This window comes from Melanerpes formicivorus, unplaced genomic scaffold (genome assembly GCF_026170545.1).
Source record: "Melanerpes formicivorus ecotype bairdi unplaced genomic scaffold, bMelFor1.0.p_v2 SCAF_15, whole genome shotgun sequence".
In the NCBI taxonomy this organism is placed as follows: Eukaryota; Metazoa; Chordata; class Aves; order Piciformes; family Picidae; genus Melanerpes; species Melanerpes formicivorus.
The window spans coordinates 13,914,632-14,058,810 of record NW_027142367.1 but is presented as its reverse complement, the minus strand read 5'-3'; the positions used below and the strand labels follow the sequence as shown (position 1 = coordinate 14,058,810).

Genomic DNA, 144,179 nt, shown 5'->3' with positions numbered 1-144,179 from the left:
TTCATTTTGTATTCTAGTTATCAGCTTCCAAATCTGAGGCCTTGAGGAAGAGCTTGCAAATTTTTTTTATTTCTAACAATGTTCTGACAAATGTTACAGTCATTTTTCTTTTTTCTCCATTTTCCCTCTTGATTCTTTTTACAATAAATATTTTAGTGATACAGAATTAAATAATTTTTGAGAATCTCTCAGTAAACTGCCAAGAATTTATGTTGAGTTTTAATTTCCATTTGTTTTCTGTTTCATTCAATAATTCCAGTTCTTTTTTTGTTTGTTTGTTTGTTTCTTTGGTTTGGTTCTGCCTTCAGAGATCATAAACTCTTGACCTATACTGTTTATACACTTCATAGTCTTGTTGCTGGGTTTTAAAAACCTAGTTAATCAAAGGGACCTGTAGACATAATTGAGAACAATCTCAGTTTTTACATGGATATAACTTATTATTTAATATGAATGAGCAGATCTAGTAGAACTAGGAAGAGAATATCTGCTGGAGCTGTGTGTGGTGATTAAAAGAGAAATGACTAGGAGACCCATTTGGAAGCAGAATGAAGTGATCAGAGACTAAGGTCTCCTCTTATCTGTGATTCCTTTTTTAATAGTTATAGATCCTATTGTGCACCTGGAGATAAGAAGTTGCCTTTTTCTCTGTTAGTATATGTATGGATTATTTTAAAATACCTATATAAAGTCAGTTAAATATTTAACAATGAAAGGCCTTTGATTGATTTTTTTTTTCCTTTCTCTTTGTAGGAACACTGAAACAGAGAATTTGCCATTTCTGATCAGAAATAGGTACAAGTGATAGAGAAGGGGAAGATACTAAATGAGGTTATGAGTCCAGAGGTTGAATAGAGGAGGGATCTAATCACAAATATGGGTTTCTCTTGGCTTATAATTATTACCCACTCTGTTCAAAATATCTCTTGAAAATTATTTTGAAAAGTTAATCTGAACAGTTGCTAAGTAGGGGAGATTTGACAGAAAATCTGTAAAATTCTCTGCTCCAAATCTACCACTCTTAGTACTTCCTGTAGCTGTTTTTAATCAATAGACACATAAATATCCCTTGCTGGGATTTACTACAACACCCAGACCCAGGAAATTTTATTACTGTATTAAAAGCTGATGCTTCCTAATCAGAACATTTATCTACCTCACATCACTTTTACAAGAAATCAGTATTTAACTATTTGCATAGCACTCATTTCATTGCATACTCATATGAGCCTTTGTGGTGGGTTAACACCTTTTTCTGAAAACAAAAGAAGAAAGCAGGGTGGAGGGCTTGCAGGTACTTTACACTCCCTGAAGGGCGTCTCCCCCCTGGGAAAGCTGAGTCTGTTCCACTCCCCCCTCCCCGCCCAGCAAGGGTATAAAAAGCAGGACCTCATAGCTGTTGGATCTCCGTTTTGGCTCCTGCCTCTGCTGGATGAGAGCTACTGCAGCTGCTCTCCTGATCCTCAGCCACGTGGCCGGACCTGATCCTTCTCCCTGCTGCCTCTGCACCTCCTCAGGGAAAGACTGGTTTTGTATTATTCTTTTTCTATCCCCCTCCCATCCATTCTTGTTCCTTGCCCTTGTGAACCTTTTTCCCTGTTATTGCTATATATATATATATATATATATATATATAGAAGAAAAAAATTATTTGCCGCTCTACTTCCAAGCTGACTCCAGATTGTTGCTTAGTGGATTTGCTCCTTACCTTTTTTTTTTCCCTCCTCTCCCTGTTTGGAGGGAGGAGGTGGGGGGGGAAGTGGGGAAGAGATTCTCAGCCTTTTCCCCATTTGAGCTTTTAACTCTCAGTTAAGGCTCAAACCACTACAGCCTTATCCAGAAACCCTTCAGTTCTGCTTCAGTGACTGTGAGCATGAATACTGTGAGGTGCTGCTAAGCAAATACATATCATTGGCAGCTTCTGCTCCTTTGGAAAGAAAGTGTTTTGTAATACTAGTAACCTAAGAAAATACAACAGGTCTGTAGTCAAATACAAACACTTAAATTTAATTAACAAGAATGTAGCGCATTGTAGATATATTGAATGAATACTAATTTTCTAATGGTGCGGCCTATCCAGAGGACAGAAGTAACAGTAAATTAGGTGGAATTCCAGTTAAAAAAATCATCTTGGATGGCTAAATATCTTTATTTTCTCCTAATCTAATTCTGCAGCAAATTTTCTTTAATTTTAAAAAGGTTTAGATAGTAATTCTAAACTGTGATTTGTTGGTGTGCGCCAAAGGGAAAGGTCAGTAATGTTCTTTCAGGATCTCCAGGGGTTTTAAAGGTTTATGCATTCAAGGGAGAATTGATTTCTTGGGAAAGATAGTGTTAAAAAGTAGCTGGAAAGCTCACAGAAACATAAAAATGAAGGGATGAAAGGGGAAACATGGTTAAAAAAAAGTACCTGCTGCATCGCCTTCCTAGTTACAGTACCTTCAAAAGTATGAAGCTTCTCTGTCTGATGTGGACAGAAAAGCACAAGCAAATCAATAGCTTGTTAAGGAAATCGTTGGGATGTCAGTTTGTTTCCCAAAGGATAATTCTTTATGAAAGATTTTGTGAATGACAGATGTTCCTGCCAGCTGTAACTGCTGAAATAAAGGCAACTGCTCACAGGAAAGCTACGGCAGTGTTAGGGTCAATGGAAGAAATATGGCAAAATGCATAAGTAATAAAATTATGGGAAAGTGCAGTTAAATTTCAAGGAGCAATTTAAAACTTGAGATAAAAATAAATTAAAAATAACAAAGGTCACAAGATTTTGAGAATGAGCATTAAATTCAGTACCGAACAGAGGCCTGTCCTTATCAAATTATAATTCACAGAAGCATAGATAACTTCAGGTTCAAAGGAAACTCTGAAGCACAGCTAGCCCTGCCTTCTGCTGAATCACAGAATCACAGAATGGTACAGAAGGGTTGAATGGACCTCTAGAGATCATGTACTCCACAATTCTGTGCAGATGTAGCTCTCCTTGATGATAACAGCAGCACCATTCAGCACAGACTAGAGTGCTGCGCCCTACTGGGAACCGAGTCTCAGATCTGGCATGACCAAGGATGCACTGTCCCTCTAGAGAGAGACAAAAATGCCCTATGGGAACACCTTGGACTGGCCCCCACAGCCCTGCCTTGGGCTCCACATTGACAGATTCATTCATGGGCCCATGTCCCAGCTCAGCCCAGGGCTGGGGCTGCCTTTCTGTCTGCCCTGCTCATGGCTGGGGTGGTGGGATGGATCTTGGCTGCCAGGTCCTGCCACAAAAAAGGCCTCTGGCCCCCACAGAGTTCCTGCAGAGTCAGGAATGAAACTGCAGATCACTTCCAGCTTATTTTCAGTCTGTGCATGAATTTACTATAGTAGTGATATCAAAATTAAATAAACACTGAAGAGGAACAAGAAGATGAGAGTTACTTAATTATTTTCAATTAATTTTAATTGCTGACATTTCGAGCAGCAATTTAGTTTCCTGAGCTCTCCCCTTCCCCCTCTCTGGATGTCACTGGGACTTTGGCTAGGTTTTTATTGCTCTGGATTCCCCTCCGTGCTGTTTGGAGAAAAAAAAATATTAAAAAATAAGAGCTTTAACAGGAGAAAAGTTTAGAATCTGTTTTAGTCAAGTGACTACATGGAGGCAGGAGAGCATTTGAAAGCTTAGCAGTTTATTTCAGGGAGGGAAGAGGGATAAAAGGAGCCAGCTCATCAGCAGTAGACTGAAATCCACCTTGCCAGTTTTGTGTGCTTATGTTATATATAGTTGCTGCAGCCACACATCATGCACTACACAAAAATAGCCTTTGGAGCCATTCAGACTGGTAAAAAGAAAGAATTTTGCCTGGTATAAAAAGGGGATTGGTTGTTTTTCTTCTCCTTGGTTGCAGCTGCTGTTATTAAAACAGCACAAATATTTTTTTTTAAGTAAATCTTATTAGACAAGATGGAAGACGACCAGCAGCCAGAAGTGACAATAAAAGGCGTGTGGAGTTTTAGATACCGTAATCCATTTACAGGTATAGTCATTTTCAGATGAATGTTTCTTAAGAAGCCACTTGCAAACATTTGCAAAACTCCCTGCAGTTGTCTGTGAGATTAGTCCCACGTACTCTCCTACCCTTCGCTGTGTAGATGCTGACATCCTGCTTTTTCCTTGTATCCACAAGCTGTTAATTACTGACAACTTGCCTTCTGCTTCTGAGGTACCTTGGTGACTATAAGATCTATTCCACCTTCAAAGTTAACCATCTTATGTCATGTCAGGGTTTTGCTACTGCTGTGGTTGTTTGCAGATAAATAATTGAAATGTTCCACCTATCTCATCTGAATCAATGTGTCTGTTTTATTCTACCTGTATAGCTCCACACTCCTAATAGATTTCTTGGTGCCAGTGTTTCCAGCATTAGAGCCAGCACAGTTGTTGACTATGCACATCAGCCACCATGATCAAAAACTTTGTTAACCTGCTTGTTTCCTGCCAAGATGTACTGCTTAAATCTCCATGCCCACGCCTCCCTCCCCAAATTATCCCCCAACCTCGTATAGCCCTCATGGTCAAAAATTGCTAACTTACCAGTGCTGGGTTCACTGAAAATGACAGCGAGTCCTATTGATTTTCCCAAAAGGCAGTGATTTTCTGTATTTTAAGTATGTCACACAGAATCTCGGAATCACAGAATGTTAGGGGTTAGAAGAAACTTCCAGATATCATTTAGTCCAACCCCTCACTGCCAAAGCAGGAACCTAGGGTAGGCTGCACATGAGTGCATCCAGGTGAGTTTTGAAATTCTCCAGAGAAGGACACTCCATGGCCTCTCTGTTCCAGTGCTCCAACACCACCACCATAAAGAAGTTTCACCTCCTGTTGAAGTGGAACCTCCTGTGTTCTAGCTTGTACCCACTGTTCCTTGTCCTGTCCCTGGGCACCCACCAAAAAGAGATTGGCACCATCATTTTGACACCCACCCCTCAGATATTTATAGACATAAGATCCTCTTTCTTGTCAAGATATACAGCCTCAGTTCTCTATCTTTCTTCATAGGAGAGATGTTGCAGTCCCTTCACCATGCTTGTATTTCTCCTTTAAACTCTCTCCAGTAGATGCTTGTCTCTCTTGAATTGGGTAGCCGCAAACTGGACACAGTATTTCAGGTGTGGTCTCAGTAAGGCAGAGTAGAGAGGGAGGAGAACCTCCTGGACATATTTGTCTTGATGCACCCTAGGATGTCATTGGCCCTCCTGCCCACATGGGCACATTGCTGTCCTATGGATAATTTCCCGTCCAATAAATGAGTAAATAAATAAGTAGATAGATAGATTACTCAGCATTCCTGTAACTTTATCCTGCATTCTAACAGTTACGAAGTGCTCCTACCGAATGTCCATATTTATAGAAAACAGTCACATACTGTCCTTTGATAAAAGCACAGCTGGATATTTATGAGGTGCCAGTTTTCTATAAATATAGAAATTTGGTAATTATCACTGTTGTGCAGCAGTAATAAGCACAGCTGCTCTTCTTTCATTGGCTACAAAGCTATATTTCAGACTTGTAGGTCTTCTTTTGTTCATCTGCTTTTTTTATTCTACATGAAGGAAAAAAACTCTTCAGGACACAGTATTTAAATCTGTGCCTGGTGCATAGAGTTGGTTGTCAGTGGCATGTTCCAAGGCAACTGGAGTCATTGTGACTTCTTCTGTACCTTTGGATCAAACCATTCTTCAGAACATGATCACTGAAATGTCTGAGCATAAAGCTGAAACTGAAAGCAAAAGTGTTTCCTCCACCAGGATGGAAGTTTCCTAACAGTTGTAAGTTGTGTGCTTGTTTCCAACCCTTCTGTCTCCCTATTTTTTTCCTTTCCTTCTTCACTCTTTTTAATTGAACAATAAAATACCAGTGGGCAGTGAGCAATCAAATGAATGGACAGGATAGTACAGAAGAACTCTAACTATACAGTGACAAATAGCTAAACTAAACTAACATTCAGAAGACCCTAATTACTTTGAAATTATCTGGACACATAGGCAGCTGGTGGCTGACATTCAAAATTGTCACCTACTAATTAAATGTAAGACATTAATGACCACATTTCATTTGTAGCTGGTAGAGCTTGGAACTACCTGACCTGATCAAAATTGCAGTAGAGTTTATAAAAGAAAAAGAAAAAAAAAAAAAAAAAGTGTTTAATTGAGTTATTTCTTTTTATTTCCTCCCGCTTTGGACTTCCAGCACTAACACAGGGCTGATGCCTTTTTTTTCTGCTCTCTACAGCATGCTGTGACACTTAACGAGGTCAGCTATCACTTTGTTGGAGAATGTCCTTCATGATCTGATACAATTATTCTTAATATCAGAATTTGCTTCTTTTCCATGCACTTCCCTTTAGAAACACATCCCCAAAAGCTTGTTGGAAGAATAGCTTTTGTTGTCCACTTCAGACTGTGAAAACCGTTGCAGTTGTATTTAATTCTGCTTCCTTTTCTGCTTTTATTACCAAGAAATATGTTTTCCTTTTCTAGTCTGTGTCCTTGGTATATCTCTAATTATTTGTGAACTGCATAGATGGAGAAGTCAGGTAACCACTGAGTCAGATGAGCCACTGAACCTCTACTGGATTCCACAGAATGGTTTTCAAAACAGTCCTACAAGATCTATGAAGTACCAAAAGCCAGAGTGGAGTGGATCCTTTTGACAGACAGTGTCTTATTTAATGGCTGTTAAGGGAGACTTTTTCTGATCTTGTTCTGATACTACTTCAGTTTTTGTTGTTCTTTCTTCTAAACCACCATGGCTGGAAATTGTCATCTGAGACAAATGTTTGAGAACTGCATCTTCATTGGTTATTTTCTGTGTTTGTGGGTTTTTGTTTGCTTTGTTTTGGTCTTAGCTCAAACAGAAGTAAGTAGCATGCAAAATAGAAAGTTAGAAGAATAAAGGACAGATAGAAAAGGTAATAAATAATGTCATAATAGTAGCAAAAATGTAACATAACTTAGAGCAGGAAAAGATTATTTTAGTAAAAAAACCCCAAACAATATTAAACAAATACAACTAATTTAACTGGTTAACACTTATGCTCATACTCACAGTCTTGCATACACCAAAACTTTTGTGTCTTAGCAGCCTCTCCAACATGCAGTGACCAAGCTTTATGTACAATAGCAATTGGTCCCAGGCTGATACCTATTCCAAGAAACATCAGGTACTCATCATCTCCTCATTTTTTATTAGATTGGTAATTATGTGTTCATTTTGCATGTGACTGTTGGACTTTTTAGAGATCAATATCTCCATCCTGTCCAACTTCTCAGTCTTCAGAATTTATTCTATTACTTGTCTACTGATATGGATGTTCTGAGAATCATCATGTAGATGCAGGTGGGTCTTGATCACCACCTGATAATCTACATGCTGTCATCACAAGCTATTCTTACAGACCTGCTTTCTTCTGCTTTTCTTTTCATTGTTCCTATAGCCTAAAACCCCTGTTCATTCTCCTTTCACACCAATCTAAACTGTTTTACTGCAGTTCCTTAAAAATGAAAGTTGCAGAACCAATTTCCTTTGTTTCTGTTTGCTTCACTCATGTCAACTAACAGATTAAAGTCATTCCTCAAAATGCAACGGCGTGTTTTTTACATAGTCCATAAGCAAACCATGCAAATCAGAAACCATTACAGTCTGGTTAGATGTGACAGCTGAGCAATATGAGTGAACTCATAATGGTCCATGGTTCCCTGACTAGTAAAACTGATCATTATCCAAAGAGTATGAAATCTTTGAAGTGTAGTATCTTTGTACAACGACAGACAGATTGTTTTGAGGGGAAAAAAAGTCTGACTGGGATAAAAGTCAAGAAGAACATATCTGCCTAGAGATGTGAAAGCACTTTTCATTTCCAACTTTTATCTGAGTAGTACAGACAAGGACATACCAACTGCCTTGAATTTTGGAAGTGCAATACCCATGTCAAGGTTGGGAAAGTCTTTTGGAAACATTTCAGCACATCCTCTCCTTGATAGGTGCATTTGATATTAACTTTTCACTTTTGATTCCCAGGCCTTCAGTATTAACCTCAGCCATTCTTATAGTATTAGAGATATTAACTTATTCATCTCATCTGTCTTGCCATACTTCTTCCAAATTTTCAAGGCTTCTTTGAATGGCATCATCTTGTTCTTACCTAAAATGCTGATGTAATAGTAAAAAAAAATCACATAAATATATTGCCATTTCTGGAAAAAAAACAACAAAACAAAACAACAGCAGACTCTGTAACTCTGCAGTTCCATCCAGACTGCAGTTACTGCTACATATGAACAAGAGTGTGTGTGTGAGGGGGAATAAGAGCAGGAATGACAGACAATTATGCTCCATTATAGTGCTGAAAGGAAGCCAGTGACATCTCTCTTGACTGTAGACTTATGCTTTCAATCTGTGAATGAAAAATGTAATTATAAATGTGAAATAAAATGGTTAATCACATCTTGTAAAACCTTTTGTGGGATCTCATGTAATACCAAGCCCTCAAAAGCTTTTGAAATAGCAAATCTGCAGCCCTTTGCTGTAAGCCACCCTTAGAGCACATGACAAATTGACTAAGATGCATCAAGATACACTGATAGGCTATAAAGGATTAACAGGTAGATATTTCATATTCATTTTGTGCATTGTTAGACACTTTAGTCCACTCTGAGCAAAGTACATTATAGCACCCAAAAGCAGCGTAACAGGAATCTAGCTTTCAAAAGTCTGTGCATAGATTTAAATAGATCTTCTGCAGAGATGATTAAATAACTGTTTTTTCAGGTGTGCAGGAAAAAAAAAGTAAGTAATTTTAAGTGGATTTGTATGCATTGGTAATCTATTGGAAAATGTTACACAGTTTGAATATTTTAACATCTGCCTGAATTCATAATTAAACATTGATTAATGCTATTGCAAACACTGGGGAAAAATAAGGTGAAAGCTCATGAAAATGCATGTATTCAATATTATTCTATATTTTCTTGCTTAAATATCGATCATAAGGAAAGAATCCTCTTCCCTGGCTTTCTTGGTCTGATTCCAGCCTGCCTAAGGTAATCACTGTCTTGTGGTGAAAAGAGTTATAAGTATAATCAGAATAGCATTATTTTACATGCACTCTGAAAAGCTGTAAGAAATTACCCAGGCTTCATGCCAGAGAGAGTTTCATTCCCTGCCTATGTAGCATCATACACTGGCTAGTGCCCAGTTTCACAAAGGTAAAAGGTGCACAAAAGATTCATAGACAGCTGTTCTTCCAGGCAGTGAAACCTTAATCAAATACTCTTTCTTTCCCCTCATGACTTTCTTATCAAATTATTTTTGTTCTTGTTTTTACTGACATACAGAAACAGAGATCTCTACAAGAGGCAGAGATAGAGATTGCCAGAAGACTGGCACTTACTTTCCTGGCCAACTTTTGCTAGCGATTATATAAAAGCCTGTGACAAGGAAAGAAAAAAAAGATCACCTAAAATAACTAACTGCTGGTGTTGGAAACGTTATGGGTCTGAATGCCTTTCTGCACTGACTCATCCCTTGAAAGTTACACCTGCTTTTGGGAATTACTGTTCAGAAAAGCACATTGTGTTACCTCGGAAACAGCTGTGACTGCACATGTATATTTAGATAGAAGGTGTTTCGCTTCCTTCACATTTCTCTCTGATATGCCATTTACTTTTCATTTAAGCTGTCAGTCCTTTGCTACCACGTCTGCCTTTTCACACTTAAGTCCACCCAGCTGCAAAAAGACGGAGGTGCAGGGATGCACCTCTGGTGACACTGCCACATTTCTGTTACGGACAGAATTTCTGCAAGATAAACAGAAGGGAAAAAAATTATTAACATATTTAGAACTAGGAAGATAAATTCTGTGAGCCATCTTTAGATTATTTCATCAAGACAGGACAGCTAATAAAATCACACAAGGTGACTTCATTTCCTCTCATTTCAATTCACCATGGAGAGCAAGGGTATTTGTCTAGAAGACAGGTGCTTGGCAGGAATGAGGTCTAGCTAGAAAAAGAGTCTGCTTAAATTATGGAACCATATTTTTATTACTGGAATTGAATTTTTTTGTGGCCTTGGGTAAGTCACTTAAATTGTCTATGCCCTGATTCTTAGCTGCTTCTGTGTAAACAGACCTGTAACACTTGGATAAATCACAGTATCACAGTATATTAGAAGTTGAAAGGGACTTCAAGAGATCATCCAGCCCAACCCCCGCTGCCAAAGTAGGATCACTTAGGGTAGGCTGCACAGGAATGCATCCAGGTGGGTTTTGAAAGTCTCCAGAGAAGAAGACTCCATAACCATGCTGTGCAGCCTGTTGCAGTGCTCTGTCACACTGTAAAGTTTCTCCTCACATTGAGGTGAAATCTGTGTTCAAGTTTGAACCTGTTTTTCTTTGTCTTATTACTGTGCACCACCAAAAAGAACTTGGCCCCATCCACTTGACACCCACCCCTCAGATATTTATACTAATTGATGAGATCCCCTCTCAGTCTTCTCAAGACTAAATAGCCCCAGGGATCTCAGCCTCTCTTCACAGGGGAGATTCTCAAGTCCCCTAATCATCCTCGTGGTTCTCCACTGGATTATCTCGAACAGTTCTCTGTCTTGAACTGGGAAGCCCAAAACTGGACACAGTATTCCAGGCATGGTCTCTCCAGGGCAGAGTAGAGAGGTAGAAGAACTTCCCTAGACCTGCTGGACATACCCTTCTTGATACACCACAGGATACCATTGACTCTCTTGGCCACAAGGGCACATTATTATTCCATGGAAAACTTGCTGTTCACCAGCACTCCAAGGTCTTTCTCCATGGAGCTGTTTTCCAGTAAGGCAATCCTTAACCTGTACTAGTGCCTGTTGTTATTCCTCACCAGATGTAGGATCCTGCACTTGTCCTCATTAAATTTCATGAGGCTTGCCTGCACCCAGCTCTCCAGGCTGTCCAGGTCACATTGGATGTCTCACAGCCTGAAGAAGTGTCAACCAATCCCTCAGTTTTGTATCATTAGCAAACTTGCTGAGTGTACTCTCAATCCCCTCATCCAGGTTGTTGATAAAGACATTGAACGAAACTGGAACCAATACCAATCACTGGGGAACACCACTGGCCATAGGCCTCTGAGTTAGCTCTGTGCCACTGATGACAACCCTCTGAACACTGTTGTGGAGCCAGTTTGCAATCCTCCTCATGGACCAGCCATCTATACCACATTTCTTGAGCTTTGATACAAGGATGTTACAGAAGACAGTATCAAAAACTTTACTGAAGTCAAGGTATATGACATCCACTGCTCTTCCCTCATCTACCCATTTGGTCATAATTTCACAGAAGGCTATCAGATTAGTCAGGCAGGATCTCCCCTTGATAAATCCATGTTGGCTACTCGTGATAACCTTCTTGTCTACCATGTGGTTAGAGATGACCTCCAGGATGAGCTGCTCCATCATCTTTCCAGGGATGGAGGTGAGGCTGACTGGTCTGTAGTTGCCTGGGTATGATACTAAGCTTAAAAAACTCTGTGAATTCTTCACACACAACATAAAATATAAACGTAAAGTTTTATCACTGGTTATTATTCTCATTCCTCACTGACCTTTCCCTAATTAGTGGACATGATTGTGTTGCCCATTTAAAGGTAGCATGATTCAGATGTCACTGGATCTAGTACTAAAAGGCTTTCTGCTTTCCATACATGGATTAGATTTATTCCTAAAATATGTACTTTGTGGAGCTATTATGTACAAATTATTAAGCACTGTTTTAAAACAGACAACAAAAGAATTGAGAAAATATAACCCACAATTTTCTGCTACTTTCTTGTCAAGATAGAGCAAGCAAAGCAGTAAAAAAGACAAAGATTATGAAGCAAAAATATAAGCCTGTTTACATACTGATCTGCATTTTGTTTTGTTGTTCATTTAAAAACAATAAAAATGAAATTATGAAAAACTTATATTTCTTTCTCAGTATTAAAAATATTATTTCCCTTTTCCTTAACCTGAATCAATCAATGTATAGTTGTTTGGGTTTTTTTCACTCTCTCTAAAAAAAAATCTCTTTACTTTTTCCTCTACTTCTCTTCTGGAACATTGCACAGAAAAATACTGGAGATGTGTTTTGAATTTCTTGCTATTTTTTTCTATACAATGATACATAGAGCAGCATCCATCACGATAACTCAGTGATAAAGACTCCTCTGTGCAAATATCATGAGGCTAGAGCCTGTCAGGGTGAGCTGTCTTTTCCCAATTAACTACTGGGAAAGTGGTCTTGAGTGACATCTAGTAGGGGAATGATAACAGGTCTTTTCAGAGATTCAGCCAGAAATGACAGAAACTGGGAAAGGTGAGGTAAGCATAAGCAAAGAAGAAAAAAAAATGAGTCAAAGTTGATTAACTTAAACCAGTGATTTTGTAGGTATATACTCATGTGGTGCTTAGCACACTCAAACAGCTACAATTTTATTTGCAATATCAATCCTAAACTTTAAAATATTACCTGACTTTCATCACCTCTCAAATCAGATTTATATGAACTCAGTGGCACAGACACAGAAGGCTGCTTTAAAGCCCCAAGGAACAAGAATTGCAACAAATGTAGCATTACTTCTGTTATCAGGTTGGAAATATGGCCAATAATACAGCTTAAACTCATAAATAAATACCAATAAATAAGGAAATAGAGCTTGCTTAAGCTCATAAATAAATACAAGTAAATAAGGAAATAGAGTTTGCTTAAACTTGTAAATAAAAACAAACAAGCAAAAAAAAATAGAGTTTGCAGCAAAACAGACAGATAGATAGATAAATAAATAAATAACTATAGGAATAGAGCCCAATGCTCATCATTTACAGGTTAAAGAACATCTACATGGATAAGCACAAAAAAACTTTATCTGAATGTCTCACAAGTCACAACACTCTTTTCTTTCAACAAATCGAAGACTCCAGTATTTCAACGTCAGATCGAAAGCTAGAAAAATATACAGAAATATGTCTGAGAACATCAAGGGCATTGACCCTGTCCTCGATTCCTGGAAGAATGTCAGGATTTTTTTACATGAAACCATCTTGGGAAGGATATTGAATAGCAAACTAAATCAACTTTCCAGTCTTTTCTGCCACTCCGTCTGCAATGTTCTCTTTCCTACTGGCTTGATAGATGGTGATCACTTGAGTATCTAGGCAAGAAATACTTTGTAAGCACTTGAAAAAAATTCACAATTCCTAGAGCCACTTGTGAACATGTACAGTAGGCCATGATTGGTCTCCAAGTGGTTTTGGGAATGGAGAATAAAAAACAACAACAAAAAAAAGCTGGTTTATTAATCTACAAATCGATCTGAGTGACACATAACTTCTCTGTAGAACCAAATAAATAGGGCCAATGAGCAAGGAAACATTTATTTCAACAGCCTTTGAAAGTTTAAATTAGTTGAATACACACAGTCTTCCATCGTGAGAATTAGGATTGATAGCTTTTTTGGTTTATGTCATCCTTTCTTCTAGAATCCCTTTAACTTTTTTGGTTGAAGTTCTTAAAATTTTTTATTTATCTTTTCTACTTTATAGTAAACAATATCAGAAGCAAAAATATTCTTTTAGCAACTGGCGTAGATTAATGTTGAAGTTTACTCCCTCCTGAGTGCATATTATTATTAATTTTCTTCTTTTTCCCATACCTGGTGACCCTTTTCTATCTTTGTCTTTGTCACTGACAATTGTAATTTTCTTTGAACAGATCAGCATAACTGTATTTTGACTATTTTCACTTTGCTTCTGTACTTTCTTACAATGGTATTATAGGCATCCTTCTTGAAGATTCTTTTTGCACACTTTATATTTGCGTTCTTAATATTATTTGAAAATGTTTGAGGTTGTTTCAGGCTTTTCTGTTTTGTTTTGTTTTAATTTTATCCCAATTTTGTTCATATTTTCCCCTTTTATAGAAAACAACTCTTTGCCTGTTCCACATTCAGATCTTTGTGCTCTTCATTCAAGCCAATGAACATCACCAACTAGAATTAAGAAGCTGAAAAATCAGAGCCTTATTTTTGTCTTGCAGACACTGGCTAATTCTCTTATCTTTTCTGGTCTAAAAGAATTTACTTCACTGCTTCCTTTCTCTCCTTGATAAAGACATCTGCCGGTTCCATTTACAAAAATATCTTGTCCTGACAGTTATTAAGTAACTATATTTCACCATATATTTGCCTAGAAAATTTTAGTGTTGTCAAATTATGTTACTTACATACTTCCAGAATGTTACTGAGATTATTACACAGTGAACATCTGCAATTTCATATAAGCTAAAGATACTTTGTCAAAAAAAAAATATATAAATTCTATCTAAACATATATCTGGTTTAATCACAGGATCACCAAGATTGGAAGAGACCACAAAGATCATCAAGTCCAACCTGTCAATAGAAGAATAGAATAGAATAGAATAGGCCAGACCAGGTTGGAAGAGACCTTCAAGATCATCACATCCAACACCACCTAATCAACTAAACCATGCAACCAAGCACCCTATCAAGTCTCCTCTTAAACACCTCCAATGATGGTGACTCCACCATGTCCCTGGGCAGCACATTCCAATGGCCAATCTCTCTTGCTGGGAAGATCTTCTTCCTCACCTCCAGCCTAAACCTCCCCTGGTGCAGCTTGAGACTGTGTCTTCTTGTTCTGGTGCTGGCTGCCTGGGAGAAGAGACCAGGCCCCGCCTGTCTACAACCTCCCTTCAGGTAGTTGTAGAGAGCAATAAGGTCTCCCCTGAGCCTCCTCTTCTCCAGGATAATCAACCCCAGCTTCCTCAGCCTCTCTTCATAGGGTTTATGATTGCTTTTGGCTTGTTTTTAACATAACTGCTAGGAGTTTTGTAAGTTGAGCATGGCAGTGGATTAAATATCAGAAAGGTTTTATGACTGACCTTAACTTGAATTATCTTTGCTTAGTCAACTGTTTTCTTTTGTTTCTAATGTCATAAAGTGCTTATTCTAAGGCTCATTAAAATGCTGACTCAACAGTCCATTAACATCTGAAGCTTTCTTGATCTTGCTCTGTGATGGCTAGTACAAGTGTTCTTCATCAGTGTAACTAAAAAAAATAACCAGAAGGGAACATTCTGAAATCAGATGGAGAGAGGGTATTTTATTGTGTTAATTCAGTACTTTCTTTGTCTTTACTGCTAACACAGATGTTGAATTAATGGTCAGCAGTTATGTGAAGACTTGTTCTCTATGACCTAGTTTCAAAACACAATTTATTTGACACAGGGACCCCAATAAACAGCAGAGAGGGAAGTAACACTGTTCAAATGTTATTGAATAGTATCTCATTCCCACTCACAACTCATGTAAGTAAAGATTCTTTCTAATTCATATTAACTCCTTGAGACATGAAGTCTTTTCTTACTCTTACGCAGTAGCATAGTTTCTTGATTTTGTCCCCTGTTTTTTCTTTTATAATTCATAGGATGAAAAAGTAGGAGAAGACATCAGGCAGTTTATTAGTTTCATGTCTTTTGCATGCCTTTCATAGGAAATCAGTAAAATCCCAACCACATTTAAACACTGGTAGAGAATGTTGTCCTAGGTGGATCTAGAAAACAGTACTAGCAGGATCACTGGTTATAAAATCTATTGTTGCAACCTAATTTTGCAACCCAAATAGAGAGAGTAACTGGTACATCCTAACCTTTTATAGACTGAGAGATTTTATAATGGAACAGATTATGAAAGGAAGAAAGAAGTGAATGGGAATGAGGAGAAAATAAATACAAAGAATGAAGGAGTAAGTAGTCTGTAAATGTGACCATTTGAGGCTACGCCTTTAAGAAAGGGACACTGTGACTGAATGTTTTATAACAAAGGACAGGTCTAAACTAATTTCATTGGTGGATTGGTAGAGTACTGCCCAAAGTTTTGATTCCCGCAGAGACTTTTCACAGTCTTGCACTTTTCCCTCCTTCTTTCGCAGCTTGCCAGGCTTTCTGCCAGACTGACCTTGGACTGATAAGCGTGAGGCCTGCAAAGACTTACTAACATTTTGCTCTAATTATAACTGCTTTCAATTAACAGCTGCTCCTTTTCTCTCTTTCTAACCCTCTCTGGGGAAAAAGGGGAGAGAAGGGGGTACGGGGGGGGGGGGGAGCCTTCCTCCTGATGGGGGAGGGGAATCTCATTCCTGTGTTACTTTGCTGTATATTTCTGTGTATATATTGTAAATACTGTAAATTCCGTATATATATATATATGTATATGTATATATATATATCCTGCTGCCCCTAAAAACCGCTTGTAAATATAGCACATTCCTTTGCTCATCCAGCTGTGATTAGCTGGTTTTTTTTTTTCCCTTCACTTACAGGGGGGAGAAGGCTGGGACCTTCCCCTCAACCCTCGACAGTAAATTATGTGACTAATAATTTCTTTTCCAAGCTGCCAACATGGCTAATCTACGTAATACTGATGGGCTACCACTAGTAGTTTGCCTTCAAATTGTCTGCTAATATCTATATTAGTTCTAGGAGGAGGTTACACTTACTTGCTTAAGTCTGCAATTTACCTTTTTAGTCTCCTTTGTTCAATAACAAGAAAAAAAAACCAAAAAAAAAAGCACACAACCGTAACAAGAGAAGCTTTATTATTGACCTACTCCATGGTTCTTCTTGCAGTAGGTGGAGAAGGAAGGCGCAGTGACTGAAAAGTAATTTGAAACAGTAAAAGAATTCATTGTGAATTATCCAAGATTCCTACTTAAAATCAAGAAGTCTTTCTAAAGAATTTAGTTTCTGTAGTTTTAGTGTGAACTATATGGATAAAAACTCATTCAATGCTTTGATCATTAATAGATCCCAAAATCAGAGAGTCACAGAATTCCAGGACCCCAAGGATCCTCTATTCCAACCTTTCCAGGTTAATTGTTAAACGAGATAGCCCAGCACCCTCTCAAGCTGAGTATTAAAACTGTCAAATGTAGTGGGGATCCAATATTTCCCTTGGGACATTATTCCAATGTCTAACTGTTCTCATGGTGAAAAATTTTCTTCCATAGTCTAATCAGCAGTAATTCATACCCATTGCCCCTTGCCTTTTCCACGTGACTACTCATAAAAAGGGAGTCTCTCTTCTCCTTGTAGCCAACCTTTATGCACTGGTACAGCCTGGGATCCAACAGCATTGGTAAAGACAGGTGAAAAAGGTAATGAGGACCTCTGTCTTTTCAGAGCTGTTGCAGACTAATTCACTTCTCCTGTTTAATCATGGGCCTATAGTCCCTTTCTGTTCCTGCTTGTTGTTAATGTATCTCAAGAAGATAAAAGACTGGTATGATCTTTTTCACTATAAGAACAAAGCATAAAAAGGAGAAAGTTTTACATTACCTTTACCTTTAACTAATTTTCCTAAGGTAAATAGTCCTGTCACAGTTTCACTGTCTAAAAGGTGTTGTGTCCAGATGTCTAATCTCCAGGGAATTTAGAAAATGAGGGAATTGTTCTGATCCTGCCTTTTAGAGATGTTTAGCTGTCATTGATCATGTGCCTAAGTACCTTTGAAGATGTGAATCTGGACTCATTTACTGGAAGACATAGTTCTCTGGGCTAATTCATTGCTGCTCTAGTACAAAATTATAGTTAATATATCACACAAATTCTGAGCTGCTGTAGATACAAAAAATCCTCTTTTAGGTTTTGGAGCTCTTATAGCTTCTGTTTCCTTGACTTTTCCTCATTTAAACATGTTGAGAGCAAATGGTGGAACAGGTGTCCTGCGAGATCCCATTTACTTTAGAAAATAATTTTAGTATCAGTACTGGCATTCTTTTTAATTCTTCATTGAGCAGCCCAACTTTATTGGCCTGAATCTTGATAAACTGTTTCATACAGAATATTTCTAGACATTATAATCACCTTTTAAATGAATTATGTATTTTTTTTTTCTGTATAAGTGGGTTTATATTGTTTCCATTCACTATCAAATTGAAGAGGTAAAGTGATGAAGCAAAATGTGTTTTGTTACTAAAGCTGATGATAACTTACCTGAGCTTTGTCCGCTTTTGTTTTCTAACAGAGCAGAGATTCCTAATTCACAGTGCAGGTAAACTTAAGAGATATTATTCAATAAGGTAGTCTGTTCAGGACCATTAGCTTTTCCCATACATTGCTTTTCCAATACAATTTACTGGTGAGGGAGTCTTTAATTTCTCATTTCCAAAGGCAGGACAGATGTTTTAATTTATAAAAATACTGGGGCCTTTTATGATTAAATGGCAAGAAGGGATGAATGAATGAATTTACCCTACTCAGATACAGCTTCCAGGTCAATTAAATTTATGTTTATTAATCTCATATTAGTTAAATTATATGTTTGCAAAGATACATGTCTTGCTTTAGGAATCACAGGATCACAGAACAACAGGATGTTAGGGGTTGACAGGGACCTCTGGAGATCAAGTCCAATCCCCCTGCCAGAGCAGGACCATAGAATGTAGTGCAGGTTGCACAGGAATGCATCCAGATGGGTCTTGAAAGTCTCCAGAGAAGATGACTCCACAAGCACTCTGGGGAGCATGTTCCAGTGTTCCATGACCCTAACCGTAAAGAAGTTCCCCCTTATGTCGAGGTGGAACCTCCTGTGCTGTAGTTTATATCCATTGGAATGGATTTTAACAAGCTTCAGTTGCTGAAGTAAATTAACTGCGGAGAATGTACATTCCCTAAACCTTTCCTCATTACTTGCATATATGGCTGCTTATATATTACACCATCAATTAAGAGTTTGTCTTTATGTACTTGTAAAAGGATCTGAAGCTATTTTTTTACCTCATAACAAAGTATACTGGCCCTCTAATATATTTATATGCCACTGTTTTATTATGGATTTGAAAGAACAATTACTTCAAAGACAGAATGAATAAGAAAATTAATTCTCTCTGAAAGTTTGTGGAATGCAAGATGTATGAAAGTAAAGTATTGGCACTCTTTATCTGTACATTTTTCTGCAGTGTTCCAATCCACTGGTATAGCCAACACATTGTATCTGTATAGCTTTCTTCAAGCCAAAGGAATGCTCACTGTCATTTGATGCTCCCCTGCCATCCTGTATACAACACTAAAATCACATTGTTGCTGACATTGGCTCAGGCATGATTTACTCCAGACTTATGCCAAGACTGAATTCTATTGACAAGGATACTTCATATTTTCAATTTCACAGAGATAACAAACAAGCAAACTCTAATTATGTGTGTGTCACCATACTATTTTAATTCTCTAAACTAATGAAAACACTGTGTTCCTCTTCAGGCCTTTATATCAATGGATGACGAAGATGAATCAATAAGTACAACAAAGCACAGCAGTGACAAATCTGGGCAGATAACTTGATATTCTGATTCAGAGACAAATGATATCTTATCTTGGCAGCATCATTATTATTAATAGCAAGAGGAACAGTGTATAACTGTTCTGGTTATATTTATTTTTAAAAAACCAACAAACAAACCAGCAAAAAACAACAGAACAAAACAAAACCTAACGTGTTCCTCTAGGAAAAGAAACAAGTAGAGAAAGAGATGAGCAGGAGAGGTATACAGGAAAGAATGAAGAATGTAATAGCAAGACACTGCCATTCAGAATGGTTTCTTCATACAACCAACCTTAAAAATATTGTAGTTGACAACAGACTGCCAGTTAGGCACAGCTCTGGTACGTATTTGATTTACCTCTTGAAGAATGCACATTCACCAGTAGACAGCAGAAATCTTTTCAATTTCTAAACTTGAGGCTTTTGCAGCACACAAAAAACACAACAAAAGTTACTCAAACTTGATGCAGATGGCAATAACTAGAAAAGTGGGACTGATCAGAATGCATACTGTTGCAGCCTCTGCTTATGTCTTACTTTCAGTTAGTCAGTTGGGTTTATATATATATTCACTACAGGTGTTAACTTTTAAAAGCTTCTTCCTATCTTTGTATATAACTACCTGTTCCCAGAAGGACCAGAAGCCTGGATCATTAGTTAGTTACCAAGAAACTGTGGCTTTTGAATGCTGAAATAACCTCATATTTCGCAATGGCTATTTGAGTAAAAAAACCTTCATCAAAGTGCCTTGTGTACGAGCCAAGATGGTCTACATTAATCTTGGAGCTCCCACAAACTATATTGACCTATGAAAAACCACAGTAAAAAAATATGTCACACATAATATGTCTGTCTATAACTTGTGATCAGCTCCAAGCATCAGTTTTCCACATTATTTTGTTTTGTTGTCATACAATAATTTGCAAGGTAAATCTTAGTTTGACCTCAAAGCTAGTTTGTCAAGGACATGTAGAGTAGGAAATTATTAAATCTTTTTACTACTTCCCAAGCTTTGACTCTGACTTTCAATTTCTAGATGTGAGTAGTAGAAAAGATCACAGTATCACAGTATCACAGTATCACAGTATAACTAAGGTTGGAAAGGACCTCGAGGATCATCGAGTCCAACCTATCAACACAGACCCCATGACTAGACCATGGCACCAAGTGCCACAACCAATCTCCTCTTGAATGCCTCCAGGGTCAATGACTCAACCACCTCCCTGGGCAACCCGTTCCAATGACGAATGACTCACTCAGTGAAGAACTTCCTCCTCACCTCGAGTCTAAATCTCCCCTGGGGCAGCTTGAGACTGTGTCCTCTTGTTCTGGTGCTGGTTGCCTGGGAGAAGAGGCCAACCCTTTCCTGGCTACAACCACCTTTCAGGTAGTTGTAGAGGGCAATGAGGTCACCCCTGAGCCTCCTCTTCTCCATTTTTCAGTACCCAGTTTGGGTACTGAATGTGTACCCAAACCAGCAGAATGTTAGCAAAAGCTTTAGTGTCACACATTATCATTGTGACAGCTGAGGATAGAAAGTGGGGGGGAGCACAAAATGGTCATTGTTTCACTAATCTATTTTAAAGAAACAATAACTGTATCAACAGGTTGCATGTCCTATGAGAGCTCCATTCAGGTGGTTGTCACACATAAACTAGGAAAACTTACTATTTTGAGGAATAGCAAACTCCTCATTAAGCTTATCACATAGATGTTTAATCTCTCTCCTTAATAGTTGTTTGGGTTTGTTTTTCCATATTTGATGATGAGACCAGGTTAAGTGTTACAGTCTGCTGGAAGATGTTGTTCTTCAGGATGGAAACATTACTAGCTTAGAGGAAATTATATTGTTGTAACACCTGGTAAAATGCTATTTTTTCACATCATTAGGTCATGTATGAAACAATGAAAATACCAGGAAAATCTTGGTACTCTTAATCTATCCATTATTTTGTTGCTCCAGCCCCTATCTATGTTGTTAAAATCTCAAACAGTATGAAAAGAGATCCCAAAACAGGGAGATTATGACTCATTTGGATTGTATCTACAATCACGGAATTCAATAAACCTACAGGAAGTCACATAGTCTGAGGAAAGGTATAATAAATTGATTTTCACAGCCTGGAAATTCTATGTGGGTTTAATTTTAGGCAGAAAGAGTTTTGTTTTGTTTTGGTTTTCAGTCAGGAATCTCAAACTGGTACTTTATTAAGTGTAAACCTTTTGCAACTTGTCTGTCTTTAGCATGTGCGCACAAATAATCCTAGGGAGCAAAGGTACTCTCTGTTACAGCAAGGATCAGCATGTAGTTTATGCCTCTAAAAACATCCTGTTAAACTACTTGCATTGCTATTAAGGGATGTAGATTACAGCTTCCAGAAAGGGAAAGCCAGAAAAGATTGTAATGTAAAGATGTTCAGCCTGATGTAACAGTGTCTCACTGTACGTGGTCATTTATCAGTCTTCCCTAACTAGGTGTAAATCTTAACACCTCTTGAAAGCCATAGGGAGATATGCCAAGTGCTTCAATATGATCAGGATTTCCTCTAGCATATTTTAGGTGCATCAGCAAACACTTCCTTCTACACAAAATTTCAACAGTGTGATAATAATGAAGGATGCTTTAACCACTAAGGAAATATGAGCACATTGAAATTCAGACTGACCATTCCTGTCAGACTTGAATGGTCCAATGTAGCTTTTATGTCTAGCTGGATATCACACTAATTGATGAGCAGTTAGTCTCAATGAGAGGAAAAACTATCAATGTATTAGGGAGAACTAAGGCAGAGCAGTAATTAAAACACTGCATTAAAGTGCATGCGAGAGGAATCTGGTACCCGTGATGTTTAACTTCTGTAACTTTTCCCTCTTCTTTTTTGTGCAATAAAACCATGATACGTGCTACATAATAATGATGAAATTTAGTTAAGCTTTGATGATTCTGGAAGCTGATTTTGCTAAACATGTAAAAGTTACTGCTGGTAGGGCCAGGATATGACTGTATATTTTAAAATCATCACAATTTGAATGGTGTTAATGGCAGCTTAACTGTAGTGCTTGTGAGCTGGTGTTTAGATGAAGTGACAGATTTGTTTCACTGCAGCCTGTTGATGCTATATTTAGCTTTTCCTCTGTAGTTTCTTGACATCAAAGACAAAGAATATCTCAGGATATCCTTTTGTGGCATTAACAGAAGATAAAAAGGTCAGTTTGAAGTGAAGAGTAAAGAAACGTCAGGATATACATGGCTGGTATGGTTTTGACCCCCTAACCAAATGAACACACAAAACAAACTAACCCAACAAAATAAGAAAAACCACACAGTCCAATGAAAAATTCAATTCACCCAAATGTAAGCTTTTCAGCTTAAAACAATTCTAACAGCTTTTGAACAGTTTTGGGTCAAAGTATGAAGGAAATTGTTCATTTGCTGTTATTTTGCTGAAGTCTAAATTACATTGTTCTACATCCAACATTAATACAGATAGACAAAGTTTTTGAGAGTAGGGTTGGCTTTTCTTTGTTTTTTTTTCTTTTCAGATACTCTGTGGTTAAATCAAATATTTTAAAATCAATAGTGTGTGTGTGAGTGTAATGTTTTAACACACATAATTTTAGGAAGCATATATTCACATATAAAAAAAGAAAGATGTGCATGATACAGTATCACACAGTAGTATCACAGTATAACTTAGGTTGGAAAGGACCTCAAGGATCATCGAGTCCAACCTATCAACACAGACCCCATGACTAGACCATGGCACCAAGTGCCACGTCCAATCTCCTCTTGAACGCCTCCAGGGACGATGACTCAACCACCTCCCTGGGCAACCTATTCCAATGACAAACGACTCGCTAGGTGAAGAATTTCCTCCTCACCTTGAGTCTAAACCTCCCCTGGCGCAGCTTGAGACTGTCCCCCCTACACTACATACACTACTGCAGCTTCAAATCAGATTTTTCTTCTGGTTTACAAGACATTCTTATGTTATTTTCTGCTTTCATTGTGTTTGATTAGATACAATAAAGATTCCATTACAAACTTGTGTCATTATATAATGCTTATTTAAATCAAGATTTAATTGTTTTTTCCAACCAATATATTTCATTCTGCAATTGTGTGGTCAAAGTTTTTACAGATTTTGTGTACCACACTGCAAGATCTTTTTGTTTTTCCTGTCTCTTTTATGAAAAATGATAATCTATAGTCAGAAAACAAAGTATGGCATTCCTCTGTGGAAATTTTTGTCATTCCATTCATCTAGGAAATAGATCATTCCTCCCCTGTGCTCTGATTCTCCAAGTTCAAAGAACAAAACTCAAAGAAGACAACCATAAATAACTTTTCAGTATACAATTCAATATGTTTTTAACTGAACTGAAGTTGAGTACAGGAAGGATTATTGGTGTGTAAGAAATGGTCCTGGGTTGTAAATATGTCAGGAAATATCTGGGAAATGTAGGATATATGTCCGGGAAAGTTGACGATGTCACAGTTATGACTGTAGGCTGCAGACCCCTGGTTGTATTGTAGACTTTCCCGATTGTGTCAATCTTCCAATTTCCTTTTGCAGTTCCAGGCCCCGTGCTTGACCCCATCTAACTATCACTAATGAGGTGACTATCTGAAACCAGTATTACCCTACTTACATTCTAATGTAGAGAAAAAAAATCTACATATAGAAAAATAAATTCAGCTACACTACAGGCTGCAACCGAGAATTCAGTACTAGATTTCATATAAGTAATTTTGTTTGCCTCTCAAGTTTTTCATGACCTCAAAACTCAGTGTAATTGTACATTTTATAGTATACTTGTTTCTTTTTCAGAATGACAAATTGCTACTTTTCTTTAAACCATATAAGAGTATTTATCCAGAAAAAATATGTTGCCATTTTGCATTGCATAATATTCTTTCATCCATAATCTCTAAAAATCAAAATGGATGGGAAACACCTTGGTATTGATGCATGCCACCACCTGGCCAGTAAATAGGATAAATTAAATGAGGAAAGATCTTAACATTAAATGAAGATTCCTATAAAGCCCCCCCTCCTTCAAGACAACAACAAACAAAACAAGTAAAAGTGAAGTTTTTGGTTGTTGTTTGGTTGGGTTTTATTGTTATTATTGTTGTTGGTTAATTCTTAGGGAGAACAAGAGGTTTCAGCTGTCATCAAGTTCCATGAATTCTGCAATGATTGTATTAACCCAGACACCACAATTAGTTGTCTTAGAAAAGCCTGTGATATTCATAGATTCACAGAATGGCTCGAGTTGGAAGGAACCCTGAGGATCATCTAGTTACAGCCCCCTAACACTGGCAGGCACACCCTCCAGGGACACCCTTCACTAGCCCAGGTTGCCCAAGCCCTCATCTAACCTGGCCTTGAACACCTCCAGGGAGGGAGGAATCCATGACCTCCCTGGGCAACCTGCTCCAGTGTCGCACGACCCTTACTATAAAAATTTTGTTTCTAGTATCTGGTCTACGCCTGCCCTCCTCAAGTTTCAATCTATTCCCTCTTATCCTATCACTACAAGTCCTTGTAAGAAGTCCTTTCCCAGCTTTCTTGCAGGCCCCTTTCAGGTACTGGAAGGGTTCTATAAGGTCTTTCCAGAGCCGCCTTTTCTTAAGGCTGAACAGTCCCCGCATTCTCAGCCTGTATACCCATAGGGGAAGGGCTCCAGCCCTCTGATCATCTCTGTGGCCCTCCTCTGGACCCACCCTAGCACTTCGATGCCCTTCTTAGATGGGGAGCACCAAAAGAGGATCCCACTGAGTCTCAGTAGGGATATAACACAGTAAGTACATTGTTTTTTCTTTTGAATGGAATTTTTGAGTGAGAAAAATATTCATCAGTTTAACTCTGTAGAATTCAGTAGATTTACACACTGGACTTGCCTTAAGCCTCTTCAAATGGGAAATCTTGTTATAAGCCTTCTTCAAATAGGTTAACTTTACAAGGATATTTTTAATAGTAAAGCCCATATGATTTTCAAGGCACTTGGAAATCCCAATTTAACATGATGTTTGTAATATTGTGGAAAGAAAGAGGTTGGACTAGATGATCTTTCAAGGTGCCTTCCAACCCCTAGCACTCTGTGATTCTGTGATTTCACCATAAGATGGGAGTGGTTTCAATGTTTGACACACATTTTAAGGAAGGATTGTGTCCTCTTGTTAGATGCTGGTGCTCTTCAGAAAGTGAAATAAATAAACTAAATGGGAAGCTTTTTTAAAAGGCCTTTCTAATTAGACTGCTTAAGTAATTTCATAACCTTTCCAGGACAGAGGAAACATTTCTTACATTTTACAGTATTTGATCAGTAGAATATACTTTATGATATTGGCTAAGCAAAGTAAATAACACTCAAAGAAAGAATTTTAATCAGATTCAAAGCTGTGAAAACCTATAATTATGGTATCTTATGGAGACAATTACTTAGTGTGTGTATTATGCTTAACGTGTGTACAGAGCAGTAACATCTTTCATCAAAAATAAGGGATTTCCACCTTTCTCCTTACTGCAACAATATAATCAGTAGGCAGACATAAAGAATATAACAACAAATGTACTTGATGATTTTAGAACTGTGCCACAGGCAGCATATCATAGAATAATTTGGGTTGAAAAAGACCTTAAAGATCAATTAGTTTCAACCACTCTATTACACGAGCAAAGACACCTTCTACTAGACCAGGCTGCTCAAAGCCCCATCCAGCCTGGTCATGTAACACTTCCAGGAAGGGGACATCCAAAACATCTCTTCCAGTGCCTCATCACTCACACACTACATCCTTCCTTACATCAAATATAAATATACTATCTTTCAGTTGTAAAAAGTCCTTCTTCAGTGTTTAAGTACTGAAAGGCTGCTATAATGTCTCCCTGAAGCTTTTTCTTCTCCAGGTTGAACCTGATTGTTTTGATGCAGATCATGATACAGTTCACAGAATTCCACCTCTTTAGCCTGTCATGTTCCCTCTGGATGATATCCCTTCCTTCCAGAGTGTTGACTGCACCACACAGCTTGGTATTGCCAAACTTGTTGAGGGTGTGCTCGATCCCATTGTCCACATCAATGAAGGTTTTAAACAGTACTGGTCTCAATAGTGACCCCTGAGGAACACTATTCATTTCTGTTCTCCACTTGGACATCAAGCTGTTGACCTCAACTCTTTCAGTGAGACTGTCCATCCATTTCCTTCCTTACTACCAAACAAGTGTTCTATCCATCAAACCCACGTCTCTCCAGTTTAGAGACAAGGATGTCACACAAGAGTGTCAAATGCTTTCTACAAGTCCAGGTAGATGACATCATTTCTTTTTCCCTTATCCATTAGTGCTGGAATTCCATTGTAGGAGGCCACCAAATTTGTCAGGCACAATTTGACTACCACCAATTTGACTGCAGGCATGCATTGGCTGTCACCAATTACCTTCTTATTTACCATGTGCCTTAGCATAATTTCATAGAGGATCTGTTCCATGATCTTATGAGGTACAGAGGTGAGAACGATGGACCTGTAGTCCCCCAGGTCTTCCTATTTCCCTTTTAAAAAATGCAGGTTATACTTCCTCTTTTCCCATCAGTAAGAACTTCACTGGATTGCTACAACTTCTTAAATACCATGGATGGTAATTCCCTTGCAAGCTGTGGATGTGTCTCATCAGGTGCCATGGACTTGAGTACTTTCAGGTTTCTTAGACTGCCCTGAACTTGATCCTTTCCTACTGTGTGTGGCCTGTAGCAGACCCTTGCTGTAATGTCACCTCTCCCCCCACCTTCCTTTCATCCTGATCCAATCAGCTCCATGTCCATACACAGGCAGCGCTCTATGCACTCCACCTGGTCATTGAGATAGGGGCTGACACCCACTCCTTGTCTCCCGTGTGTCCTTTCTAAAACATTTGTTCCGTTCCAACCCACCACTTATAGAAGCCATCCCACCCTGTCTCTGTGATGCCAAATAAATCAGAGCCCTAGAGGTATGCATATGTCTAACTTCTCTTGCTTATTGTCCATGCTATGTGTGTTTGCACAGAGAAACTTCAGCTGGGCCATTGATGAAAGTGATGTAAAGTATGCAAGAGTACTCATGGCAGTGAAGCATGTTTCTTTCCATAGAAAACACACCGAAAAAACTCAACCCTAACATAGTTTCATAGCAAGGGAGACTTTTTTTTTCCCCTTACAGATATAGAAGGTGGAAAAGCAAGGGAATTGTGCTGTTTACTCTGAACCACATTTAAATGTTCTTTGAGTGTTATGTGCTAAAATCAGCATTTTTGGCATCTTAATCCAGAGGCATGAATCATCTTCCCGCAAACAACAAGGAGATTAATAAAATACCGGTGTCTCAGCACCTAGCTGATTTAACACCTGCTTAACTCCTGCAGCATATCTCACTCTCATTAAACTACATAGACATCGTTAATTTTCTGTTTTCTTTTTTTTCATTTTTTAAAATTTTATTGAAAATCTTACATGTATGACTAAAAGTCATGGGAGATATCTTTCAGTTCCATTACAAAATCTGTCATATATATATATACCTATATATATATATTTAATACAGCTAGAAGCAAATCTACTGAATTATGAAACAATGATTGTCTACCAAAATGTAACTCAAATTCAATTTGTTGCAGATGACTAAAATTAGTTTGTTATCTCTGATGGAGCTGAAGGCCACTTTCACATAGTTAATCTATAGTACTGGGCTGCAAAAATTACAAAGCCTTAATGATAATTTCCCGTCTCCCCACCTGGCATCACCCATGCTTTAGGATTTTGGTACATGGATCCTTCTTCCCAAAAGAATGGTTTTTAGAGTGAGCATCATCCTCTGTGGAGTACCTTCTGTTCACACAGTCCTGCAAACAATTCTGTGTGCCTCGGTAACTGCAGGCATGTCAAATCATTTCAAGATAGGTACAAGCAAAGAAGTTTTGCAGGAGCATAGTCTAACCCAGAACTCATCTACAGCTTATCTAAAACAAAACAATCTGAAATAATACTTTAAAACACTATTTTACTTGAATATATGCCTTATTATCTAGTAATAAACCATGACAGATGAAGTATAAATATTGTCAGAATCATTAAAAAATTGTCATTCTAAGAAATCCTACTTCAAAATCATACAGTATTTCAACTAACAGCAGTTGTCATTCTGTTTTGGCACTCCTGAACCAACGTAGAAATGATGTGTAGTGAGTTAACACCTTTGTGGTAAGGAAAAAAAAATGATTTATGTGCAGCAGGACCTAAAGATGATTTCTGGAGTTAACAGCATTACGTTGCTTAAGGTAAGAAAGACATTGAAAAGAGTCTTTTACTGGGACTGATCAGCAGCGAAAGAGAAGGGCAAGGAGGAAAGGAAGGTGTTTACAGTCTTTGAAGCATATAGCATGTTTAACATTTAAAATGAAATCTTGCATTAAAGACACTCTCAGTTACCTCTGTATAGTCTTCTTCCAAAAAAATTCAGTGTACAAACCTTTTATTTCAATGTCTCAGACTTCGTAATGGTTCAGAAGAACAACTGCATGATCTTGGAGCTGCTCTCCTTTCTAATGATGAGTGGTGGGTGAGATTTCTTTACTGTAATTTCTCCATATCCATGCTTCATTTCCTACATTTATCTGAGACTGGAGAAAAATCAGCATGTTCTGACAAGTCTAATACCGCAAGGCAGTAAAATGGACCTGAATTCAATGGAGATTGGAGCTCCAAAATAAATATAACACTTTATGTCAAATAATAATAAAAAAGGATAAATTCTCCTGTACAAATCAGAAGAGATAATAAAAAATAGCAAATAGATAGCAACATCTTTTCTATACCTACACAGGCATCACAAAACTTTCCAACCATAGGAATACCCCTCCATATTTCTCATTTTATGTGGTTTGTAAACTACTTCAGTTTACAAACTGACAGCTGACAAACATTGTGGAATTTCTAAATACAAGCAGTAATATTTCATAAAAGTACCCAGGGTTTCTAGTTAAAAAGCTCTGAGAACAGACAGGGAGAAGCAAACAAAATGATCTCCCAGGCTTTTGTTTGTTTTTATGTCTGTCCTTTCTCTCTTGGCCTAGCAAGTTGCATGCATCATTGTAAAGAAAATCTGTTAAAATAAAACAACCACCTTTCATCTCTAAATACTCTATATTCTAATGTTGTATTGGATGATACATTTGTGAATTTGTTTCTTCTTTCACTTTTCTGATACCAGAGACTCTGTGTTCTAGATATAGCAATACTGTGAAGGCATCCACAGAGTGTCATTGGCTCATTGAGGTCACAGTGCTTAACCTACTCTTTGAGTTGCCACTGCAGGTATCTGAGAGTTGCTATCTATTTGAACGTGGCTGAGCATTTTATTTTATCAAAAAATGCCACCAAATGCTCATATTCTGTGTGGTCAGTGCAGTCCTTAGGACAAGTCTAATGAAGATATGTTCCACCAAGGCAAAAAAAAGAAACCTGCAAGGTTAAAAATGGAGAAATATTTACAACTTCCTTCAGTTTGTAAGGTTGAGTTTTCTATTTCAGTATTCTTCAGTGCATTGTCAGAGAAAGGTTCCAAGGCTATGAGTATAAGCAGTCTGGTCCAGTCCCATACATATCTGCAAGCCTTTTGAAGCGAGGGCCCCAGTCACTGAGGTAATCATAGTTCTGGTCAGAGTTTGAGCTGATGGAATCTAAGGAGCTGAGTGACTCTGCCACCGAGCCGTTCCCCTCGAACGCGTACGTCTGCAGGGAGTCATAGGGTGGTGCACAGGGGTCCACATCAGCTTCTTTTAGTCTTTCCCAGATAAATTCCCTAAAAATGACATTATCCGGGATGCTTTTAAAGGTTGGTCTGCTCAAGAACTGAATCTCAGGCGTCACATCCCTTCTGGTCTTGGTATCTCGGATGATGTTGAGGTTTCTCAAGGCAGCCATGTCAAAAGCCTCAGTGTCTTCTTCTCCGCCACCCTCATCATCATACCTGACAATGTTCTCTCTGATGTCTCGCTCTTCATCAAAAATCAGGGGCTCTTTTTTCCGTCGCCTCATGGTGACAATCAGCAAGACAAGAACTGGAACATAGAAAGACGGCAGTTTTAACAATGCTAAAGTTTCTTCATCTTTTTCCTAGTGGTGGAAGTACTCATTAATTTTCATGGCAAAGATCCAAGGAAATAGCAGGCAATTTGTACAGTTAGATTTAAAACCTAGAAGGGTTCTAAAACAGCTTTTAAACCATAAGCTTTTAGATGTTAAAGAACCTATTTCCAAACCCATTCTAGATTACCATTTTCATCTCTAATTTTATATCCTATGCTGTCCACTAAACATAAATTTTAGGACTGGTTCAGTTTGACTATTACAATCTCTCTCAGCCATGAAATAAAATTGTCATAAAAAAGAGGAGCTTTTCCTGAACTCTTAATTGCCCAAGTGATAAAAGCACATTTATAAAACAAAATAGAATTTAACAATCATGGTTTGGGAAGTGATCAAATTAAATTATGGTCAATCCCTCCTGAAAATAAAATACGTAAATGAATAAATAAACCATAGGTTGAAGGACTCTGAATTGTTAAGCAATGTGTAAAATAAACATTAGTCCATGGATAAAAAGGATCTCTATATGAGACCTCACTTTCTATAAACTGTAAAGTACTGTACTTGAGATTTATGGATCACTTCTAACAGGAACTGCTAGGGCTGGCGTTTATTGGATCAATCACTGCTAGAAATGTGATCATTTTAAAAGTTTTAATCTTTAAGTTTCTTTCAGCTTGAAAGCTAATTCTAAACTGCAATGCAAGCCAAAATAACTGGGAGAAACTAACTTAAGGCTCCTCTTGTTCAAATACTGTTTTGGTAGAGACACATCATTGCTGACACACAAAATACGGAAGCAGTAATACGAACACTGCACACATCTGTGGAACATGATGGAGCATGATTCATCCTCTTAGAAAAATCATTAATACTGTATTGTAGCATCTGGATAACATTTGCTGAGTTAATGATACTCCTAGGAAATAACAGGCATCTCTATGACTGTAAAAATAACAGTACATTGAAAAGTGTCATCCCACATTCAATTAATCTCTTCTGATTTTGTGTTTATTTTTAATCTTAAGAATATGTGATTCCATGCATTCGTGTGTCTAAGATTTACAAGCTTCTCTTACAATACTTTGATATGGATACCAAATACTTTAGAAACGTGGAAAAGTAAAAGCTGGTATAGATAAAATGAACCGTGAGCTTCTCTGGGTAATCTAAAAAGTGGCCTCCATAAATTGTATGAGGTAGGACTGCCATTCTTGAAAGCCTTTCTCTTCATGGAGGAGTTTTAAAAATCAATATCAATCCAGTCATTGTGAGGCATGATTTAATATCCTGATCACTTGGTTAGAACAAACCAGTCATTCAGAGACTGTACATGCAGAAAACTTGTATCATATGTCTACAGTTGGTTATGGTACTAATCAGAATTAGGTAAGGCATAAGATGATTCTAAAGGTGAACTCTGCAAATCTTTTTATTTTGCTTTGGAGCCATGAATGTCTGAAGATAAATCTGGAAAGGGGCCAATATTTTTTTCTGAAGTTTTTGACAAATACATTAGGCAATAGTTTTTCCCCTTTTTTTCAGTAGCTACCGGGCACACATCTAATGATCCATCTGCTAACAGATGCCTTGTGACACTCTATTACTGCAGCGTCAGCACCATTTTCTCACTTTTTTGCCCCTGGCATCTGCCTGATTCATGCTTTAGGTATAGACTTCAGAAGCCACTAGTTTGGGGCATTTTGCTGTTAACAATATTTACATAAGTGGCTTGACAATATAAGATTCTGACCTTTAAAGTGGCTCTCGTGAAACTTCAAAACATTTTGATATTTGTGTAATACAAATTGAGCTGTAAATTATACAGAGGAGAACACAAAATTGTCATCATAGAGGCAACAGTTGCACTCAACTCTTAATGTTTGGCCTCAATATAAATGATATTTTAAAATGGAAGACAAATTAGCTTGCTAACAATATAAACACACATTTAAGCCAAGGTCGCTATTGACAGAACTTTTTAATTATGTTTTTTAACATGTATTGCCACAATCTTTATTACCATATAAGTAAACAGCTAATCATTTCCTTCACTCAAGTGTAAGTGCATTTTCACACCACTCTGCTTCTTAACATACTTACTGTTGGAAGTTATATACCTGCCAATAAGTGAAAAAATATGGAACTTAGCTGGCAGCTCTACCTAAAGGTGCAATCAAAATGCAGATATAACAAATGTTTTAAACAGTATTGCTTGTACACTTAGTTGGTTAGGTGGTGTTGGATGATAGGTTGGACACGATGATCTTGAAGGTCTCTTCCAACCTGGTCTGGTCTGGTCTATTCTATTCTATTCTATTCTATTCTATTCTATTCTATTCTATTCTATTCTATTCTATTCTATTCTATTCTATTCTATTCTATTCTTCTATTCTATTCTATTCTATTCTATTCTCACACCTACTTGAAGCCACAAAAAATATTGAGTCTTTAAAATTTAAATATTGAAGCATTTAGATGACTTTGTTGGAGAACTAATTTCTATCCATTTGAACAGCTAAGAAAAACAAAGTTTAATCTCTAAGAGAACAAAGCTTTAGCTGCGTTGCATGTACTACAAAGACAATGTATTTTTAATCTGTATGTCATAGAAACAAAGAATTATAGAATGGTCAGGGTTGGAAGGTAACTCAAAAGGTCATTTAGTCCAACACCCCCTGCAGTCAGCAAGGGCATCCTCAACTAGATCAAATTGCCCAGAGCCCTGTCAAACCTCACCTTGAACATCTCCAGGGATGGGACCCCAACCACCTCCACCAACTACGTGTTCCAGTGTGTCCAATTACCCTCATAGTACAGAACTTATTCCTAACACCAAATCTAATCCTACTCTTCTCTAGTTTGGAGCCACTGTCCCTTGTCCTATCTGCAGGCCTTTTTAAACAGTCCCTCTCCATCCCTCTTGTAGGCCCCCTTCAGGTACTCCAAGGTCCCTATTAGGTCTTTCCAGAGCCTTCTCTTCTCCAGGCTGAGCAAACCCATCTCCTTCAACCTGTCCTCGTAGCAGAGGTGCTCCAACACCCTGATCATTTTCCTGGCCCCCCTCTGGACCTGCTCCATCCGGTTAACATTAATACAAGGCTTTCTTTAGTGTTTCTATGAAAATAGAAGTTACTAATAGGTTATACTCTGAAGTATGGAAGAAGACAGTGATGAAAAGATGTTATGTCAATGTAACATTCCATTGTTTTAATACAAAGAAAACCTTTAACCTCTCAAACATGACTGGATTATTTACAGGTGAATATTATTTCTTCTACATTGTTATGTATACATTTTATACTTAACACTTCTTACAGAAGCAATTATTGTGCCTGAAAAAAAACCAACAACCTTGAATTAAATTACCACATGATTTTCAGAAGAGTTAAAAAATTTGTACTTACTTCTCTAAAAATTATTATACACTCTAAAATAAATACAAACTGGCTTTTGAAATGTTCTTTTATTAAATAAACTGCAAGCACTTTTCAAAATGTTTGTGGTTTTGTTGTTTTTTACTTTTTATTTAAAGCTTAGCTTCAGTGAAGAGTGAATAATTATGCAGCTGTTTTGAGTAGTTAACAGCACTGGAAACTTCTCGTGGAATAAAATGTAGAATTTACTCACCAGCAGTCCATACGAGGAGGAAAAAATATTTTGGCAAAATATTTTTGACTTATAAAATACATTTTAGTTTGGAAAAAATAGTTTGCATTATGTTATAGGCAATTAGAATGAATTAGTATGATTTAGTAACATTCTTCTTGGTGAGTATATTGTTCCTATCTAAAACGGATTGCGTTCCCAAGTACAAATAACAGCGTGGAGAAATCCCGCTGAGACAACCTCAGTCAAGACAAATGGTTATTTATTAGTGAAAGGGATATCTGGGAAAAGAACAAATATCAAAGTACATCAAACTAACTTTAAGAGATAATAGCTTATTTGGAATTCAAGATTGTAGTGCCAGAATGCCTGTATCCCTGACATTTATTCAACTCCTATGCCTCCTCTGCTTTACAACTGGCATTCACATTGAGGTGACATTAATGAATCTGACTGGATTTGAAGTGCCCTTTAATCTTGGGTCAGGAAAAAATTTTGATCCTGTAACCTGTCTCCTCTTTTCACTGCTAAACTCTTAGACAAAAAGGGGCATCCCTTGTTTCCAGACCTGGAAGCACTTGCCAGCAGTTAGGTCTGTTTTTAATGTTGTGATAGTGGATCTTTAGGAATTTTTCTCAGAAGAAGAAAAATAAAGAGAAAGAAAAAAGTAAATTTCTAGTAGTAATCCTTTCAGCTGCTCCCAGAAAAATATCTTCCAGGAAAAAAATGATAGAAGAAAAGTTCAGGAACCAGACAATCAACACTACTAGATTGGGGTTTCACTGAGGAACAGGAATGTTTATACAACTCTTCCTTGTGCAGACTGGCACCTGGCTTGAAACAAAATGGCGTAAGGATACAGTACAAAAATAGAGGCCTCAAATCTAGGGCTAGCATAGAAACAGTCTAAAATGTGCTTGCAGATCTGAATTGCACCCAAAAGAAGCAATTTAGATTGGAAGTGATGAGAGCATCTACAAGTGTCTATTTGGATAAACACTGGTGAGGCATTCAGACAGCTAAGTTTGGAAATCCAATTCTCAGAGAAGTAAAAGTATTGGTTATAGGCAAGATTCCTCTTCAGTACCCAGCCCATTATTCAAACACTGTACCCATAGAACTTATCCTCAGTTCTTTACAAAATGCTTGTTTGGCACAGTCTAAAGAAGACTAAAATGAAATATCAGGTTCCTTGATTCACTGCTTCTATTTGAACTCTGGTGCACTTGAATAGAATAAACAAGTTATTGCCTGGTGCCTGGTATCATGCTGTGTCTCCATTCAGTTCTCTTCTCTAAGACATATGGCTCCTATTTAAGAGAGGCTTATGCCTAGGTCAGATTGGATTATAGTTTACAGCAGTTTCTTATGCCATCTTCAGAAACTTCCATTTTATATATAACAGAAATAATGAGATTTCCATTTGGGATGAAGTCTATTATTATTATTACAGAACATTTCTTCTTAAGTACGTTGGACAAAAGTTTGAAATGTGTTTGGTTTGTTTTGGGTTTTTTTCCTTCCCACTGATGCCAATACCAGTTGGTATGAGAGAGTTTTTGTTTGTATTTTTAAACTTTATCATTTAGCTTCATGCCCCAATAAAGTTCAATCAGGGTTTACAAATGACCTAGAAATGTTATTAGGCAAAACCAAAAAGTTTGAGAAATATTCATTAACACTTTTGACAATCTCTTCTATTTCTCCTTAAATCCTAAAGGCCTAATCACATGCTGAGTGAGTTTTTAAAAATCTGATATTGGTACAAATATGGAATATTCTGGAAATGCCACCTCCTGTACATAGCTAACAAGTAAGTTGGTTGGGTTCATTGAGGAGGTAGTGATTTTTCTTATTCTGTAAGAGGATCTCTTTTTTTGAGCACTTTAGAAATGTTGTAGGGGAAGGGACAGTTCCTTCTAATTGTTTACAGTCAGGTGATTCAAAGCCAATAAAAAGAAAAATCCAGTTGTTGAAATACTGCCATGAATGGAAGTTTGGACAAATTTCTTGATTTATCCAAATCACTTGGGAAACAGTGACAGGTAAATCACCACTGGGATTATACCAGCCTGAGAAGACTGTAGTTTTCTCTTTTCCCTGAGGCTGATATGGATAGCCAGAGAACAAAAAAAAATCTCATTCTGCCCCTGTACACTGCACTGGTTAGGCCACACCTCGAGTCCTGTGTCCAGTTCTGGGCCCCTCAGTTTAGGAAGGAGGTTGACTTGCTGGAATGAGTCCAGAGAAGGGCAACGAAGTTAGTGAGGGGCTTGGAACACAAGCCCTATGAGGAGAGACTGAGGGAGCTGGGGCTGCTTAGCCTGGAGAGGAGGAGACTCAGGGGTGACCTTATTGCTCTCTACAACTACCTGAAGGGGGGTTGTAAACAGGCAGAGGTTGGTCTCTTCTCCCAGGCAACCAGCACCAGAACAAGAGGACACAGTCTCAGGCTGCACCAGGGGAAGTTCAGGCTGGAGGTCAGGAGGAAGTTTTACACAGAGAGAGTGATTGCCCATTGGAATGGACTGCCCGGGGAGGTGGTGGAGTCGCCATCACTGGAGGTGTTCAGGAGGAGACTTGACAGGGTGCTTGGTTAAATGGGTTAGTTGATTAGGTGGTGTTGGATGATAGGTTGGACGCGATGATCTTGAAGGTCTCTTCCAACCTGGTTTATTCTATTCTATTCTATTCTAAAATCATTGTTTCATGGGTTGGTACCCTTGCTAACATGTGAACCTTCTGACGATCAGGAAGACTGCATTGGCTCTCCTGCAGATGCAGGATGATTGTTCATCCTTATTTCTCTATTTGTGCCTTTAATAATACCGTGTAGACATTATGTTTAAGGACTGGGCATGAAATGAGAAATGCTACTCTAACGAGGGTGTTCACACAGTTCCACTGTCTTCCACTATCTTTTATCTACTTGCAGATTCACTGCACAACATAAAATCCAACTGTGCAACCACTTGCAGAGGTAACAAAAGGTCGTTCCGTAGAGGATGTTCAATTAAATATAATTCCCATCAGTATATTACACCTCTTGTGTTTTCTGAATGTCTTTTGTTCTGGACAATTCAGTAAATGTTTAAAAATAATTATATCTCTGGAAGGGGGACACACATTGATAGTGGTTGTACGGCGAGTATGCTAAACCAAATACTTTAATAAACGGAAAGGAGAAGGTTGCCTATCTCTTAACTGTTACCTATGATGCAATGATCTTTGGTTTATTTTACTATTATTTCATATATATGTCTGGAGGCAGCTTAACATAGAAACAAAGTATCAGAATTTGAAAATCTCTACCTAAAGGTTTTGTGTGTCTCATGATAAAAAGTGCTATTAGTGTTCCTGTTTACAGAAATCGGGGTGAAGTGGTGTTGAAGATTATATGACAGAATTACAGAATGGTAGGGATTGGAAGGGACCTCTGTTGATCATTGAGTCCAATCCCCCTGCCAAGTCAGGGTCATCTAGAGAAGGTCATGTAGGAACACATCCAGGTGAGTTTGGAATCTCTCCAGAGATGGAGACTCCACCTCCTCTCTGGGCAGCCTGCTCCAGGGCTCCAGCACCCTTAAATTGAAAAAGTTCCTCCTCGTGTTGGAACTTCTCTTGTTCCAATTTGTGCCCATTGTCCCTCGTCCTGTCACTGGGTACCACTGAAAAATTCATGGCCCCATCCTTGAAGTACTGATTAGCATTGAAGAGATTCCCAGTCAGTCTTCTCTTCTCCAGACTAAAAGCCCCCAGTTCTCTCAGTGAGATATTCTGGTCATCTTATCATCTTTGTAGCCCTTTGCTGTACCCTCTCCAGCAAGTCATAGAATGACAGAACCATAGAACCATATATATTGCTATGTGAGGGTAACAGGAAGAAGACTTACCTAGCAGTGTCAGGACACAAGCCAATATTGCTATCAGAGCTCCAGTACTAAGTCCTGCAGGCAAGATATATGCTTCCGCATTGCATGTCTGAGCAATACCATCTGCATCACAATCACAGACTCTGATGGTGAGGGTATTAGTGCTACTAAGTGAAGGTGATCCACTGTCCACAATGAATATTGGCAAGTAGAAAACCGATTGTTCCTGTCTTCGGAACCCATTTCTTCTGGTTAATACTGTTGCAGTGTTGTCTAGATAAAGGGATAGAAAAGAATAAATACATAACATGTGATCTGTCTATATTACAAGCCTATACAATCTCCCACTTAAATAATTTATAAGCACATTTGCATTATTTCAATGATTTTATCTTTGCTGGATGTATATTTTTGAAGCAACATAGGCAACATCAGATAAGAATTGATAGCAAATTGAATAAGTGGATTTCTGTTTTCTACAAAAGACTGTCTCAAAATTCCAGAAGCATCTTTGGTTTTAGTTAAGCCCACAGTTCCACACTCTTGATGCATACTTGAAGTTGAGATTCTTTTGAAAAAGAAAAAAGAAAATTACTCCTCAGCGATCAGATTATTTCTATACCTGCTTCAGGTCTAATTTCCAAGGATTCATTTCAATTATATACAAATATAGATGCCATATTGGTGGAAGAAATAAGCATGTCAATAGAAGAATAATTTCTGAAGACCAACCAAATAGTTCTTGAGTGAAAAATAAAACAAACAAACAAGAAGTCGGTGCCCAAACACAAATAATTGTACATGTGAAAAAAACAAGTGCTTTTTTACCAGTCTCATGTGAGAGTCAAGATGACTAATATAACATCTAAAATATGTGATTTTATGTTGCCCTGAGCTGGGTGATTAAAAAGTCCATGTGTTCTACAATATATGTGCAAAACTCACTGTGTTCAATACAGGTTGACAGCTCCTGAGAGGTAGGGAATTACATCCCTTAGAATGTATAGAAAAGGCTGATCAATTGGTTTGTAATCTACCTATTTATCTGTCTGTTTTTTAGAGACAGACATATCAATTGTCCTGTGAAATTATCCTATTGTGTCATATATTACAACCTATCTGGCAGAACATGCAAGCACTTCTCCTTAGGAGGAGAGACTGAGGGAGCTGGGTCTCTATAGCTTGGAGAAGAGACTAAGGGGTGACCTCATTAATGTTTATAAATATGTAAAGAGTGAGTGCCAAGAGGATGGAGTCAGGCTCTTCTCAGTGATGCCCAGTGACAGGACAAGGGGCAATGGGTGGACGTTAGGGCATAGGAAGTTCTATGTAAACATGAGGAAAAATACACCGTGAGGGTGACATAACACTGGAACAGGCTGCCCAGGGGGATTGTAGAGTCTCCCTCTCTGGGAGGATGTGTTCCTGTGTGATCTGGTATAGATGATCCTGCTCTGGCAAGGGGGTTAGACTGGATGACCTTTCAAGGTCCCTTCCAGCCCCTAACATTCTGTGATTCTGTGATTCACCATAGAGCACCATATGGGGTATGCATACAATTTATTAATATCAAAGAGGCAGTTGCTGCTGTGTCTTGTAACTTCATTGGTTCTACCAGCATTGCAAAAAATCTATTATTATTCTTTACAGTGAAGGTGGTGAGACATTGAAACAGGTTGCCCAAGGGAGATCATTGATGTCTCCTCCCTGGAGGTGTTTAAGGACAGTTTGGATGAGGCCTTGAGCAATCTGGCCTATTGGAGGGTGTCCCTGGCAATGACAACGAGGTTGAAAGTAGATGATTTTCTGTGTTTCTAACCCAAATCATTCTGTGAATCTATGAATTATTTCTTTCAAATGATAAGCTCTCTGCAAGAGGGCCTGTCTTTTCATTAAATATTTTACAGTGCTTGCAACCAAGTTCACATTTCTGAACAGAGTCTTTTTCTACTGCATTTTTATTAGTTTGATCATTATTACTATTACTGCCTTCAGTTTCAAATTGCAAGCTGCTCCTGTGAAGAAAACTATGTCAGTAACTAGATGCAGGGTAAGGCAATAAATAGCTATGTGAGAGAACTTTATTATGTCACGTTATACTTAGTGAATGTTGTTCAAAGTCTGTCTGATACTGTTGAGCAGTATCCATTAGCCCACCATATGTCTGTTTTACTTATTTTATTAATAAGGATGGCTTTGTAACTCTGGTTTGGTACTGATGCATAAAAGAGCAATGCAAGTGTACCATGGTGCCTGTTTAGATCTGTTTGCTTCACCTAATAGCTAAACTGACTGATATATGCCCAGCTGCTGTACTATGCAGTGCAACTAACAAGAGCGTTAATTAGAAGTGTGTTACTCAGATACTTGCACTAATCAAAACGTGATGCCAGTTGGGAGTCTCTGTATCAGTCTTTGGGGAAATAATCATAAGAAGTCTGTCAAGATTGTAGACAGATTGTTGAAGAGTCCTACTTTTGAGCCACGAGCTGCCTGGGGCAAAAGGACAGAAAAGATATTTTACCCCTTCTCAAGGAGTACAGAAAAAATAAAAATGCTCCACACTGCATTGGAAGTTTAATTGGAAATTCTATTTACAAAAAGGCTTTCAGGTAAAAGGAACACATTCACAAATTAGGCTCAGTTCTTCACCTGAGCCTATGAGGCCAAAACCTTCCAGAGCATCAACCTTACTCATCCTCAGCCCCGAGAGCAGCCAAACTGCGCTCCCCTCGCCCCCTGCCACTCTGGGCCACACTAGACTCAGGCCAGATGCAGGCTTCAACAGGCCCAGTGGCATAGCTGCCTGCAAAGGTCAGGAAAAAACTTCTCCCCCACAAACCATAAAGGTAAGGCATGCATACATCCCAAGATGGAGAGAACAGAGAGCGCCTTGGCTGTACACTCCCTTAAATAGAGAAATACAGGCAAATGGAATAGAATAACAGATGACAATATCCTGGGATGAACTGCTTGTCTCCCTGGGACTCTCTGACATTTGGAGGACTATTCTTTTTGGTTATATCAATTAACTCTTGATTTTCCTGAGCCTACAACATGAAGGCATTCTTCAATAGATGGTGTACTTACTGAAAAGAGATGGTTTTCTAAATAAATAAGCAAAAACTACCAACCAACCAAACAAAACAAGAACCAAACAAACAAAAAACCAAACCCAAAACCTCTAGGTTTACCATGCACTCATTTTTTATACCCTGAGTTATGTTAATAAAACATGAATTCCTGGGCAGTTTTCAGTCACTGCCCCAAGGTAACATCTCATTTAGATAACAACCTATAAATACAAGGGAAAAATATAAGAAGAAAGACTTCTGGAGGGGAAAAAAAATAAAGGAGGAAAAAAATATTTAAAGCTGCTGTTTGGCTCAAGGCTTTTAATGATTCAAACAGCTTAATTCCCTTGACAAATAATCTACAGATAAAATTATTTGCTAGGCTGATTCCAGTTTAATTTATGACCGTACCAGAACAGAATTTTATGCAGGTCAGCAAAATATATTCAAAATGAAAGGTGTTAGTGGTGAATATTTACCTAAACAGAATATCCTTACCTTTGTTGTCCTGCAGTGTAAAATTGTGGTTATTTGCTGCCTCTGCTGTTAAACTGAAGTAGAACTGGTGGCCATTTGGTGGGTCATCTTTATCAACTGCACTGATTTTCTGGATAACCTGTTTTGATATATTTGGGCTTTATTAATTGGAATGGTAAGAAGCACAAATGCATGCACATTATACAACCTCTCTATTTTTCTGATCTCCTAAGCCTGTACAGACACTATGAGAACTAAAACATGACTCAACTCTTTATTTCCCTATACCAGCTGTATTGGCCTCTGAGAAAGCTATGTCCTGTCATTCACCAGAGGTGGAGTATAAACTGCATAGCAGTGGAAGAAGTTTATCTTCTGGACATACATTACCAGGGGCTGCAAAGTTTTAAACCTTCTCAAGGAGATGATTATGCTCTTGTACACTTTAACTCAGGTATCCATTTCTGATATAATGAAGAAAACCAAACACACAAGTACATAATTATTTTCTATGATTTCTTTTTTATTGTTATCATTATTTTCTCAAGTTTTCTAAGATTATGTGAATCCCTCTAAAGAAAGGGTCACCATTTTGTAAAATCCATAAAGAACGACTAATCAGAGCTAACAATTCTGATGAGATCACAGGGAAAACACACATACATACAGGGAAAACACACACACATAGCCTGCATGTTCTGTGTTTCTCATGAACACAAACTAAGAATCACAGTGTTTTCTGTTAAGGATTTAAATTATGCTGTGATTTTGACATTTGCTATAAACAACATCTGTCACAGGAAGGACAATATTCTGGGAGAAGGCACAAAAGTGCACAGTCTTCCAGGGAATACATAGGATCTATGTGGGTGAAGCACATGCTAGAATTCTGGGACAGAGCAGATACAAGGAGCAAAAAATAAATATATATATAATTTTTGAAGCTTGACAAAGTAAAGAGGTAAAGTGCAAAAGAGAGACAATAAGGATAAACAATTCCACAGGCTTTTAGTTGAACCTAGGAATAACTGCAAGACATCCGGGGAGTTACAAACTCTGGGGAATATGGTAGGGATACTTCTCCCTTGTGAAACTGTAGCCATTCAGCCTATCCTTCCTAAGTGAAATAGAAGTGTGTACTCATTTTAGGAATGATAATCCTTTAGTTTCAGAATAACCACTGTGATATAATTTCCCAAATCCCTGTAAAATTTGGAAGAAGTATCCATTCTTAATAGTATTCAAAATTAGATGAGTTTAGCAAAATATGTCAGTTTGTGGTTGTTCATCCTGCAGAAGAGATGCTTCAATATTCACAGGGGGGGGCTATAAAAAAAAAAGATGAAGAGCAACTTTATAGTAGGGTGTGTTGTGATAGAATGAGGATAATGGCTTTAAACTAAAAGAGGGGAGATTTAGACTAAATAGAAGGAAAACATTTTTTACACTGAGGGTAGTGAAACCCTGGCCCATATTTGCCCAGAGATGTGGTAGATGCCCCATCCCAAGAAAGAATAGAATAGAATAGAGTAGAATAGAGTAGAATAGAATAGAATAGAATAGAATAGAATAGAATAGAATAGACCAGACCAGGTTGGAAGAGACCTTCAAGATCATCGTGTCCAACCCACCAACCAATCCAACCCACCTAAAACAGCTAAACCATGGCACCAAGCACCCCATCAAGTCTCCTCCTGAACACCAATCCAACCCACCTAAACCAGCTAAACCATGGCACCAAGCACCCCATCAAGTCTCCTCCTGAACACCTCCAATGATGGTGACTCCACCACCTCCCTGGGCAGCCCATTCCAATTGGCAATCACTCTCTCTGTATAGAACTTCTTCCAGGTCAGGTTGGACAGGGCTCTGAACAATATCTGGTTGAAGATGTCCCTGCTCCCTGAAGTAGGGTTAGACTAGATGACCTTTAAATGTCCCTTCCAACCAAAAACATTCTGTGGTTCTATGATTCTATGAATAAGAAAGAGATTTTAACAGTATCTTCACAGGTAAGTTTTACACCCAAGTTGTTCTCTTCAAAGGTATGGTGAAGATGTGGTTTAATATTTGCTCATGTTCATCAAAGCATCAGTTTTACTACTGTAAAATGATTATATTTTACCTTAAAGCTGATAGGCTTTCATAAGGAGTGAATGCCTATCTGATAAAGGCAAACATTTAACAATCTTTCAAGCCATACCTGACCAGCTTGAGCATTTTCACAGACAGTTGTCTCATACTCCATGGCAAACTCAGGGGCATTGTCATTGATGTCAAGGATGGTAATGGCTACATAGCCTCTCCCAACCTGTGCTGGATTCTCTGTACAAAAAGAAGCCAACACAACAATCAAGAAGAGCTCCTTTCTTTGGGTCAGTGCATTTTTCATTTGCGTTCTTCTTTTGCATACATGTGTCAAATCAATTGCAGTGCCCTCCTAGAAAGGCAAGGAAAGTCCTTGGCTTGATCTACTGGACCTAGTAGAAACAATGTTTATATGTTTCAGCCACTTCAACTACACTAAGATTTTACTCGCAGGGATAACCTGAAAATCTAACTCACTAATCACAGCACTGCATCACATTGTATGGAAGGATAAGAGCAAGCAGATGTAAATCCATCTCCAGGGGGTACAGCTGACAACAATATTCATATTGAGAACAATATGGGTATTGTAAGTCCAATTTTTTGTTATTTTTTTTTTAATTCAAGTTGGTCAGGTCACAAAGAAGTTAAAAAAAATAATTCCATCAGCTATGTATAGCAGGAAAAAAAAAAATAATGAGGAAGCTCTCTGCCCAGACAAATCCCAAAGCTTTTAAAGTGCACACACAAGTATTGCAACCCTCTCATTACATGTGGAACACCTTAATATTGATTCATATGCTTAAACTGATGCACATCTCTAGCTAAAAATTGAATCTATTCAGGGTTCAATGTCATCAATTCATCTCAAGGAGTAGATATCTTTGTAGTCAGCACATCAGTGTGTGCAAAACTTGCTTTGCTAGTAACAGTTCTGTTTTGGACCACGGGAAAGAGGGATTGTATTTGTGGCTTTCGTTTTTTTTACCGCGAGAGGTGATATTAGTGAAAGAGCAAGGCAGAATGACAAACCTTCAAATGTGTTTCTTTTTATAGGATATTGCAACCATATTTTAGTAAATCTTACAACTAGCTAATGTATCCACATGTAAATGACAAAAAAAATGTGGGGTTTTGTTGTTTTTTATTAATCTGCATCTGAAATGCCAGAGGAATAACAAATCTTGACACCAACTTTTTCATCTACTGGCCTAAGATTATTGAAAACCAGGGAGACTATGAACATAAATTAAAGTATTGTGAAGTACTACTTGTGTGCCTAGACTCTCACTTGTGTCAGCTACATCCCTTGGCTATCTTGTCAGATTTGTTACAACCCAGGAAATATTTTGGTTTCCATGCTGGCCTCCTAGGTTGAAACTCCACTCCTGAGAATATGAGATAAATTCATTCAGACATTAAATGATGAATGCGAGCTTTCAGGTTAAGCATTAAATTAACCTCACTGAAAGTGAGAAGTAAGGATTTTTAAAATAGCAAGCCAGAGAACAGATAACTCTTATTATCACATCCCAACAGAGTAATAGTAAGGATGGAGTTAGATGAAATAAATTCTTCAAATATAAAGGCAAAAGTATCTATTTTTGTCCACAGAGTAGATTCAAAGCTGAACAAGTTTAGGTTTAAACTTGCATTAACACAATTCTTTTTGTATGTGCTTAATGGGTTCAATTCAGCAACACTTTCCATCTTACACCAGAAAAGATAACAAGTACAAAATATCCTCTACAGTCAGGAAACTGAAACCACACAAGCATTCTCATCCCCTTTCCTTCATACCTTTTAAGATTTGTGTGGCTGACCAACAGCAATCAGCTCTAAGTGAGTGCCATCAGCCTAACTGCTTTCCTCTATACTCCATATCAGTTTTCCCCTAATGATACTTGGTCGGAGACTGCTGACTTAACATATTTCATCTTCCTTTGTGTTTGTTTTTCAGAAGTCAAAAGACTGCATAAAGTATGAGGCAAAGGAAAGGACAAATATCTAATCTGTAGTATATCTTTATTTTTTATCACACAGGTAAGAAGTTATTTTTATCTGCCATGATTTGAAATTGTCATTGTTTCTTCTAACACAGATGATCACAACCATGCCTGAAGTTTTACACGTAGACAGACAATAAGATCTTTAAATTATTACTTACGACTCTCCATAGCCAAAACTGTGATGTTATGAACGGCATTAGTTTCCCTGTCCAAAGATTTGGCAGTTGTAATGACTCCACTGTTGGCATCAATATTGAAATACCTCTCCAAGTCTGTGTTTCGATCTATTGAGTACCTACGTGAAGGATGGAAGAAAACTTTTGATTTATGTTTAATTAGAGCTTGCAAAAATACTCCATTGATTTCTTATTAAAATCCTAGAATAGCTTAGGTTGGAAGGGACCTTAGAGATCATCTACTCCAACCTCCCCACCATGGGCAGGAACACTTCTCAAATAGATTCAGCTGTTCAAGGCCTCATCCAATCTCGCATTGAACACCCCTGGGGAGAAGTCATCTGCAACCTCCTTGGGTAGCCTAGTCCACAATCTCAACAGTCTAAACCTACTCAGCTTAAAAACATTCCTCCTTGTCCTACTGCGGGACACCTTTATGAAAACTCCCTCTTCAGCCTTCCTGTAGGATCCCTTCAGGTACTGGAAGGCAGCTATAAGGTCCTCTGGAGTGTTTCCACTGTTTCCCCATTTTGAGCTTTGTTTTATCCTGTTTCTCTGGGGTGTTTATTGAAGCAAAGCCATATGCAAAGGTGAAAGAGTTACAGAGCAACAGGTGCTGATGGATGGGCTCCATTCTCTCAGTATCCTCTTAAGTGAGTTCATCCTCTCTCTTTTCTTTCTTCCTCTAGTGTGAGGGGATTTTCATGTATTCATGGAATAGCAACACAGGGTGGAAGTTCACTCCATGGCTGCACCAGTCAGATGATGCTCCCATGGGGACTGGCAGTCAAAGCACAGAGCTTTCTATCAGGGGCAGAAGAGCCCCTGACTCATCCAGGGCTGCAGGGGCAGGGAAAAAAAAGAAGTATGATGCAGAGTAGGTCAAGAGATTGCATGTCATCACTGTCAGCTCCTGATGTTTTACTGTCATTACACAAACACAGATTCATGCCCTTGACTCTTTGGCTTAATGTATACTTTATCTCTAAATTGTTTCAGGAAGAGGAAATAAGCTCTTAACCAAACAGAAAATAGCATAAGGGAAAAGGTCAGAATGCCTGCGGGTGTTTTGCTTGCAACCCTTTTAGGAGAAGGGGACAGTTGATTAGGCAGATTTGGATTTACAACTGGAAATTTCTTGACATTTGATCTAATATTGGGCCATATTCTTGCGCTCTCCTTTAGATCAAATATATGTACTCCACAGTACTTCTCACGATGAATTAAAATGTCCAAATAATACCAAATGTAATCACTGAGATTACTATCACTCCGATAATTTATTAGATTGTAGATATAGCAGTAAATAAATCCTTTTGGACAACATGGAAAGGAAGAACTATGGAAGAGAGTTAAAAAATGGAAATCCTAGATACAATGATCTTCTGGCCCTATTTGTTCTGTGCTGTAATATATCAGCTTCTACTTTGTTATACCGCAGTATTTTGATCTATTCCTCTTGGCTGCAAAATCTTAGAGCAGATTCTTGTTACATAATTAGTTTTGGCTGTTGGTTTGTTTTTGTTGTTTTTTTTTTTTTTTACTGTATTATGTCACAGTGAGAGAAGGAAAAGGGTTGTAACAACAACAGTAACAGCAGTTTTCATGGATTAAGGTTTTCTCTTCCCTCTTACCCCACCCTCACCCCAGCCCCCTCCCCCATTATATGTTGACTGTAATTAATTTCTTACTTTATTTGATACCAACATATATTTGGTCAGCAGTGCTCCTCAGCTGTTCTATGGCTGACAAGTCCCCCCATGAGACAATGACTGTCACCTCTGTTAGCTAGTCAGCCTTGGCAGGCCCTGTAGCTAGGATTCAACCTCCTGCTAGCACATATACTTCCCAATTATTAACACCATCACTATACAATTTGAAGAGCCAGAGACCTTTCTTTAAAGAAAAATATAAGAAAGGAAAAAAGAGAAGGAAGACAAAGGGAGAGGTCTGAAAGACAGAAAAAGAGTAAATAAATTCAAGAAAGAAAGAGGGAAAGAAAGATGGAGGGAGGCAAGCAGGAAGACAGGAAGGAAGGAATTATGAAGGAAGGAATAGGAAGGAAGGAATTTGAAAGGAAGGGAGGAAGGGGAGAGGTAAAGCGAACAAGTTACATAAATTGGACAACAGACTCTTATGAAACAAGAATAAAAATCATATTTATGAGTAGGAAACGAGGACTTTCTCTTAACTTCTTTGCAAATGTTACATCCATATTCAAATTCTAAAAAAAAAATAATAATATTATTTTAAATACTTTAAATCCTTTAATTCCTTGCAGTCTTTAATACTAGAAAATCTTTGAGCTGCAGGAGTTTTAAATCCTCGATTTAAGCTACTTCAAACATCAATAGTTCTCTGGTCCATAAAAGATAACCTCTTATTTTTAAAATATTTATTACTTCTTCCCTTCCCCACCAAGCATTGTCAAGGTTTTAATTATGTCTGGACTTGTAATTTCAACATCTTACTAATTGTAACAAAACTAATTTTTAATCAATATCACTGTAGTCTAATGTTTGGAATTTGGAATGCTTATGTATAGGTTAATAATTTAAACTTCTTAAATAGATCATGAAAAGTATTATACATTAATCCTCCTTAACACATTCCAATTTTAGGTGAATCAGGCTCTGATGTCTATCATAGCAGATGCAGGACAGCTTTAAATTATATGATGTGTCAGTCCCACCAACAATGTATATAGCAGGCTCACAAGCATTCAGCTAAACTCTCACTATTTTTCTTTTTCCTCTCTCCATTCCCAGGCTTTGAAAAAGAAGAAATCTCTAAGATGTTAGTTCAGCAGGTGATAAAACTATTTTTCATGTTGGAATTGTAAAACTTAAACAGATCGAGGCAAATAAACTCATCCTTATGTTTATACAAGAGTCAAAAGCATTCTGAGCATAAACTGCATTTATGGAACTGGATTTATTTCTACTTTACATGATTCTGCTAAACCAGATACCATACACCAGATGCTAACAGCAGTGCCAGAAACACTGCTACAGCAAAGAAAGAGCTCAGCAATGATAAATTTCACAAGTAAATCCGTGCCAACTATCCATCCAGGACTTGATTATACCTGATACGAATCAGGTATATTTTAAATAAGTTGCAAATGTAAAAAGAAAGAAAGAGAGAGAACATTTATGTCACCTCTAGGAGTGAAGCATATGTTTTATTTCTACATCTTAAGATTGCTGCTTTAGAAATGGCAGCGCTAGATTAGATTAGATTGTGCAAATCTCAGGCAGTGGATGTCTGCAGGCGTCACATGCCAGCCACAGGGCTCACCATAAAAGTGAATGTTTTCAGCAAATTTTATTCAATTCTTTGTTACAATAATTTCATAAAATAAAGTTTTTTTCAGCCTTGAGAAGGCTTAGAGGAGACCCTATTAGCATGGACCAGTACATATAGGGTGGCTACCAGGATGATGGAGACCTCCTTTTTAGGAGGAGTCACACAGAAAAGACAAGGGGTGATGGGGACAAGTTATTGCTGGGGATATATTCCCATTGGAATCTAAAAGAAGATTTTTCTCCATGAGAAGTATTGGACATTGAAATGATCTCCCAAGGGAAGCAGTGGATTTGCCTATATTGGTAAGCCTCAGCTTGAAAGGGTGCTGGGCCATCTCATTTCAACCACACTATCACCAAGACAGGTTGCATCAGATGACTGTTGGGGTCCCTTCCAATGTGACAGTCTATGATAATGAAAATTCATTCTCATAGCATGAAAGTAAAAATAGAGCATCACCACAAAAGTTGACATTGAAACAGGTTCTGTGAAGTTCTTTTCTACATATGCCCTAAATGAACAATCATAACAAATGAAACTTAGTAATAATTTTTAACTGTGTGTGTTACTCCTCCTGCAGATGTTTAAGTTCACAAAACTCCTGAGTCATAAATACTACCCTCTAGATGCTTTCCTGTTCCTTTGACAATCAATATTACTATGCTGCAATAGACAAGTAACATCTCATTACTGTTTTAACTTCGGTGGTGTTTGTCCTTGAGCTTTGACCTTAGGTACAAGCAAAGGTAAAATAGATTCTTGATGAGTTTTTATGGTTTCTTTATGATCCTAGATATCAGATTGTGAAAGACTTGCCATTTCATCACACATGGAAAACAAAGAAAGAGGGCTTTCACAGTTTTCACATTTCTAGCATTCATCTCTCTTCATATCTGAATGGAAGATATTTAGTTTCAGCAGAAATTACAAAAGCCAGAAAATTATTGCCTTTAACCATAATGTCTAGGACAGGACCTGCCTTATCCTATCCATTTCTCTCACATAAAGGATTTTTTCAAATATTTTTTGTATATTGAGACCTCTGGTCTGGTTTATCATGCAAGAGTCTATGTGCTATTACATCTCTGTAGATAGTGAACAAAGATTATGCATACAGACACTTTATATACATATATTTGTTCTTTGGTCCTGATTGGTTTAAGAGACCATAATTTATTATAGATGATAGTAGAGTCTTCCTAAACTCAGGGATAAATAAATACATATAATATATTGAAGATTATTTTTACTTATGGAATCCTGATCTTGTATCTTCTCTTATTTGTTTTACTGATTTTTATTTATTAATGTATTTATTTTCTAAAGGTTCTGTAGTTCAGGAATATTAAATCTGAGTCTCCCTCTACAAGGGAAAAAAAAAGGCAAACTAAATCTTTTCCCAAGGAACTAGTGATAGAAGAAGAAGGAATTGCCTCAGGCTGCACCAAGCAGAGGATTAGGCCTGAAAGTGTTGTCTGGCATTGGAACAAGCTGCTGAGGGAGGTGGTTGAGTCACCATCCCTGCATGTGTTTAAAAGCCATGTACATGTGGTGCTTGAAGACATGGCTTAGTGGTGGATTTGGTAGAGTAGAGTTAATAGTTGGACTTGATGATCTTTTCCAACTATGATTCTATGATTCTAATTCCATCCAGTGTAACCAAAGACCCTCCCACAATAAAATAAACAACTTCAATATGGAAGTTAAATAAACAAACAACTAAGACACAATTACCTAACAGGACTATTTGAGGCATCTGGATCATGGGCTGCTACAGTTCCAATGATTGTGCCAACCTTTGCTGCTTCAGACACCACCATGGAGTACAATCGTGAAGTAAACACAGGTGGTTCATCAACATCTTCTACAATTATCTTCACTGTTGTCATATCACTGAAGGGCCCCAGGCTCAGGAAGCGAGGGTCAACGTGCATGTTAGCTGCTTCTATCCTCAGGGTATAGCTTGTCTTAGCTTCAAAATCCAGCTCCTATGGAGGTAATGTTATTTAGACATTTTATTATGCAGTAATGCTGCGGTAAAAATGTTTCACTTGCAACTGTCAGTAAGTACAAAATAAACTTTGCCATTTGTATCCAACTAACACTTTTGATTGGCAGAACAGAGTTGATGGGTCCTTTTCTTTTTTTAGCTTAAAACACTGTTTGCAGTCTCTCATTAGTGAATATTCCCCAATGAATCTCAGAGTGAAAACAGTTGTACCCTCTCAATGGAACAAGAACACTTTGAATTAATAGCAAAACTTTCTCTAAATTCTGTGAGGACCAAATTGTCTCTTTTTAGTTCATCATTGTGAACAAATATGTTTTTCTGCTTTATTCATATTTTATCTGAGGTAATGTCAGATACAATATGCCAGACTACCCAGATACAAGAGCTTGATATAATATTGGTTATTGAATATATCTCATTCAGAAAACTGTGAGAAGTTTTATGTTTGGCTTTTTTCATATAATTGAGATTGACAATTCAATTATTACTCCAAGTTTCTGTAGATAATGTGGCAGTTTAAATACATTGCTTGTATGGAAATATTTCATATTGAAGTGCAGTGTGGAGATTGCTCTAATTCATTTCACTTATTAAACAAAATGCACATTATTGTTTTTCACTTTCATTTTTTCTCTCTAATTTTCTTTGACAGAAGTGCAGCTTCCTTTCAATTAGCATTGAAAGCTACCCCACACAAATAATAAGTCTTCAGTGATCTGGAGGACTGTCTACTAAAGAAAAATATTTTGGATACAAAAAGAAAAATGTGATCTCACAGGCAATTATTGAATGAAAACACCATGCTCATGTTAGCAACATTTGCCTTCTATCCGCAGTCTTTCAGCTCACACCAAATGCCCAGCAATTCCAAGGTTAAGCATTAAGAACACCATTAAGATCCAAATATTTCTGATACTGCATTCTGATTACTCAACTACTTTTGCAAACTATAATTCCAAGTGTATAAAACAGATTTAAAAAGGTTTTCCATAGTTCTGAGTACATCATAGAGATGTGAGACGTGCTTGCAAAATAATCTGACAGCATCTGAAAAACATTCCTGTACTGGCTCAGAGGAGCAAGAGAGGTGAAACACACATCTGTTGACCTACAAATGCAAGGGTCTAAGTTCTCCATCTAGTTACAGTAGGATAAGTCCCAAATGAGCATCTTAAAGTCAGTGATTATGCTGACATTACAATACAGCTGTAAACACTCTACATATAAAAATGAAAAATGAATTGCAACACATCATGCTCAGAAAGGCACTGAACTTCTATAAACTCTATGTGGCAGCACAAGACTTCTCCAGATAGGAAGATGTGATCCTTATGCTATGCAGGGGCTTACTTCTTGCACTGAAGCACAGTATCACAGTATCACAGTATAACTTAGGTTGGAAAGGACCTCGAGGATCATCGAGTCCAACCTATCAACACAGACCCCATGACTAGACCATCAGAGCTGTCCTGTCCATAGCTCTCCCAAAACAGTCCATAAAAGAAACACAGTCTTGATACTGATTATTATACTGCATACAGTTTGTCAGTATTTGTACTAATGAATCTTTAATAATTTTTAATTTTCTTTTTGGTTTTGTATTTAAAGTACAATATGTGTGCTATGAAACAAATGCAGTGTTAGGATGATGAAAAATGTCTCAGAAATGATATTGTATGCTGATAACAGTTAAGCAATAAATGTGACTTAGATGAGCAGCAAGGTAAGGAGGCAAGCACACACATTAAATATCTTAATACTTTCCATTTCCCTGCAGAAGCATCATATTAATTATGGAAATGGTAACCTCAATATTGTCAAAGAAAAAAGACTGAGATTTGTTAAACTAAAAAGACAAAATCAAACAACAAAAAACCAAGCCACAGCAAACAAACAAAACCCAGTCCAAAACAAGACATTAGCAAATAGAGTATTTTCAGTCACAATATACAAAAATAAGTAGCAGCAAAAGGAAGCCTAATTCGGTCAGAATAATTAGTGATATCTGTTGAAACTGGACTATTTGAGATTATAGCAGTACTTAGTCAAACACATGGAAATATACTGCGAGACTGTAGACAAAACAGCTTCTTATGACGTACTAATATGAACACCACAGTCATCCTAAGAAAACAAGTTATGGAAACTTGGATTTAAGAAGGTGCACAACATATGTGGGCACATTATATCCATTTTAATTTGAATAGATTAAGCACAATAATTAAAAAGTCTTGCTTAATATGTTTTTAAGGTATCCCCACATTTCTGTACTGCCTAAAGAAGGCTAAATTAGAACTTTAATAAATGAAACTATATTTTCCATGTGAATGTTTGTGACAAAGGCTGGCACATGCTTTGAAATCATCATATTTCATCCTTGTAATATAGAAAGAGATTGTTCTTTATTTGACTGGATTACAGGAGTGTTAGACTAGTAGGGAATACACAAACCCCACTTTCATTAGAAAGACATTTCCTCACAGAGAAGGATTGTAGAGCTAACGATGATGTAGATGTACATTCTGAACAGTTCTCATTACTAAGAATGGGTTTCGCCTCCTGTAACAGCCATGAACATCTGAGAAAACCACCATATGGTGCTTGCTGTGAGTGTAACAAAATTCTTCTAGGGAAGAAATCAGCTGGTCTTCTTGTGAATGCCTGATTTTCATGAGTCAATACTAAGGGATTCTCAATAACATTTGCTTTCAGAAAGAAGAATCCTGCCCTAGACTTCTCTCAGGTATTTTCTGGTACCCAATGCTGCTTATAGTTTACTGAAGCTATAAAGGTCATTGGAAATTAAATTAATAGAAATCTAATGTATTTACACATACTGTGGGGAGCAGTTAGTGTTTAGAAGATGGTAGGTATGGATTAGCAAAGAAATTTGAGAACATTAAGTGGTATTGGGTTATTTGTAGCAGAGTCTGTATCCTGTGGCGTGTTACAATGTCTACAAATGGTTCAGTCATCATCCTCGGCCCGTTCTTATGAGCTAAACATCCTCAGACCCTATGGTGAATGCACAAGTACCAGGTTTTGAGTGAAAATATAATCTGAGAAAATTAACTAATTCTTTAAAATATGATTAGTATGCAAGATTTCTTGACCTGGTGGAAATGTTTCAACAATTTGTAGGTAATATAATGACGACATTACATACTACGGAAGCTAATGAAAGGCTGAAAATAAGATTTCCATTATTTGTTTCTTCTCATCTAATTATCACTGATGTCTTTTATACAGAGAACATCATTCACCAGGCCTTCAGATCATACCTTCATTATTTCCTGCTATAGCAAATGTACTTGATTCCAATAATGGGATACCAAGACAACAGACTACAAATCACTACAGGTTAAATGGACAATGTCCAGTCAATATCAAACCTTCAGTACAGTGAATCGAGCTTGACAGCTCCATTAATATCTGTGCATTAGTATTATCTGATTAGATCCTGTGCAGGATTCATTCATCTTTCTCTCATCTGGCAGTTTGTGGGTGTCTTTCTTCTTTTTTCTTTCTATTTTTTTCTTTTTTCTTTTAAGGGGTAAGAATTTTAACCTGTCTGAAGGAAATTACAGAACAAGCCATCTATATTACAGAGGGTTGATATGTAATTATCCTTCACAGGTAGACCATTTTTGCAATGTTCATTTTTTATTGTATGGTAACTTAGTAATAATGTACTTTTCACAGGTGAAGATCTCATTTTTTTTTTAAGCCCAGTTGAGACTTTATATTGAAAACTGCAGTACATCAAACAAATGCACATTATCTCTCAAAGGAACCGTGGAAGTCTCAAGCCTTACATTGCAAACTCCAGTATAGAATTGAAAGAAAATTTTCTATGTGAAAAAAAAATTAACAGCAGAAAATGTTAACAGTAGTAGAAAGATAGCTTTTCACTCAAAAGCTTATGCATAACCCTCTCCCCCCTCCCCCCCCCCCACCCCATTTTTATAATTGCCAGTACTACTCTTAGAACGAACTCAGGGCTCAGAATAATCTCTTAGCAGTTAAGTTCTCTGAGAAAGTACTTTGCAGCACTATTTTCACAGTCTTCCCATCTAATATTCACATTAGTTGGTGATATTTGTGATAGAGCTGTGTATTGGAGGGGTAAAAAGTAGGTAAAATTATGAAGAACTCCACCATGGGAAATCTTAATACTTGTCACTTGCTACTGTAAGACACAACAGCCGACTCTCTGTAGAGCCTTTGGGCTTTATTTTTACACTTAGATCCACTGAAATCCTTTCAATCAGCTTGAATCAGATCTTATAACCTACCAAAAAGTCACATATTTATGCATATCATAAAATTATACCTTACAGCCCTTTTTATTACTAAATTACCATCACTACGTGAAGCATCAAATATTTGACAAAGGTGTAGGTGGATACAGATCATTTATCAGGTTTTTATCTTAAGATGTTTTACTACTAAGCCATTATTATCACTGAAGTCTAGCTATAGCCTGGAACTTTGTGAATAATGTGAAATCTGTACTTCTGGAATGCCTTTTTCAGTATACAGTTTTTAGCCATGAACAGTGTGGTCTTGTGTAGGTATTTGCATAGAAAATGAAGCCAAGTTTCCATTCATGTATTCTGTGCAGAGTTGACATGAATTCAGTTTGAAGTTCTATACATGCAGGTTTGCATGGACCCTTCAGAATTTGTTGTATTAAATAATTGAGTCATAATTCACTTCCATAAACATTTCTTCAATTCTAAGGTTGCCACTGCAGAGATAAGCCCAACACAGCTTTGAAAACTTCAATCTATTCACTAAAATTACACTTTTCTTCCAACCACCCTCAGCACTGTGAAATGTAGCTATGCAAATGATGTAAGTCCTTACTAGCAGAGCATTGATAGCAGAATGTAAATTACAAATGACACCACAGAAAGGAATTGATCTTACTTGGCAGAGGGAGAACTGAGTCACAGAGTGAACCAGGATAAACTTGTCAAGTACTTGTAAGAAATATAAATAAGAAAAAGGAGATCATGGTCCTAGTCACTGGGCTGGCCAAGCATGAGGGGCTAGTGGCTGGACCCAAGGGATGGTATGCTGGGTGTTAGTCTCTTTTCCCAAGTTATGTGATAGGACAAGAGGCAACAGCCTCATAAGCAGGTGCTTATGGACATGGTTTAGTTGTGGACTTGCAGTGTCAGGTTAATATTTGGACTTGAAGATCTTAAGGGACTTTTCCAACCTAAATAATTCTCTGTGTCTAAAATATCACAAGTATGTGAAAAACCTTATAGCAACAAACACTTTACAGTGGTAGAGCATGCATGCTTCTTAGCTGTGGCACATGAGGTAGTACAATCCCAGCCCTTACTCTTTCAAAGGATAAAGGTCATGTGGATGGTAGCACAGAGAAAGAGTTCCTTCCTACTCTGATTCTATATGGTCAAAGGAGTTACTATAAGAATAACAGGCTATCGCAGAATCTTACCTTAAACTGAGGTTTGGTTTACTAGCTGCTATATACTGACATTAGGCACTAGACAACAACAGCATGAGCACCTTCAGGATCTTGCAATCCCCAGTCCTGTCATAGCTATAAAAACTATGAGCAGAACTACCGTTACTCTTTGAAAAATAGAATTGTTCTTAAACTGTTTAGAGCAAATACATCCTGAATAAACCATGCAAGCCAAAGAGACATCAGGGTTTAGCAATGCAGAAGACATCTAAATAAGGGAAGAATACACTGTGTATTTCGATGAATACCACTGAGTAAAATTATGTGGGACTTTATCTGCTGACTTTTGATGTTTTGAAGTTTGGGGTCATAGGGTGCAATGAAGAAACATGTTCATTTGTGCAGAGAAATACCCCAAAAGAAATTAAAAATTCAACACAGCAAATCCCATTCACCAATTTTGCCAGCTCTCAAATCAATCTATGCATCAGTCAAGCCCATTATACACAGGTAATCTTAAAAAAAAAACAGAGGCATGCAACACTTTTCACTTTCTAATATGGTTCTTAGAATCTTCTTAAAAAGTAAATTATTTATTTACCCTTTTATTTTTTTTAATCATCCTCAGGCATCTTTCATATTCCATCCACTTGGAGCATACAAAAAAAATCTTGCTTTACTCACTGAATTCTTAAACCTCTCTTCTCTCATTTTCTTTTTTTTTTCCTCCACTTGATGCTCTTTGCATGTTACCAATAATGCCTTGGGTCTTAGCGAGGAAATCAATTTATCAAATGGTCTCAAAACAGAATGTAAAATTCTCAGTCTGTGTGTGGAGCACAAATAATCAGGTTGCAAACCTTCTGTATTAACACCCAGCACAGGAATGAATGGAGCAGTGCTCTCAGCTGCTCAGAGATCCTGGTGTTGATTTTCATGCCTAGCCTGCTGATTTGTATGTATGATTGCAGCTGAAGTATGCAAAGCTAAAGCATGCATTTGCATTTAGAACCAAAGCATGCCTTTTCAAAAGTCTTTGCCTTGGCATTTTACTGTTTGATGTGTATACAGACATGTCATCTGAGCATATAAATACAAATGAGTTTAAAAAGATGGGCATGCATTTGAAGGCTGAACCGTTTCTCAGTGCCTCTGATGATTTCAGGGGCTTGAAAACAAGAAAGCTAATTGCACTCAGAGGTGTACAGAAGGTCATGTGAACAGATAGTAAAATATTTAGGCAGAAGGGTCATTAAGAATTGGAACAGGCTTAGAGAAGTGGTGGACTCATTGTCCCTGGAGGTATGTAAAAGATGTGTACACATGGTGATGAGGGACATGGTTTAGTGATGGATTTGGCACTGCTGTGTTAACAGGTGGACTCAATGATCTTAAAGATCTTTTCCAACATAAAATATTCTATGATTACGGGCTACAGACTCAATTTCTTCTCTTATTCCTCACTAACAAGCACATATGCAGGTACAACCTCTGCCCAGCTCCACATTGATCTGGCAGGTAAGATTCAGTGGTTGAAACATTTAACCTGCATACACAGGTCATTGATAGTCTTCTATACACTTTTTCTCTACAGAACCACAAGGTGTACATTCCTGTTAGCCACTGTACTTGAGCTCTTTGCTTACTTTCTTCCCTCCTAGACAAAGTTCTCTGCAGATTGGTAAGGAGGGTCTCTCAGCTCTGGGCAAGTCATCAAGTTCCCTGGAGTCTGAATGGAGAGCTAAGGGCACCCAGAGGGTATTTCCACTGATGAAACTTGTACCACTCCTCTGGACAACCTGTGCCAATGTTTTACCACTGTCACTGAAAAGAATTTCTTCCTTATATCTAGTCTGAGATCAGTACAACTCCCTAGCTAAAGTGATTACAGAAATAGTAAATAAAAATTATGTGGTCTACTGTACAACACTGGAGTCAGGATATCCCAATAACAAACACAATGACTACAAGAGCATATTAAAAATTAAAATTAACTGATCATTCCTCAAATTAGATCACTGAAGCTCCCAACTGATCCATTGTTGCTCACTGTGACACTGATAAATGCTCACCCTCCAGGACAGGCATATTTCCACCAGATCTTTGCACAGAAAACTTAATGAGCCACATTGAATTTGGCTGCTGAATAAAGAGACAACTCACTTTTCATTGCTTGTGTTTCAAACCTGCTAAGCAGGAATTAGTACAGTTTTCAAGAAGCCATAGAGGGATGTTTCTTGCCTTGAAAAAAAGATGATTCACATTACACATATTAAAGCCTTATCTTTCAAGGGAGCTGAACGTCCTCTATTTGTTGTAACATCTATGTATGCTTACCAGCTCTCAGCAGGTGTTCAAGGCATCACAGAATTAGCTTTGCAAAATCACACAACATTAAATTCTTTCAAAGGAGAAATGTTACTGAAGTTTTATGTTGCTTTAGAAAGGAATTGATGCATCAGAAAAGGGAGGAAAAAAAACCCAAACCAAAACAAACAAAAAACCCCAAACAAAGAAAACTCCAGACAAAAAAGAGAAACAAACCAAACTCCAGCCCCAAAACTTCACAACTGGTAGGTAAAGTTCACAGAGATTAAAGAATGCTTGGGGGTGGTGGGGGGTGGAAATATTCTAGGGAATCATATTAACCCCAAACACAGCATTTTGTTTGGGGACATGCTTACGCATAATCTAAAATGCTAAATTGGTATATGGAAGTGCTTAGCAAAGTTAGGGCCTTAGATCCAGTATTGTCATTGCCAAGCATTCACACATTAAGAGTGCGAATTTTTATGAGATACTTCTGTCTAAGGTGTTAGAGGGTTTTTTTTTTTCTTGTCCTCAAAATGTAAATTTTCTTGCAAAATATTTCAGAACACTTTCAGTTTGTAAAAGAATACTCTTCGAAATGTGTTGCAGCAAGGAAAGAAAGCTCACTTTTAATATTTTTCTATCAACATGATTTTTGTCAATTGTAATAGATCAATTTTCTAAGTGTATTTATTTAAAACCAAGAAGAAAACAAGTCTTTAAATATGTTCTTTTTTTTTTTTCAAATACTATTTTTTTTATAATATACTAGATTATAAAGCAAATATTCTCACTCATCCATAATTTTAACATCAACCAAAGACAATTAGATTTTGTATGCCAGGTTTACATTTTTACAGTAAGGTATATTTTCATATTTTAAGGGCAGATGAGTCTAAATTTTGTCTTTCTGTCCAAACATCTGAAATGCAGGAGCTTTAAAAAGACCCTCATCAAAATATTACAGCTATTACCATAAAAACACATACCATCAGAAATTTCAGTCTCAGTCACTTAAAAGCTGGGAATCACACAACCACATACTGAAGTCAAGATGAAATACACCAGTGGGCACTTTTGCAGCTGATAAGGCTCTTGGAAACAGAAGCTTTTACTCTCATTATCTGTCCTTATCTTGCACAGATCCAAACTGAATTAGTGAGAAAAATCAGTCTTACCTTCTGAATTGTTATGATTCCCTCCTGTGTGTCTTTGTCAACAGAAATTTTGAATACTCCCAGACCATCACCGTCCACAATCTTATATTCCATTTCGGCGTTAGGCCCCGTATCTGCATCTGCAGCTTTTATTCTGGCCACCACAGAAGCCACGGGCAAAGACTCTGGGACATTGTACTGATATGACCCTGGGAAATTTAAAAATCTGATGAATTAAACCTTCTGGGACTGAAGGTCTTCCTAAAATACACCTTTAAATAATGCCCTTGACTCTTTACTAAGATTACTAGAATATAATCAATTTAAAGTGCAATAGACCTTTATTTCCTATATTTTCTATGTGATGGACTCTTCTTTAAATATTGTGGGCATAATTTCTTCCTAGGATAAGAGAAATACAAGGCAAAAATTTAAATCCAATTCAAAACATAAGTGCAAATCATGAGGTGGATGTGATGAACTATTCTTTAAGTACTATGGGCATAATGTCTTCCTGGGATAAGAGAAATACAAGGCAATGATGCAAAAGCAATTAAAAATATAAGTACAAATCATGAGGTGGATGCAAGCTACAGAGTTCCAATGCAGAAAATACTTCACTTTGTTTTCCACAAAAGATGAAAAAAACAATAAGCAAGTGAAATATGGTGCATATAATTTCTAATTCTTTTATAGCTGTGTCCCTTGATTAGGCAGCTTTCAATTTGACTGTGACTAGAAACTGATATATATATATTTACTCATTTCTTTAACAGTAAGTGCACCATCTGCATTCTTGAAAATTCCAGCTTATTCATTCAAGTAGAGAATGATATATCTGCTGTCAAAAGGGTATCTGAGTGCAGTCTGCAGCCAATAACACCCTCACCTTCAAAAATAACTTCAGTTAATCTATTATTACTGCAAGCAGTTGGTGGCTTGAAATAACAGGAAATCTGTTATGTACAAATGTATTTTTTATGTTATTGGAGGTGAGGCTGGAGTGGATGTGACTATTTCTTCATATTATTCTTATTCTACTTCAAAAAGATTATTTTTATTTTTTTAAGAAAAAAACAACCAACCAACCAACCACAAACCACACCCCAGACAGAATGCTATTAAACTGAGCTCTTCAGGTTTGAGCATACAGCTGTGTACTCCTTTCCTCACTTAAGGTGAGAACCACCTTGGCTGAAGAAGATAAATAGAGGTAAGATGACTTTCAAGCTCTTCTACTCTTCTAAGATTAACTCTTTAGGAAACTGTATGCACAAGAGAAATCCTGCCAATGTCAAAGGAATATAAAGGATTAAGAGTGGAGTTAAAGAAATTAAGTTCAGTTGGTAAATTAGACATCTATTAAGGTATATCTCTTTTATTTTGGTTGGTTGGTTTTTTTTCATTCATTGAAAGGAAGTAAAATACATTACAAGTACACCTGCTGTACTTAATATCATTTGAGCTGGTTTGAAAGACATTACATAAAGAAAAAAAGATGCTTCCAATGTACTACTACTGCTATGAATCATAGAATGGTCTGATTTGGAAGGAACCTCTGAAGGTCATCCAGTGCAACCCTCTCAGCAGTCAGCAGGAGCATCCTCAAGTCGATTGGGTTGCCCAGACCCCTGTCAAACCTCACTTTAAATATCTCCAATGATGAGACCCCAATCACCTCCCTGAGCAACCCGTTCCAGGGTCTCACTCCCCTCATAGTAAAGAATCTGTTCCTAACATCCAAAGAACCTATTCCTAAAATCCAAGAACCTGTTGCTAGCATCCATGATGATGATATATCTTTCTGTCAATGATTCTCAAAGTACTTAACTTTGAAGCTGAGCAGTTTGACTCCTTGTTTATCAATTACATGACTTGCAAATAAAATGTTTAGAAATAATACTGCAATCCATATTTTTACAGAAGAACTTACTCCGAGGAAAGCGGGGTGGGTTGTCATTAACATCTGTCAGCGTGACAGTTACAGATGTAGTCCCTGATAATCCACCATTCTGCCCAACCATGTCCTTTGCTTGAATAACCAGTAGGTATTGGTCCTTGGCTTCTCTATCCATATTTGGAAGAGCAGTCTTAATAACACCTGCAATAACATGAGATATGTCAGAGGCTGCACAAGCAAATACATTATCATGAGAGCTGAACTCGCCTTTCAAAGGTAGCAGCAGATCAATGATTGCCACAACAAAGAATTAATGTCAACACTAATGTGACTGGGTTTGATTTGGAACTGAGCTGACATTCTAGTTCAGTGCCTAGCAAAGGCCTAGTTTAGGGTCTGACCGGGAGTCTAGGTCAGGACCAATTCTGATTACCTTGGTGCATTTTGTACTCGATTTACTTTTAAAAATATTATTTCTATTAAACTTCCTGTTCTGTGTGGTTTTATTTACTTCTTTGGGGTAAAATAAATTCTGTCCTCCAATCAGAGCTGTTCCAGATCAAAACCAGTACACAGACAGTCATAGAATCATAGAATTGTTAGGGTTGGAAGGGCCTTAAAGGATCATCTAGTTCCAACACCCTGGCATGGGCAGGGACACCTCACACTAGATCAAGTTGCTCAGAGCCATATCCAGCCTGGCCTCAAAAGCCTCCAGGGGTGAGGCTCCTACCACCTCCCTAGGCAACCTGTCCAAGTGTCTCACCAAAACCCACCACTTTTTATTTAGTAGGAGATCATTTGAGTAATGCCATCCGTTACTGTTTTTTTCCAAATATCTTCTCCCTGAATTGCAGACTTCATAATGTCTTGGATAATGCTCCCTTCCCTAGAAGATATCATCATCTGTGTTTGATTTCCCATTCTTTTAGTTGGGAAGAACAGAATATTCTGCATTCATCTTTGAGATTCAAAGGTCAAGATTCCTTTCACAATGTTTTGAATTGTCATTTATCATACTGATTCTTACTAATATTGATATCATGCTACACCCCATGTATACATGAAATTACCAACAATTTGTAGCTAACTCATTTGACATGAAAACCAGAAGGAAGCTCCATGTTTCATCCTTTCAGTTCTGTTGATATAGATCAGAAATAAATATGCCTTCTTGAAATGTGATGACTTTATGAATATTTCATGCTCAGTGCACAGTAAAGCCTCTAACTCTGATTTCCAGAGAGGCAGTCGTTTACTCCACCAGCACTTAGTGTCAGCAGCAAAGGAAACATAAACAAACTAAATAAAGGAGAGGCATATTGGGACACATATCTCTTCATCTGATATTTGTTGAATGCTTAGTTAGAGTTTTATTTCTCTCTTCCCTTATGAATGCAGGGCTTGCCATTAATCATCTCTGGGTTGAAACTTTTATTTCACAAACAGGCTGTCTGGCACTATTTCACTCATTTTACAAGACATATTAAAACACAATTAATATACAATTCATTGTGTTATTCTTTCTACATTGTTTCATTTTTGTGTTTGTTTTTTCCTGGCCTGTTTGTTTTTCTCTCATAGTTAAATTGCCAGGCAAGGTTAATCAATCATTTGGAAGTTAATTATCACCCACACAGGAAATCTGAGTATCACATCAAAATGAAAATGTATGCAAACCTTTCAGGCTGAGTCCTTAAAGATTTTGATTTAGCACAAGCTATCATATTCTTGTTCAAGGGCTCTCTGCAGTCATTAAGTCATTATGACAATATACATTGTACATACATATATATGGAGAGACATTTAGAGAGAAAACCATTATAAATCACACTTATTTGGAGAAAAAAAAAAAGTAAGTGCTATATATTCCTGCTGAGGATGGACTTGTTGTAATATGAATAGCATTATAGTTCTTATTTCTGCAAAATAGAGTTGTTGACCAAAAGTTCATAGCATTGGGATTCAGTTCTGATTTACATCAGGCATTTTTTATGATAAAAAAAATTATGTTTCTTTTTTGTCTCAACTTATCCATCTCTGAAATGAAGACTATCTCTCTTCTGCGTGTTGGTACAAGTGAAGGCTCAGGCACAAAAAAGTTCCACCAGTAGTTTGTTTTGAAGGTGGCAGCAAAATGTTGTATCAGGTAAAGACAAAAAGTGCTTTCTTCTTCAAACTAATAACAAAAAGATTCATTTCTTACAACAAAACATCAGTTGGAAAAGTAGAATGGAGAGATAATCTTGACATAAATCTTTACTTAAGGACGTCTGGCTGTTTGGACTTCAGATAGTTCTAAAGCAAATATCTGGGAAAAATTAAAAAAGCAACTTCTCCACAGCATCTTGAATTTTCCATTGATCAGAAGAGATGGCAAAAAGCAGGAGACCAGGGAGTTAGTAGATTGAAAAGAAGATAAAAATTTCTGTTCCAGCAATGTCTGCTTATCACATAGCTCAGACGTGTGTTTTTCATAATCTATTCTGAAGAATAAGAGATTAAAAGATCAACAAAATCCAAATGAATTAAATTAACCAAGGGACCTCATTAGTAACTTTCTAGCAAGTTTTAATGGACATTTTCTTTTTTTCTTAGCTTTACTGCAGAGAATTTGTGGAAAGTTACCTGTTTTTGGCTCCACAGAGAAGTAAGGCTGCCCTTGTAGTATGCTGTAAACCACTCGAGCACTGTTGCCATAAGTAGGATCATCTGCATCAGTGGCTGTCACTTGAACTACAGAGGTACCTGCAAAATGTTTAAGGGACTTTTGTACATAAAAGAACAAAAAATCTGAAGTATGCTTATTCAATATACTGGGAAAGTTTGAGGTGGCTTTTCTGCAACTGTTAATCATTTCCACATAGATTCAGCTTAGAGAAAAATGTTCCCTTAGTAAATCAGTAGCATTGGCTGTTACAGAGTTTTGTCTTCTCAGATAGCCTCAGCCTTTGACTCACAAAAATAAAAACTATTCTCCCCCTCTCTGTTTCTGCCTTTGGCTGGAGCCTGTGAGCAGTAGTTCTTAAATGATGGAGATATCTGAAGTATACTTCAGTATGAGATATTGCAATAATTTATACTTGAAGAGAAGTCTGCATGCTAAAATCATAATGCAGATCAAATACACATGCATATATAAGTATTATATGTCTTGATAATTGCACACATATGTAGACAGACAACTACTTTTAGCTTATAATATTATTTACCCTTCCATAAAGAGATGGCTCAAGAGTTTCTGTTTCAGTGTGGAGAAAAACTGGTAAAAGCTACCTTTAAATGCCTTTAAAAAGTATTAATTTCCCTCAACAATCTTCAATACTTTAGTATCAGTTGTGGTAATAATCTGCTGCACAAACATTTCTTGAGCAGAAAATGTGTTGACAGAAAGAAGAAAGTGAAATGTCTAACTGGCTAGCAAGGAGGGTTTTGTGAGGATCTCATTCTGCATTCATTTCCTATTTTTTTACTCTCCATATCGGTTCCCATTTGTTCATGTTCTGTACAACAGCATCCATGATGTATGCTGAAAGCAGAATAAACAACACATGGAAGCCAAGGCCTTGTCCTGGTCACCACCCTTTGATAGCCAGAATGGACTGTTTTGTTCTCACTGACAGATTGTCTGGAACATGGAGACTTCCCATTCAACAGCCTAAGACGCCATTTGAAGGTTAGGTTCCAAATACATATTGCAGCAATTTGGCAGATGTCCAGTAAAGGTCTTCAACAAGGATCAGGCTCCTTCATAAACTGGATTTAGACACACGATTAGATAAAAGCATTTGTTATAAAGAGTGCTCACTTTTGGAATGAACACATTTTTAATGTGTGAAAATGAAAGCAGCAATTTTAGAAACCACTCCAAAAACTTGATAAAAAAGCTGCAACAGCAAGTATCCAGGTTGAAATTAACATAAATTCTATTCTGGTCATTTTTATTAGGACTTCTTTTTTTTTTTTTTTTTCAGGAAATGGGTGGGAGAGACCTCTGAAATTCTTCATCAGATATAGTACATTTCACATCCATTTTCCTCAGCTTTCCAATTCTCAGTTAAGTAGAGGATCGTAAATGGGCCATAAGACCAAGCCGAAGGTTTGGACAGAGAGATGATTAAGTGCAGTGCTCCATAAAATGCTTAAGATTACAAAGAATGGGACCTACTTGAATGGATTCTGACCAGAAATTATAATTCATAAGACAACTTTATTCACTTAAGTCATGGCCTAGCTAACCCACTATCCTGATCTCTATTCCTGTAGCATCCATGACAAAGTATTATGATTACGACTCTATTTTAAATGCGATTTTTCTCTCACATGGACTGTCTGATATTTTTGGACAGTAAAAAGGGTATTCTCAACCTAAAATCTCACATGCAACTAATAAGTAGATGGGAAGTTTAAAAAAGACATTGGTAGTTAGTCCATCATTTATGAGACTTAAAATACATCCATTTTCTGTTCACGTGTAGCTAGGAGCTTTGATTCAGTATGTCAAATTGCTTTTACAGATTACTCTATAATGTAATTTCATACAGGGCCCTATTTTAAACTTGCCAAAGTCTCTCCAGCTTAGGAGTACAAGGGTAACATAATAACTGTTTGACATCCTGTGTTCTTTGTGAAAGCCAGGCTTACCATATATACAAAGTCCATAAGCCCTGCCAATGAACCTTACAATGTCTGCAAATATTGGCAGAAGTGCTTATAAACCTCACACACTGTTATGTCTTTGCTCCTTGCTCTTGCCACTTTCAAGGACTCCAGGCCAATATGAGATCAAAGAAATTACAAGCTCTACCACCTCAACACAGGCATTTTAGAAATCCTACAAGATTAGAAGTGCCCTTTTATTTTTTTTTTCTGTAAAAATCTATTGATGTAGCAAACAAACCCTCTGCATTCCATGAGAGTGTCTGAATCGAATAGGCTCTCTCCTAAAACACACAGATCCTTTAGAAAATGTGAGGTGTTTCTATGTAGAAATTCTATCACCAAACATTTCTACACCCCTGTAATTTGAGTGCAAACAGAAACTAAAAAATAATGTTACTTTTCTAGGCCCTTTGTGCTAATCAATTTCTCTCAGATGTCACAGGAGAAAGATCTTTTAAAATAACTGCTATTGGCATTGTTTCTTTCCCACTTGCTGCCAGAAGTCTCATGCTGAGAGGGAGAAAACTTCATAAATATATATATATATATATATTTTTTTTTTTTATGAAGAACATGCAAGGTAACATAAGGTACATTAACTCTGTGCAAATTCCTACATGTAGGAAATCAGTCCAAGGAAGCATAATGTACAGAAAGAACAGTATGTGAAGTTTCCCTGAGATTTCCCAGAGGAAACAGATTTCTCTTGAGGAAAGGGAATTCCTTCAAAGGATAACTGTTGCAACACTGAGCTGTCTTGAAATGGATTGATGTCAAATTCATATGCTTATTTTACTTTAAAAGAAATCCCAAACAAACCAATAAAGCTCTGTGGATACTCAAGAAGTATGTACATTGAGGAAAAATGAGTAGCTGCATGAAGCTCCAACTACATTGTCTTACAAAAGGGGCCTTTGTGTTCCAGCACTGAACTTTTCTCCTCAATACTCTGCTTTACCTCACAGAACAGGTGATCAGCTGTCATATGTGCATTCAAAATTAGGAGACTTTGTAGAATGGTCCTTGAAATTAGAACATTATTATATGTGCTTTAATTTGCCCAAGTCTAGATTCAGCAATGTTTCTAACGTGTTGCAGAGATCAGTGTTTTCTTTGGTAGGGTCAGATAAAGGTGAACTTGATGAATTTTATTTTTAGCTGGAGACTCCTCAAAGGGCTTCTTTTTAAATCTCTGAGTTTATTGGTTTAGAGACTTCTTCACAAAGTGCTGTTGGTTTGGGGTTTTTTTGGTTGGTTGGTTGTTGTTTGCTGGTTTGGGTTTTTTTGTTTGTTTGTTTGTTGGGTTTTTTTAAGTGGTCCATTAACTTGCCTGGTATTTTAAATGACTTTGCATGAGGAATTCTTGTGTGACTTTGTTATTTAACATTGATGAAATGATTTAAGGCAAAAGTTCTTTTTAAAACTAAATGAAATTGAAACTGTACAAAACCTTATCAGCTGCATTGTAGATACTTTAACAAATTCAAAATAGACCTTTAAAGGCAGATAGTTATCAAAAGTATTGACTGATATCAATTAATGATGCGTAATATGTGTAATACCCAAAACAATTCCATGATGGCTTCACATTTCTACATGATATCAGCCACTACTAGAGATATTATACATCTTTGCTATCAAGTTAACAATAATACTTGCTTAAATTCTTGCATGCAACAGCCCAGCCTGGTTTTGCTCTATACTATGTGGTATTTCTGTTCTCCTGCAACTGGCCCTCACCACAGAGCTGATGTAGCAATCCCTCCACAGACTTTCACCTTCAAGAGTATGAAGTGGGAGATACAGCATCTGGAGGGAGGTTCTACCTTCTTCACCTGCTCCTTGTCTTCCCACAGCCTCTTTAGGTTGCCTTCATTTGTCAATAAAGTCCAAGAATGGACCAGCAGTCAGATCAGAAAAAGTGAAATGGAGAGAGACTTTCTTCATTCAGGCTTTCAAAACTCACTACCCATCATTTAATCATTATAGAAAGCTTTTATTTTATTCTATATTTTTTCTCCTTTTGTATGAACCCCAAATGTTTCTAGCCATCTTGAGATGGCTCAAAAGAATATGAAGAATTTTGAAATGTTGATAGCTTAAAATCAGTCAAGATGGCTAGAAAGATATTGGTTATGCTGGGTAAAAAAGCAAAGCTGTTGATATGTCTGGAGAGTAGAGAAGGTTAAACAATGTTGGTATTGGTATTTTTAGCCCCAGTTCCTTGGCTATAAGCTAAACAGGTCAGTGTCTCAAATCAACTACTTTTCTGTTAACATCACAGAAACATTCTTAATACTGTTTTATCTATAATTTTAATACTGTTTTATCTATAATTGTAAAGCTCTTTGCTTTAAATATAACAAAGCTATATGTTTTAAGTAAGGGATTTTAAAACATAAAACCAACTTTCAAATAAGTCCTATCTTTAAGGGTTTGCTATGAACAGATTTACAAGTCATCCAGATATTTCCCTATCTATGATAATCAATATAATTGGGCCTGACCCAAATATAATTTGAATCTGACCCAAAGCCATTTCAAATAACAGAAAAGATTGACTTCAATTAGCCTTTGATAATGTCCTAAAATATTTGTCAAATAAAATTCAGACTCACTGTTTGCATAAACCCCCTTTGGGTTAAGGTTTATAGTTCACCCAGCTTTATAGTTAATTTGGGTTTATAATCCTGTGATCTCTTTCATTTTGTTTAATATCCAATTAAAAATCTTTGTTGTGGATATATTTTTTAACAAAATAGGCGAGAGATGCTTTGTTTCTCCTTAATACTTCAAGAATGCTCTAGGTGATTATTTAAAAGTTGTGTTCTATGAATAAACTATGAGTAGATGTGACTATGTAAAACAAGTGCCACACAGGCATTTCAGTATAATTCTTAATTCAGTACCAATGCAGTATTTAACAGTTGTGTGATACAAGCCGTGAGGATGTTTAAATTGTATAGCTCATGAAGATGGGATCATTCTTAGTCCACAGAATTCCCAGAGAGTACACAAAACTCAGTAAATAATTTTGCACATTATTCCACCTAAATTGAATATATATTTGCACTACAGTTTGTGCAGGAGAGAAATTCTTGCATTCATTTACGTGTTGAAGACTCAACAATATAATCACAAAGCAGTTCATGTTGAAAAATAGTCCTTATGTTCACCACTGCACACAGTGCACTGCCCACAGATTCATCCCCAATATACTTTTGGAACAAATGCAGCATGGGTGAGGGCTAGAGCCATGGATCTGTGTGTGTAGGTAAACCTCATATATCTGTAGTAGTTGTCCATAATGTCAATATGTCCATATATAGAACCAGGCAAAGTAAATCCATACAAGAGGGAAATGTGGAGATACTCTTCTGCAGGGCAGAAGACAAAGTTGCAAAAATCTAATAACTGCTGCATGCTTCAGCTCACTTAATTAAAAAGCAAAGCAGTAATTAAAATATATTTTTTTTTTACAGAGCATGTTTTTGAAGTGCTGAATATTTAGATTTTGTAGTTTTGGTTTTTTTGTTATCTGTGTTTGGATTTTTCTTTTCATAGTTCAGTAGGAAAAAGTTATCGGCAATGTATCATTGCTTCCTCTCCTCCTTGATACTCCTCAAAAGTTGTTAATCTTTCTTTCCAAGACTACAATTGCCTCTTCAGCCATCCACATAGTGTTAGAGTGAAAATGAAAATGTGCCAAACATAGAATGAGAAATAGTGTTTATGTTCACTGCTTGGTAAAATAAACGAATAGACAACTCATTAACAATGTTTTACTCGTCTCCTATTGGCTCCTAGGATGAGTTTCAACTACAAGAGCAATGTTGAGTAATGATTGCTGCAGGGCACTTAGGCAGGGAGAATATTTTTCCCTCTGTAGCTATAATTTAAAGGCATTGTTTAATGTCCAAAATTGTAGGAGATGGCATTGAGGAAACTACATCAAATTCTAAATGGGCAGTCTTACTGTAAGAATATGAAATTTTGATAGCTTAAAATCAGTCAAGAAAAGAAAATCCTAATTGGAATCACCATATGCCTCTCTTAACTTGGAGTGAGACAGCCCATACACATATTTCCACTGAAGTACAGTAAATTGTTCTGCCTTTTTTTTAGCTTCATGCTTGCGTTTATAATTTCAGGTTAAAACAAAATTTACCAAAATATCTCCAGGCCAAAGTCCTATCTGGTCTGAATCAGTCAGCCTTCAAAGGAACAGTAGCACGTGACAACAGAGAAGAATTTGGACTCTTTGGAGAGATAAGGAATTTGATGTTGAAATTCTTTAAGTCAAATTCTGGAAAAAAACAAAAACATTTCCTCTTTTCCAGCATATAGTCTAAAGCCTCTGGAAACCTTCTCTGATTCCACTGGAATTTTTAGACTGTCTGAAGTTCTACCTCAGTCCCTGCTGCTTGCATATATTTCTCAGAGAGATGGGCTTCAGTATTAGAAAAGACACAGTAAGCTGTTACTGATATGGGCAACACTTACCAAAAACATTATGATATGCACTAGCAGGAATTGGAAGAATTTGTTAAGAACTGACTTTATCTGAACAAAATTATATATTATCACCTCTGAGGACCACAGCATAGGTGTGAAACTTATTCTTGTTAATGAGAATTATAAAACAAAGCCTCTGGGCACTGGAATGAGAAACACACCAATAAAATGCTTATCTGAATCCCTACATAGCTATTTGAGTTTCACAACATTTTTGAAAGGGCAAATACTTAATCTAGCATGTTATTTCCAGTTGTCTCAAAATATCTAACTGTTGCAGGTGCCTCATAGATAATTAAGTAGCGTAGTGTGGTACAGTAAAGAATAATGAAACTTTTAAAAAGGCAATAGGAACAAATTTCCCACAACAGCAATGGTGTATTTTGCACTTACCCACAGGAGACATCTCAGGAACTCCAGCAGTGTAAGGCCCATCCAGAAATTTTGGCTCATTGTCATTGATGTCCTGAATCTTAATGACGAACTCAGACTCTGGTTCCACGGGTTTATTAGTCAGCCTATCTAGCGCTTGTGCTCGGAGCGTGTAGTAGGCCTGCTCTTCTCGATCCAGCCTCTTTGTAGCATGAATATCCCCCGTGTTCTCATCAATAATGAAAATGGAACTTGCCCCTTCGCCTGACAAGATGTATTTGATGGAACCATCTCCTTTATCAACATCAGAGTGAAGCTGGTGAAAAATTGATGAGAAATGAGATTAACTTACGAGAGAGTCAGTGGCATGGAGATATGTAAAAGAAATAATTCTTGTGTCAAGGAGTAGTATTTGAAATTTTATTGTTCTTGCTAAGATAAGCTGAATGTTTATCATACATGGCATGTGAGATGCCATTAGATTCTGTTAGCATGCTCTTTTGGGCAAGATAATTTCATTCATTCCTGAACACAATCCTGTTTTCAAATGCATTTGATATTGTTCTACAGTCTTCTAACACCAGATTTTTACACAGCTACATATACGCATGCACATGATTACAGAACCATAGAATCATAGAATTGTTAGGGTTGGAAGGGACCTCAAGGATCATTTAGTTCCAACCCCCCTGCCATGGGCAGGGACACCTCACACTAGATCAGGTTGCTCAGAGCCTCATCCAGCCTGGCCTTAAAAACCTCCAGGGATGGGGCTTCTACCACTTCCCTGGGCAACCTGTTCTGATGTCTCACTGCCCCTCATGGTGAAGAACTTCTTCCTAACATCCAATCTAAATCTACCCACTTCTAGTTTTGCTCCATTCCCCCTAGTCATATCACTGCCTAACATCCTAAAAAGTGCCTCACCATGGCTTTACTCCTACCTGATTATAGCTGCATAGTCAATTTCAGTGTATTACCCTAGTGAAGGATGAGACTTTAAACAAATGTCACTAGTACCTTAATGTCCACATATGTTTGCTCCTGTGCATGTATGGGGAATGACATACTGATTTCCTCAGCATTTCCTGTATAGAGCAGTAACACATTGAATTAAAATGGATTGGTTGCTAGATTGCTCAGAAAGGCTGGGAACCTCACTTCCATTTCTTGTTTTTCATTACCTAAGCTCAGAAAAATGCAGATTCTGAAAAACTGAAAAATGTCCTGCTATTATCTGAACTACACAGCATCAAAAGTCAGGTGTAGTTTCCCTAGGACTACTTGTAGTAAGTACAGAATAAATGTACATCAGTTGGGCAAAATACATCTTCCACTAGAACTCCAAGACAGATTTATAAAAGGAAACTTTCCTCCTCATCCTGCACACTATTTTAAGTTGCAGAGCTATTTAAAGTAACTATCACTAGTTCTGTAGGTTCCCTAGCTCTGCTGAGTCTCATCTTCCTGTTATAGAACACTGACTCAAACAATCCTCATGCACTTTTCAAATTTGTGTCAGCAATGTGATTGATCTGGATATCACATTAAAGTACAACACACAGAGTACATCCAATAGGGTACCATAGTATCATAGTATCATTCAGGGTTGGAAGGGACCACAAGGATCATCTAGTTCCAACCCCCCTGCCATGGGCAGGGACACCCCACACTAGATCAGGCTGGCCAGAGCCAGAGTGAAGAGAACATTCTATGAACCATTAAACCATTCTATGAATCTATGAACATCAGTAAAATTCAAAGTACTTGTTTGTTAAACAGTGGATAACAGACAATAACTGAGGACAATTTTAAACATGCTTTGATTCTTTATGTCTCTTTGTACCTGTCCTAACTTCATGTTGTGTTGAGTTTGGAGGTAACTGTACTGTCATCATCATCATAATTTCCTCTACTAGCATGTGTGGGTTTTTTTCTCTCAGCTGAGAGTATCACTGAGATAGTCATCACACTGAGAATACATGCAGAAAATTGTTATCACAGGCATAACAGCACAGCTGCAAAACCTTTTCCTATTTCAGCAGGGAAACAATAGTGATCAGTTTGAAATTTTGCAGCTGGATAAAATGCTGCCTGTTTTTTATTATTATTACTATCTCCCTGTTTGTGTATCTCATACTTATGCAATTACAACACACTCCTCTATTATAAGACAGAAATGAAGTCTGAGCTTTGGACTGGGTCAAAACCACAGAACTAGTGTGTCTTAATCAGGATACCAACTTAACTTCAAAATACGGCTTATCCTCCTTCATTCTAACTCCTGAGACACTGAAACAACCTGGATATCTCTCCGGTGGAGTTCCTTGAACCTTTAAAGTCCTACTTTTCAGTACACTCAGGAACAGTGAATGCTGACACTGTGAGCAGATCAAGATAAAATGTATTGCATATGCAGGCTCTTTCAAGATCCTCAGCACTGCATATTCCTCAGCCCTAATGACCGGGGGTTTGTTCAACAAACCATACTTGGTACATCTCACTGATCTGGCAGTTGAAGTTCTGGCTGCTTGTCATGGCAGGGCCAAGCAGGCCCAGCACAAACCCAGACAGGCCCTGATGTGTCTAGACATGGTCCCCCTCTCCCTGCTCCTTTCTGCAGAAAGTTGGGGTCATGGGGGAAAAGGAACAAAGGGACAGGACCTAACGTGTCTGATAAACAAGTTTCCTTCTGGGGGAAGAACATGTGTACTGGCCTCTGCTTCTCCCAGACCAAGCCTATGTTTCTGCCTTTATGGGCACAGCCTGGGAGAACCCCTTGTCATTGGATAACTACGTGCTGGCTTCACTTGCCCTATTGACCCAATTGAATCTTAGGCAAGATATATACAGGCCGATTTCTAGTCACCTTGCCTTGCTTGAACCTGCTTGGACTTGCCTTGCTTGTTTTGCCTCGAGTTGCCTGGTCCAGCACCTGGGATAGCAGCCATGACCCTACTCACTGCAAGTTTAGCAGTTGGAGCCAAGCCTTCCTTCCCCTTGCAACTAAAATTTTGCCATGCCTCAGTTTACCCAGGAAGATGCAAGAGCTGGTCGCAGTAATATCAGTGCAACCAGCCTGCATCCTGCTGAAGCCAGACCAGCTCAGGGGCCTCGTGGCCTTCCTGCCGTCAACCAGCCATGCCTGGCGTATGAGAGCACCCCAAAGCCTCAAGAGCTAATACACAGCAGCAGCACTCCCCACTTGGGGGTAACCAGCTGTGAGTAATTAACTAATTGATACTTTGGCTTAATGGTTCTTACTGAGTCTTTCCTCCCTGTGGTCGAGCGCTGGAGAATTTTCTCTGATATTCCTACTGGTTTCCTTAAAATTGTTATATTTGCCTAAATATTTTACATTCCCACTGTAAATATATATTCTATCCATACACTGAATCTATTTAAGAAGTTTTCACAAACTTTCATGTTAAAATGTTATTAACATTTTTATTAATATCCATATTTGCCAGATATTAATTATAAATTCAATAAATTCTTTAACACTGCTTTTTGAAATGTGTCTGAGTAAAGTACTCATCTTAACTATAAAGGAGCAGCGGTCTGTGTAAGTAAGAATCTGTCTGGCTTGTGTGCCATTTTGGTTTACTTTTTTTTCCTCTTTTCTTTTTCTAAGTCATACTTCAGGGTGCATACATCTCCTGTGTGCTGCAGAGGCATTGCATGGGTGCCCCTCCACAGCCACAATCCTATAGTCTAGACTGAAATGCTGAGCATCACATTACCCAAGAACTGAAGTTATGTGACAGAAAGATCCGATGCTTTGTCTTCTTCAAGTGATTCAGTTTTCTCCATATCCCATACTGGAGCAGGGCACCGGTCTTTCTATGGTGGCTGGGACCCTCCCATTCACCCTGTTATGGTAGCTGAGACTCGCCTTTCTTCCTGTAAATGTCATTCTACGTTTTGTGGCATACTTAAGGATGTGCTGGATGCAAGAAAAGCAGATGACACCAGCATAGCTAGCAGTTTATCAGGCAGAATGGTTTTCTGAGGGTTAGAGATGTGCAAGTAGATCTCTTTAGGTTAGAGATGTGCAAGTAGATCTCTTTAGTTGGAGAAGGGGAGGGATTCAGTGCCTCAGCTTGCTGAGATCAACACAGCAGCTCACTTATGAAGGTGAAACAGAGCCCTCGTGAAAGAGGCCAGAAGTGTAAATCCTCACAGATGCACTGAGTAAGGCTTTCACATCCCAAAGAAAGAAGAAATTCCGTAGCTTCAGCATTTCCCATTTGCTCACTCAGTGGCTCGCTAATTAGCACATTGTTTGTAAGGAGTCCCACTCTGAAGTTCATAAATCTTCTCATGGGTTATGCTACTCTGACTGGTGCCCTGAAGTTAAATAATGAACAGTAGCCACTTTTTGGAATCATGCCTTGGAAGAAAACTGCTACTGCATGAATTAATAGGAACGACCTTTGTTACTCCAAGGTTGAGGCTATGAGATACTAAAATTCTTTGCCTTTTTTATTGAAACTTTGTTCTATTAAGCCTTTAAAAACAATGTTTGCCTATGCCTAACTTAGTAAAGCACTGCTCTCTACTTACTTAACTCTAGGATGTGATGTAGATCAATACAGAGTTTATCTTTGGCACTACAGTCAAATCAATTCTGTGTTAAGCACTCTAAACAAAATATTCAACATTTTTATGTATCTTTTGGTATCAGTCTGAGACAACTTAGAAGAACAATACAGGAGAACAAAGCAATGGCAAATTGCCATTAAAATATTTTCCATGATACTGTATTTTCAAAAGAGAAGGAAATTTACTTTTATCAGTAAGCAGAGATAATGCATTACACTGAGAGCACCAAATGCCACCACTGATCCGTCTGAGCTCTGAATGAGAAGTTTGCTATTTTTCTGATTTTCAGTTCAGGCTTCTCTGTTTTTCTCTTCCCCAGATGTCTACCTTTGCAGTTGTTCCTCCCTGTAGGAGCATCACTAACACTTCATTGCAGAGTTCAGAGATTCTGGGTGAAGAAGAAAAGTACAGGGAGAACAGGAGGAGCTGCCAGCACCATCAGGATCAGAATTGATGGTGAGAAAGAGCAAGCATGAGATGCTTCAAAAGAAGCTGTCTCCATTGGTCCCTGGGACCATTTGCAGAACAACTGAAAAGTTTTCTCCAGGAGGAGATACCTTGCCTCAGCCTTTTCTTATCTTGCTGTGAAAGTAACTAGAAAGGGAGGAAAGGAAACAAAAGTTCTTCCTCACAACTGTGCAGGCATCCATAGTTCTTGGTGATATAGAACTGACACAACTGCTGTCTCACTAGAAGTTAGGGGGGAATAGAAAGCAAAATAAAAAGGACAAAAGGAAGAAAGAACATCAAGCTAGGAGCAGTCTTCTTGTCCACCTAATAATTGTAACTTAGTATCACAAAACAACTGAGAACTGACTGCAGAAGGAAGATAGTCTTGTCTTCATATACAACATGCCCCCTCTGCTTTCTGGGAGCGTTTAAACATGGGACTGGATTAAACATGTAATTGCCCAAAGATGAAACAGAGTATGTGATTTGAAACAAAGAATTAATTTGACTGTTTCTATTAACTCTTGCTCATCACAGCAGCCATGTTCTACATCTGTTCTCAGATTCAGCATTTTCTGTGGATGACCCCAGAAAGTTTAGAAATCACTTTTCCCCTCAGACGGTCATTGCTGAAAAAAAAAGTGTTATCAGGAGAACTGAGGGCTCAGTGTTGCTTATTTGGAACAATTTAAATGAAAACAGTAGCTAACGTTTAAAATTCAACCTAGACAATGGAGTAAAATCCAAAGTGCACACGTACCACGTTCCTGTAATGATTAAGGGCCTCATAGGCACATCAGTTGCTGACACGATTGTCTTCAGAGGGAGTTATGAAACTCTTCACTCTTATAAACTCTAACTATATTTCAGTATCAATAGCTTAAGATAACTTTTTAAATTTCCTTTTCAGTCTCATTACAGAAGTCATGTGAGACAGAAACAGATTTCTCAACATTTTATTGATGTCAGCCAAGGCTTGTGATTCAAATAATTGACTTCACACCCAAGCACTACTGAAAGTATTATTCAGCAGGTAATGATTTTCTTATAAAAGCCTTCTTTTTTTTCAAGAAACATTGAGAAAGTGATAAAGGAGCTCCTGAAGGGGTTTTGTTTGCTTTTGGCTTTATTAATTTATGTAAAACTGTAGTACAAGCCTGGGCTTTGAAAGATATATGCTGGTCTGTGTTCTGCGCTTCCAGCATAACAGATAATACTGAGGACAAGAGATCAAGACAATATAAATGGCTCTACCCAGAAATCCTAACATTTTTTAATTAGAGTTTGAAAAGAAGGGATACACTTGTAATGCTGCCAGAGTTTCCTTGTCTCAGCAATGCTCTCAGTATGGTAGGGAACCAGCATAGACAATTGTGCCACAGTGGCACAGTTTGCCACTTTGACTTACTAGCAATTTCATGCACTGTTTTGTTGCCTCCAGTCTTTCTCCTTGTCAGGCAAGTGTAGAGATAGTCATGTGGGGATACAATGTCCCATGCTACAGAACACAGAACCACATTATATTTATCTAAAACAAGCAGCTGGTGACAGGCTTGCTCAAAACCCAGTCAGCCTCGACCAGACTTCCATTCTGTGTTGATTTAAAGCTCTCAAAATTGTGTCTAGAGTGCTCAGAGCTGACCAAAGACCTACAAACTGCTGAGATACCTGAGGTCAAGGACATTCCTGATGCCTCTTCACAGCCAGCGCAGTCCTTATAGGATACTTGAACTCAGACTGCTGCTGAATGCTCTTTTGTCCTGCTATATATAATGTTAGAGTCTTGTGAATGATCACAAGTCAGTACCACCAAAATGACAATTAAATTATGAAAGGTTACTTTTCACATGAGCACGTTTCACACTCAGGGTAAAACCAGGGCACATCCCTCTGTGGTTACCAACTGTGTCATCCCACAGCTTGTCCTTAATAGCTCTCCTGCAGGCAAATTATATGTCATTTGGTGTATATTCACCTCTGAGATCTTAATACCAACGGTGTATGTAAAGCCACTGAGAGCAAATCTCCATCCACAATCAAGGTATTCATGTAGGTGCATGATTAAAAAAGCTAAGAGAGAATTTAAATAAGAAGGTTAAAGAGGGAAGAGAGGAAATAAGAGCTTCAAAAATAGATGGATAGATAGATAGATAGATAGATAGATAGATAGATAGATAGATAGATAGATAGATAGATAGATAGATAGATAGATGGATGGATGGATGGATAGATGGATGATAGGTCAATCCACAAACCAAAGCCCCCAAAGTGAATGAGAACATGGGCAGGCCTGAAGAACAAGGACAGAACTAGAATGGGAAAGACTGATGAAAGACCTTCAAAGAATGTGATTAGGCAGAGGAGATAGGGCAAGAAAAATACAAAAGCAGGAAGGCAAAAGGAAGAATGACTACTTAAAATGAAAGGAAACAGCAAGGAAAAGTGAAATATAAATGAAAGAAAAGGCAGAAGCAGTAACTGGAGCTACAGTGGGTGTCAAGTGGAGGGGGCCAATCTCTTTTTGGTGGAGCACAGTGATATGACAAGGAACAAGGGATACAAACTTGAACATAGAACGTTCCACCTCAACATGAGAAACTTCTTTACAGTGAAGGTTACTGAGAACTTGAACAGGCTGCCCAGAGAGGTTGTGGAGTCTCCCTCCCTGAAGACTTTCAAAACCTTCCTGGATGCATTCCTGTGTGGACTGCCCTAGATGATCCTGCTTTGGCAGGGGGGTTGGACTCGATGACCTCTGGAGGTCTCTTCCAGCCTCTAACATTCTGTGATTCTGTGATATTCAGTGACTGATGAGTGTTAGCCAAGAACAATAATTGAGAATAAAACCATATAATTTACCAGTATTTTTCTTTTGTGCTCTGTTTAATGCAACAAGAGTTATAAAGTCGAATAACCTGAATCTGGGCAGATGTCATTTCACTGAGGGTATCTATTACTACTTCTCCAAGTTTGCAAAAAGAAACTACTCTGGGGCTGCAGCTCTGCAGCTTAAATTGTCAATGATTTTAAAATGCTGGAACCAGAGAAAAAAACATAAGAAACATGATTGATGGCCAGGGAGAGTAGCTAAAGTGTCAGCTAGTTGCAAACCTTTACTTAGAATAAACCAAACCAGATTGGAAGAGACCTTCAAGATCATCGCGTCCAACCCATCAACCAATCCAACCCACCCAAACAGCTAACCCATGGCACCAAGCACCCCATCAAGTCTCCTCCTGAACACCTCCAATGACGGCGACTCCACCACCTCCCCAGGCAGCCCATTCCAATGGGCAATCACTCTTTCTATATAGAACTTCTTCCTAACATCCAACCTGAACCTCCCCTGGCACAGCCTGAGACTGTGTCTTCTTGATCTGGTACTGGCTGCCTGGGAGAAGAGACCATCATCCGCCTGTCTACAACCTCCCTTCACGTAGCTGTAGAGAGTGATAAGGTCACCCCTGAGTCTCCTCTTCTCCAGGCTGAGCAACCCCAGCTCCCTCAGTCTTTCCTCATAGGGCTTGTGTTCCAAGCCCCTCACCAACTTTGTTGCTCTTCTCTGGACTCGTTCCAGCAAGTCAACCTCCTTCCTAAACTGAGGGGCCCAGAACTGGACACAGGACTCGAGGTGTGGCCTAACCAGTGCAGTGTACAGGGGCAGAATGACCTCCCTGCTCCTGCTGGCCACACTGTTCCTGATGCAGGCCAGGATGCCATTGGCCCTCTTGGCTGCCTGGGCACACTGCAGGCTCATGTTCAGCCTGCTATCAACCAGGACCCCCAGGTCCCTCTCTGCCTGGCTGCTCTCCAGCCACTCTGACCCCAGCCTGTAGCACTGCATGGGGTTGTTGTGACCAATGTGCAGAACCTGACACTTGGATGTGTTCAATCTCATGCCGTTGGACTCTGCCCATCTGTCCAGCCTGTCGAGGTCCCTCTGCAAAGCCTCTCTACCCTCCTGCAAAGTAACCAAACATTCTTTAAAAAATAAATCCTTATTTCCCCTATTAATACAGTGTTACCTTTTGAAGGGGGAACTTCAGCCTAGTTCCTGATTGCAAGTTTCTCAAGTTTTTTTTTTTTTTGCTGCTACAGAATGTTAGGTTTCTTTGCAGAAAAAAAAATAAATAAATTAAAATAGTAAGAGTTTTTGTTAGCTGACTCAAACTTATTCTCTCTCATGACCAAACTTGGAATAAGCAGTTAGGCTTTACTATCCCCTCCTTCCCTGTTTTGCTTCCCTAGTAAAAGGTTCAGAAATGTTGATGGAAGAATTAAGTGAAAGATGTATAGCCCTTATACTCACTCTCAAGTGAATGATCAGTGCTCCAGGAGGATAATAACCTTATCACCTCAGCCACAGAAAGTGAAGTGAATATTTAATTTCACCAACCTTTTGCAAAAGGAAGGTGAAACGAGAAAGAAAACAGTGAAACTTCTTAAGTTCCTTGATGGTTATTGTTCAAACAAAATTCAAAATAGAAGTACCAAAATGCTAAAACTTATACTTCACAACATTCTGCTTAGTATCTAAGTAAACCCTCAAGGCTTCTAAGTAGAAGACAAAGTTCAGATGAAATGTTCCTCTAGGAATAAGAGATACTGTCATCGAAAGGCTAGTGAGCTGAATAATTAATAGGAATATACTGAAAACTGGATGTGATAAGAGCAACCATGTCATATTTTTATGACATTTTTCCTCTTAATAACATTCAATTGTGTCAATTGTGTTCTCTCTCCTTGTATTCTTACATTCTTACATAATTTAGCTCTATATCGACAGTAGATGGCATGTATGTTATCAATGTATCTATAATTGTGTGTGCAAGTAAGTGCACACACATACATACATCTCCTTAATCTGCCCTCTTCTTTTCCAACCTCTGTAGTTGCAGCACTCACAAACCTGTGCCTTCTCCCACCCCAAGAATTAACAAAAACACAAAACACCCTGCGGGTACGGGGAATCGTGCAGCCAGCCCATTAAGTTTAGTGCAGCTAAACTCAGGAACTCAGAGGAACTCAAAAGCAGCTGCTGCTGTAGATGGAGCTGAGTGGGCATATGTATCTGGCTGAGTGTTCTTGAGGAGTTTTAATGGGCCATCATCATGACAGGTCACTCTTCAAAATGACTGTTTGTCATTCACACTCTTAAGAAGACAGTTTGGCAGCTTTGGGAGGTAAAAACCATCTGTATACTGTGCATCATCAAGTACTAATTGCATAATATTGGTTGGGGGGCGGGGAGAGCACTATTGTATTGCAGCACCACCAAGAGCCTGCAGGCAACGTAACACCTGCAAAAACAGGGATGGGGGGGAAAAAAGAGACTTGCTTTCCACCACACACACACATTTCAAGCTTTTCAGATATTATCCTGCTTGAATTTAGAGTGGAGAGACAGAGCACAGTGTTTGTAAACAACATGCACATCAGCATCCTGCCAGACCTGTTTTGGGTTGTTGGGTTTTTTGGGGTGTATTTTTCTCCCAACCACTCTCAGCTCATCAGTATTTATTCCTTGGAGTACTCATTCTGAGTATTTCAGTAACAAAACTGCATCACTGACAAACCAAGACATATATTAGTGGATTTGCTAGCTGACTTACCATATGAAAACTGCTTCTGTTTTTAATCCAAATAGATTTAATTTTTGATTAAAGAAACTAATGACTCAAACCTTATTTATGCAATTAAATCATGTGCAAATGCCACTGGAGTGAAATTCTATTTGCAAATTCCTGAATGTTTATTCTTACCCACGGCATTTGTGCCTCTTCATTTATTTATTCTCCAAGAAAGGGACTAAATGCTCTTCCATACATACCAATAGTATATTCACATGACCCATAATGATCCATACTACTTCCTGTTATGTACTGAACCAGTGTATTAATTGGCTCAGTGATTTGACTCACTTTGTCAACAAAAATCTCAGAAGCTGTAAAACAAAATGGTCATAGAGACGCTACTCGTTCGCCATTGGAATGGGCTGCCGGGGGAGGTGGTGGAGTCACCGTCCATGGAGGTGTTCAAGAGGGGATTAGACGTGGCACTTGGTGTCATGGTCTAGTCGTGAGGTCTGTGGTGACAGGTTGGACTTGATGACCTTTGAGGTCTCCTCCAACCTCGGCGATACTGTGATATGTATACTGTGATACTCTGTTTCAGCAGTGTAACAATAATGTGTGAAGATGCTCTGTCCTGTATTCCCTACAAATACCGTCTATGAAAGTGATCAGGCTTAAAAAAAAAATTTATCATGGCAAATAAATACCAAATACAAGTCACAGAAGAGTATCTCTGGGCCAGCTTGAAAAGTTTTAGCACATGTAGCAGCTTGCAGAAACAGCCGTCAAAAAACTTCACTCATTATTCTGCTCAAATCACTTCCCCACTGCAGATGAAGCAATCTCTTCTTGCACAGTATCAATATACATAGCCTGGAGAACTGTTTCTTGACCAGACTTCTCTTGAGTGAAATAGATGTAATTATATGTGCATAAATACATATGTATTTACAGTGACGTGTTTATTCTCACACCAACGTACATTAGATGTACATACTTTTATTAATTACTCATGACTTTAAAGTCGTATTAATTTATCTGTATATCTATACAGGCTGGGCAGTAACTGGCTGGAAAGCAGCCCTGAGGAGAGAGACTTGGGAGTGCTGGTGGACAAAAAGCTCAACATGAGCTCTCAATGTGCACTTGCAGCCCGCAAAGCCAATCAGATCCTGGGCTGCATCAGGAGAAGTGTGGCTAGCAGGTCGAGGGAGGTGATCCTCCCCCTCTACTCAGCCCTGGTGAGACCCCACCTGGAGTACTGTCTCCAGTTCTGGAGCCCCTATGACAAGAGGGATGTGGAGGTGCTGGAACGTGTCCAGAGAAGGGCCACAAGGATGAGCAGAGGGCTGGAGCACCTCTCCTGTGAGGACAGACTGAAGGAGTTGGGGCTGTTCAGTCTGCAGAAGAGAAGGCTCCGAGGTGACCTCATTGTGGCCTTCCAGTATCTGAAGGGGGCCTACAGGAAGGCTGGGGAAGGACTTCTCAGGATCTCAGGTAGTGATAGGACTAGATGAAGCTGGAGGTGGGGAGATTCAGGCTGGATGTGAGGAGGAAGTTCTTCACCATGAGAGTGGTGAAACCCTGGAATGGGTTGTCCAGGGAGGTGGTCGAGGCCCCGTCCCTGGGGGTGTTTAAGCCCAGGCTGGATGAGGCTCTGACCAGGCTGATCTAGTGTGGGGTGTCCCTGCCCATGGCAGGGGGGTTGGAACTAGATGATCCTTGTGGTCCCTTCCAACCCTGAATGATACTATGATACTATGATATTATGATTAATTTATTTATTTTGATGATCAGAGAGTGCATGAGTGCATATTGTCTTGTGGCAGAGGTGAGAGGGAAGGAAGAAACAAGAAAGGCAGTGGCAGAATTTTTATACCTGCAGTAATGCAAGATTAATGTTTTTAGTTTTTCCCTGTTCTCAAAAAATGAAATAGCAAAAAAAAGAATACAAATATGTAGGATAGAAAGTTGTTTCTCCCATGTTGCTTTTTCTATTTAGCCATGACAATTCAGTCTTGGGATTTCAACCACAAAAAACGGGAGCATATTAGAGGATCTATTTTTTTTTTTCACAGCTCCTGCTGTAAACTGAAGAACTGTAATAGCACTGAGCAGGAAAAACATTCACACCCATTTCTGGTTTGACTATTACATCAATACTATCAAATTTACAAACAAAAAGGCATTTGGTAATAAAGTATTTTCTGAGATAAGATATGTATTTATACTGAATGTATCTGAGTGGATATTAGACCTCCCATATTGTCTCTTCTTTGTCAAACTACTGATCTATAGTTTAGAGTGATTATCCTGTTTCTGCTTCGACTATCCAAAACAGCTTGCAGCAGTGCTTGCTTGATAATTATTTTTCTCATAGGAACCTGCTTCCCTGGAACATTAGTGCAAAGAAATAGATACCCAGAGGGTATAGAGAGGTGTTTTTTTAATGTTGTTTTTGTTATGGTTTTATGTTGTTGCAATTCCTCAAGTTTCATTTGCTCTTGAAGGTTTAATGCTACTCAAAATCCACTTATAATCTTACCTTGCATGTTAGTGGGAAGTGATGAAACCCTGACAGACTAGAAGTTAACAGTAAAATATGCAATTGGAAAGCAGTTAAAGTAATTACTGTGAATAACTGTGTCTCTAGAAGCTTATAAAGCACTGGGCTGTGGAAGATAGCATGATCTGATCATTTTAATGATGTAATATTTACAATATAGGAAAAAAAGCCATTAACTGAGTCCCAGCCACACTAACCTGCAATGCCCTAAAACCAGTTCAGCGCTTGTTAAATAAAATATATGTTAAAGCAGAATGAACATTTTGGTCTCCATCTCTATTTTTAACATGTATAAATGATAGAATACAGGTCAGGACATCAGGTTTGCTACTCCTTTTGCTTCTTAAAAATTAAATTCCTATTACCTTTTTTTTATAAAGTTTTACATGTTTGGATAAGTGCAAGACTTAATGCCAACTTCCCTGGAAGTTTTGTCTCCAATTTGAAATTGGCAGTTCTTCATATGATCGTATTGGTTATATGACAGAAAATGTTTCACATCACCTAGATGCTTCTCAAAGCATTTCCATGAAACTAATCCCATAAATATTCCCACTAAGATCAGCAGGACTACTCCTGGACTTGAAAGGTCAAATTAAGAATTTACAGAGTACAGAATACAATACAGAATTAACCAGGTTGGAGAAGACCTTTGAGATCACTGAGTCCAACCTATCAACCAACACCATCAACTCAACTAAACTATGGCACCAAGTGCCCCATCCAGTCTCTTCTTAAACACTTCCAGTGATGGTGACTCTACCACCGCCCTGGGCAGCCCATTCAAATGGCTAATCACTCTTTCTGTGAAGGACTTCTTCCTAACATCCAGCCTAAAACTCCCCTTGTGCAGCTTGAGACTGTGTCCTCTTGTTCTGGTACTGGTTGCCTGGGAGAAGAGGCCAGCCCCACTTGCCTATAACCTCCCTTCAGGTAGTTGTAGACAGCAATAAGGTCTCCTCTGAGCCTCCTCCTCTCCAGGCTAAGCAACCCCAGCTCCCTCAGCCTCTCCTCATAGAGCTTGTGCTCCAAACCCCTCCCCATCTTTGCTGCCCTTCTCTGGACATGTTCCAGCAACTCAACATCTTTCAGCTATCCTCCATACACTCTAAGAACCTTCTAGATTGACTCCTCTCTGCTGTGTTAAGTTCCCAGCAGATAACTGGCAGGTTAAATTCACCCATAAGAACAAGGTCTGGTGATCTTGAGACAGCCTCTAGCTGCCTATAAAATAATTCATCAACCTCTTCCTCCTGGTTGGGTGGTCTAAAACAGGCTCCAACTAGGATGTCAGCCTTGTTGGCTTTCCCTCTAACTCTCACCTACAGGCACTCAACCTGATCATCCTTAATCTCTAGTTCCATGGTGTCTAGAGCCTCTCTGATGCACAGGGCCACCCCTCCACCCCATCTCCCTCACTTTAGGTTTCTCCTGAAGTGCCTGTAGCCATCAGTTACAGTGCTCCAGTCATGTGAGTCATCCCACCACGTTTCTGTGATGGCAACTACATCATAACTTTCCTGCTGTAATGAGGCTTCCAGCTCCTCTTGTTTGTTACCTATACTGCATGCATTAGTGTACATGCACTTCAGCTGGGCTGCTGGTTTCACCCCTGACTGCAGCTTACCAACCCTCAGACTCCTGTCTCGGAGAACTGGTTTCAGTCCCTTCCCCCTTCAAATCTAGTTTAAAGCCCTGTCAATGAGTCCTGCCAACTCCCTTCCTAGAACCCTTTTCCCTCTGTGGGATAGGCTATTCTCATGGAGTAGGATTTTTCTCCCCTCTCTGGGATGGATGCACTCCATCTGTTGCTAGCAGACCTGGTGCTGTATAAAGTTCCTCAAGATCAAAAACCCAAAATCCTGTTGGTGGCTCCAGCCTCTGAGCCACTTGTTAATTACACCTGCTTTCCTGTTCTTTTCAGTATTGCTTCCTGCAACTAAGGGTATTGATGGAAAAATTACTGACCCCTCAACCAGTTTTCCCAGAGCCTTGAAGTCCTTTTTGATTGTCTTAGGACCTCTGGTTTCAACCTCTTTGCTCCCCAGCTGCATAACTATCAAGGGATACTAATCATAGGACTGTACCAGACTCAGCAGCCTTCTGGTAACATCTCTGACCTGGGCCCCAGGGAGGCAGCAGACTGTCCTGTGGGAAGGATCTGGCTGACATATGGGGCCCTCTGTTCCACCCAGGAAAGAATCACCAATAACAATTACTCCTTTTTTTTTTTTGTGAGGGAACAAGTCCTGATGCAGACCTGTTGCTTTAGGCAACACCTCAGATGGTGTGTCTTCTGTCTTCTCATTCACCTCACCCTCAACTTCCATTGCCCCATACTTGTTTTGCAAGGGCAGCTGGGAGGGTAGGGGGAGACATGAGGGTTTTACTTTGCCTCTCCTAACATGGACCTGTATCCATTTCCTGCCGCATCTTGGGTCACTTCCCTCTGCTAGGGGAGTCTGCAGAGCCTGGTTCCTCAAATCCAACTCCCTTTCATATTCCCTTACAGTCCTAAATCTGGCAACTTCTTCCTTCAGTTCAACCACTAGATTAAGCAGATGATCAAGCTGCTCACACCTAGTGCAGGTGTTATCTCCACTGCCCTCCATTTGAAGTGCCAGGCTCCAAAATGCTCATATTACACAATTACCCCTTAGGAAGGTATGTTGGGGAGAGAGTTAAAACTGCTTAGTTGACAGTGGGTCAAGGAAATAAAGGAAGAACAGAGAACTTTGAATGTGAAATTTTACTATAGCATTTTAATATTATTTCTTATGAAAAAGGAAACAATGAAACTATAGGGCAAAGCATTGCATTGCTAGGACAGTATCACAGGAAAAAACAATGCATGGCCAGATAAAATCAGCATTAGACATCTTCCTGTGGACACTTGTGTCTTGAAATGAGTTCACTTCCAAAGAGCAGAAGCATGCTTAATTTATTACCTTAAAACACAAGTTACTGCCGTCAGTGTGTTTACATTTCATTTAGAATCTCTTTCAGTCTGGCTTGATTAAGTACCCTAACATTTCTGTAGTTCTTTCTATTAATTACTGTGACCAATTACTAACACTGCAGTTCAGTAAAGGTAGAACTGAATGACAAATCAGTTGTTATTTTTTCCCAGTAGCCATAGGACATTTTTTATTTTGTTTATTTTCTTTTTTTCCCCCTCTACTCCTATGTATTTCTCTGAAGATGATTTATCATATTGATTTTTACCCAGAAGTGTTTCTATAATACTTGTCCATCCATCTGTATATACTGGCTAGTTAACTAAGAGCCCGTTGCTCAAAACCTACTCTGAAGTGCAGGGAAATTTAACCCTGTGAAACATGAAGTTAAATCTCTGGTTTAGAATTCCCTAAGTTAGGAAATCATCCTTATCCGTACGCAGCACATCAGGGCTCGCTTAATGCTCCTGAAAGTTGGTACTAAGCATGTGCCTAAGCGCCTTTCTGAAATAGAGCTTTAATCCCTTTGAAAAGGAAGGGTGCTTTAATGAACAGCAATATGCATCACATAGACTAATTGTAAGAAGCAGAATTGAAAGCTTAAGTGATTCTATTACATAAATTCACACTGTAGCTGTTCAGTATACAAAATGAGCTGAAGTAGGGCGTGTGCGGTAAACGTGGACGTTTGAAAGTCTGCCTTAAACTGTTCAGATCATTTAAAGTGATCCTTTGTGAATAAATAGTTTAAAGGTTAGATTTCTTAAGACTTTTTTTAATTATTATTATTTAAAAAAAAAACCTTTTCAATCTGCTGGCTTGCCAGGGCTTCCAGATAGAACCAGACTGATCTCAAGATAGTAATTTAGATTTCGATAGGCTTTTGTTTTTTTTTTTTCTATGGGATTAAGGTCTGGGAAAGAAATGCTTTTAATGTCCATGTTTTGTGCTGGTTTTCAGAAAACATTTGAGGGGGTGGATAATGCATTAGTATTTGAAAACCATAACAAACTGCCTTAACATGAACAATACTAGGTTAATTGTAAAGCCATCCAGCTCAGAAGGATTTTAATAGCTGTATGGAAAGGGCAGAGCACTCCTGGTGCCTTTTCCCATTTTGGTGAGTAAGATATTTGATAAAGGCACTCTCGACAAATTCCCATGCAATATCATGCCTTCTTTCCTTAATTCACATTTTGACATTTCAGATGATGAGAGAAGGTATTTAAGGATATTTATGGAGAAGACTGAGGGGTAATCTCATTAATGTTTATGTAAAGGGTGAGTGCCAAGAGGATGGAACCAGGCTCTCCTCAGTAATGCCCAATGACAGGACAAGGGGCAATGGGTGGAAGCTGAGGCTTCCATGTTCCATGTGAACATGAGGAGAATTATTTCACTGTGTGGATGACAGAACACTTGAACAGGCTGCCCAGTGGGGTTGTGGAGTCTCCCTCTCTAGAGCTATTCAAAACCTGCTTGGGTGAGTCCCTGTGTGCTCTGCCCTGGAATGGGGGTTGGACTGGATGATCTTTGGAGGGCCCTTCCAGCTCCTGACATTCTGCAATTCTGTGAAAATTGAGATTAATTCATTTTTCAAATGAAGTCCATGGAAATGATTATTGTTTTTCCATCTACAGGTCTGTTGTTGACAGCATTTTTTTGCCAGCTATTCATGTTTTCACCAGAACACATTCCTGCTGTGTTTCTTACTGCCATTAAATGCTGGCAAGACAATCAATTTATGTGTCTGATAAACAAATGACGGGAAAATACTGATACAGCAGGTGTCATCTTACATCGGTCATATATATTTGCTGAATCTACATTAAAATTCTAAATGTGCAGACCTGTTTCTAATTCTGAAAGCCATCTGGGTTCTACTGAAAATATTCAAAGTCTTCAGAAATTAGTTTCTGAAGGTTCCAGTACTTCACATATAGTGAGAATGACTCTGATTGTCTCAAAAAATGGGTCCTTTCACTGCTGTAAAAGACATTGCTTAGGGTACATAACTCAGCTTCTTAAATGGTCCCTGATGAAATTGCAGCACCCTTATCTAATGATCATTTCCACATTGTTCCCTTTCAGAGTGAGCTCCAGCTCAACAGAAATAGAACACACACTGAGTTCCTTCTGAGGACATTCCTTGCTTCTGAAGCATTGTGGTCAATGTGAAGGTACAGGAGTTATTAGTACTACAAATTCCATTAACTCCAAACAAGACCAGTCATCTGAACTTACTCTCATCTACCTCAAGTCTTTCAACTCAGATGGCTGTTACTAATCTGTCATACTTCTCGCATATACCATCAAGAATCTCCTAAAGAGATCTTCTACTATAGTACCTGATTGTTTTATTGTAGTATCTGATTGGTTTTATAACCTAATCTGAAAACAATGAATTACTCTTGGAGACTGGAATTCAAATCTCTGTAATACTTGCCCCCAGCATTCAAGACTGGTCTCTGCTAAGTTTCACTTGACACAGCATGTAAACTTCTCCACCAGATTGTTTGAGCACTCTCAAAGCTTAATTGATCCAATTTGCATGTCTCATCCTGGCAGAATTGTGCATCATTTCTATGCTCTTGGACTAAGTGATCACAATCTAATCATTTTGTATACAAAGCAGATGGAAAGTTTCCAGCTCCTTTGCTATCCCCTTACACACATCCATATTAAAGCAATTCTAATTCAACAAACATTCTGATCTTTCTCTATTTTTATAGGATTACTGTCTCATTGATAGGCCTTCTGTTACTGACTGTAACGTGCAGAACTTTATACTCAAGCCATTTTCACTTTGGTCTCGCACCTTCTGTGTGGTCCATTAAAACGATTACTTAATTTAATGAATTGTGCTAAATATCCGCCCTGAGGGATGTTTTATACAGCCTCGTGTAAATGAGCACAGCTCTGGGCACTGGAAAGAAAGAGCAATTTCCATTCATTGAGGATATGCTCATACATTTTTAACAGAAAACAAATAATTAATTATATATCCATTCATAAAGTTATAGCCTACATACATTAATAATAGATACTGTAATTTATTTTATATATATATTTTAAAGGAAGATATTGTTTTAAATTCGTTAAATAGTAACTGTTTCTGTACATGAAACAAATCTCATATCTTTGTTATTTTTCCCTTTAAAAATGTGTAAATTGTCATTTAAATACAATGACAGTTTAGAAAAAAGTTGTATTACTTATGAACAGATGAAATCCAGCTCGTGAAAATAACAGAAATAAATAAAAGCTTCTGCAAAGAAAAGTCACAAGCAGATCAGTCCAACTGATGAAGGTCAAGGACGTATAAATTTCAAATGTCAATGAAATCAAACTTTCTGAAGTTAACAGGAAATTCTGCATAATAATCTCATTTATAATTCACCTATCTCTAGTTCATATACAACTTCAATAACTTCATGTTTCTTCGTTCCTCTCATGCCTAACTGGTGAATCATTTTTCCTCCTAATGGTCCCAAAGATGATCTACTCTTCTGGAAGTTTGTGAATGGCTCATATTGGCTTATTTGTTTCCTGCATTCATCCTTCAGTCAGGAATGTCCTTCAGTCTGTTCTGTACCTATTTTTAAAACAGGTGGAAGACTGGAATCATGGAATGACAGAACCACAGAATCACAGAATGTTAGGGGCTGGAAGGGACCTCGAAAGGTCACCCAGTCTAACCCCCATGCAAGAGCAGGATCACCTATGGCAGATCACACAGGAACTCATCCAGGCTGGTTTTGAATATCTCCAAAGAGGGAGATTCTACAACCCCCCTGGGCAGTCTGTTCCAGTGTTCTGTCACCCCCACAGTGAAAAAAAAATTTCTTCATGCTTCCATGGAACTTCCTATGCCTCAGCTTCCACCCATTGCCCCTTGTTCTGTCATTGGGCATTACTGAGGAGAGCCTGGCTCCATCCTCTTAGCACTCACCCTTTACATATTTATAAATACTAATGAGGTAGGAAGGTAAAAGCACAGGATATATAAGAGAATAATAGAAGCAGAATGCACCATTAAACTCTCTAATTTTTATCCACAAGAAAGCAAACCAGTTCAGTAAGAGTTATGTCCTGGTACCCATATACACACAAAACCAGCAGTACCAGCGGATGGATAGTAGTTGTTCAATTGCAAATCTGGCACGTTCAACGTTAACTGGCAAAGAACAAACTGAATTAACCAAGTAAACCAAATTGTCATAGAAAAGGCATTAAGGCAGTAAACAGACTTTCTATTAACGTGCTGCAAGCTGAAAGGTGGTAGTATAAAACAAATAATGACTTGCACTTCAAATTGGCTTAGTGGGCAATTCATGTCTAAGCTGTTCTTACTGTAACCTTGGCTGAGCCTTGTGAAGACAAGCTTTTTCTTTTCAGGAGATGAAGTATGCCTCTGGTTACATAAGGAAGTAAAAGCCCTGTTATCTTTGGACTCTGTTCTCATTGTAGAAATGTATGGTCCCACTGCTCATAACTGAGTTGTGCAGGTGTAAGTCAATGGAACATAGCAAACACGTCTGTGGATGGCACTCAAGAAATAATAGGATGCAGTTTGCTGTCTATCAGCTGCCTTAGCTCAGCAAGACTAATAATAATAAAAAGTAGGGAAAAAACTAACTCCAGAACAGGTAGGCGTGACTCACATAGAATTCATCTACTGAGTAATGAAGTCTAACTTTACGCAGTCACTTTTAAGAGCAAATTTTCTGCTTGTCTGTATACAACAAGGCACATATTAGACCACTACATTTACTGAAGACACTCAGGATTTTGAAACAGTCAGTAGAAAGACTCATGGCCCTAGGCTGACTTTTACATGTGGCAACCTGCTGCTTCTTTTGATAGTCCTACACTCCATCCTGAAGGCATTTGAATCTTCAGCTGAAGTGAAAGAATAATAATAACAATAGTAATAACAGTATTGAATGTTTTTCTTGAGCTCAACCTTACAATAAAAATTAAGGAAAGGTCTATCGATTAAAGAAACACACAACTTCAGGAAGATGAAGAACAGGAGAACTCTTACTCACATCAAGAGCAATGTGGCCAGCAGCTCAAGGGAGGAGATTCTCCCACTCTACTCCACTCTGGTGAGACTCCACCTTGAGTACTGGGTCCAGTTCTGGAGCCTCCAATGACAAGAAAGCTCTAGATCTGCTGGAGCATGTCCAGAGAAAGGACACAAGGATGATCAGAGTGCTGGAACACCTCTCCAGTGGAGACAGACAGAGAGTTGGGGTTGTTCAGTCTGGAGAGAAGGCTCTGAGCAGGCCTTATATTCAGATATTCCAGTATCTGAAGGGGGCCTACAAGAAAGCTGGTGAGGGACTTTTTAGGATGTTGGGTAGTGATAGGACTAGGGGGAATGGAGCAAAACTAGGCGTGGATAGATTCAGATTGGATGATAGGAAGAAGTTCTTCACCATGAGGGTGGTAAGACACTGGAACAGGTTGCCCAGGGAGATGGTAGAAGCCCTATCCCCGGAGGTGTTTAAGCCCAGTCTGGATGTGGCTCTGAGAAACCTAATGTAGTGTGAAGTGTCCCCACCCGTGGGAGGAGGATAGGAACTGCATGATCCTTGAGGTCCTTTCCAACCCTAACAATTCTATGATTCTATGATCCTGTGATTCCAAAAACATCATTCAGAAAATAATGATGTCCTCTAGAAAACAATATTAAATATTATTTCAAGGTTTTTGAGGTTTTGAAAATCTACTGTACTTTATTGCTTTACTTCTGTTTCCACCAACAAACCAAAAGTATACTTTGATTTTGAGAATAAATTAGGAAAGCATTGAATGTAATGTCCTTTGTCCAAAAAATCTGAGTAACTATGGGAAAAAAAGATATCTATTTTCACCCCCATTACTCATACTGATTCTCTCAAAGCTCTGTTATCAGTAAAGGTTATTTACATGTGCAAGAACCTTTAACTCTAGGAAAATTTGCTATATTTCTCATCACTCTGCTTACTGTAATAAACTTAATTCTTCCGACCTTGATGGTCAAGATGTAGCATGTTTTCCCTGTATCATGCTAATTACCTTACAAAGTAATTTTCTGGAGAATTGAATCTGATCCAGAACCTTTTAGGTGATCCTGCTACAGTCCAAAACTGTATTCCAAATTTATACTTGCAGTTTAAGCATAGCTTGAAGCAGATATGAAATGGTCAAAACTGGAAGGTGGGCCACTTTAGCTAATAGAGTAGATAAAATTATTTCAGAAACAAAGGTAAATTACTGACATTTTTAGCCTGCATGTACAGACCCTTATATCCCTAAAGGTATCAGAGGGATCTGTCATCAAGGTGGACATCTTAATTTTTCTGCCTTCCTCATAACTTAATTGCCTGCCTGGCAGACAAGAATAACACCTGAGCCCTTAGTCTGCATCATCTCACATGAGAAGTAGTCATTGATTTAATTTTCTGCTACTGGAATTAATATTGGCCAAAGGAGTTTTCCAGAAAGATGATTTTGCCATCAGACTAACAGAATGGCCCTGAATCTCCTACCCATTTGTATTTATTAAAATAACAGATGAAGGGAAGGTGTTGAATGTGATACTGTGGCTTGCAAAGTATGATGCAAAATCTAGTTTTGACAGGACATTGAAATTAATCTGTAGGGGGAATTAAAAAAAAATCTTGTAGCCTGCAAATAGATAGAAGGAAATACAGCTGAATGAAATGATGAATGTCATAGTCACAATCTAGAAGGAAAGGTGTCTACTGAGGTTCTAAAAGACTTTGAAAATCCATGACTGTCATTTCATCCCCTTCACTCTAAACACAAATTTACTTGATAAGACAAGAGCTGCCTTCCTTAGTGGTAGACCAAAGAATTAATCCTTTTGATTTCCAGCTCTTAATTTGGAAACAGTCTGGACATGGCCCAGTTGCTACCCTGACAGCTGCATATATTCACATCCTTCCATCCATCTGCTGAGAGCTCAGACGTGCTTAGACTCCTCCAGATCCTGTGTGTTGCTTTTCTGCTTATCCACACTCTATCTTGACTCAGTAATTTGTGGAATTTCTGTAGAAGGAAGGCTTTTCTCTTAGCCTGTGTTGTTTAGTGCCATGTTGTTCATACTTTAGGCTATTTTTGATCAAATTCCAAATTCTCTAGCCCTTTCCAGTAATATTTTATACAAAATACTTGCATCTTTCATTTTTTATCCTTAGGTTTCCTATTTCCAGTAAAGAAACATGAAATCACTTTTTGCTCAATTTGATATTGATGATATTTGGGTTTTGCTGCTGTCTTGTGTAACAGATTACCTTCTTGCACATGTCATCTTCCTCTTTGGGTTACAAATGATGTTTAGTTAACTTCTTTTTTCCCTTTCCACTGCATCCAGTAGTTAACTTCTTTTTTCCCTTTCCACTGCATCCAGTAGTTAACAGACCCTAGTCTTCTGCACGTTTCTCAAACCTGGGTCTTAATGGATCTCTGGCTAGCTGCCCTCCTTTCACATCTGTGTTAATATAGCAAAATCAGCTGCCATTGGTACCTACAAGGCTTTCTTTCTAGAAACCCTGTGGGGGGATTTGTTGTGACTTAAACCAATATAAGCCACCTATAGATGCATATAGCATCCTTAGCAAAGAGAATCAGGACCTGTACATATGATTGTTACACCTTAATCTAGATCAACCTTTTCATTGTTTGTTTTGGTATGGTTTGCTTTGGTGTGGTTCTTTTCAGCTGCACATCAGGCTCTGGGAGAAGAAAAACATAGCAGATTGTTTTGTCATGCTCCATGCATTCTCACACTTACTCTTTGGGATGCTTTTACTTCTCCTGAACTTTTACAGTCTCATTTTTCCTATACTAGAATTGTTAAGATTAGAATCTTTACTTTTTCTTTCAATCTTAAGTTAAACCTAAAGGTAGGTGTTGGTCTCTTCTATAACGTAACAAGAAATGGGACAAAATGAAACACCCTCAAGCTGCACGAAGGGAAGTTTAGATTGGAACTTAGTAAAGCCTTCTTCTTCAAGAAGGTTGTAAAGCATTAGAGCAGGCTGCCCAAAGAAGTGGTGCTTGCTGTATCCCTAGAAGTGTATAATAAATCTGTGGATGTGTTGCTTCAGGACACGTTTTAGTGGTGGGCCGTTCTAGGTTAACAGTCTTACCCAACTTAAACCATTCTGTGATTCTGTGAATTAACTAAATGTGCCAGTGCAAGTGGGTGTATTCCTCAAGGTAAACTACTTCCAACATTTCCCTTACATTATGCGCATATTCACACATTTATGCTCCATCACTGCTATCATTCCACGTTCTGCTGGTTTCCTCCATAAAAATTCCTGCGACATGGCTTTGTTCAGTTGATCAGACATACAGATAAACAGAATCAACCATTTGATAAGATAGTATTTCCTTTACTTCCCAAATTTTTCAAGAGGGATTGATATACACTCTGGAGTACACTTGATTCAGCAGAAAGAATGAAACAGAAAAGCAATAAGGCTTTAAGATCCTCAAAGCAGTAGTGGGTGTGAGCTTGCAAAGAAAGAATCCAACATGAAGTGTGCAATTTGGATCATACAATGAGTCAGGAAATCACAGTTTCACTTGGCTTACTTCCTTTGTAGCCTAAAATACAAGAAAGTGTTTTTGTTCATGGCTTTTTATTATCAGGAAGGTATTGAAAAAAATAGAGGGAATGAACAAAAAAGCAGTAAACACAGGACTGCAACGCTGACCAATGAGGAAAACTTTTTAGATGTGTGAAATATATATTGCCTAGCTAAACTAGAGCTCAGTGGTAAAGGCTAGAAGATGGGTGCAGAGGACAACAGTCCACAGATGCATGAAGATTGCCACATCCAGGAACAAAAGGAATTATCTAACAGTTTTTAATATAAGCTCTGCAGAATCATAGAATTATTTCTATTGGAAAAGACCTCTAAGATCACGGAGTCCAACCATCAAACTAACACCACCATGGCCATTAAACCCTGTCAAGTACCATGTCCACATGTTTTTTTATCATCTGCAGGGACGGTGACTCACAGAATGTTAGGGGTTGCAAGGGACCTCAAAAAATCATCTAGTCCAATCCTCCTGCCAGAGCAGCATATCAGATCACACAGGAACACATCCAGGAAGGTTTTTAATATCTCTAGAGAAGGAGACTCTACAACACCCCTAGGCAGCCTGTTCCAGTGTTCTGTCACCTTCACAGTGAAAAAACAGACAACCTCCCTGGGCAGTCTGTTCCAATGTCTGACCAATCTTTCACAGTAAAGAAATTTTTCCTAATATCCAAGATAAACCTCCCCTGACACAATTTCAGGCTATTTCCTCTCATTCTACTACCTGATATGAGGGAGAAGAGATTGACCCTCTATTTCACTACAACCTAGTTGTAAAGAGTAACGAGGTCTCCCCTCAGACTCCTCTTCTCCAGACTAAACAACCCCATTTCCCTCAGCTACTCCTAAAACCTGTTCTCTCAACCCTTCACCAGCTTTGTTACCCTTCTCTGAACATGCTCCAGCAACTTCATATATTTTCTTGTCATGAGGGGCCCAAAACCAAGCCCAATATTTGAGGTGCAGCTTCACCAGTGCGGTTATAGCCCTGCAAGTTAAAAAACAAATGTAAACTCTGCCAATGACTTCCCCAAATGCCTATTCTGCCCATATAAATGTGTAAATTGTATAGAAGAAAGACAAGTATTTCACTAATTTATGGCATTACATTTATAACACAATTATGGAAACTTAAGAAATGACCATCTGCTTTTTCCAGCTGTGTCTGAAAACTTTTCATTGTTACAGAATAACAAGCTAAATTCTGCCTCATACCAGCACCTGCCTACCTTGTAAGTAAAATGAATTGCTTGACTGACTAGTCAGCAAAGTTACAATTTGGTACCTCAGTATGAAATGTTTAAGCAGCTTATCATCCTTACACACGTACCCAAGTATAAGATTTTCTATATTTTGGAAGCATTTCAAATGGAAAATAATTCTGGGGACTCAATTCTTCTCACACACTTCACAGCAACAAAATTACACGTCTCTATAGTCCTCAAGGTAATTTCTCATGGTTTGCAGAGAAAGGAAAACTAAAAGGGACAGTATTACTATGGTAACATTTTGTGGAATTCATGCAGCAAAATCTCCTTATATCACACGGAAAAAGACATTACATTTGTTTCTTTCTACTCAAAGAGGACCAAAGAATTTCCTATGATGTAGGTAGAACATTCCGTCAGACCACCCCTAGCTGTTCTCAGCATAGCCCCTATTTGCCTGTACAGAACACCATAATGCAGTGCTCTAAGAACACAATATGGAAGGAAAACACTATGTTTTGACTGTCAAAATGTGGAATATATTGCTACCTAATGTCAATCAGTCTTCAATGTCTTTCTTTCACTAACCTACAGAATAAAAATATCAGTTCAAAAATCCAGTTTTTAAAACAACCAAAGAGTCGTATTCCAAAATTAATATTCTCAAACACTCTGCAAGGATCGATAAAACTGATCTCAAGATTGTGGCTTAAATCTTCAGCTACTTTATGAACAGCACAACTTAATAAATAACACTTATGAAACAAAGAACAAAAAAAACCTTCCTTCCGGATTGGTTAGAACAACCTCCTTCTCCCAGAAGAGCAATCTGAAAAGAGGCTGAGCCTGTAAAGCATCTTTTGTACTTTCTGGTACATGAATAATTGCACATAAATACTACATACAAAAGAGCTATATTTATATTGGTATTCCTACTTATCTGAAAGATAAAATAATATTTATTCTTCACTATAGTGTTTATTATTTATAGACTTCTACTGCCATGCTACATGCTTTACACCCACTTAAATAACAGTATTGCTTCTACAACAGCAAATGGCTGAAGCACCAACAAATACTTGAACATGGAAGGAACAACTAATAGTAGCAATTTTTCAGCTGAGTCAGAAACACGTGCAAGAATTCATCCTAAATATATAATTTTATGAGATTGTTTTTTTGTTCCATTGGTGAGCAGCATCTTTATATGATATGTTCTTTTGTTGTCAAAAGAGCTTCTCCTTTGGCTATCTTTATACTTAGCCTGGGAAGGTTAAGGTGGTTCCCAAATATAGACTGAGGCCAAGTGATCTATAGGTAGGTGTTGACAACATGGTTTTAGTATCATGTAAATAAACCCTTCTATTTTTAACTGATTGATCCTCCTTCTTACAGCCTTGAAGCTATGAGAGATGAAGTATTATGACCTCAAATTTCTGCTCATGGTGTAGCCTAGTATTCATATCATGGCTTCGACAGTGAGACAGAATTAGGCATCACCTAACAGAATAAACTCTGATGCTTTTTCTAAGAGATACTTATCTCTAATTTATATGACAGTAAGTGTCTCTTTCAATGTGGAAGTGACAGAGAAGATGTTGGTAGCATAAGGTAGGTAATAGTTATTCTGAGAGAAGTGAGCAACCTTGTGTATTAACTTAGAATTAATTATAGAATAAGTTAGGGTTGGAAGTGACCTCAAGAATCATCTAGTTCCAAACCCCTTGCCATGGGCAGGGGCACCTCACACTAGATCAGGTTTCTCAGAGCCACATCCAGACTGGGCTTAAAAACTTCCAGGGATGGGACTTCCACCACCTCCCTGGGCAACCTGTTCCAGTGTCTCACCACCCTCATGGTGAAGAACTTCTTCCTAACATCCAATCTGAATCTACCCACTTCTAGTTCTGTTCCATTCCCCCTCATCCTATCACTACCTGACACCCTAAAAAGTGCCTCAGCAACTTTCTTGTAGGCCCCCTTCAGATACTGGAAGGCCACAACTTCTTACAGCAATTCACTATTAGTACTTCGCTCAGTCACCCCTTGCAGGGAAATGCATAATGCTGAGAGAAAAAAAGTTCGTACTGCAGAGATTTTACAGGACATATCCCCAGTATATTTGTGCAAAAGCCAAATCATTTGATACAAAGGAACCATTATTGGATTTTTTTTCTGGATCTCTAAATAATAAACTGTAAGAGCACTCAACTGGTAAAGATTAGCACTGCAAAACTGGTATCTGTACATGTGTACTATTTTTTGTAGAGATTATTTAAAAGACAAAAAGAGACAAGAAACTTGAGAAGTGAAGGATAATGCATATGAAAAAAAAAAACACACACCACAAACAAATTCAAAACATAATGAAAAAAACCCCACAATACAATAAAATAACATAAATAAATAAATAAAATCAGTAGTGTGGAATAAAGAAGAGATTTAGCAGAATTGTGAAAAGGCAGCAATAGTCCTGGCAGTACATTTAGATTGTGACACATGGAAAGTACTAAATACGTGGAATGAATATCCAATGAGTCTGAAGAGAGACAATTATGTCTAACAGTACAGATATCAGGAAAATAAACAACCAAAAAACACCAAAAAAACAACATGGAAAAGGTAGTATGATAGCAGGCTACAAGATGTAAAACTTTGAAGCATATGAAGTTTGATCTTTTGAAAGCATTGGAAAAAAATACCCTTTATCTTCACTGGTCTGAAAAAAAATGTAGCTTCTTGCTAGCATAGATATCAAACAGATCTGCACTAATGAATTTCAACCAACTTGTCTTCTATGAAGGATGGTAAATAAATGCAGGAAAGAACTCTCTGTTATCTGTTTGTAGTGTTTAAAAATGTTGCACAATTCTCACTTTCAGAACAAATAATAGTCTGTCTTTGTAGTAAGTTATTGTTCTCAAGCTGTTTGGGGGGATGTTGACTAATGTTTCCATATTTCTCTGGATTCTTTTGTTGCTTCTTAATCTACTGTTGCTTCTCGTCTTACAAGGATATTGCCTCAGGGCAGGGATTGTATTTGCTTGCACTATGCCTAGTTACATGTTGCCCAGAGAGGTAAGAGATGTCTCATCCCTAGAAATATTCAAGGCCCCTACATGGGGCTCTGAGCTGCCTGATATATTAAAGAGTCACAGATTACATCATGTTGGAAGGGACCCTCTAAGGTCATCTTGTCCAACCTCCCTGCAGTCATCAGGGACACCTCCAACCAGATCAGGCTGTCCAGGGCCATATTAAGTCTGATCTTTAATGCTTCCAGGGACAGGGCCTCAACCACATCCATGGACAGCCTGTTCCAGTATCTTACCACTCACTGTAAAGAAATTCTTTCTTACATCCAACCTAAATCTACCCTGATCCAGTTTCAAACCATTGTCCCTAGTTGTATCACTACAAGCCCTTCTAAGCAGTTCCTCCCCAGCCTTTCTGAAGGTCCCCTTCAGATATGAATATGTAGTTCTAAGGTCTCTGCAGAGCCTTTGCATCTCCTGGCTGAACAGACACAATTCAGAATCACCTCTCTCAACCTGCTGGCCATGCTTCTTTTGGTGAAGCCCAAGATGCCATTGGCCTGCTGGGCTGCAAGTGTTCACTGTTGGCACATGTACAGCTTCTCATAGTCCAGTGCCCCACATCCTTTTCTACAAGGCTGCTCTCAATCTCATCATCCCCCAGCCTGTATTGATACTGAGGATTGCCCTGACCTAGGTGCAGGACCTTGCATTTTACCTTATTGAACCTCATGAGATCCTCAGCCCACCTCTCCAGCCTGTCCTGGTCTTTCTGGATGGCAGCCCATCCTTCAGTCTTATCAACCACACTTCTCAGCTTGGCTTCATCTGCAAATTTGCTGAGGGTGAAAATTTGCAAGGTGTCCTTGCTCTCTTCAGGGTGTTAATTACCTATAAAGGTCCCTTAAAAGCTGAAGTATTCCATGATTTGATTTTATTGTATTTTTTTTAAAAATGGACTTTCTTAGCCCTTGGAAAACAAACAAACAAACAAAAAGCAAATATCCACAGTTTTTTGGTAGCTCTAGTTTTAGGAAGTTGTATTTCCACCCTCATTAATACACAGCTGTGAGAGTAGAGGATGGAGGTAAAACTGAATGTCGAGTGACAGCCAACAGCATCAAGTGAGGACCAAGAACTAGCTCAGCAGAAATAAAGAACATTAGAACATGGTTCAAAAAAGTTAGCTGAGGAAGTATGAGCTTGACTGAGATTAAAACTACATCTCATGGTGTTGTGAAATGAAGGCTTTTTCTGATAACCAGCCAAGCACACAAGAAACTTGTGTCTACATATCACTGCAAAATTAGCTTTTACTCTTGCTTTTCTGTTTTGTCAGAGACCCACAAAATATCGTTTTAAATAATGCCCAGCAGAAATTCAGAGCAAAGCACTGCAGGTAGAACCTATGAGTCTAGTACAATACAGAACTGGTATTACAGGATTATATAAATAGAATGGCTGTGCCATTGAATAAAAAGCTGCAATGAGAGATACTTAATTTACAGATGTTGTCATCACCTTCACTAACCTTCCTCTTCTGTAATGCCACATGTTAAGGATCAATGTTTTATATTATACTAAGAGATCAAAAAGCTGCATGTTCTGGTTCAGTATCCAACCATAAGTCTCTCGACTCTATTATCGCTTCTAATAATGAAATTACACACAAATTGTCTTTTAGTGCTGGAGCATGTGAAATTGTCATCACTTTAAATCCCCAGCATAAAACCCATTTCGGTATTCATTCAGCTATGTGAGAAGATGACTTCCTATAAAGAAGAAATCACACTACAGCTATGCAGGCTAATGTAATCAACCAGATAGAAAACAGTAGATTTCAGGTTATCCCTTTGGATAATTCTTCCAGTGTGCCTTAATCTCACTGTTCTCCCTAGAGACACTTTAGCCCTGCATGTTAAGTAGGAAACATTCAGATTGTCAGTCAGCTTTCTGTTATTCTGGGTAATCCAAATAAAGTAAAGAATGGAAAAACACAAAGCCCATAGTGACTACCCAGTAAAGAGACAAGACCGCTGGTGACTGCATACTACAAGCTGAGAAACATAGAATATTTGGGTTGGAAAGGGACCTTTAGAATTCATCTAGTCCAACTCCCTTGTAGTGAGCAGGGACATGTAACCACATCAGGTTGCTCAGAGGCCTGTCCAACCGATATTAAAAATTTCCAAAGATGATTTCTACTTCTCTGTTGTACAACTGAAGCATCCCTTCACCAAAACCTATTCAATCCACAGAGCAAGTTAAGCAGGACATGACTGTTTTGTCTATTAATTTCTTTCATTTGCAGCACTTATGGTCAAAAAACATTGACAGGAATAACACAACCCCTTTTCCTTCAAAGGTCAACTGTTATCAATTTTCATAGCACAAAACAACAAAGAGTTCCTGAGATGGATAAATATCAGAAATACAGCAGATTTCCTTTTTCACTTTCATGAATGGCCTTTTGGGAGTACATAAAACAACAGTGCTTCAAAGATTATGCTAAAAGTAAAGATAACATAAATAGAAAAGGAGCAAAAAAAATGTAGAAAGGGGAAGTTTCTCTCTAGGTCATTGTGCCATCTGTTTTCCACATAGCAGCCACAAAGACAGATGAAAAGTTGGGTTGGGTTTTCTGTATTTATTTGTTGTGGGTCCTTTTCTTTTGGGATGGGGAGGGGGGGGGGGGGCAAGAGAAGAAAAGGAAAACAGAATGCAACAAAAATCTGTGCAGAGCTGTAGCTACTCTCAGCTGGGAGCTTACTTGCAAAGCAGGCACAAATATTTATCTTGTGCTGGATGCTCAAAGCGGCAAGAGCCCAGATTAAGGATATGCAGTGTGCAGATACCCATGGGTTGCCTCCTGAGGCTGCAGGAGCAGCAGAGTCCTTCAGTGAATTCTACCTGACCCACCTCTAGCTCTGTTATCTGCAAATGAGGCAGCCTAGCATCTTCTACCTACATTTAGCCTTTGTATTTTCACCCTACCTCCTCTCCGCTTGCCAAAACTGCTGTTGTGTATTTTCTAGAGAGAGTAAAAGCTATTTGGACTAATTTCATGGAATCATAGATCCATAGAATCACCAAATGATTTAGACTGGAAGAGACCTTTAAAGATCATCTAGTCCAATCCCGCTGCAGGAAGCAGACATCTTCACTAGATGAGGTTGCTTAGAGCTCCGCAAAAGCTGACCTTGAAAGTTTCCAGGCAGGGTCCTTCCACCAACTCTCTGGACAATCTGGGCCAGTGTTTCACCTCCTTCATACTAAAAAAAAAATTTCTTCCTTATATATAGTTTACACCAAGACTTTTTTTAGTTTAAAACTACTACTCCTTGTCCTGTTGCAACAAGCCCTACTAAAAAGTTTGTCCCCATCTGAGCAGGCCCCCTTGAAGTACTGAAAGGCTGCAACAAGGCTTACCCAGAGCCTTCTTTTCTTCAGATTGAGCAACTTCAACTCTCTCAGCATGTTCTTATAGGAGAGGTACTCCAGCCCTCTGATCGTTTTTGTGGCCCTTGTCTGGACCTACTCCTACAGATTGATGTCTTTCTTGTGCTGAGGACTATTCAGGAATTTGATTTATATTCAGAGATCCTCAGTTCTTTCATCAAAGATGAAGCGCTCTCAGTTTCTCTGCAGCTGATACTCTTGCATAACCATTTGAGTTTGACGAAGTAGACAGCCTTTCTGCAGTACTCACCACCTTAAAGTCTTTTAGTAAAGACACTTATTATCCAAATCAGTAAAATAATCAGCTGCACCTGAGTGTGTCAGGTGACAATCTAGACAAAGACCTCTACTTCTGACGATATCTGTTTGGCCGCAGGTAAATATCACATGAATAATTCCACCACCCTACTGACACTAATACCAACACCCTTGAAAATCAACAAAAATCCCAACCACAAAACCCCAGTATCCTCCCCTGTCCAGCCTCTTTTTCTCCAAAATCGAATAACTCACTCTCTTTGATAGCAATAATGCGCACTTGCTGTTATTTCGCTGCTCGAAAAAGGCCCTTTCCCCATCCTGCCTTGGCACGAAACTCTAAATGCACTTTAAAGCACCAATTTTCTAGAAAATGTTTAAGTTCACTACTTTTTCTTTTTTAATTTTCTTTAATGCTTCACTTATTCTGTAGTTATCCAGAAAATGTTAGAAAATTGAATCCAACAAGGCTTTTTATCTGAAACTGGTTGTAAGAAGAATAAAGAAGCAGGTAAAATTGAACTGGAAGGTTATGACTGTGAGGTCTAACATATCACATGCTTAGTCCACTCATTTAACCTTTCTTCTTGATTTTACCATCTAGAAAATGCAGATCCAGACTTATATTTTCCTTCCCCATACATTATAAATAACACATAGGGCACCAGCTGTGCCAGGGGAGATTTAGGCTGGATGTTAGGAAGAAGTTCTTCACAGAAAGAGTGATTGGCTGTTGGAATGGGCTGCCCAGGGGAGGTGGTGGAGTCACCATCACTGGAAGTTTCATAGTTTCATAGTTTCGTTCAGGGTTGGAAGGGACCACAAGGATCATCTAGTTCCAACCCCCCTGCCATGGGCAGGGACACCCTACACTAGATCAGGCTGGCCAAAGCCTCATCCAGCCTTTAAGAAGAGACTGGATGGGGTGCTTGGTGCCATGTTTTATTTGATTACATAGTGTTGGGTGATAGGTTGGACTCAATGATCTCAAAGGTCTTTTCCATCCTGGTTAATTCTATTCTATTCTATTCTATTCTATTCTATTCTATTCTATTCTATTCTATTCTATTCTATTCTATTCTATTCTACCTTGCAAGTTCCATGCATTATTTTTTATAGGTATTAGTGAGCCTCTTAGAATCAAACATAAAACTCTTGGGTTTGAAGTCAATCAGGACTCTTTATTTCCATTCCTTCATAGCTTAGTGAGGTTTTCAAGTTTAAAAAAAAGAGTTGAAGTCAGCAAACAGCTTGAAACTGACCCTGTTTTTAACCAGAGCTCCATTTAGAGCCATTGGAAAAGGATTGGAAAAAGAGCTTTGGTTTGGACCCAAAAGAAAACAGTGAAGCCAATCATCAATCAGCATCTCACACGGAGATCACAGGCTTGTTTCACTGCTGCAGGTTTATTTGTGGTTTCTTTTGATTTCAATTTTATTTTTCTAATAAGATAAATGAAAGGATTACTGACTTAGACTTTGTGGCATTATAATACTTTTGTGGAGGCTGAGACTCTTGCAGCAGGACGCATAAAAGGAAATAAAAACCAAAAGCAAACCCAACAGCAACAAAGACAAAACCAAAACAAAACACACAACCCAAAGCAAACTCTAGAGGTCTGATACTCATGTAATAAAATGAAAAATGAAACAAAAAAAGGTATCAAAACAGATTTAAAGTTCCACTTTAACTGCACCTTTTTTTTTCCAGTATATAGATGTTTAGACTTTAATTACAAGATTGTATACAGCTTTTCAAACATTCAGTATAATAACATACACTCTTTCCTAATTTTAGGCATTTATGCATTGAATCACTGTAAAATGCTCTTTACTATTATTTTTATGCCCAAATAGATTCCATTAAAGTCATTTATATGGAAAATACAGAGTAAGGCATTTCACAAAATGTATTACCAAGCAATAGCAAACATTTTCTGGCAAACAGAAGCCACCTATGCTAGTAGCTTAATTGGCATCAGAGTTACTGCAACATCTCCTACACGGCATATCTGGAAGATAACAGTGCCTGTCTGAACAGGAGGATATCCTTGCCCATGGCAGGGGAGCTATAACTAGATAATCTCTAAGGTCATAGAATGGTTTAGGTTGGAAGGGAGTCTATGAACGTGCTAAATAGTTAAATGCTTCATGCCTTTAAGAGAACACAGCATATGCTGCACTGATGGACAGAAAGAAATTGTATATGATCCAGTCCACAAACTGATTATATGTTAAGCACTTCCCGAAAGGCGCTCAGAATTACTCAGGATTGAATTCAAGATAATTAAATTTCATATCACAGGGAGGAAAGACCTATATTTTTACCAAAAAAAAAAAAAAAAGAAAAGGGAGGTGGGGGCCAAAAAGCCTTCATTCACCTCTGACTACTATTAGTGTAAAACTAATGAAACTCCTCCATAGCTTTCTCCAGAGTGATGTGAGAAACAGGCTCCCTCGGCCTTCATAAAACAAATACATTTAAAATAAAAAACAACCAGCAAACAGAAAAACATTCTACCAATAAATGGAGGTCAAGGATACCAGGAAGGCTACAGTATACCACAGATATGGGTCTGCTTTCTTGTTAAGCACACACGAAAGCACTGAAAAATCATTTTACGTGAAAGACACTCCTTACTGAGGTGTAATCCTCAGATATTATTTAAAAGGAATGGGATTTTACCCTGCATGAGCATGTAACGTATCAGAATGCACACACCCAGGAGAACAGAGTTAAGGTTGAACATGGAAGTAACATTGGTGTATTTTATGACTCCTGAACGATTTGCTGTGTAACCCTCACACTCTCCAAATGCTGCCTTCCAAACAGAATTGCCTGGGGCTTTGTAAAATTGAATAGTGGCGGGGAGAAAAATATTCCCTCTTGCAACTCCATTTGCCTGAGTGTTTATGAAGCACTTTTGTCTCACAGCCTTTAAAATCTGGAGGAAGGTTTCTGGTTCCTGGATGTGCAGTTAGATTGGCACCCTGCAAAGCATCGTGAAGGTACAGCAGTGCAGGAGTGACCTCCCCAGGAGCAGAGCACTCTGCGGAATATGAGGCAGAGTCTGGCTGCTGCTTCCACTTCACTTGATGAGATAAGTGAGCTTTGCCAGCTCTTTCCTTGCTGTAGTTTCCTCAACAAAGTGGAAAGAAAGAAAAAAAAAAAAAAAAAAAAGAAAAAAAAAAGAAATCCCCCACAACACAGAAGGAAAAAACTTCCATCTTTCCTACCCAAATCTCTGTCTTCTCAGTCCCTGCCTGCCTATAAAGGATTCGAAACAAGAAGAGCAATATTTTTAAGGGGAGCAGAGGAGGAGGAAGGTGACTGCTGCTAACTTCAGAGTGGTGCTACACATATTATGTTAACATACAGAAAGAAAATCACTTCTTCACCTCTTTGCTCCCCTGCGTGGGAATGTAGCTTCGGTCATGATTGCACCTCAGGCACCACATAGTAAAAAGCTTCTCCAGTGAGAAGGTTAGGAACTTGGCACTTCTTATCGTATAAGATGCTCAGCAAGGACTCTGTTTCCAGGAACAGAGGCTTCCTTTCGCAAGTGCAAATTTTTATCTGCTTTTCCTACAAAATGGATTGCTGGTACAAATGCGAGCTCTTGAGCCAACAATTCATACTGCTGATGCAAAAGCAGACTGGGCACAGACTGTTTCAGAGGAAAAAAATAAAAATTATTTGCTTTTCAGAGGATATCTGCTTATGAATGCTAGGACTCCTCTAAAGGACAGTAAAGAGCAGACTGTGAAGCTAAAAATAACCACACACATGCAAATATCATGTACTCCAGCACTACCACAGCATCTTTGGCCATACTATAGCAATGAAATGAATATGAAAATTGCTACAGATCTAAAGCAGTCTTCAGCTGAGTATTTAAAGACACTTCTTTTCCAGGAGAGGCATGTGAATTTGTAAGCCACACTTCCCTTTTTATCACCCAGCAAGAATGCCAAATATGCTGCTTTCCAGAGGCAAAAGAGAAGCTCCAACCTGAGAACAAATTTGCCTAAACGACAAAACTTACTAAGCCAAGCAGCAGCTGCATGGCATCAGAATGGAAACTGCTACATAACCTAAAACTTAACAAAAACTTTCAGGACTACTGTCATAAGAGATGGCATTTGTGATTCTAGCACATCTTTCTTAAAGGCTGAATTGTGCAAAGTCCCAGCTTTCAGAAAAGCATGTAAACACTACCATAGCTGTAATCACGAGAACAGCTCCCCATTTAACTTGATTATTCAGTTGGCATGATTAAACTCTAAGTGCTTAACTGTGTTAACACAAACATCAAGGGTTTTGTCTCAGTAGGACGAATTAAGTAAGCTGAAATTCATTGCACTTGCATATTTGAAGGGCTGGATTTCAGATTACTTCATCTCCTTTTCTGTAAGCATGCCATTTTGCCCAAAGCCGTCACTCCCTTGTTTTCTATGCATTTCCTTTATTTTAATGAGAAATTCTAGTTATTGGTTCAGCTATTGCATAGAAAAATGGGTGTTTCTCTCAACAAGATGATTACACATAAATGTTACACAGAAACACAAGAGGGTTTGTTGTTGGTTGGTTTTTCCTTTTTCTTTTTTTGTTTTTCCTTTTTGTCTGGGTTCTTATTCCCTTCAGAACTGCTGAAGGAAGCATATTACCCACCAGCAGAAGGCAACGAATGAGCCACAGCCCAGATTCCCAGCTGTGCTCAGTGCACTCCACGTGCAGCGATGGGCATGCAGAAGCAGCCACTGGGGATGCCCCAATGCAAAGGCTTGCTCTGCACTGGCCTGGTGCCCATCAGAGGAAAGATAAAGCTACAAGGCTCTGTTATGTATGGAGGGCAGTGAGGCCCCGGAGGTGTCAATCTGCCAGCCCAGCAACCTCAAAGCAAAGCAGTAATGCAGACATGCCCTCCTTTTTTCACTTGTCACACCCCCAGATGCCTGATTTTTCCTCTCTTGCCTTCAGTAGTGCTGATCTTTAGGGAGCAAACAACGCAACACAGAACTTCTGTTTTCCGGGACTGCCTGTTAACTCTTCTAAAGGAATATTCATCATTATTTTTCTCAATCTCAATATTAAAAAAATACATCTAATATTAGTAATAACATATTCAGTAATAAAATATTTTCTTGGTATCAACACTGGAAAAACACGCCCATTATCATACTCCTTTAAAGAAGCATAGCTAATATGTATAGCTCTTAAAGAAAATTCTCGCTGCTCTGAAGAGCTAAACATTTTTCTTCTTTAAAGTACACAATGTTGTCCCATCCTGTCTTACATCAGCCATGTAGGCAGAACTACAGTTTTCAGGTTGCATCACATAAATACATCAAAAATCAAACATCTGCACCCTCAGAAGTTTGTTTAAATTCCCTACCTTTCCTACATAGAGTGGGTCTGTGCCCATGTATTCTTCCAGCACAAAGAACTGATTCCACACCCAGCTGCGCTTGGTTCTCGTCCTCCCTGATTGAAAGTAGGGCTTTGACCTGGACCTTGAGAGCTCTGCTTGATTCATCCCAGAAAGACACAGGAAAAGAGCTAATATCTGCAGAAAATGGCAGAACTCCACTTTGCCCAACTTCATCTTTTTTGTGTGTGTTTTGTTTGTTTCTTTCTTTTTTTCTCCTGTGTGAACAAAAAAAAAAACCTTGACGAGAGCAGGCACAATTCCAGTTGTCTCAGTAGCTCTAGCCTCCAGCACGGTGTCAACTGGGAGTCCAGCGAGAACAATTTGTGGTTGATTGGAAGAAGTCACCACTGCTGAATCACCTCCAAAGTTATGGTATAATGGGTACCTATCCAAAAAAAAGAAAAAAAAAAAAAGAAAAGACGAGAACTGTTGTGAGAATATATATAATTTCTTTTACTTTAAAAGACAAAAATTCTCTTGAGCTTTCACATAATGCATCCAAAACATTTACTCATTTTTTCACTCATCATGAGCAGCGTTGAGTTCACGTAATAATTATCTGAGAGCTGGATAGCATCACTGCTGTTGACACCTCTATATTTATTCCTATAAACTTTTCCCAAGACTGTCCTCTTAAAACACCAGTCACCCCAGTTGTTGGGGTTTTTTTAATGCCTTTTTAAAATAATCAAAGCAAGTCTAGTTATTCACAGTGATTTGGTTTGATTTTTTTTCTTCCTCTGTCTGCTACAGTCTGCTTCACTTGCCATTACCATGATATAATTGCAAACCAGCTAGAGGCAGGAAGCTATATTAATGGCAAGGACATATGCTAGTTCAATTCTCTTCCAGCTAACTCCAGAAGTAAAATAAAGGAGTATAAGATGAATTGGAGCAATTTGATTTATTCTTAGTCACGGTACACCAGATGTTGTGATTTGTTCTGATTTGAATCCGACCTACTAAAAAAGCCTTTGGAGTCTCCCCATTTTTACTACATTCCTAAAGCAAATGTCAGACACAGTTAAGAAGCATGTAACACTGGTTTATATATTTATACATAAATGTGTTCAGAAATATCAGAGGATAATGAGATTTTGTATTTTCAGTGAAACCTTGACTTAATGACAAATGATTTTTCAGCACTAATACACATAATAATTTTATTTATTTACTTATTTATTTATTGAGAACTTCTCTGGTTTTATTCTGAAAGATTGATCATTTAATAACTCTTAGAACTCACTTAAAAATAATTTAATGTACAAAATCCCAATATCTTCAATACTTAAACCAGTCTTCTTTCATTCTTCTTGCAATTGTCAACCTTCTCTGGCCAAGAAAAAATATGTACTTAGCATAATGATTTAAAAAGTATAAGAGCTGTCAGACAGAACCAAATGTAGTTTTGCCCTTCAGGAGCATCACCTGTATTAAACTCAGGTAGGCACTGCTCCCTCCAAAATAGGCATCCCCCTTATGTGAGTTGCCTATGAGGCAGGTGAGAAGAATTTAAGAAGTGTCAAACACAAGGTGAAAAGCAGGATGAAACTAAACCAGGTAGCAAGCCATTAATTTGGAGTGAACCACTGCTACTTAGGAAGCCATGGAAGAAAGATTTCATCCTCTTACATTTAATTAACCTAAAAAGGCTAGGCATTAAATCACATACACATCAAATGCTCTAGATAGATTATCATTACATCCCTACCCACCACTATTAAAACTGAGTGAAATGTGATCTCTGCTATCTGTTTTCAGTATGCCAGGCTTTTTTAGCTGCAAAACTTCTATGCAACGGGCTGCCAAAGGTACCTAGAGGGCAGAAACATGAAACAAATAAAAGGCTCCTCTGATTACAGACTGTATTTAAAGTCTTTTTTATAGTAATCCCTTCTGTGGTACTGCCCTGCACCAGAAAGGCTTTGCTTAGAGACTGGTGGGATAAACCACAAACCCACTGAGCGTGTTTGCTAAGCAGCAGCAATTTGAAAGCTTCCACAAGTGAAAACTGAGTGTGTCCCCACAGGCAAAACAGACAGAATAGGCAACATCTTACCTAGAGGCCCTAATTTCCAAAACATGATGGGCAGTTAGAAAAGGCATCTCTCCAACATGGACCAGCAGGATTAACAAGCAAATGTCATCCCTGTCAGCAGAGAGACATTAAAATGATCCATCTCAACTAGCCACAGCTCAGTTTTGATCTGGCCCTTTGGTAAAATCATGACCATATGACACAGTGATTACTCATGGGCTGCCACGAGTGCTTTGAAAAGCAGCTGTGCTTCCTCAGTGATACCTTCACTTCCTACTGCTCAGTTCAAATAAGCCAAACGCTGTTTGTAGTAGAGGCGCTTTATGCACCCGTTACTTTCCCTCTCTGTTTCTAAGTTACATCAGGTTAAAGACATCTGATATTGATAAACTGTCAGTTTATTTCAAAGAGGCAGCAGATTGTTATTTAACAGAGATAAAAATACAAAATGGATTTTCTTAAGAAATGTCAGTAAAACATTTACAATATGTTAGTGTCTTTCCACCAAGCAGTTCGAAATGCCTTGTTCTTGCTCTGAACAGACATTTCAAACCTACAAGTGCTCTAACCTTTTATCTTTAACAGCACTCTCTTACATCCTTTCTTTTACACCTGCAGGAAAAGTATGAAAGCCACCATATGGACTGACATGGTCCCCCAGCCACACACCACAGCACAGAACTGAAAAACACACCCAAAATACCAACTGAAAAACAGTCCATATGCTAGACAGCACAATCTGATGAAAAGCAGAATACTCACACCCTCTGGGGAAAAAAACATTGTTGTCGTTTACTCGTTCTTTCACCACACAGTCTCCAGAATTCCAATTATTTTTATTCAACTGTATGGCAGCACTTTCTGCTTGAAAACAATCTTCTCTCCCTCTCTCTTTTTCTTCAGAAGTCTTCCTATTCCTCTTATGGACTATTTTTTTTAGGGTTTTATTTATAGTTTTTTCAGCACATTGCCTTTTGAGTGTGATACTTCTCAAAGAAGAAGTAAAAGTGCCTGATACTTCAAAATCTTTTCTGTTTTGGGAATGATTGCTTATTAAATAGTATGCTGTATTACATGGATATTGAACTATATTTAAAAAGAAAATACTTTTGTCCAAGCATAACTAACACTTCGATATCACTTGTATGAAGTTTGTAAGTGGGAAGTTCACAAGTCCACACAAAGCAACATCACAGCATTAGTAAAACTGGAAACTAAAAGGTGCTGCAGCTTTATTTTTTTTCTCCATCAGACACAATTTCAATATTCAGGGTTGCACTTGCAGCAGTGGCTATGAATAGCACTGACAGCAATATAGGGAATCAGTGCTCTGATTCCAGTGCTTTCTCTGTCATATTCATTTACAGGCATGGATATGAAGTGAAGGTGAAACTGACCTGCAACCATTTTGTATTTCAGGTTTAAAGATGGTCTTTTATGAAGTGGTATCACTTTCTGCACAAACAGGAGTCAGAGAAGAAGAGCACAAGACACAGAACTGAGAAATATTTGCACTTGTAATTGATGTCATTAGTTACCCTTGGACGTGAGGGAACTTTTACATCCTGTTTCTGAATCTCCAAGTTTCTACTCTCCTCCCTATATAGGGGCAAAATGCAATCATATCTCCTCACTCACACTTTGCTTATATGAAAAAATCACTTAGGCTTTAAAAATAATATCAATTTTTCTGCTGGCATACTTAAAGGACTGGGCTCTACCTTTCACAACTAAGCTGGTATTCCATGTTTACTTTGTATGTAGTCCTGACAATCACAAATAGGAACAACCTAAAGTATAAGAACTGATGTGTAATTCAAAGAGTATGTTTTGGGATTTAGACTATGCATGTAGTTTGTCTCACCAGAGCAGTAGCATGCTGCCTATGTGAGTAACTATAAAAAACCCAAAACACCAGCCCAAACCACACCAAACAAAAACTGAAAACCAAACCAAATAAAACCACCAACATGAAAAATATTCACTAGATGTCTAAGCTCTCATATTTCTGTTCTTAAATAGCTGCTTGATATAGAAAATATCAAAGTGAAGAATATACATTTGAAAAAAAAAAATATTAGCATCCTTATATGCTGGAAAACTTGTATTTTTTTCCATCTGCTATAGAGAAATTGAACTATATTTAATGAACTATCTAATAGCAGAAATATTCTGGTGAATATTGCTAATCTGAAAAATGTTACTACTCTACTTTGCCCAAACAATCTGCTCGTGTCAAAAAAGACACTATTACACACTCTCTCTGGGAAGCAATCTTGATTTATTGAAATCATTCAGATCATGATGAAGATCCTTAGCTTTAAGAAAGAGTTCTCCACATTGCAAGCAATTAACGATAATTTACACCCACTGAAAATATCTCTGAATGTTTTGCTTCACTCATAATTTCTGAAACAGCCCATGAAGACTAGTTCATGTGTAGCCATGAGCCTCAGTAAACATGGGCAAAACGTGTCTTCTGTCTCTTAGGTATCATCACTAAAGCTTTTTTTCCCATCCCTAACACCTCTTCCACCTTCTACAGACACCTGCAGAAGGCTTTCAAGATGAGCTTGCTATCACCTAACCTTTGTAGCCGAAGTGCAGATTCTTTCAGGCTTCCACTCACATGTCACTACCCAGTGTCACTGTGTCAGCTTCACCTATGAACCATATCATTTCCCTGTCAAGTTCTTCAACCCAACAGGGAATTTTGTCCTTCACCATGTATTACCCTAAAGTGTTTCCAATGTGCTAAATTCTTCAGGAAGAAGTGAAAATACAAAACCTGTTTCTTTTTTAAAACTCAACCACTCTGGGTTACATTTCTTTTTGTGAAAACTAGCTGTCAGCTCAGAACATTCATTGAAGGTGTGGGTGAAGAGTTTTGCACTCCTATTGCCTTTCCTCTCCCCCGTCATTATTATTCTTTCAACAGCTCAATTTTTGATACCATTTAAAAAATTCACTGTGTAAACCTGGACCTTGATGTTCCTGGAAGTGCAATCCAGACAACACCTGCCAGTAAATTTTGCTGTAACTTGGCCAGTAGTGCACAGTTCTCCCACATCGTGGGCTTTTTTCTTTACTTCAAGTCATTCAATAAAATAAACCCCTATGTGTTGAGGTAATTGTGAGGTTGGGTGACTGTTGCCACTGGATCTTGAACCATGATCCCTTAACCATAGTGGAATCAGCAGGTGAGCCCCTTGACATCTGAACTACTCTCACTGAAATATTTATATATTGACATTTGGTTTTACAGTGCCCATGGGAAAGGGTGTCACTTTCTGTGACAGAAAAGATTTCCTTTTTTTATGAACCTGCAGCTCCTCTGTGTCAAACATCCTAAATATCTTGGGAGACACTTTCACTGGCACAGGAGCTCTGATCCTTGAGACAAAAGGGTTTAGAGAAGATTACATTTCTAATTATGCTGTAGGTTGCAATGTCAGATTATCACTTTCTTCAAGGAAATAAAATTAAGGGGGGGGGGGGGAGGGGAAGGAAAGAAAAAAAAAGGGAAAGTACCTTGGAGCAAGTGAGGTGGGGGCCCTTCCATGGAATGAAGCTCTGTGAGTCAGGGAAGTGCAATGAAACCTATTAACTCCCAGTGCCAGATGACATTACAACTACAGACCACAACCTCCTGCTGCTAACTGGCCTAAATATTCACATGGGAGAGCTGTAAATGTAGTGCACATCCTGCAGCCTGCATCTGGTTACCAAGCAAAAAAACTATCACTTCTCCAAACATATGGCACTGTTACACTAAACCGGCTTCAATACCCTCTGACTCAGGTGAAAGAATCTGATGAGACAACAGGAAAACACTAGGCATACTTCAATAAATGATAGGGTTTCAACAAATCCAGAAAGAAAACCAGGCAACAGCTTTTGGTCTTTCATACTGCTCTGCAGTTGAACATAAGATTGTGTGTGGCTAGAGTGCTAAGATGTTTGGGTTGTTGATATGTTTCTTTATTTTCCCCAAGAAAAAAATTAACAAAGGAAAGATTTTTATATATATATATACATTTTATTAATTTTTTTTAATATAACTTACTCCATGTGAAAGTTCTGTGAGTTGTGTTTTGGTTTTTGGTTGTTTGGGGTTTTTTTTTTTCACCTTGCTATGGTATATTTTAGAGATCCAAGCTGCTGAAAAGGATTATGCTAATTTGATCAGGTATTGAAAAGAAATGCCAGCAGTATTTGTATGACTGTGACTGATCAAGTCCAATATTTAAATTTCCACAAGCTCAATTTCTGCAGCCTCATTTAAGCTGAAGAACTTCATGTAATACCCAGGGATGACTTTCCTGCAGATCCTCTGAATTCCCAGAGGAGGCACTCCTGCATTACTGCTTACAGCTAAGCCCTGTTTGACAGGAAGAATCGAAGTAACCATCATCTGTTTCATGCTGCCTTCCTCAGCTAAAATTTAATGATTTTTATTGCCACAAGAAAACAATACCTAGTAGTGGCATGAAAGCATACATTGGAAAGGGGGAAGGGAAAGGGGAGGGGGGGGAAAGGTTATGATAAAGTAAATTAAACAGAATGGCTCATGAAAGGCCTTCATGGTAAAACCACTGTACACACCAAATATTGAAGCCAATACCCAAAAACATACACAGAAACTTTCTAGCCAGGCTGTCACTGAAATTGGTTCCCAAGCAGTATATTCACCTGTGACCCATTTGAGGTTTAACATATCTTCTGTGTTCATTACATGTCGGAGTCAATTTGGGAATTGAATACTTTGGAGAAAAGGCTTAACCAGGTTTACAGAAAAGTAAGACCTTAACTTAGGTTACAACAGCCTAAGGTTTTGCATTAATTGTTATTTTCTTCAGTAAAGTCTTTGACTGCTAAAGAAACACAGAAAGATATGGACACAACACATGCACAATTATACATGAGAAGGATAGATGATAATCTTCATGGATGCTGTATCCATTTTTCTAATCAGTTAATTCATGGATAATCTGCAGCTACACAAATGCTTTACAGCAACCCTTTTATACAGAAAGATAAGAATGCTTTGCTATTAAATCAATAGCAAATAATCAGGAGTGCTTTGCTGCTAAATCAATGAATGAAGACTTAAGAGACTTGGTGAGGCTGTCATCTGACTCTTAACACAATTCTAATGACCTACATCAGCCTTTAATTACAGTAAAGTCTCCTATTATAAGGGTGAAGTGTCCTCTGATTAAAACTGCAATCTTTAATGTTGTTTTTTTTCAAGGAAAACCAAGTATTTCCTCTGCAAGAAAATACTGATGTTTATATTTTATTCCACACTAAATGACACAGACTTTTAACATGCAGTGCTAGCTCAGATAATTACTTTTGATATTTCCCTAATATTCCATGCAGTTTTTAACCTATATTAAGTCCTAAACCCCAAGATATTTCACAAAGTTAGCATTAAAAGTTGTTAGAATGAGCTTTTAGCTCCTTTGCTCTTCTCCCCTTGCTGTGGATTTTATCACAATTGTTTTTTAAATCTTACTTAGCTTTTCTTCCTGACCCTAAAAAAGAAGTGTGCCTAGATTAGATCCCCTGATAGTTGCATGCTGGAGAGCTAGAAAAGCGTGTACAAGGACTTTAAACAGGATGTCACATTTGGTCCCTAGATAGTTCTTTGGCTTTTGTTTAGTGCAGTTTTTGTTCTTTTCCCCCCAAAGATGGTAAGACACCCATTGCACTGAGTTAGCTCTAATGAGGCACAATCATATTATTTCTAAACATCCTCACTTCAGTTTTGCATCTTTAAAGCTTATTATATTGCTAAAAGTAAATCAGCATCATTTCCCATCGGATCTTTATCTGTTGACCTGTTGGAACTTCAGAAGCTATATTAATTAGGCAGAGCAAACTTAACGTGCTAGAGCAAGTTTCATGTTATTACCCATCCAAATCAATCTTCACATGAGACTGTGTAAATCTGTCTTTTTCAGAAACAGGGTAGGTGCCTGGCTTTGACCAATAATTCCCTGCAAACTCCAAATAAGGCAACAGAGGAACAATTAGTAAGTGTAATAAGGGTAGAAAAGTCAAGTCACACATCACTGCCAGGGAGAGACTGTTTCAGAAACCAGCATTCTCAAGAGTTTGGCTCCTTTAGGTATTTACTTATTTGTCCTGGAAAAGCAATTTATTTTTTGCAAAGCTGTACAATCACCTGTGTTCTAGCTGAAAAATGGCAAGGCAGTATGTCTTGTTAGAGAGACTATAAAGTATATGCTGCCCTTTCAAGTCTCTGCTTTGACTTGAGAAGTTATCTATCAGAACACAAGATTTTATCCTTGCAATGGGAAAAGATTAAAGCATCAACATTTCAGTTCCCAGAATCAGAGTGCCTCACAAGTCTCCGTCTCCCATCCCTGCCTATATCCCCCGATTTCATGGGGGGATCGTTTCCAGAATCCTGACTCACCTGAACTACCTCACCCTTTGAAAGCACCAGTATAAAGGCTAAATGTTATTGCAAAAAGGACTGCCTTTCCCCCCTCCTTTTAGCCGCGAGAAGTCTGAGGATCCAGATCACAAACCACTTGCTAACGGTGCACATAACCTTGCTGAGGAAAGCGGGACATGCTCCTGTGTGGATGTATAGATAGACGAGAGGGACGGGGCAGCGGGGGGAGAGTCAGTATCAAACAGCCAAGCACTGCAGAGCTAGTCTTACCAACTGCATACTAATCAAAGGAATAAGCTCCCATCATTTCAACATTTGCAAACTCTAGAACACCCTTGACATAAAAGCTCCGGGAAATAACTGGGGAAATTTCCTGGCCTCGGTAATCTTTTGCTCTGTAGCATCGGTGCCAGACTAAGTAATCAGCCGGTTTGGCGTGGCAGACAGGACCGTCATAGTCAAGACTTAGTGCTGCCAGTGTTTTGCAGAAGTCTGTGGTTCTCCCTTCCCCCATTCCACCTCCCCCCCTCTCCGAGAGACTTCTCCAAAGAGTCAGAGAGATGCTATTGTTCTCCTATTCCTCAGAAGGTGCACACACGCGTACAGCATCAGTTCTCTTACACCTCGCAGGTTCCCTGCCACATCTGGTGCCGCCTCTCCCAGCCGCTCTGCCCGGGCCGCCCCGCCGGCCCTTTCCCGTCCCCGCCGCCCCCAAGCCGCAGCACCACAGCCGAGCAGGACCAGTTTAGGGGCAACTGGGATTGGAGGAAGCGGGAAATGCACCGCACACAGCGCTTTCCTACAACTCCTCCGATCGCACTCTACCTACATGGGAGGGGAGGCGGGAGAAAAAGCAAGGGAAGGCTCAGGTGCAGCCGGCACTTACCTCTCCCCGGGCTGCCCGGCGCGCTGAGTATTTTAATCCTAAAGGCCGACTGTGCCTCCGCGCCGAAGTGCTGGCGGGATGCTCCCAGGCGGGGGCCGGGCTGCGCCCGCCTGGCATGAGAACTGCGCGCCCACCCGCGCACCCGCCCGCAGCCGCGGAGGCAGGATCGCCGGCGCCGCTCCGCTCCTCCTCCGCGGCACTGCACGGCACGGCCGGCTGCTGGGCACACGGTGGGAGAAGTGGGTGCCGGTGCCAAGCCCAGCTCCGACTGGGTGCGGATCGTGGCTGCGGGAGGAGGAGGAAGAGGAGGGAGGGAAGGAGGAGGGAGGGAGGGAAGAAGGCAAAGGAGGTGGGGATGCTGCTCTGGGCAGGGGATATCACCGCTCCGGCTGCCAGCTCTGTCCGAGGGCGTGCTACGGAGGCACCAGGACTCTTTGTACCTCCTGAAGACCCAGCGGCAGCTATTGAAAAGGGATACAGGGAGCAAGCAGCCTGCACGGCCCCACTCGCCCCCCCCCCCCCCCTCCTTGACAGGATATACAGATGGAGTCCTTTGGATAAAAATCAGGAACCGGGCTAGGGGGTGGGGCGGGAGCAAATCTACCTCCCAATTTACATTTGAAACGAGGAGATGAAGGATAGAGTTTAGGAAATTTTATTTTTTAACCCGCCCCCTCCCAACTTGCCATCGAAGCCGCGATCACTTCAGCTCCCTAGGCGTGAAGGCAAAGTCGCAAAACTAATCCGAACTTGCAGGGTTCTTGTTTAACTGTTTTGCCCTTTCCAGTCTCCGCACCCTGCCCTACTTCCACGGGCAAGCCAGCCCACCTCCCCCGGCCCGTCCGCCTGGCAGGCTGTGGGGTAGCTGGGAGCCGGGGAGGGCAACGAGCTGGCCGGCCTGGGGTCTCCTCGCCTGCTCCTGGGGCGACGACGGGGCTTTCCCCGGGCAAGACACCGACCTGTACAAGGGACGTAAACCCCCAGCATCACCCTCGCTGCCCTCTATCTCCCTAGTGCTGCTGTCCCTTTTCCCAGCCCCCTGCTTAAACCACGCGGAGAGGGTATGATTGGGGGGGGGAGGAGAGAGAGAAGATTAAAAAAAAAATAGTCAATACATGGGATAAATACATCAGGTGCTTTAAGAGAGTAAACGGTGGAGACGGTGCCCGTGTTGGAGCTCTGCGCAGCGGTGGGAGGAGAAGGCGCAGTGTCACGCTGGGGCTGGTGCCTGGCAGCATCCACGCACAGCTCGCTACCCTAGAGTTGCCCGGGGAGGCCGCTTTGGGAACTGAATACCTGCTTTGTTTGGACTCGGTCCGGCTGGGAAAGCGGCAGCAGCGCAAACTTTCTGCCTCGTTTCAGCACTGCCGAAGCCTTTTGGGTCTGGAGAATGAAACAGATCTACATCTGAAACGTGATCAGCCAAGAGTCAGGACGCCTCCTTGAAAAGAAAAAAAAAAAATAAAGGCAAGCAGAGGTTCCAAGTGTTGGTGGAGCTGCTGAACTGACATTTTCCACGGACAAAAATATTTTTAACACGCACTGTTTTTAGAACAATGGCTCGTACCAAGGGCAACCGTAAGAAATGAGCCTTTGCCAACGTCTTTCAATTTATAACTTTACCAGAAAAGCATTCTCAAAATGCTATGAGCAAGAGAGTAACGTGCATTTCTAATTAATTTTAATTCCTATTGCACGTTATACAGTGAAGTGTGGAGTCAACAATAATAAAGTAAGGTGAGGATAAAGTCACCTGTTAAAAAAGAAGAAAAAAAAAAAAGAAGTAAAATAATTAAATTGTGACAGATTTCTTGTAATAATTTACATTTCTGAACTTAATTTTGTAGCCTCTGAATACACAAATGCAAACATTCACGAGCGTTTTAATAAATGCAGTATGCAACTGCTATGTGCTGCTTGCCTTTTAGCTTCATTTTCAGACATGTGATTTCCAATGTCACCCTTCTAATCAGGCAGAGGCAATTCAGCGTCGTGGCATTTGTGAACCGAAGAAGTGGTTTAAAGAGAGCAACTAGAAGCAATCTTAATTCTCCAAGTTATGGAGTGTCTGAGTGCATGGTTGCAACTTAATAAGATGTATTCAGGCAAGAAAATCCTGAAACATGATTGCACACAGTTGCTTCAGATAGTAATTAAGGATTCCTCTTCCCTTTGTCCTCTTTCCCCCAATCCCTAATTCATCTTTCACAAGTTAATCAAAATAAGACTCTTTGCACTGATCCTTAGAGGACAAGGTTCAAGGACAGATTATCTCTTTTTTTTTTTCATCACTAAATATCACAAACACCTCTGCTTTATCTCCTTTCAAATTCATCCTGAGATGTAACCAGTACTTGGAAACCTTATCTTTTCCTATTTAATTCAGTAGCTCTGACTTCAATGGTGAAAATAGAACTGCTTAAAAATAGTAAGAAGAAAAAAAACCCACAAAAAAAAAGAACAAAAAAACCCACACAAAACCCCAAAACCACCAAAAAAAACCCACCACTGTTTGGGAATAAGGTGATACAAAAAAAAACCCCAACAGAATAAACAATAAACCCCAAACCCACAAAGAAACAGAACAAAACCCGCAGAAAACCCCCATGAAACTAAAACAACCACCAAACCAGAAACCCAACTTACATGGAGTCACAAGCTTCATAGAGCTTATCTAACATCTTCAAACTTTTTATTTGTTCTTCAGGCTCAAAATACAGACTGTAGAAAGGAAGGATTAATTCTCATTAATTTTGATCCTGATCCAGACATTATTAATGAAGAACTGGAATAGCCAATTAGCACCCAATTAAGAAGGTTTCATGTGTAGACCTTCATAGGCTATTTCAAGATGTTCTTACTAATTTCGCAGACCTCTCTCAAGTATGTGCTTTCTGTCCAAAAAAAATCTATATTCTCTCAAGCAAAACCTTTCATTAAGCTCTGTGTCTGTGAAAACATTTGGACTTGTTTTTATTATATTGAAAATAGGATAAGATATTTTTGTCTGATTATTTTTTTTTCTAAATGCTTGTGCTGTCATATCAAGACAAAATGTATTAAACCCTTTGACTTTCATAGGAACAAAACAGCCCAGTGACTCCAAGCAAAAAGTGTGACTAAGCAGTCCAATTTAATTTCATTGCACAGGCGGAGTGAAATATAAAGAAGCAATTATTCTTAGTCAGTTTTGGCAATCTACCATTTTTAGTAACATAAGCAAATGTATATATGTATATATATTTATTTTTTAAAAATACTATTTGTTCTTGACTGTCTTGATTGTGGGTTTTTGCCAATAAGTCAGTCCATTCCCATACATTGACTGGATCATTTTGGCTGCAATCCATACTTGCTGTGCTGCTGTATTCCTTTCTAATGTGTTTTGTAGTGTATTTAGTTATCTTGAGAAGCATGGGCATTCCATTTCTGGAGGAAAGTCTACAGTGTGTAAGAACGAAGATTGGATCATGCTAGACTTTAAATGTAGGCCCTATAAAGACTGACTGCAGACATCAAAGGGTGTGTTGGTGTTAGAACCTTCTCCATCTTTTAACTTCTAAAAATGTCAAGGATACCTCTTCACAGAACAAGTTGTGCTGCTGTTTGTTCTGTACTGTGGTTCCATAGGCAGGTTAAAGACCACAAAACCTGTTCTAAAACATGCTCTCAAGTGCATTTGAGACAATGAGAGCTCTGATAGCCACGGCTTAGGGAGGAATTCGACCCAAGGGAGATAACAGAGAAGTGTTACAGTTGTCTTCAGTTCCCAGATCTTAACATTAACATTTCTAGAGCACAAATCATAGGAAGAGTGTCTGAAGGAACTGGGGTTGTTCAGTTTGGAGAAAAGGATGCTGAGAGGAGACCTTCTCACTCCCTACACCTATGTGAGAGGTGGTTGCAGTGAGGTGCAGTTCAGTCTCTTCTCCCAAGTAAAAAGCAATAGGACAAGGGGAAACAGCTTCAAGTTGCATCAGGGGAGGATTAGGTTGGGTATCAGGAAAAAATTTCCTCATTGAAATGGTTTTGAAGCCCTGGAATAGGCTATCTAGACAAGTGGTAGAGTCACTGTCCCTTGAGGCATTTAAGTGAGGTAGATGTGGTGCTTTGGGACATGGTTTAATGGTGGGCTTGGCAGTGTTAGGCTACAGTTGGACTTAATAATTGTAAAGGTCTCTTCTAATAAATAAATAAATAAATAAATAAATAAATAAATAAATAAATAAATAAATTCTACCTGTACACTCATAATACACGTTCTGAACTAAAACAGTGTTTGGTAACTGCTACCTGGATGCTGGCGACTCACTGTATAGGAAGAAATAACTTCTCTTGTGCACTCTACAACCACCTTTAAAGGTCCTTCAATATGAGAATGTCTTTCACTCCAGAGACAAAATAATCACTTTTCCTTACTTTTGCTAATGATTTGTATGAATATTAGACTTCCATGAGGTAAATATGAGAACTTGTATGTATTTTTAAATCTTTTTAAAAGAAAACCATTGCTTACACCATTGGCACATGATTGACCTGTACGAGCATTAATGCCTTTAGAACTGACTCCTAGATAAGGACTTATTTGTGGGTGGCCATAATTTTGATGTGAATTTCTTAATTTTTATATAATTGTCCATTCCTATGCTTACGCTATCTGTGATTCAAATCTAAACCCAAGCGTTACTTAGCTTCAATCTTCCTTTGTTCTAATTTCTACAAATAGCAGAAGGAAAAACAAAAGGCCTACTGAGATCGAAGACACTGCCTTTAACAAGACAGTCAACATAGTGATGTCTCTGCCTTTCTGTGTCCTCCCAGCTATGGCTTAACTCTGTATTTACACAGATTTTTGGAAGCAAGCATATTGCTGCTGTATTCCAGTAGATTTCTCTACCCAGTGTGGAGCCACAGTAATTATGGAGAACCTTCCTAATAATCCCTACAAATTGAGCAACTTGTTCCTGTAGAAGATGTTCTGCAGAACATTCTCTAAAATATTGAGTGCAAACAGATATATCAACTAAATAATCGTGAATAATGATGTTGGTTCAGTTGGTGAATTTGTGAGGTCTCTTTATGTATCCACAAGCAACCACTCTACTTAGAAAGTGTTACCTTAACAACTCGGCATGACCATCATGTCTCAAAGCGTTCCTCTCTGTTTTTTCTGTATCCCTTCTTGAGTTTCCACAGTCTTTTCCTGACATATTTGGCCCACAGATACTAAAAGATCCTAGTTACTGATAGTTTGCAAGAATTATATTCAGTTTCAGAAGTAAATCTAGTTAATCTAAGGCAATGTAACTGTGAAAGTAATAAGAAGTTACTGTTGCCTAAGGTAATAAATGTGAATGCAGATAAAAATGGAGTTTATGTTGTCAGGAAGAACAGGGAAAGGCAACAGAGGGAGTTGTAGGAAAGGAATCTGTAAAATTATGATCTGTAGACATAAAACAGGCTTGTTTAATCATAAGGAGACTCCACAATTAAAAGACTCTGCCATTAAGGGTAATTTATTAGTTATCCAGCAGTAAGAACAGCACAAGGAGAAATCAATTGATAAACAGATGCATGGAGAGAATTTTGAAACTCTCACAAGAAGATGGTGGCAAGCAGCAGGTAGGTTGTCAGACGACTGAAAAGAGAAAAGGAGGATTTCATTATGGCCATACAGGAACAGGCTATTTGTACAAGCAAGGCTTAAAATCCCCATAAGACCAGAATGTGGACTGCATGGCCAGGCTCCAGATGTTGCTCATCATGTTGTAAGTGGATACACCAAGCTGGCCAGCACTGAGATGGAATATGGCAGGACAAAAATGACAGTGTTGTGCACACAGTGCTCTGCAAGAAGTATGGATTACCAGCAGGGGGGCTGAAGGGGGGGGGGGGGAGAAAAAAGAAGGAAAAAACCCCAACACTAACTCACCAGCAGCCAAATAATGGCACTGAGAATTATTTTTTTTTTTTAATTATTTTATATTAGATTGATATATTTATTTATTTTAAGAATTAGGTATAAGTGTTAGGGAATGAGATACTAAAAGACAACTAAAAGGGCTGAAGACTTTTTTAACTAAGTCATAGAATAATAGAATCATAGAATGATAGATTGGTCATGGTTGGAAAAGTCCTCCAAAAATCATCTAGTTCAGCCTCATCTGCCATTAGGAGGGGCATCCTCAACTAGATCAGGTTGCCCAGAGCCTTTTATTCATTCATTAGGGCAGGGGCAGAAGAAAATTCTGTTTCTGAGAAGTGAAAACAAAGTGCCAGCTATTTCTGCATCCTCAGACCTGCACTAATATTGCAATGGTACTGAGTAAGCTGAACAGTATCTCTGTAACAAACCTCATGTAGGTTTGTTGAGCATCGCCTAATGCTTTCCTATGAAGAAAGACTGAAAGAGCCTGGATTGTTCAGCCTGGAGAAGAGAAGGCTCCAGGAAGACCTCAGTGAAGCTTTTCTATACTTAAAGAGGACCTAGGAGAATAATGAGGACAATCTTTTTACCAGGGCCTATCGCAACAGGTCAAGAGGTGATGGTTTTGAACTAAAACAGAGATTTAGACTGGAGAAAAACACTTTTTTTTTTTTATGATGAGGGTGGTGAAACACTGGCCAAGGTTGCCCAGAAAAGCAGGAGGAGCCTCATTACTGAAAACTGGTCAGATTGGATGGTGCTCTGAGCCATGTGATTTAGCTGAAGATGTCCCAGCTCACTGTAGGGGGATTGGATTAAACGACCTTTGAGTGTACCTTCCAACTCAAAGCATTCTGTAGTTCTATTATTATGCAATTTGATCAGCACAGTGATTCAAATCATAAATATATAAATCCACAAACACTTGAGCCTTGGATATATGCTTCATACCAGTAAGGTCTTTCTGGTGGAGAAGCAGCATCACTACTTTTATTATCTGCACTACATTCTTTTCTGATATATGTAGAAAACAATTAGGTTAGATAAGTTTCTGCTGGATATTAAGCTTAGTTCTGCAGGGCATTCACACTGTGGAACAGCTAGGGTCAATTTTTCAGAGGAATTGCAATCCAGACTGAGAACATTTTTCTGATCCTATGAAAAGTTATACATAGGAAGTCCAACTGACTTCAGGGAGTTTTGCATGCTTCAGGGAACTGCTATTGTGTAGCAGCCATCTGAAAATCTGCAGCTAAGTTACTTGTGAAAAATGCCAATAGAGACACAAATAAATCAGTAACTGCCTATACAGGGCAGGATGCATCATTTCAGTTCAGAGTCTATACTTTGCATCAACTATACGAAACTGCTATGAATAACTCCATCACTGACCTCCAAACCCAAACCAAATTTCAGTGTTCCAGTGCAGCTTATCAATACAAGCTTGAATACTTGCATGAACAAAATCAAAGATTACAGCTGTGATTTTGAATTACTTTTTCTGAATAATTGGCCCAAATTACATATACTTCTGCATCATGACTTGTATTCAAGATGCTCATAATCTTCCCTGTATGAACACATCAGATCAGCTAAGTAGGCAAATTTTATTTATCTGCATGTTTTTTTCCCCTGGCCACAGCAATAATTAGATAAACTCTCTCTCTCTTTCAAAAAATACAACCGCCAACCAAAACAAAAATCAAGTCAAAATAAAGCCTCAAAAACCCCAAGCCCTAAACGTTTATGAAATGTATAGTTTAAGCATTATAAACATGAGAAACATTACAAACAAAGAGCATGCTTGTGACCCTTCTTTTCTCACCTTCAGGAAACCAAACTTTTCTTGTCTGAACATGAACTTAAATGCTAAACTCTTATGCCTGAATATTTATGGAGAAAGAACTCTGAAACGATATGTAAGGAGTTGTATAGGAAGCAGATGGAAATATCTTCTAAGTGAGCTAGAGAAAAAATATGACTGTCTTCATCATTTTGAACTGCCCACTCTCATAGTTACTTGGTGTCAGTGTTGAAGGAGACATAATTTGATATGTCAATTTTCCACCCAGCTAATGTATCCATCATTTTTTTTATTCCTTAGGAATGACAACTCAGACATTACTTTTGTAGTTAAAATGTTAAAAACCTTATAAATCCCTTAATCCTATCCATCTTCTACCTGTTCTTGGTTAGACTCTGCATTCATTAAAATCAGTGGGGAAAAAACATCTTTTGACTCAATGAGAGAAGAATATGTTTTGTGAAAGACCTAACACATTGTTGGTTAGAAAACTGTCTCAAATTATGGAGCATAGTACTTTGTTCTGCTCCTACAGTAGGTGGTGGAAATCTTTGCACATTTCTATGAAGATGAATGTCCCAAGGTGCTACACCAATGGCTGTGCTGCAAGAATAAAAGCAGAGGTTGATCAATTCCTCTTTCCTCCCTGTCTGTGCAAATAAGGGAAAGAAAGGGGCTGAGAGCAGTTGAAAGAAAATAGAAATTCACTGAAACCTGCTTCCTCTCACACTTAGCAGGACAATCATATAGAGACCTAGAATCAGAAATTAAAGCCACTCAATCTCCTTCACCCTTTTTGTAATTTTCTTTCAGTCTGTGCTTTGGAGACATCAGACACTAGTCCCTGGGATATGGTGTCTAATCATTTGGTTATTCAGTATTCCTAAGGTTGGAAGAGACCTCAAAGATCATTGAGTCCAACCTGTCACCACACACCTCATGACTAGAGTAGGGAGGACACTACTGCCCACTGCAGGCTTGAACTCATGACCTTCCTATTAAGGGTCTGATGTGCTACCAACTGAGCCACCTGAGGGTTCACCTTTGGGTTACCAGATCTACATGACTTGTTTTATTGACAGAAGTACTGTTGTTTTATTTTCCCTTTGAGTAACTGAAGTTTGTCATATGTCTTTCATGAACTTTTTTAGGTTGAACATGGGGCACAGAGAGCACAAGCATCCTGTTCTCAGTGTGAAGTACAACCATACAGATAAATATCAATAATTTGCTACACACATGCGTATGATTCACATGTAAGTCTGTTACTTTAAGTCCTCTCATGTCATGGAGCTTGTGTTCATCCATACAAACTCATGTTCATGATCAGGGGGCTGGAATACCTTTGCTATGAAGACAGGCTGAGAGAGCTGGGGTTGTTCAACCTGGAGAAGAGAATGCTCCAGGGAGACCTAATAGTGACATTCCAGTACCTGAAGGAGGCCTACAAGAAGGCTGGAGAAGAGACTGTTTGCACAGGCCTGTAGTGACAGGATGAGAGGCAATGGCTTCAAACTAGAGAAGAGTCGATTTATATTGGATGATAGGAACAAGTTCTTTACCATGCCAGTAGTGGGACACTGAACAGGTTGCCCGGAGAGGTGGTTGGGGCTCCATCCCTGGAGTGAGTCTTGAGAGGGTTCTGGGCAACTTGATCTAGTTGAGGATGCCCCTTCTGACTGCAGAGGTGGTTAGACAGGATGATGTTTGGAGGTCCTTCCCAATCCAGACCATTCTATAAGTCTATGGTTCTATAAGTCTATGATTCTGTGTTTCTTTAGACTTAGTGGTCATGACCTGATCAACCAAAATTCAGTAAAATTGGTGACAGTGCAAAATTTCTTCTTGAGGATTCTAACACTATCTTCTGTGCCTAAAAATGTATATTTATATAAAGCTTTATTGCATACAAAGTACTTACTTAAACTGAATAACTCTACTATATCTCTTTTGAGTAGCTTTTATTTAATTTACTGTGGTTAACTTCAAAACAGTGAAAGGCCCATCAGAATGGCTACATGTATGGGGTGCAATATACCTCCTCAGTCTCAAGGCCAACAAAAGAATAGGTGCCTTTCAAGCAGCAGACGCCTGCAAGAGGATAACATATCCACCAGTTACTCAGCTGCTTCATCTGTCATTTTTATGAAGGCATGTCATGGTTGGACAGAGCAAAATTGCCTGTGAAAAGCTATGTGAGGGAAAAAGAGAGAGGGAAACAGGTAACTGCCTCTTCCTAAGTGCTGGATGAAATTAATGTTTATGGCAGGGGGGGTGAGCACACAGGAAAAACAAACACAACAAATAACTGTACAAAATATATCTTCATACACTATCAGTCATCCTAATAGTGCTAAAATGCTGCAGTTGCGCCACTGCTATTGTTAGTTGTTTTAAGACAAATTCATGTAGAAATTAGAAAGCAGCAAATGTGAAACAATCTTTAGCATAAATTCCTTCACACTTCTTATGTGTGGTTAAGTTTTCGGTTGTCGAACAGCCTTTGGTTCAGAGAATAAAAGCAAACAAGAGTAAAAATTAACTGCTCTTCAGTATTGTGAGCCCACTGAGCTCTGTAATTCACTGAAGGTTTGTTTTCTGACACTTTCACCAGAAAAGGGAAAGAGAGAGAGGGGTGAAAAATATTTCTCCAAAAGCATTCTGACCCATAAAAAGACCCAACTGTGTGTGTTGGGAAACATGTCCAAACGCTTCTCTCTTTAAGGCTTTTTTCTCCTTCAATAAAATGTCAGTACCTCTTTGAATAGATATTGTCCTTGGCCAAGACCCTAGTGAAAGGCAACAGATGTTGCTAAGATTGTACCCAGGCTATCCTCTAGCCTGTTTCATTCCTGAAAGGGAAAAAGAGAGAAAGAGAGAAGAAAACTCGCTTTAAATCACTGGACCATTTTGTACTTCAGCAAATCTGTTTGCACATGCTCGACTGGCCTCGCAGAAAAGGCTGAGCCTTTTGCATTCAGCCTGAGGTCAGTCCTAATGCTCTGTTCAGTGGTCCACACTCTTTTCACATGGAGCAGCTGCCTCTGATTGCTAGAACAAATTGAGGTGATTCAGGCCACCAGCAGGGCCACGGTACAAGTGCTATTCACCAGAAAGGGAGGGAAAGCCTTAGAACAGGACCAACTGGGGCTGCCCACAATAAACCGTAGGATTAGATTTGATACACTCAATATTAAGACATGCTCTTGCTGAAAAGTAGGCCATAGTGACATCAACTACAAGACAGTTGTACTGAAAGAAGAGGGGAGAAAATGGTGTTCAAACATTTATTAAGTTACACCTAATTATTTAATTGAGAACATTTAAAATAGTAACACTGACAGTTCAGGCTTAAGAACACTTTGTTTTAACCCTTCACAGACTGTTCTTGCTGGAAGTGCGATCCAAGATCAGTTATGTACCCTTACCCCTCCAATATTGTTTAAAACACAGTCTGCAAGTTCTTTGAACTATTTTTTTTCAGTCAATTTACAGAGAGGAATAATCACCATTACCACTTCCTTCCATGTTATCAACAAGTTTCAGTTATTGGAAGCTGCTACATAACTCATCCAAGGGGGAAAGTAAATAAATAAATAAGAAAGAAAGACAGAAAGGGGGAAAAAAAAATAACCAAAGATTTGGTATTTATGTCTTTTTAAATTCTAGTCTAGTAAATGAGATAAGAACACACAGCAGACATTACCAGGGAAAGATGAAGACATAACCGTCCCCCTTTTCCTGGTGCACCCAAGCTCCTGCAACTACTTGGTTCAGTCCCAGGTATCAGATGACAGTATTTTCTGCTGTATGAAGGATCAGACCAACAGCTTTCTGAGGCTGAAGCCAAAGAAAACAATACAGTACTGCACTAAGCCACCATACCAAGCACTTACACTTCAAAAGGAAGCACCCTTTGATGCCTCTCAAGGAAAATCTCTATGGATATATAGGTAATTTTACCACACTGGTTAAAAAAAAAAAAAGAAAAAAAAGAAAGGATGTTTATGTTAATTCATAAACCCATGGATTTAAGACCAGAGGAAATTAGGAATTACAGCATTTACTCTGGCTCTGCATTTTGATGGAATGGCTGAGTATAACATGCAGCCTTTGAAGTACAGTTATCCATGAGGTGGCTTAGTAAGCTGAAGAAGAAAGGGAAAAGGCCTTACCATTTACTCAATTAGCAGATATAGAAACTGAAGCTAAGGAAGAAGATATGCAAAAATCTGCCCATTGACTCAGGAACACTAAGATATAGAAAAGGAAGTGTCCAAAGTATATGCTAGAATATCTTGAATATCTAGAATATCTTGACAGGCTGGAGAGGTGGGCACAAGCCAACCTCATGAGGTTCAACAAGACCAAGTGCAGGGTCCTGCGTCTGGGTCGAGGCAATCCCAGGCACAAATCCAGGCTGGGCAGTGACTGGCTGGAAAGCAGCCCTGAGGAGAGAGACTTTGGGGTGCCAGTGGACGAGAAGCTCAACATGAGCTCTCAATGTGTGCTTGCAGCCCAGAAAGCAAATCAGATCCTGGGCTGCATCAAGAGAAGTGTGGCCAGCAGGTCAAAGGAGGTGATCCTCCCCCTATACTCAGCTCTGGTGAGACCCCACCTGGAGTGCTGCAGCCAGTTCTGCAGCCCCTATTACAAGAGGGATATGGACATGCTGGAAGGTGTCCAGAGAAGGGCCACGAAGATGATCAGAGGGCTGGAGCACCGCTCCTATGAGGACAGACTGAAGGAGTTGGGGCTGTTCAGTCTGCAGAAGAGAAGGCTCGAAGATGACCTAATTGTGGCCTTCCAGTATCTGAAGGGGGCCTACAGGAAGGCTGGGGAAGGACTTCTCAGGATCTCAGGTAGTGATAGGACTAGGGGGAATGGAATGAAGCTGGAGGCAGGGAGATTCAGGCTGGATGTGAGGAGGAGGTTCTTCCCCATGAGAGTGGTGAAACCCTGGAATGGGCTGTCCAGGGAGGTGGTTGAGGCCCCATCCCTGGAGGTATTTAAGACCAGGCTGGATGGGGCTCTTGCCAGCCTGCTCTAGTGTGGGGTGTCCCTGCCCATGGCAGGGGGGTTGAAACTAGCTGATCCTTGTGGTCCCTTCCAACCCTGACTGATACTATGATCTAATACATGACTTCAAAAAACAAAAACCATAATCTTTTATCTCTTTGAATTACAGATATATCTTGATCTTCCTTTGTTGGCATTTCAACCTGTCAGTTTCTACTGTTTCTCCATAAAAAAAGGGGGGTGGGTGTGGACAAAAGCTATTTATTCATAGAAAAGTTTTAAAACAAAAGACTAGGAATAGCTTTTACCTTCAACAGAGTAATTCTCTTTTCCTTAAAACAATAAGTAAATATACATGTGTATCATGAAACCTCCTTCACGGTGCTTCTTAAAGCCTTCTTTAATTCACTGGATATATGAAGTACATGACTGTTGAAGGGCTGTATGTGAAAACTTGCTACCATTTGTAAGATGTGGGTTTCAACCAGGAAGGGGGAGGGATTGTGTGTTTTGGTGTCACTGGCAACAAAGCCAGCTGAGACATTCCTCCTCTCCTTACTTCCTACCCCTGGGGCTGCTGCTCACCCTCTCATCATCTAGGGTGACATCATGTGTGTGAGCCCACACTGTGAAATAGATAGTTTCAATGATTCAACCTTGCTGTAGTTTGGGTTGGGTGCCCTCTGCTACAGGGGTGTTTGCTGTGTCCAGAAGTCCAGCCCAGTGGGTGGACACAGGAAATGAGGTATCTCCTACCATGATTCCTGCACCACTATAAAATCCATGGCGGGGTCTGGCACTTCCTCTTTCTTCCTCTCTGCCACCCGGTAACTGGGGGAGATGTCTCCCAGCCATGGGCCTGGTTAGACCCAAGGCCACAGGGGGATGGGCAGTCTCAGATCTGGCCAGCTGAGACTAGCCTAGCAGCAGAGGGGGGGAAGGAGGAGCCCTGGGGGTCTTGGGTGCACCCTCAGGTGGGGATGAGATCTTTCTGGGTCTGTTTTGGGGTTTCCCTTGTCACTGTGCTTCTAGCTTTCTGCACGCACTCACTCTTTTCTATTTAAGCTTTCTATCACTTTTGCAGTCTGTCTGAGTCATTATTTCTGCGCGTGGTGGGGAGAGGGTTTGCCCCAACCCATTACAAACCTAAATCAAGTAATAGAAATGAGAGGTTTCCGGTGTCTTTTATTTAACATAGAATGTTCCCCTGGTTGACTTTACAGCACAAGTCTGTATCTAACTATTCAGAAAAAACAGTGACCAAAACAACAAAACATGAATAAGAGGGTAGAAGCAAGCAAATTAAACTCATGCTTTAAGTTGTCTTCAAAAACTTTATATATACCACTTTGGGAAGCTCAATATAAAAGTTATTTGGACATATCTGCAGGTGTATCATCTGTTTTTTTATGTCATGCTGCTAGTGGGGTATATATAATCCTTGTTGGTCTTTTCCAGAGCTTCTGCCAGGCCATAGTTTCCTGAAGTATAGATATTGAATGAGCATGGGAAAAGAATTGAACCTTACAGTGTTCTTCAATGGCAAATTCTGGAGATGGAAAAGGGGCCTTCTGGAATTAATCTGACAAGAAAGATCAGAGTCACTTTAGCATGCTTCTGCCTACACTTGCCAGATTTGTACAGCATGTAAGCAGGAATGTGTGTGACTGACAGTGTCAAACACTGTTGAGGAGAACAGTAGAAAGGGTATGGGCATTTGCCAGTTGTCAGCCTGAGGTGATATGCATTTTAATAAGCTAAGCACCAGGGAGCAGGAATGGACTGAATTCATGCTTTGAAGGAAGTAAATTCTCATTTAGGCTCCTAAACAATATCTGCATAAAAAATTAAAATAATATTGAGTGTGCAATAGCTTGTGCTTATCCTTTCTGCACAGAAAACACTCTTAAAAAACCCCACTAAAGTAATTATACATATACTAATTTTGACAGTACCAGTCTTAATATTCAGGTGGGCACAAATCTTTTGGTGCTATGTTAAAAAGTCATATATATACACACAAACACACATATAGACTCTAGGAAAATCACAGAAAGTAGCCTTAAACACAAATACACTGTTCCCTTAAAATGTAAGCAGATAGACTACTAAAGAAAAGAAACTTTAAAACCTCACCATTAGAGAGAATTCATGGATGGTTATCATCATTCCATGTTTTAATAAAGGTGTTATCCATATCACATTAATTGCACTCTAGACACTTTCATTACTTGTAGCAACAGGCAATAAAACTGCATGGGGCTAAGTCTGCTCTTCCACATGCCTATGGTTCCTAATTGGTATCACTGACCAAAGGTCTGTAAGAATCTTTGATGAGGACAACATGAAAGGAGGAAAAAACCCACAATGCTACAAAGCCTATTGTTACAGAGATTTCTACATTATTAAAGAGTTAGTACTACTTGGAATAGTTAACAAAATACATAATAGAAACCAGCAATACAACTGATTAAGAATTTAAAGAGCCTTTTGAAAAATGTCTTCTTTTGAGGATATTAAGCAATGAGAGGGAATGATGCGCAATCATGTTATGGATTAAAAGCTAATTAGGACACAGAAAATGGAGTAGCAATGTATTCCACCTCACAACCCAGAAGTGTCTTCACACAGCAGTGCCAGAACAAACCTTATTTGCACCAAAATGCATTCATTGCTCTCCACAGTCCTTAGAAATTAAAGGAAAAACAAATCAAAACACTACCTCAAATCTTTTTTTCTTTTTCACCGTGACTGGCTATATAGTGATGTTCCGGCTTGAAGGATGCCACAAGTTATGGTTTAGTCTTTGGCTATTTACCTGGAAGAAGGAAGTTATAAGGAAATTGCAATATTAGCATAGCTTTTTTCTTTCTGCTCAAAGCAAGCTGGTGGAAACCAAAGGAGAGTGTTCAGCTCTGAAGTGCTTTCTTTCTGTGGAGGCCACAGTTGTCACTGGTTGTAGCTGGTGGGCAGGATGACCAACTATCTGATCAATGTATACATTGAAATGTTTACATTTGGGAGGTTGATAATACTGGGCAATTCAAGGACCTTCAAGAGGACTGGACAGCAATTCAGAGATTTTAGTTCAATTCTCTATGGATCTGGGGAAACAATTTAGGGCAAACTTGGCTCATTCCATCTGTTCCTAACCCTTCATGAGGCTCCCTTCAGTAATGATTATTTAGTATTCAAAAGTTCTGGCACTGATTAGGTCACCTCAGAGCTGTTCTGCAGGCTGTTCAGTCTGCAGAAGAGAAGGCTCCAAGGTGACCTAATTGTGGCCTTCCAGTATCTGAAGGGGGCCTACAGGAAGGCTGGGGAAGGACTTCTCAGGATCTCAGGTAGTGATAGGACTAGGGGGAATGGAATGAAGCTAGAGGTGGGGAGATTCAGGCTAGATGTGAGAAGGAGGTTCTTCACCATGAGAGTGGTGAAACCCTGGAATGGGTTGTCCAGGGAGGTGGTCGAGGTCCCGTCCCTGGGGGTGTTTAAGAACAGGCTGGATGAGGCTCTGTCCAGCCTGATCTAGTGTGGGGTGTCCCTGCCCATGGCAGGGGGGTTGGAACTAGATGATCCTTGTGGTCCCTTCCAACCCTGAATGAAACTATGAAACTATGAAACTATGATTTGCATATGGCCATGGTGAAGGGATGGATCATACTCATAACTGTGCTGGCTGCAGAGCACACCCCCACGAGAACTCATTACCTCAGCTGAGTTCAGCTGAGTTCACAAGCCTCACTCTGTTGGCCCTTGAGGCCACCAACTGCAGCTAGCCTCCTAATGAAGTCAGGAGCTGAAGGTAGCTGACTTCTCTAGAAAGCAAAAAGCCTTCTACTGCATAAGAACCTACTGTCCTCTGTCTTTTCTTTTTCTTTTTATTTTTTAATTTTTCTTAAGAGATTCAGTGAATGTAAGCTGAAATGCCAAAACAACAACAAAACCCCACAACCCACAAAGACGTAAGTGTTTAGTATCAACTTCGGTCATATTTTCACAGATGAGAAACATCATTCATTCCCACTTACGCAGTATCCTTTTAGTCTTTGGACAGTATCTATAAACTCTATTAAAAATAAAAAAATCTAAAATTGACACAACCCAAAAGATTGTGAAGGTTATTGATCTTGATTTACTTTTAAGCCCAGAATAAAGAAATCATGTATGAATGAGAGGATTAACACATACAGAAGGTAACACTGCTATAATCTCCAGACAGTGCAATAACACATCAGGGAAATCAAATCACAATAAGGATAAAAATTAGTTGACTGAAAGTGAGGTGATGGATAATGGAGGTGATAATGGTTTTAGGGAATGAAAAGCAACTAAGAGGTGGAGTTTGCTTCTGCAGTTTGCTCTTCCCTAAGCATCCTTCACCTGATTGTGAGAGTTATGGGTGCCCACTGTTTCGCTCAATTGCTGCTGTGTACAACTACCAAAAACTTCATCCACCTCTACCTGGAGAACTTTGCTTTCTGGACACAAGATATCAACTAATAGAATATTTCTTTTTGTTATTATTATTTTTACAGAGATGTTGAAGTACTTCATGCTTGAGGGTTGAATTTCTGCTTGCAACCAAAAAATATCAAAAGTGGGGACAGACGTATGATGTAGACTGCCTATGCAAAAGGCACCAGGGCATTAAAGCATCTGACTCCAGTCACTTCCTCATAAAGTCTGCTCAGGATAAGCTTTGGATCTCAATCTCTATTGTAATTCCTGTGCAATAATAGAATGAGGCTATCACAGGACTAGTGGTAATTTTGCAGCAATATTTCTAAGTGTATTTAGTATGAACATAATGTCACCTCTTTACCTTTCTAGAACAATCCGGTAATGAGCTCTTTCACAAAATTTGGCCAAGAAAGAAGGATGCATCAATTACTGAACAGTTTTAAATGATATACCATGAAAATGGGGAATAGCTAGAGATGTTGCACGGTATTATGGCAAAAATATGTCTCCTCCTATGTGACCATGTGCTTCCTCAAGCAGTTTATGAGCATGAGCTAATTAAGACTTACTCATCAGAGTATACATGACCACTATTTTTCATTCGTGAATTACTCTTAACTCTTTCACTTGAACAGTCAAGAAAAAAAAAAAAAGCGTGCTAAAAATTCCTTGTAAAACCTTGTTTAATGTCCTCAGCTTCCTTTTTGATGGAATAATATCACTGACATCTTGAAATAAAAAGACTTCACTGTTGTAGAATTTAAATGCAGTTCCTACCTGCCAGCTGAAATGGTACTCTCACTGGTTCTAAAATATGACACTCGTATTATTTTTATTTTGTTTCTTTATCCTTCTTTTTCTTTTTCATTTATCATATTCTGAGATTTGCCTATTCCATATTTATATAGGTATGTTTATGTATCTCTGTGTACATATATATATATTTATGTGAATATTTCCTTCAGTACTTATTCAGACAAAACTCTTGCTGAAGACAAGAAGAATTGTACTAGCCATAAAGCGATGTCTCTCTGAGATAAAATGTTCCATAAAGTAATAGTCCCCAACTCCTCTAGGCTACTTAAGCTTGAAGATATGCCACTGGGTTGAATATGGGGAAAATAAATAAATAAATAATCACCCAAGAATAAGCTCCCTTCCACTCCAGAAGTTTTCATTAATACTTTAAATTACATTCGGTATATTTTCACTTCCCTCCATAGCTTACCTGGTACATTTTTATTGTTATTCAAGATAAAAATAAATAATGGAACATAAAAAAATCCAGACTGTAGAATAACTTGAGACTAAACCATCCTCAGAGAACACACTTCTTAAAATACTTGAAATTTTGGGCTACTTTCCTTATTTTCAGTTCAGAGTAAATCGCTGTTCTCAGTTTGTCTAGACTTCAAGCATAATCATGATGCTTTTCCATTCAGAGATAGTTACAAAGGTGATATAACTGCTTAAGTGACTTAGAAGCCTCCAACCTATTTTTTGTGCTTACTTGGTACGTTCAAAGGTGTTTGACTGTCGTTTCAAATCACAAATGTATAGATAAATTTTGAATTCAAAGGCCAAATTAGAATACATGGCATAAAAAATATGACCTTAATTAATGTATCAGGTGCTCTGATGTAACAATGTTAATTTGATTCAGTTTTTCCCTTTGTAGAATAGCTGAGGGATATTCAGGTCCTTAGTCGTCCAATTATATAGTCCAACAGCAGTCTTTATCTTAAAAACAGACAAACAAGCAAACAAACAAACCCCAAACCATTCAAACACACCAAAAAAAAAAAGAGTACAAAGAAAATTATGTGAAGAGGGCAAACCTATCAAACAACAAAAGGAACAGGCATAAGTCATACTTAAAGTATACTACAATCACTTAAAATGTTAAAATGTAAAAAACGGAGCCATGAACCCTTGCATATCCAATTAAATACATTTAAAATAAGTTTCTTTTCCTGAACTTGACTTCTGCATTTGGTTTTGGTTATTCAAGAAATGTTTCTGAGCTTCTGTATATTGCATTCAGTAAAGGACAATACAAAATGTTTCAAGAGTTTTTTAACTTTATTTCTTATTTTCTGCTCATAAAAAAATCAGCCTTAAAGAACATCAATGATACTTTTTCGGTTGTTTGATATTCATTAAATACATCTATCTTTACATGGAAATGGTCACAAATAGCACACAAGCTAAGTTTATTCTTCAGAAGTAATCACAAACATAGAGGATGGCTTTGTCTCAAGCATGCTCTCTAATTAGAGAGATTATGGCAAAGGGCATTCCTCTACTGCTCGCTACAACCCCCTTCAAAAGGAAATACATTTAAAAGAGCATTTCTTCTCAAAAGAATAGAAGAAAGAGCCTACACAACCAACGTCTTCTGAGGTTACTACTTTGCTACAGACATGAAGGAATTCCACGGGATATCAAATGCCCTGTATGCTTTTTGAAAACATGGTCATCTATCAGGCACTGGAATCTATAGAAAACAATTCAACACGCTCATCTATTTTGCTGTCATGTGGAATGCAGAAACCATAATTAAAAATGCACAGTAGTATTTTTAACCGATACAAGAATAAGGCAGTGTAGAAATAGTCAACAGAAATCTGTGTTTACAAGAATTAAAAATGCTGATAAAAAATAAAGAAAACAGAAGAAACAGAAGAAAATCTGAATGTTTGGGGATTTTTTTATGGTCTTGTTTTTTTTTTTTTGGTTTGGATTTGATTGGTTGTGGGTTTTTTGTTTTGAGGTTTTGTTGTTGTTTGATTTTGTTTGTTTATTATGTAGAAATAACCCCTCTTAATATCCACTCTAAAATTTCAATTCCCTGGTTATAAAGTAATAATCAATGTAAACTGGGAAGACGTTACATATCCCACCCTCAGGGCTGGCTGGAAAGAGCATTATAGCACAAACCTGAAATTCTTCTGCAGTGATCATCATTGCTAAAACTAGTTTTAACTATGTGGAACATTGAGCTGGCTTGTAAACAAGAACATATTCTGTCTCTAGCAAAGCCGTTCATACTCAGGTGAGCTAGTTGACAATAAGAGTATCAATACTATAAGATTTTCAGAGTTGTGAAGATGCAGAAAACACTTCATTTATTAAAATAGAACACTTTAATCCTTCTGTGATCCTGTGATCCTGCATGATCTGCTATAGGTGATCCTGTTCTGGCAGGCAGGCTGGACTGGATGATCTTTTGAGGTCCCTTCTGATCCCTAACATTCTGTGATTCTTTGATTCTGACTCTGAGTCCTAAAGTAGATTCTATATATCTGGGTGATACATTATGAACATTGCTATCAAAACCTAGAATGCAAATATGCTCTGAAATTAAGCAGTGTGAGAATATCACAAATGAGGTTGCTTGGCTCATCTAACATTGACCAGTAGTTCTGAGATGTAATCAGAAACCAAAATGTAAATTCACTTTTCAAGTCGATTTATTAATTTGAAGGAAAAATAATGCATCAAACTTGTCTGCTGGGCCATTAAAAGTTAAATCAATAAACCCACACAATTTAGAATTGCTATAGCTGCTGAATCAACACAAGTCCTACAAAGATTTTTAAAGGGTTAAATTAGAATACGTTGTTGATAAGAAAATGCATTCACCAGTCTGCACATATAGCTTCTCAAACGAATGATCTTCAGTTCGTATATTGAAGCAGCTTTGCAAATAAATCATACTATACTGTTTAATTGTAGAACATCTAAAAGTAAACAGTGGATTCTTTAAATTTTTGTTACATTTTGGTACATAAGCCTCTCCTGTCTGAAGGGATGCTCCACTTCACTCTGAATAGTTGTCCTTATAATTGATGATCAATCTCTTCAAATATAAAATGTGGTGGGCACAGAAGGAAACATAACGACTGAAGGATCCAATGACTGATAGAAGTGTGTTTCGAACCATCCACAGGGTCAGTTCCCTGTGACACAACAGCAAAGATTGATATGAAGAAAATGTATTCTCCACTCAGCTCTCATTTGCTTGAGACTGAGAATCAGGATTGAAGTTCCATAAATTTATTGAATCTCCTCTTTAAAAAGGATTGCATAAACAGCATTTAACCTGGCCTTGGTTTTCTTTAGATGTCGCTCAATAACTGATTTGCTCTCCAAAGAGCATGTGCTGTATCTGAACTCTGCAGTGGAGAGACAGCACAAAACATAGGTCCAGGGTTGATATCTTTGCTGTGTGTTAGTGCATGTATTCTGTTCTGAAATAGACTTTACGTTTTTGCCACAGTTGTCTTTGATGCCTTAACCAGGACTACTTTTGCTCATGGGAAATAGAAATATAAATTTCTCAGGAAATATAATGTTGGGCAGAATGCTGTTTGCCTTAATTTTGACCATACCATCAAAAGAGATTCCATGGGAATAGAATAGAATAGAATAGAATAGAATAGAATAGAATAGAATAGAATAGAATAGAATAGAATAGAATAGAATAGAATAGACCAGATGAGGTTGGAAGAGACCTACAAGAGGAACAAGCAGAATCATTCCATATAAGGTGAGGAAAGTCCACCTGTTCTTCATGGTCTTTAATACCTTTATCGATGACCTGGATGATGGGATTGAGCCCATCATCAGTAAATGTGCAGACGACACCAAGCTGGGGGCAGGTGTTGATCTGCTAGAGGGTTGGAGAGCTCTGCAGAGGGACCTTGACAGGCTGGACAGATGGACAGAGTCCAACGGCATGAGATTGAATACAGCCAAGCGCCGGGTTCTACACTTTGGCCACAACAACCCCAGGCAGTGCTACAGGATGGGGTCACAGTGGCTGGAGAGCAGCCAGGCAGAGAGGGACCTGGGGATACTGGTTGATGGCAGGCTGAACACAAATCAGCAGTGTGCCCAGGTGGCCAAGAAGGCCAATGGAATCCTGGCCTGGATCAGGAATAGTGTGGCCAGCAGGAGCAGGGAGGTCATTCTGCCCCTGTTCTCAGCACTGGTTAGGCTACACCTTGAGTGCTGTGCCCAGTTCTGGGCCCCTCAGTTTAGGAAAGATGTTGACTTGCTGGAAAGTGTCCAGAGAAGGGCAACAAAGCTGGTGAGAGGTTTGGAGCACAAGCCCTATGTGGAGAGGGAGCTGGGGCTGCTTAGCCTGGAGAGGAGGAGACTCAGGGGAGACCTTATTGCTGTCTACAACTACCTTAATGGAGGTTGTAGCCAGGTGGGGGCTGGTCACTTCTCCCAGGCAACCACCAACAGAACAAGAGGGCACAGTCTCGTGCTGCACCAGGGGAGGTTTAGGTTGGATGTTAGTAAGAAATTCTTCACAGAAAGAGTGATTTGCCATTAAAATGGGCTGCCCAGGGAGGTGGTGGAATCACCATCACTGGAAGTGTTTAGGAAGAGACCGGATGGGGCCGGAAGGTCTCTTCCAACCTGGTTAATTCTATCCTATTCTGTTCAATATCTGTCTATGCACTGTACAATGTTTCTCTCTCTTGTGATGCCTTCAAACCAGTTTGGGAAACCACTAGCTCTCATTCCTTTAGAAAGTTTCACCAAAGACAAGTTGTAGCCATTTGTGTCTAAAGAAGCCTGAGTATCTTCCTCTACATCATCAAAATCAAATCAGTTTTACCAGGTGGGTCTAGCAGTAAAATATTGATGTGCACTGGGTCTCAGATAAAGCATTTCAAACATTAAATGTCAGTCATCAAAAGCCTGTATCTTAGCAACATTTTTTTAGAGTCAAGCATGGACCTAAGGGGTTGTCTTCTCCTGACTGTCAAACATGCTGTTATGTTTCTCCCTTAGAATTCTTTTCCACTGAATATACAATTAACCCCATAAACCCTCTTGCAGTGACTCTCTAACTCATATCAACAGCAAAAGAATGGCTGGCCTTTTTTCCACAAACTTTGCTTTTTCAGGTACAGTACTGATGGCTACAGGTTTGTCCAAGGACCTTCTTTAATGGTGACCTACAGTTACTTAATGAGATACTTGAAATTGGTATTGCTTAAGAAAACCAACAAATCATGCTTAATATTAATTATTAATATTAGCAATGATTTCATTCATTAATTGCTCCTGCATAAAAATGTCTAGAATTCAATTAGCTGACCTTGAAGCATGTAACTTCCATGACAGAAATTACCTGCTCAAGTAGGACCATGTAAACTATTTTTGCCTCAGAAAATTGTGTGTTGTGGTTTTTTTTCACAAGCTTTCTCTGAGTGGCAGATTCATTTATAGACTTCAGGAAACAAAAAGACTCTTTCCACTTGTGTGGAACTTTCCACCTGAGGCTCAGAAAGAGCTTTCTGACACTTTTGTTTCACAATCTTTCTGATACAGAATAACACCATTATGATCTCACAAATAGGAAAATCTGAAGAAGACAAACAAACAAAACCTTCAAATAACATGTATGATAAGAGAAGTCCTTAGAAGAAATACAAACTGAAGAATAAAGTAGGTTATTAATATGTGTGTAAGCTAGGCGAAAATATAAGCAGATTTCCATGCAGGCATTAAAAAAATTTAAAGGGTGTTTGTGGGTTTTTTTATATTTGTTGGGAAAATTCAGAAATATCTTTGAGCACTTAAAAAAAATACCTGTCTGAGACATCCCAGACCCAATGTCACCGTTGATGCTACCCAACATTTCTCTTTTCATCTTCCCAGACAAAAATACAGCTGACAGAAACACTAGGACAGTGTCCTAGTGTGGCTAGTGGATATTTACTGGGAGTTCAGCTCACTCACTTTAGATCTAAGAAGTGGATAGCTACTATATTTATTGCTTAGTTGTTGTACCTTGTCAAATAACAACCACCTTGTTGCTTAGAGCATGTTCTGGTCAAGTCTTTCTGAAGTTCAGTAAGAAACTGAAGGGAGAAAAGACAGCTTTGAACTTAAGGAAGAAAATCTTCACTGAAAGCATTGTCGAGCCCTGGAACAGGCTGCTCAGGGATGTGGTTGAATCATCACCCCTGGAGGTATTTAAAAGATGTATGGATGTTTCATCATCAATTCACAGATTACACTGGGATGGAAGGGACCCTCAAAGGTCATCTTGTCCAACTCTCCTGTGGTGAGCAAGGACAGTTCCAACTAGATCAGGCTTCACAGAGCCACAAGAAATCTGATATTGAAGGTTTCAAGGGATGGGGACTCCACTACACCTCTGGGCAAACTGTTCCAGTATTTCACCTCTCATTGTGAAGAACTTCTTCCTTATGTCTAACTTAAATCTATCCTGTTCCAGTTTAAAATCATGTGGTGCTGAGAAACGTGATTAAGCAACAGACTTGGCATTGGGTTAATGTTTGGACTCGCTGTTCTTAAAGGTCATTTCTGGCCTGGGCAATTCTGTGATCCTGTGATTCTGTGATCTCACACTGCATTTTTAGTCATTCCATTCACAGTGTGCATGATGAGGTGTAACAGGTAAGTTAGGACAGGTTAATGCATGCAGCATAACCCAGATAATTTTTTTCTGGTTATGTGCTTTAAGTGTAAGTTTGAATATTATCTTGAAATACTTCTGTCATAGATTGATGTATTAACAGGGTGTAAAATGTTTTCTTTTAATTTCATCTCAAAAAATTGAAATATTACAGTGAAGACATTCCAAAGGTGGGAACTTTGTGGCTAGCTTTGGATTTCAAACATGTTGGCATCCATTCAGGAAAATTCCAGGGAAGTCAGTGACTTTATTCTACTACCATACAGTATCACCCCAGACATAAGAAAGTTGAAAATGTTTGACACTGTTCTCTAAATTAAAAATATTACAATGTTGTTTGCTTTTTTTTTTCCTACTACAGGAAAGATTAATTCATATGCAATGCACCAATACACGGCATTTCACATTCCCCACTCAGAAGTGTACACATGTACTCACTCTCACA

The 144,179-nt window shown here is 38.8% G+C and overlaps 1 protein-coding gene across 1 annotated transcript; it reads right to left on the bottom strand.

Annotated features, from left to right (window-relative positions):
* Positions 1 to 24,478: 24,478 nt before the first annotated feature.
* Positions 24,479 to 119,218, bottom strand: CDH7 (cadherin 7). Its single transcript, XM_068147677.1, has 12 exons — positions 119,054 to 119,218; positions 109,664 to 110,084; positions 71,549 to 71,843; positions 64,607 to 64,726; positions 62,012 to 62,179; positions 60,100 to 60,287; positions 50,892 to 51,145; positions 45,831 to 45,967; positions 43,779 to 43,900; positions 41,597 to 41,714; positions 38,046 to 38,297; positions 24,479 to 30,515 (listed from the first exon to the last, which is right to left on the bottom strand). The coding sequence occupies exons 2-12, from the start codon at positions 109,871 to 109,873 to the stop codon at positions 30,022 to 30,024; spliced, it is 2,358 nt and encodes a 785-aa protein (XP_068003778.1). The 5' UTR covers positions 109,874 to 110,084; positions 119,054 to 119,218; the 3' UTR covers positions 24,479 to 30,021.
* Between the last annotated feature and the right edge of the window lie 24,961 nt (positions 119,219 to 144,179).

Coding starts and splice junctions, on each gene's coding strand:
- CDH7 (XM_068147677.1), bottom strand. CDS start 109,873: ATGAAGTTGGGCAAAGTGGAGTTCTGCCATTTTCTGCAGATATTAGCT. Junction 62,180..64,606: donor CTCTGTGGAGCCAAAAACAG/GTAACTTTCCAC, acceptor ATGTTATTGCAG/GTGTTATTAAGACTGCTCTT. Junction 43,901..45,830: donor AGTTTTGGCTATGGAGAGTC/GTAAGTAATAAT, acceptor CTTTTTGTACAG/AGAATCCAGCACAGGTTGGG.